This window comes from Rattus norvegicus, chromosome 11, assembly GCF_021556685.1.
Source record: "Rattus norvegicus strain SHRSP/BbbUtx chromosome 11, alternate assembly SHRSP_T2T, whole genome shotgun sequence".
In the NCBI taxonomy this organism is placed as follows: Eukaryota; Metazoa; Chordata; class Mammalia; order Rodentia; family Muridae; genus Rattus; species Rattus norvegicus.
Window position 1 is genome coordinate 49,033,949 of NC_141544.1, and position 143,250 is coordinate 49,177,198.

General features: G+C 46.0%; 3 protein-coding genes and 1 long non-coding RNA gene across 21 annotated transcripts; 3 read left to right on the forward strand and 1 right to left on the reverse strand.

The window, feature by feature from the left end:
• The first annotated feature begins 8,713 nt into the window (after positions 1-8,713).
• LOC148002558 (uncharacterized) lies at positions 8,714-12,815 on the forward strand. The gene is made up of 2 exons (XR_015633363.1): positions 8,714-9,324; positions 11,855-12,815. It is a non-coding gene; the product is annotated as an uncharacterized LOC148002558 (long non-coding RNA).
• Positions 12,816-15,946: 3,131 nt separating this feature from the next.
• Positions 15,947-29,897, forward strand: Get1 (guided entry of tail-anchored proteins factor 1). Of its 6 annotated transcripts, none has more exons than XM_087575893.1 (6): positions 15,947-16,125; positions 22,820-22,891; positions 23,730-23,895; positions 24,904-24,971; positions 26,407-26,521; positions 28,012-29,883. In XM_087575893.1, exons 3-6 carry the CDS (start codon positions 23,772-23,774, stop codon positions 28,083-28,085), a joined length of 381 nt encoding a protein of 126 aa, XP_087432019.1. In that variant the 5' UTR covers positions 15,947-16,125; positions 22,820-22,891; positions 23,730-23,771; the 3' UTR covers positions 28,086-29,883.
• Positions 29,898-30,801: 904 nt separating this feature from the next.
• Positions 30,802-65,047, reverse strand: Lca5l (lebercilin LCA5 like). Of its 10 annotated transcripts, XM_087576751.1 has the most exons (13): positions 64,985-65,047; positions 59,515-59,717; positions 58,093-58,250; positions 56,546-56,647; positions 52,480-52,555; positions 50,972-51,303; positions 48,973-49,487; positions 45,974-46,111; positions 36,520-36,604; positions 35,322-35,425; positions 34,888-35,005; positions 33,704-33,814; positions 30,802-32,230 (listed from the first exon to the last, which is right to left on the reverse strand). In XM_087576751.1, exons 5-13 carry the CDS (start codon positions 52,482-52,484, stop codon positions 31,434-31,436), a joined length of 2,205 nt encoding a protein of 734 aa, XP_087432877.1. In that variant the 5' UTR covers positions 52,485-52,555; positions 56,546-56,647; positions 58,093-58,250; positions 59,515-59,717; positions 64,985-65,047; the 3' UTR covers positions 30,802-31,433. The 10 variants fall into 10 exon arrangements, with proteins under 10 accessions (XP_087432877.1, XP_087432875.1, XP_087432876.1 ...); XM_087576749.1 differs by lacking the exon at positions 59,515-59,717; XM_087576750.1 differs by lacking the exon at positions 56,546-56,647.
• Positions 65,048-73,776: 8,729 nt separating this feature from the next.
• Sh3bgr (SH3 domain binding glutamate-rich protein) lies at positions 73,777-97,834 on the forward strand. Of its 4 annotated transcripts, none has more exons than NM_001443641.1 (8): positions 73,777-73,879; positions 79,037-79,222; positions 85,982-86,062; positions 89,063-89,134; positions 89,936-90,028; positions 93,658-93,711; positions 94,327-94,441; positions 97,424-97,834. In NM_001443641.1, the coding sequence occupies exons 1-7, from the start codon at positions 73,835-73,837 to the stop codon at positions 94,408-94,410; spliced, it is 615 nt and encodes a 204-aa protein (NP_001430570.1). In that variant the 5' UTR covers positions 73,777-73,834; the 3' UTR covers positions 94,411-94,441; positions 97,424-97,834. The 4 variants fall into 4 exon arrangements, with proteins under 4 accessions (NP_001430570.1, NP_001430572.1, NP_001430571.1 ...); NM_001443642.1 differs by having other exon boundaries at positions 73,832-74,022; NM_001443643.1 differs by lacking the exon at positions 85,982-86,062.
• Positions 97,835-143,250: the final 45,416 nt, after the last annotated feature.

Here is a 143,250-nt window from a genome sequence, read left to right on the forward strand (position 1 = left end):
ATAGAGTTGGGCAGTTTCTCACAGGATTCTCCATCAAGGAGATCAAATTCTAGTTAAACCTGACATGGCCTGATCAAGAACAGAAGATGGAGGAACCTCTGCCCGGTCACACATGTAAGATGAAGGAAGTTTTGCGCTGTCTTTCTAAGGACCAGGAACTTGACTGAGTTCATTCTGTTTCATGTTGGCTAAGCAGTTGAGGATGCACGCTCTCACTACTAGCTCAGTAAGAAGAACCAATGATCTGGCTAATGCTGACAAGTGGTTAGCCATGGCGATCAGGTAAACAGAGACTGACGCCAACTCTCTGATCTACGTCTCCTTTCTTCTCTTTACGTTTTCTCTGACCATAGCAAGGTTTTTCACTAATTACCACTGGTTGTTCGGCATGGTAACGGCTCATGTTAACTCCTCTTTCTTTCATAAAAAAGAGGGTTCAGACTCCCTCAACTCTAAGGGACAACTCCATGAGGGAGTCAGCTTGACTTTCCAGCCTGGAGACGGGATTCCCCCAGATGCCCTAGGTGTAAGTCTGTCTGGGAACTAAGTTCCCTAAAGTGTTGATTCCCGGCAGTCAATATGGCTGAGCTGCTATAACTGTGGCACTGGCTTTTCTTGCCCCTTTTATTTAGAGTCGAAACCAGAATTGGGGCCATTAGACCGTCATTAATATTGAGTCAAGGCCAATGTGAGTTTCCCCTCTTCTCCGATATAGGTGTATACCTGGAGGGTAACGAAGACAGTACCTGTGGAGTGACGGTGTGCGTTTCCTCTGAACTGGAGGAGGCATAGTCAAACTGTTAGCACAAGCAACATAGGCAATTTGAGGACACGGTGCAGGTACTTTGTTCTTGGTAGACCATGCATAAGACTGTGATCCCTGAAGGCCATTTTCTAGCCAGTCTTCTCCACAGCCTGCTTTATTGAGACCTGTCCCTTCCGTAGACCCATATTGGTCCATCCCTGGAAGGGATATAAGACAGCAGGAGTCGACTCAAAGGATAGTTTCTTGTCTGGATTTTCTGAATTTCCGTGTCCAGGTTTGGTCATGGTGAGGATTGTGTGTCCCAGGTTAGTAGACTCTGGTCATTTTCACTTTTTTCACAAAAAGTTTAAGGGGTCCAAGGTCCAAATCCATCTGTGTGGACTTGTCCTCAGTGGCCCTTTTTCTCCTCAAGGAGTGACACCAGTCACTTTCCCATACTCACAGCAATGGTGAGTCAGCCACCTGGCAGCATTCTCCAACCTTGTCATCCTGTTAGGCCAGTTCTTATTTCTCCAGTCAGTCTCGCCCCAGGGTGTACTCCCTGCAGTCCAGTAAGCTGGGCTACCAGGACCGAGAGAAAGTTCCACAGGTCCTAGGGCTGCTTCTGGGGTGGCCAAGTTAGTCACTCTTTTACCTCTGGTTTCTGGCGAATTCCCTTTCGGATGACTGTCTCCACCTCCCTTGCAGATGTGTCTCCAAACAAAAGAACTATAAGATATGCACAGGGACACATGTTGAGACAGACACACAGCAAAGACAGACAGCAGTGGTGACCACACAGTCATATACCTGAATAGACTAGGGGAGTCTCACACAGACCCCCACCCAGAAGATCACCACTCAGAAATGGGTTATAGCCAATTATAAGTCCTTATTCCAGATGGCTAGGAGGACTAGATTCAGGTATTTGGACTCTAAGTGTAGCCAGGAGCATTTAGACCAAGGGGCTTTTAAAGGCAAAAATCACATCCTGTTGTCTCCCTCTGCAGCTGCAAGGGAAGGTTTCACAAGCAAACAGCTGATCAGGAGCTAAGGTAAGCCAGCTGGGGGCATTATGGTCTTAGGTGCTGGACCAGAGCTGGATAATTTCACACAGGATTCTCCAGTTAAACCTGACGTGGCCTGAGCAAGAATACAAGGTGGAGGAACCTCTGTCCTGCCCCGGCCTGCCCCGCCCTGTCCCGCCCTGCCCCCCCTGCCCCGCCCTGCCCCGCCCTGCCCCCCGCCCTGCCCCGCCCTGCCCCGCCCTGCCCCGCCCCACGCACATGTAAGGTGGAGGAACCCTGCCCTGTCCTGCCTTGTTACATGCGTTGCCCTGTCCTGCCTTGTTACATGCGTTGCCCTGTCCTGCCTTGTTACATGCGTTGTCCAGAGATGTCAGTTGAAACCATAGTCTCTTTCTTCTCGACCTCTAACAAATCGAGTGGGGTTACTACAGGAAAATTTTTTTTTTTTTTGGTTCTATTTTTTGGAGCTGGGGACCGAACCCAGGGCCTTGTGCTTCCTAGGCAAGCGCTCTACCACTGAGCTAAATCCCCAACCCCCAGGAAAATGTTTTAATGAAATTGACCCAGCTGGGATTGTAGGGGAGGGAAAGTCATAGACATATTTGGAGTGAAATGGCGAGAGGTCCCCGGCCACCCTTTGGTGGCAGATGAGGCAAGATGCACTGAAAGTGAGCAATCAATAGGAAAAAAGAACGAATCTTTAGAACCTCACGTCAGACTGTGTGACTCCAGTTAGAACTAAGAATTCGGGATTGGGGATTTAGCTCAGTGGTAGAGCGTTTACCTAGCAAGCACAGGGCCCTGGGTTCGGTCCCCAGCTCCAAAAAAAAAAAAAAAAAAAAGAAAAAAAGAAAAAAAAAAGAACTAAGAATTCTGCCTTTTGTTTTCAAAAGAGATGGCCGTTCTCTCAAAAACCTGACATCCTTAGGGTGCCTGTGCTCATCCTCCTTGCCTCCATGGTATCTGCTATTTTCTATTACCTCAACCTCTGACCCTCCAATAGGCTGGGCCGCCCTCACTTCTTGGCCACGTTGTTGCTTTCTATCTGGTGAGACAAACACATTTTCTTTTCTTTTTTTTTAATAAATTATTAGATATACTTTTTTATGAAGATTTATTTATTTATTATGTATATGAGTACACTGTAGCTGTCTTCAGACATACCAGAAGAGGGCATTGGATCCCATTACAGATGGTTGTGAGCCACCATGTGGTTGCTGGGATTTGAACTCAGGACCTCTGGAAGAGCAGTCAGTGCTCTTAACCACCGAGCCATCTCTCCAGCCCCCAAACACATTTTCTAACCCAATCTTTGGGTAAAGCCATCCTCTCAGTGAGGCCTTCCTTGCAATGTCTCCTCTGTTCCTCATCTTCTCTGTCCACAACAAAAGGCAAACCTTTGCATGTCCAATATATACATCTCAGGAAGAATATCTAAGAAGGTAGAGCCAGTGGTCACCTGCTGGGTCATGCCCTGCCTTGTTCTTGTGACTGGGGTGCCTGGAGTGCTGCTGGCATGTGGATGGGGTCAAGGGGAGACGACTTAGTCCATAATTTGGGTCCACAGTCCCTGTTTTCCAGGAGTAGGAAACAGTGGAACCTGGGACAATTGCTGTGGTTCCTGGTCTCTCATGTACCCAGGTACCACTGGTGTACCTATGGGAGCCAGGGACTGGGGTTCCTGGTCTGGACCAGGCAGGAAGGAAGGCTGAGTCTAGAATACGAATGGAACTGGGTTTGGTTCCTATTGAGTGCTGATAATACCAAGGGGTTGGAAGAGAGAAGGCCTTCAGATGTGACTCTTTATGGAGAAGGCCTCCCCGTGATGTGCTCCTTGATGAAGGGACACTCAAAATATTTTATTTGACGGTGAATACGAACGCATATGCCTTGCTCAGGGTAAAGTGGGGATTCAATACCCTTTGCAGGAAGGAATGCCCAGGAAGGGAAGCTCATCCTAGATACCTTGTTAGCATGGAGAATCCAGGTTTTTATGCTCCTTGACCGACCAACCGATCGATCGCATTGACCCTCAGTGGGGTGTCGTGGCTACCCTGTTCCAGAGTAGGTATAGAAGTAGGCAAGGAGAAGCCCCACCCCTACTTTTCTGAATTCTGAGATTCATGGGGTCTGAGCTTGCCCAACCTTACCAGTTCTTCTGTTTGGACCCCACAGTCATCTATAGGGTGAACAACTAGAACAGAAGTGGAACTTAGGTTTTCTCTTGTTCTGTAGCTTTTAAAAATTAACCCTAAAGGAAGGCCCACCGTGGGGCAGGGGCAGCTGATTTTTGAGGCACAATTTGTACAGAATACCTATCTGCATCAGGCCCTGCGAAGATCCTGGGGCAGAGAGAGAGATGGACAGTGGGCTTGGATCCCAAACTCTGGGTCTTCTTGTAAAAGAAAATACACAAATTGTGTTGAAGGCACGATGTCCAATGAATGGTGCCGTTGAGAACAGATTGGATCACAGGGCAGTGACCTGTGTGGATGAATTCGACACTGATGAGATTGTGGAGGTGAGACCTTGTTGGAGGAAAATGTCACTGTGAAGGTGCATCTGTGTCTGCTCCTGATGTCTGGTACATTCCTGTAGCCATGATGTTCTGCTGCTTCTGCCCCTGAAATGCCGGAACCAGGTGACTTTGGTCAGAAGCCATGAGCCAAAATATCTTCCACTTTGTTTCTCTCAGAACTTTTTTTTTTTGTCACAATTGAGTACTGTGAATTTAACACACTGTTAAATGGAAGATGTCAGATCCACAAGAGTACTGTGCATACATACATACATACGTGTGTGTGTGTGTGTGTGTGTGTGTGTGTGTGTGTGATGGTTAAGGATACAAAGTCTCAATTATACAAGATACGATATAGGCCCTGGATCTCTCTATACAACATATGGGTACAGCTAATGGAAAGGAATTATAGTTTTCTAATAATAGGAAATCAAAGGTATTGTGTAAAAACAAAACAAGTTTTTCCTCCTGGTCACTTTGTCCCCAGAAATAATGACTCTGAGATTAATTATTTATTAATAAACTCCTAGGCCATGAGCTTGTTCTCTGACTTGCTATTAACTTATCCCTTTTATCCTAACCCGAATTCAGCTATGTAGCTGTTTTTCTCTCTGTGTCTTCTTAAGTATTTATTATTTATTTTATTTATATGACTACACTGTAGCTGTCTTCAGACACACAGAAGAGGACACCAGAGCCCATTACAGATGGTTGTGAGCCACCGTGTGGTTGCTGGGAATTGAACTCAGGACCTCTGGAAGAACAGTCAGTGCTCTTAACCACTGAGCCATCTCTCCAGACCTCTCTGTGTCTTCTTGTGTCCTTCTCTGCAGTATTCTTGAGGTGAATCTCCCCTTTATTCTATCCTGAGTTTAGCTACCTGCTGGTTTACAACTGTCTCCTTAGTATTTCCTTAGCATTCTGGGTGAATCTTCCCTACCTCTAGTTCCCAGAATTCTATCTATCCCTGTCAGATGTCCCACCTCCTATTCTCTGCTTCAGCTCATTGGCCACAAGCTTTTTTATTGACAGGTGATGCTTATAAGAGATTCTCTCTCTGGTATTGGATCCCCTGGAGTTGGAATTACAGGTGGTTATAAGCCACCCTGCATAGATGCTGGGAACAAGATTCCAGACCTCTACAAGAGCAGCAAGCCATCTCCACAGTCCCTACAGAATAGAGCTGAATGTGTGAAGTGCTCTTACCACAATATTACCTATGAGGGGATGATGCAGAGTGGGATGTGATGGAATGTTATGGCCTTGGTAGTGGTTGTCATCCGTGGCTCTGAGGTGGAATGTACTGGGTATGATAACTGTGTCTTTGGAGGAGCTGGTGCACAAGAAGATCAGGTATCCAAACAGTAGATGCAAGGTACTGAGAGCCTTTGGTGACTAAAGAGCATAGAGACAACAGTGGGTCGCTTGTGGTAGCGATGCCCAGTGTGTGTGGACAGCCAAGAGGCAACGAAGGGTCAAGTGAGGTTTACATCATGGATAGGGTTCCTGAGTACAGCTCAGCCTATGAGATAGGTATGAGAGGATGCCTTGGGATAGCAGGATAACATAGGCGAAGAACAACACAGGTATTGGCTGCGGGGTGGAAAGCATCAGTGGTAGGTGGAATAGATTTGGAATAATACATTTTGGAGGTAGGAGCTGACAGTCCTCTTCAGTAGGGTGGATGTGAGGGAGAAGAGAGAAGTGTTTGGCTGTGAGTCATAGAACTCAAATTAAGGCCAACAACAAGAAATGGGTCAGCTCCAACAGGAAAGTGTTCCAAGACTACTGGGTTCAGAGTTTGGAGCAGGAATGCAGTCCTGGGTTCCCAAGCACTTTCCTTTTAATTATAAGTAAGCATATGTGTGTCTGTCTGTAGGTTTGTGCAGACTCTCAGAGTGTAGATTCTCAGAGGCACTGGAAGAGAATGTCAGATCGTCTGGAGCTGGGGTTATAGATGTTTGTGAGCCACCCAATGTGGGGGGTAGGAACTGAATTCAGGTCCTATGGAAGAGCAGCACATGCTTTAAAAACTGAGCCATCCGGACTGGACAGATGGCTCAGCGGTTAAGCGAACTGACTGCTCTTCCAGAGTGCCTGAATTCAAATCCCAGCAACCACATGGTGGCTTACAACTATCTGTAATGGAATCTGAAGCCCTCTTCTGATATGTCTCAAGACAGCTACAGTGTACTCATATATATAAAATAGATAATTCTTTTAAAAAAATGAGCCATCCCTCCAAGTCCTTTCTTAAAGACATGGCTGTTAAGTGTTGCCTACATGTGTCTCAGACTCCTAGGTTCATGTAATGATTTCCCTCACTGAGCTTCTTGAATGTTTGGGACAGCAAGTGTGGGGTGTGTGTGCGCGTGCGCGTGTGTGTGCGTGTGTGTGTGTGTATGTGTGTGTGTGTGTGTGTGTGTGTGTGTGTGCACTCGAGCGCCACCATGCCCTGCATGCCCTCTTTCCTGTTTGATGGCTTCATCTTCAGGCTGGAAGGGGAACTCTTTGTCATACCCAGGTTACAACATGTGAATATAGAATTTCTCTTCCCAGAACCTCAGTAGTCTATTGTCCTGACTCACTGTTCCAAATCCAGCCACAGTCAAGGAGAACAGGACACAATCTAAATAGGCTCGCCCCTGGACCTGGACCAAAAGTGAAGGAAGTGCACATTTGAACCAATGGAGCCTTCTGTCAGAAAGGGCAGGAGTGGGGTTGATGGCTGCTGTCAGCAGTGTTGGCTCAGCAGGACGGAAGGGGAACCAGCGAAAGACACTAGGATTTCAGGGGAGGCAAGTGGGTGTGTGTGGGATGCTGTCTAGATGCAGACGAGGGCAGGCACAGGTGAGAGCCTGTGATTGGGCAGTGGAAAAGGAAGGCGGGCTGAGAATTTTAGAAACCAGCACAGAGAGTATAGGGAGACAGAGGGAGGGAAGGAGAGGAAGAGACAAGATGGAACCTATGGGGGAGGAAGAGGAGCGGGAGCCACATCGTCCTGGGAGCCATAAGTATTGGGGATTTCTTAGGTAGATGATGAAGTAGTAAGCAAGGTATGTCTGCCCCATCTAGGTGTGCACTTGTGTTTATATCAACTGAGTTTTGAGTTCATTGTGCGAGCATTTTGTGGGTTGAGAATTTACTAATACAAATCTGATGGATAAATTACAAGCCTCTAGAGTTTTGATTTTACCAGGTCACAAGGATTTGTGACAGCTAACCACGGGGGGCAGATGGCTGGGAATACGACCAGAATCTGTAGCAGGAGAACCAAGAGTTGGGCTTTTGCTACATGGGCCTAGCCATGGAGGCAGTGAGACCAGAGAGTAGCCCGCGATGGCGTGGGATGGTGACTTTAATTTTTATTTCACGCAACAGGTTTGAGTTCATACACTGAGTTGAAAACAGAGCATTCAGGGTCCAGTGGAGACAGTAACATGCCGAGGACAAGTAATGATGGGATAGCTTCATGGGCAGTGTCTGAGTTAGGGTTTCCACTGCTGTGAACAGACATCATGACCAAGGCAACTCTTATAAGGACAACATTTAATTGGGTCTGGCTTAAAGGTTCAGAGGTTCAGTCTATTATCATCATGGTGGGAAGAATGGCAGCATTCAGGCAGACACAGTGCAGGAGAAGGAGCTGAGGGTTCTACCTCTTGCTCTGAAGGCAAACAGAACGCTAGCTTCCAGGGACACAGTCACACCCACTCCAACAAGGCCACACCTCCTAATAGTACTATCAAAACATCACGTACAGCAAGGCTGAAGTGAAGACTGGAAATAGTTCCAGTATCTTCTGTGCTACAGCATTATTGCCAGTGCGAAATCCTAAGTGCCTGTAGTGGAGGCTGCAGATAAACAATGGTAGGAACGAGTCAAGTCAAGCCTGTGTGTAAAAGAAGGACTTGAAGGGAGGTGTAGCTCAGGGCTTGAATGCTGACTTCGCTCTCATAGCTCAGCTGCGCAGAACTTCGAGAAGCTAGGGATGCAAAGGAGAGTGAAACCCCCAGGGCCAGACGGTTCCTGAGTAAAAGTGCTTGTAGTGCAAGCTATCAAGATGAGTTCAGGCCCGGGATCCATGCCAGAAACTGGGTGTGGTGGCACACGTGTCATCTCAGCGCTCCTAGGTAAGAGAGGAGGCAGCCACAGAATCGGTCCATGCTCACAGGCCAGTTAGCCTGGCGTACAAAGTGAGAGAAACAGATAGAGACACCCTGTCTCAACAAGATGGAAGTGAGAACTGATTCCCAAAAACTACCCTTTGACCGCAACGCGCTACGGCAAGCATGTTCCTGCAGTAGGCTTGAGTGCGCACGCGCGCGCGCGCGCGCGCGCGCACACACACGCACACACACACACACACACACACACACACACACACACACACACACACACACACACACACACACACACACGCTAATAAATTAAGGGCTGGCAAGAGACTTATCAGATAAATACAGTTGCTAACAAACCTGATAGCAATAGTTACCAAGCAACAGCCTGTTTGGTTCCCTCTGACCTCCCTTCCTCTTTTCCTTCCTCCCTCCCTGCCTCCCTGCCTCTCTCCCTCCCTCCCTTCCTCTTTCCCTTTCTCCTTCCTTCTCCTCTGGCCTCTTTCTGTTCTCTCTCTGTCTTCCCTCTCCACCTGTTCCAGGCCAGTCTCCTCTTTCTCCCCCTTGTCTCCCTCTGTACCTCCCTCCCTCCTTCCCTCTCTTCCCTCTCTCTCTCTCTCTCTTCCTTTCTCCCTCCCCCCTTTTCTCTTTCCCCCTTTTCTCCCTACCCCCCCTTCTCCATATGTTCCTGCCTGGCCTCATCTTGCCTCTTCTCGCCCCCCCCCCCCGTTTCTACTCCCTTCTTACTTTCTTTTTTCATTTATTCATTTGTTCATCCATTTATTTATTTATTTATTTATTTATTTATTTATTTATTATTTATTTATTTGATGACATGAACTTATTATGTACACCAAGCTCGCCTTAATTTACAGAGATCCACCTGATTCTGCGTCCTAAGTGCTGGAATTAAAGGTATGTGCTACCACACTGGTCTCTTTTCTTTTTAAAAAAAATCTATTTTTATGGTGAACCTTTTCTTCTAAACAGTCCAGCTCACTTATGGTTATTTTAGAACACTAAGCCTGCCAGACTTCGATCAAATTGTTCTGTCCTGCCTCCGAATACAGGATGGAAGGATTCCTTTCATTCCTTGTTTCTACCCAACGTGGCTCAAAGGAACAGTATTTAATACTCAAGGGAAATGAAAGATACCCATTCTGATGTTAGAGGAGCTTGCTCTGCCTGCTTCCGGAGAGCCTGGGAACAAGCGTGGGTCTTGTTGCCTCCTGTAAACTGACTGTAAAGTCAGAGGCAGGACATAGACGTGTTTACCTGAGGTGGTTTAAGGGATGATGGTCCAGCTAAACCTAGAGCACGTAGCTGCTTTGAGTTTGATTAAGCCACAGCTGTGACTTCTCAGCCTTGACTAGAATAGCAAAAGTGGAACTTTCTTCTTGCTGTTGTGAGACAGGGTCTTGTGTTGTAGCCCAGGATGTCTCAGAGTCAGTCTTTTGAATGCTGGGCTTCTAGGCACCGACCACCATGTGTGGCAGCAGAGTGTTCTATTAAGAGCAATACTCTTACTTCTGTACAGAGAAAAGGCAAACGTCCTTTGAATCCTCTCTTGGAACTGTTTTAAGTGATGGAGACCTCGCTTCGGTATAATGAAAGCTAACAAAACAAAAGGACGCAAACAATCCTCCCTTACAGTGAAGGGATGTAGAACACAGTTCCTGTCTGGCTTCTGCCAGCACACATGGAGTTCACATACCAACACTCACACATACACATAAAGCAACAACTTTTAAAAACCTATGTATTGTTTGTCTGAGAGTTTTGCCTGCATATGTGTTTATGTACCCTGTACATGCCCACAGAGGTCAGAAGCAGCCATCAGATCCCTTGGGATTAGAGCTACATATGGTAGTGCACCATTCGGTGGGAGCTTGGCATTGAATCTGGGTCCTGTGGAAGAACAACAGGTACTTTTAACTGCTGAACCAACTCTCCAGCCTCCATAAAACAATAGACTAAGAAAACAAACAAACAAACAAACAAACAACCAAGGGGTCTGGAGAGATGGCTCAGTGGTTAAGAGCACATACTGCTCTTCCTGAGGACCTGAGTTTGATTCCCAGCATCCACAGCAGGTGGCTTAAAACTCCTGGTAACTCCATCTCCTGAGAGATCACACACCTCTGACCTCTTTGGGCACTTGCCTTCATGTGCACCTACCACCCTCACACATACACATAGCTACAATAACAAAAGTAAATATTTTTTTTCTTTTTTCTTTCTTTTTTTTTTTTTTTTCGGAGCTGGGGACCGAACCCAGGGCCTTGCGCTTGCTAGGCAAGCGCTCTACCACTGAGCTAAATATCCAACCCCAAAAGTAAATATTTTTAAAAAGAAATAAAATCACTGTTTAATCAGTAGACAGATATGTAACACATAGTTTTTCCTGCTAATTGAATGTAAGTGCAACCTCTTTCACTTGTGACTTAAAGCCATTCATATTACATGTACTTCGGGAAACACTCCTGTTCTTTGTTTTGGGGTAATTTCGTGTTTCAGCAGCGCCAGGCTATGTGCTCTGCTAGCCGTAATTGCGTGTGCATGAACACCATACATTGAGGTTTGTATTAGAAGGGCTGTCTTGTTATGTAAATGCACCTGTCGGTTAGTTGGACCTACCAAAGTCCTCTTCCCATCAACGACTCTACTAAGATGTGAGGTCTTAACCTGGGAGATTAGTCCGTTTTGCTTTCTCGTATTACAAACGTTTAAATCCACACTGCAGTAGAACACTTTCTCATTTCTGAATGACTGAGTTTTAGGATGTACTGGATGCAAAGGGAGTTAGAGGCTGTATTTTTTGTCGTTGTTGTTGTTGTTGTTGTTTTGGTTTTTGTTTTGTTTCAATCTTGATTTTTGAAAAAGGTTTATTTATTTATTGTATGCATACAAATACACTGTTGCTGTCTTCAGATACACCAGAAAGGGCATGGAATCCAATCACAAATGGTTATGAGCCACCATGTGGTTTCTGGGAATTGAACTCAGGACCTCTGGAAGAGCAGTCAGTGCTCTTAACCACTGAACCATGTCTCCAGCCATTAATCTTGAATTTTTAACATCTTTTAATTATTTGTGCTTGTGTATACACATGCACATGTGTGTGTGTGTGCATATGCACATGCATGTGCAAGCCCAGAGGTTGTTGTTGGGTGTCTTAACTCACTGGGATCTGGACTCGCTAATTCAACCAGGCTTGCTGGCCAGGGAACCCCAGAAACCCTGTGTCTTAGTTAGGGTTTTACTGCTCTGAATAGACACCATGACAAGGCAACTCTTTTTTTTTTTTTTTTTTTTTTTTTTTTTGGAGCTGGGGACTGAACCAGGGCCTTGAGCTTGCTAGGAAAGCGCTCTACCACTGAGCTAAATCTCCAACCCCCCAAGGCAACTCTTATAAGGACAACATTTAATTGGGGCTTGCTTACAGGTGCAGAAATTTAGTCCATCAAGGCAGGAACATGGCAACATCCAGGCAGACATGGTGCAGAAGGAGCTAGAGTTCTACATCTTCATCTGAAGGCCACTAGGAGAAGACTGACTTCCAGGCATCTAGGATAAGGGTCTTAAAGCCCATACCCACAGTGACACACCTACATAGGCCATAACCACTCCAACAAGGGCAAATCTACTTCAACAGGGCCACACCTTCTAATAGTGCCACTCCCTGGGCCAAGCCTATACAAATCATTGTATCCTGTTTCTGCTTTCTCAGCACTGAGATTACGAATGTTCACCCCCACAGTGGGTGCTTGACATGGCACAGAGGACCATACTTAGGTCCTTATGTTTGTATGGCAAGAATTCTCCCCAAAGAAGCATTTCCCAGCTCTTCATTTTTCCTAACGGACCCATTAATTGGTCTTGCCAAGTGTATTTTTTTTCCATCTGAGTAATCTGAACTGTATAAAAACCTTTTGTTAGCCCAGCAGCATATGCTTAAAGCTCAGCACTTGGGAAGTAGAAGCAGGCAGATCTCTGTGAGGTTCTGAGGCCATCCAGGTCTACATAGTGAGTTCTAGGACAGGCGAGGCTATAAAGTGAGACTCTGTATCAAAAGCAAAACAAAACAAAATGGAATGAAACAAAACAACAACAAAAAGAAAGAAAAGAAAACCTTTGTTAGGCTTTACAAGCCCAAGTTCTACATTAGATTTACTTAACAGCTTTAATGAAAAAAGAAAAACTACTAAATTAGCCACATACTGATCTGTTGTGTAACAGATTCCTCAGAGATTGAAACATTCCATCTTGCAGGGAAACTCCTTAGGGGTCACTCTTGCTGGGCTGGGCTTTGGTGAGACAGCTGTCTTTGAGTCATTTCTGCTCCTGTAACTAACCCCTCACCCATATTTCTGTAAGTAACCCCAATAAAGTTCATGGTTCACCAACTTGGACTTTGGTGGTGTCTTTTTTTTTTATTTATTTATTCTTTTTTTCGGAGCTGGGGACCAAACCCAGGGCCTTGCGCTTGCTAGGCAAGTGCTCTACCACTGAGCTAAATCCCCACCCCCCTTCTTTTTAAAGATTTATTTATTTAATATAAGTCGCTGTCTTGACACACACACCAGAAGCGGGCATCAGATCCCATTACAGATGGTTGTGAGCCACCATGTGGTTGCTGGGAATTGAACTCAGACCTCTGGAAAAGCAGTCAGTGCTCTTAACCATGAGCCATCTCTCCAGCCCTGGTGGTGTCTTAGGTGGCAAGATGGACACAGTATTGGAGCAGTGGCTGAGAGTTCTACATCTGGATATGCAAGCTGGAGGAAGACAGAGACAGTGGACCTGGCTTGGCTTCTGAAACTTCAAAGCCCACCTCCAGTGACATACTTCCTCCAAAATGGCCACACCTTCTAATCCTTCTGAAGTAGTGCCACACTCCCTGATTATGCATTTGACTATCTGAGCTTATGGGGGCCACTTTTTATTCGAAACACCACAGGTGGTATTTGTACTTTGATCTATTGTGTGATTCCTATCTAGGGTGAGTAGACATGTGTTGTGACCCCCCAGGAAAAGTTTTGTCACACAACATCTCTCCCCCCCCCCTTTTTGACCTAGCTCTCCTTTATTTTCTACCACTTACTAATACATGCCACAAACGTTCCCGAACACCTCATCCAACTTAGAATGCTTGTCTAAGCCTGTGTCTCTATAGTCTTTTGTCTGGTAGCAATCATCTGTAGTACTCATTTTTATTTACTTAAGCACCAGGAAGAAACAGACTGGGACTTTGGGTTTATTATCATACTCTGTCTCGCAGCTAGTAAAATATGTCAACCGCAGACGACTTTGTACACTTCTTTTTTTTTTTTTTTTTGAGACAGGGTCTCACATATCATAGACTGGCCTCGAGTCTCTGTGTACCGCAAGGATGATCTCTCTCCTTCCACATCTTGAGTGCTGGTATTATATAGGCATAGGCCTCCTGGAACCTGGGAGATCATCTTTGATCACCCACGCGGACCCAGTGTAATCATAAGGCTTCCAATGGTGAAAGAGAGAGTTGAGAGGCAGGAAGGATGGTGGATTGAAAGCCCAAGCAGTGTGCTGTGATGCCAACCTTGAAGACAGAAGAGAGCCGTGAGGTCAGAATGCTGGCCTCAGATGCTGGACTCTGCCTGAGGGATTCCAGAAGGAAGACAGTCTATTTTTAGCCCAGTGAGATGCACTTCACATTTTGAACTCTCAGACTATAAGATAACAAATTTACGAAATCCCAAGCCACTAAATGTGTGACTATTAATTACAGCGTTATGTGAAGCTCACCAGAGATGACCACTCAGACAGTTTATAGTCAACTGAAAGTCTTTATTCCAGCCAGCTGGGACTACACTCAGGTATTTGGGACTCGAGTGAAGCACCAAGTGTTCAGAGCACAGTGTTTTAGAAAGCAAGAACCACACTCTGTCATCTCTTGCTGTTCAGGAGTGGAAGATTTGCACAAGCAGATAGTTTAAGAGAAGATAATGTGGGGCATCTTGACCTTGTGTCCCTAGAGTAGAGCTGGGCAATTTTCCACAGGATTCTCCATCAAGGAGATGAATTTTTCATTAAACACAAAATGGCCTCAGCAAGAATACAAGATGGAGGAACCTCAGAGCTGCCACACCCTGTCACAATAGCAGAATCAAAACACAAACACGCGCTTGTTACGAGCTCTGTACCATACCTTGACTGATATTTCACACTTCCTTTATATGTTAGAACTCAGTCTTCAACTGAGAACTGTTTCTGAGAGTGGTCAACAGGAACTAGGAGCTGAGCTGACTCAGTCAAACTGAGCTGCTCCTGAGAGCCAGGAAGAGTTTCTCCTAGCCACCCCAGCTGTATATACGTTATAGGATACTCACCAGTAATTTTGTTAGCATCTTGACTTACTAAGAACGGAGTGGTCCTCCTGTGCAGGTGTGATGCATGGATGGGGTGGGGACTGGTTGATACTTTCCTCTTCATTCTAAAAAGCAGACACTTGGGACTGAAGAGCAAGACGGTATGGGGGAGTCAAGGTGGTTTTGTGGGAAGGGAGAGACTCTGACACTCTGCCATAATTTTTCATGAGGCTGCTCTTACTTAACCCATCTAAATCTTCAGTGTGTACAGGACCTGGCAGTCTGCCTACAGCCTGGGGTAGTCCAGCTGGAAGGGAAGCTTATGGAGTGGTAGTCACTGTCAGTATGCCCATTCATGGAGAGAATTCATTCCACCGCTGCTGGTAGAGCCACAGGCAGCAATTCTATAAGTAAGGTTCTCAGACTAACAAGGCAGAAAAGACAGCCAACTATCTTTCACTTTATTTACCACATATAAATGAACCGGGGCTCTTTTGTTATGAGTATTCATTATTGCCTAAATTTAGAACATTGTATTAAAAGCTCACTGTAAACTTTTTCTTTGAGCGCGCTGAGGACGGCTGGTACCCAAGATTTCCCACATGCTTGGCAAGTCTCTACCAGTCACTAAGTGGTGCTTTTGATTAATAAACTTATCTTTTAGGATTACAACTTTCTATATTGCTTGTGTTTATTAGTGCTTAGTTTTAAAATGTAGGTGAGCCATTTTACATGCGACAACGGGTTAAAAAACATTTTTTATTTTTTATCCCAGCTCCGAAAAAAAAGAACCAAAAAAAAAAACATTTTTATTTACCTGCTACGATAAAGTAATTTTCTGTTCACGCCGAGGCTTATTCTAAAATAAATTTAAGAATAAAGGTGTGTTAGTTAACTCAGTAAGAATGTAAGTAGTTATCGGTTACTACAATCAATCACAGTTCGCTAAAAGTTGTTAAGCCTCCAGGAGTGGGATAGGTATCAACCGGCTACGGAAGCCCGGAAGGCGAAAGGCGAAGCTGGGTGCTAAGTAACACCCCGTGCCGCCCCCTAGAGGAGGTGTAGCGAGCGCGCACCGCCGGCACTGGGTGCTGCGTCCTTGCGGTGTTGCCGTAGTCGCAGTGCGCCGGCGCAGGCGCAGTTGACGACGCTGTCTCCCAGGCGCTGTCGTAGCGTAGCAGGGCTGCAGTGCGCAGGCGTAGGCGAGCGCGGAGGCGCGGTCTCCATGGCGCTGCTGTAGCGGTGCAGGTGCCTGGGATCCAGAATGAGCGCGTCCGAGACAGATCGCTGGGCGTGGTTGCTGGTGCTGTGCTTCGTGTTCGGGTGCAACGTGCTGCGCATCCTTCTGCCGACCTTGTCCTCGTTTGTAAGTAGTTGTAGGGGGCGGAGACCGGCCGAGCGCGGGGCCTTGCGCGGTCCATGCTGCAAGCTCTCTTCCTTCAGATGGCTCCGAGCTTTTCACAGATCACGAGGTTGCAACCAGCTGCTCTTACTGCGCTTTGGAGGGTGGGGGATCCCAAGCCACACTTCCCGGCAGAAGAGCAGCACGGGCCAAGCATCCTCATCGGTGCCTAGGCCTGGAGCGACTGATCCCCGGCTGCAGGCAGCCCCCTTCTGCTCTAGAATAAGGAGCACGACAGAGCAATCTATGCAGGCCATATCGTTCTTGCTCACTCAAGTTTCTGTTTATTTTTGGGTGTTTTGCTTGCGTGAATATATGCGCACCGTGTGCTTTCATTGCCAGCAGAGTCCAGAAGAGAGCGCTGGATTCTCTGGAATCAGGGTTACAGATCTTAGGTACCTGCTATGTAGTTGCTGGGAACAGAACCCAGGCCCTCTCTTACTCATTGAACCATCTCCAGCCCAACATATTTCTACATGACTTTCCATATTTCACTCATGCCTGTATAATTCCCCAAAGGACTGCATGCAGGAAGGTGAATAAAGATTTTTCTATGTACCAGGAGAGGGGTTGGGGGGCTTCTAACTAGGGGTGGATGGTCCCACACCCAGTGGCCTTCCTGGCCTGCCTGCATGTTTCCTCTGTCTTGTTTAAACCTTTTTTTTTTTTTTTTTTTTTTCGGAGCTGGGGACCGAACCCAGGGCCTTGTGCTTGCTAGGCAAGTGCTCTACCACTGAGCTAAATCCCCAACCCCTTGTTTAAACCTTTTTTAAAAACTACTTTTTTTTTTATAAAGATTTTATTTATTGTATATGAGTACACTGTAGCTGCCTTCAGACACACCAGAATAGGGCATCAGATCTCATTACAGATGGTTGTGAGTCACCTTGTGGTTGCTGGGATTTGGACTCAGAACAGTCAGTGCTCTTAACCACTGAGCCATCCGTACTTGGCCTTCATCCTGGTTTCTTGTGTAGTTTTTTTCATCGTGTGTGTGTGTGTGTGTGTGTGTGTGTGTGTGTGTGTGTGTGTAAGAGTGAGGTCAGTTGGTCTCAAGGACAGTCCTTGGCCACTCTTATGCCTTATTCATTGAGGCAGGGTCATTCAGTAAAGCCCAGAGTACACTGACAGGGCTAGCTTGCTGCAGGCACCCTGGCTCCTCCTCTCAGGTGGTTCCTCATGTTTGTACAGCAGGAGCTTTAACCACAGAGCCAGATCCCTGCCTTGGGGTTCCACCTTCTTCTGTCCCGTTTCCCATCCTTCCCTTTCACCTCACAGTGGAGCTAAGGAAGCGGAACTCAGATGTTCAGGGAGGCTGCGTTGGACTGTCCTCCCGGAATTGGTCATGAGCTAGCAGGTCAGGAGGACATACAGATCCTGTCATCAACTCAGGGCTCTCCAGTACGTGTTTACCAGATGTGTGTGTTCCGTATTAGTCCCTTGTCACAAAGTATGGGCACCGCAGATTCACATGTGCGAGTGTTTGCTCTCTGTACACAGCCATCATTGTTTGGAGGAAGTGCCAGGACTTGACCTGGGCCTGGACCAAGACCTGTGGTGTTCCTGAAGGATGTGTAGCCTCTGTCTTGAACCCACTGAACTAAAAAACCCTTTGGCAGTGACACTTGGGGAGGTGGCTGGGTTCAGAAAAACAATGTATGCTTTTTACCATCAGGGAGAGGAGCCTGTCTGAAATTCATGTTTAGAACAGGGAAGATGAATAAGAGATCCAGTTTGCCTGGTTGCTGGGTTTCCAGCGAGGGAGCCTTTGGGAATGTAAGGAGGCCAGAATACCTCCCCACAATGCTTAGAGCACCCCTCCCCAGCAAGCCTCTGATTTGAAGGACCAGCAATGACAAATCAATGACAAGAAGGTTGGGTTGAGGCTGCAGAGTGTAGCCTTCTGCACTGTGTTCCTGAGCATTGGTGCAGTCAGGAGGAGTGCACACCCTCAGTGCAGCAGAAAGGCAGATGAGGTGCTGGGAGGCCATATGGGCCGACCGCTGGGCACCCAGGTACACTGAGGAAGGCAGTGAGCAGCATTGTCAGTGGGGGCCAAAAGCTGTTGACTCTTGGCTATTTAATTCTCTTGCTGTTCTGGGGCCAAAAGCTGATGGCTTCTGGCAGTTAACTCCTGGTGATAGCTGCAGGATATTAAGAAAAGAAACTTAGTTACTGGGCTTCTAGATGGCCAGGCCAGGGGTTCTGAGTTCATTAACTCTTTGTGAGCAAGAGAGGAAGGAAAAGAAAGTCAGGCACACACACAGGCACACGTACACTGGATGAAGCAGAAAAGGGTGACACCACTGTTTGATTATTATTCTTAGTTTTTATACCTTCTCAGGATATTTGATTATGTGGTTTTTGAAACAGTTTTGCATTCCATAGGTTCACAGTAAGTTTAAAGTAATAGTTCATGCCATAGATTGATAAGGCTTAAGGAGTTACAGCAGATTGCTTACATGTCTTTCCATTAAGGCTCGTACCCAAGTCAGCATTCATTATTATGTGTTACCAGCCCACAGGTTTATTGTAAGTTTAAAGCAATAGTTTGTTTTTTTTTTTTCTTTTTTCTTTTTTTTTTTTTTCGGAGCTGGGGACCGAACCCAGGGCCCAGGGCCTTGCGTTTGCTAGGCAAGCGCTCTACCACTGAGCTAAATCCCCAACCCCTAAAGCAATAGTTTTTATGTTGTAAGTCAGCACAATTTTGTCAAGAGACAGACCATCTGCCTCATGTCTTACTATTTGGAAGTCTTGCGTAGACAAAACTAGTCCATCATTTATTTTCTGTCCCTGCACCTACAGCAATTGCCCATTCCCCAGTTTATGACCTTCAGTTACCAGATAGCAGCTTCGTTCCTAACCCTGAAGGATGTTTTCCTTGATTATACATTTGTTCCCGGCCTGCTTTCTTTTCCTTGTTCAATTAGCCCGTGACACATGAAGGTTTACAGAGCTCTGTCTGCAGCTTGTATTCTATAGGGGGCTTGAGTTCACTTGTATCAATTTAGGAGTCCTATAAAATCATGATGAGGAATTATGAAATCATCAGTTCTTCTAAACAGCGTCACTACATGAAGTATGTGTTCATGTTGGTCTGCAGGAAATCTGCCCGGCAGGGCGGGCTGAAGCCCCGGGATCATTAGGCTATGTCCTAGTGACAGGAAAGGCAGATCAGCAGAGAGAAGCAATCCTGGGATTCTGCCTCTCAGAGTGCACCCATTGCAGCCATGCAAAAATGGTGGACCATCTCCAGAAAACTCGCTTGCCATAGCCTTCCCTAGATGGCTGTGTCTGGTGCCTGTGGTTGGCCTGGATGGAATTTTTCTGAGGGTCCTTTCCTTTAGGTTGCTCACAATATACATAGTTGAGGCTGTCTAATTTATAAAGTTAGGGATTCATTGTTGTCTTAGGGAAGGAGACATTGGACACAATGTGTGCTCATACATGGGGAGCTCAGGTGTCCCTGAACTGACATGTATAGATGAATTCCCAGTACTGGCACGGCTGGCACGGGGTGAGGGTCTTAGACTTGCAGTGTGCAGGTGTCTGTGCCAAGTTCCTGACAGATCCTGGCAGTGGCCATGTATACACGCGCTTCTGGGGCCTGGCTGGTGTAGCCTACTTCCCTCTGTGAAGTAGTTCAGCAGTTTTGAAGTTTCCCCTTTGCTCTTTGCTCCAAGCCTTAATTGGGTTCTCACTTTCCACAGACCATACTCTTAGCAAAGTCCTTCCTTGGGAATATGTATGTATGTATGTATGTATGTATGTATGTATGTATGTATGTATGTATGTATTTTTGAGACAAGGTTTCTTGGCTATCTGGAAACGCAACTCTCTAGACCAGGCTGGCCTCAGACTCAGAGATTGCCTGCCTCTTATTTATGAGATTAAATGGGATTAAAGGCGTGCACCACCATGCCTGGTTGGGACAGGATTTTATGCGGCTTCCAAGTGTTACGATGACATAGCAACCCAACAGGATAACTCCTGGGGCCTTGAGGGAGAGGTGTGTTCTGGGTGATGGGTAGAATGCTTGGCTGACAGGGCCCTGCAGGGTGCACAAGCAAGGAACAAGCATTTCCGGAGGAGGCTGGCCTCTCACAGGGAGTTATGCCAGATGACCCTGGTACTAGTTGAGAGCCTGTGCAGGTTTCAGGACTTTCTGTGTTTGGGTTTTGATCTCTTCATGCTGGTGACCTGGGTTGGTCATTTTTGAGCTTGCCTGAGGAATCCCAGGAGGGAGGAGCCGGACTGTGCACGTTATACCAATAGCTTTCAGACCTGTTGGCTTCTGGGTTGGCAGTGGCGACATGACCACAAGTTCAGTCCTGGACAAGCTTATCTATCGGCAGAGTGTGTCCTGTCCAAACAGGACTGAAGCACTGCAGGCCGGAGCACAGTGCGGGAAGAAGGAAGCTGAGCTCTTGTCATTTTGCTCCTTTGCCTGAGTCATCTGGGTAAATATTTCACGAAGTTAGTGCCTCAGATTGTGAGTGATTCTGTCCCCAGGGCCTTGGTGGGTTTGAATCATCTGCCTTTCTTCCGAGATGTACCCACTGCGCCCATCATGTTGGGTTGCAGTTGGCTGGCTTTGGACCTCTCCTGCTGCAGCTTCCCAAATGATGGGGTGACAGGAGCATCTCCAGGCCTAGCTTCCTCCTGTTTCTGTGGGGCCTGGGGTGTGGCCGGGAGCTGGGGAGCCATGGGGAGCCAGCCTGGAGCAAGACTGGGGTTGTGGCGTGTCCAGACTCCTGAGTAGGAGTAAGATCTGCTCGTACCCTCTGCCCCTCAGAGGAGGTCACGGAGCCCAGCAAGCACAATGGTCTTCATCTCCTTATAAGGTTATGTCCAGCAATGTCTGAAGTTCCTCCCTATGCATGAGGCATCCGCAGCACCCTGGCCCCAGCCAGTGATGTGCACTCTCCCAGAAGACCCCTGCACATGCCCTAAGGGTTTAGTAATAGCCGTTGTTCTCCCAATTAAGCAAGCTGTCTCCCCGAAGCTTGGCTCCTGAGAGCGTTCTCTCTACGTGAGGTTTCCATCTCTGGCTGTTTCTACCTTGTCCTTCTACCCCCTTCCCCTTCAGGATCTGCTGCTTGTGACCACAGGTCTTGCTCCTGGGGGTGGGGGTGGGGGAGTAGAACCCTTTTTTTTTTTTCTTTTTTTTTTCGGAGCTGCGGACTGAACCCAGGATCTTGCGCTTGCTAGGCAAGTGCTCTACCACTGAGCTAAATCCCCAACCCCTTCCTGTTTAGGTTTAAGCATCCTTTATAGAGTCCCTGATGGTTTTTTTTTTTTTAAAGATTTATTCATTTATTATATATAAGTACACTGTGGCTGTCTTCAGACACACCAGAAGAGGGCATCGGATCTCTTTACAGATGGTTGTGAGCCACCATGTGATTGCTGGGAATTGAACTCAGGACCTCTGGAAGAGCAGTCAGGGCTCTTAACCGTTGACCATCTCTCCAGCCCCGTCCCTGATGTTTTTAAATGTAAAGCTTTTGTATTTATGTATGTTTTTAGTGTGCATTGGTGTTTGCCTGCATGTATGTCTGCGTGTGTCAGATTCCCTGGAACTGGAGTTACAGACAGTTGTGAGCCACCATGTGGTTGCTAAGAATAGAACTCAGGACCTCTGGAAGAACAGTCAGTGCTCTTAACTGCTGAGCCATCTCTCCAGCCCCTCAAAATTTTTCAAAACTTTACCGATTGTGATTTTCACATCATGTTCCCCAATCCCATTCATTTCCCTGTCCCTTCATATATCTGCCTTCTGCCCTTGTAACCCCCACAAAAGAAAAAAAAATCAAAATATCTTGTCCTGGCAATTGTCCCACAGTATACCCTTTGTTCACACATCTTTGTCCAGCGAGCACTGTAAATGTTTGTTGCAGTGAGTCACTGGTCTGGTTTGAGGCCTCTGGCTTCCTCTAAACTAATGTTGGATCCTCACCAGGGCTCTTCTTGGATATCCTGTTTGCTCTGTGTCGTGGAGACCCTGCAGCTTTGGGTTTGCAGGACCAGCCCCTTCACATGTTCCCAAAGTTCATAGATGGAGTAGATGTTGGGGTGGGCCATCTCAAAGTCCTGGATCTGGGCCTTGGGGATAGCTGAGTTGGTCAGCCTGCCAGCTCTCCTGCACCCATACCACCAGGGCAGGGTCTCCAATACTGACCCGAGTAGCCCTCCTGAACGCTACAGCTGGCAAGGGGCAGGGCCAATTCCAGGCAGTGAGGGGTGTGGAGAGGGAGGGGCGTTGGTTCTCTGATTTTGAATGATAGCTCTGTGAGTTTTTAAAAAATTATTTTGGCCTTTAAAATGGTTTTTTATGTGAATGATGTTTGGCCTGCATGTATGGGTCTGTGTATCACCTGCATGCCTGGTGCCCGTGGATCCCCTAGAACTGGAGTTACAGATGGTTGTGAACTACCATGTGACACACTGTACCTTAATCCTCTAAAGACAAGCGTTCTTTTTTTTTTTTTTTTTTTTTTCTGAGCTGGGGACCGAACTCAGGGCCTTGCGCTTGCTAGGCAAGCGCTCTACCACTGAGCTAAATCCCCAACCAAGACAAGCGTTCTTAACCACTGAGGTTTCTGTCCCTGTGACCATTAGAGACTTTGGTCCATTCCTATTTTTTTTTTTATTCCAGGGTGGACCAGGCTGGACCAGGCTGGAGTAACTCTCCCTTGAGTGGAGAACAGTGGGCAATAGAGAGAGGCAGGTTTGCAAACCCTGTTCCTTGTCTGCTGTGTTGCTGCCACGGTGACTCACAGTGCTGGCCCCAGCCTAGGGTCTTTAACGTGTGGGTTCATGGGGTCTCAGCTGTGTGCCTGGACTGTGTGTGTACCATCACTGCTGGGATCAAGGGTTTGGCTCTGGCTGTAACTGAAGTTGCCTTACTTTGTGGCTAGTAGGGGGGTTGTCTGAGCTGGGTGTGGTGCCATTGCTGTGGGCCAGCTAAACTTTATACACTGCCACTTTTCATCTTTAATACCAACAGAGCTGTTGTTTTAAAGTTTGGGCAAACACACACATTCAGGAGGTAGGCATACAGTATACGAAAGAGCAGTTTTTCCCCTGGATCCTGGAAGGTAAGTTGACAGTCCTCTGCTGTGCTGTACTTTGGTGCGTGAGCAAAGGTCTTGGCTATAATCTTGGTGACAAATGTCACTGATGTCCAGTTGGAAGGCCTTCTTTGGTTCCCTCTACGAGAAGAGGGCTCTTTCCAGCTGTGCAGTGTTTGGACCGTCCTGGAAGGTGCTGTGTTCCTGCTCATCCATTGGGGTAGTGCTTCCATTTGTTGGTGAGGCAGGTCTCTGATTGATTGATTGACTGCGGCCACTGGCCCGGCCTGAACCTTTCTGCATCCCACCTTCCAGTGATCACCTAGTCCTGGGACCCTGACAAGCCAATAGCTGGTGGGCGCCACCTGGTGGCCGCAGTTGCCAGGGCGTTCAAAGGCCGGTCTTGGATTCAAGCCTGTATTGTCGGGAACATAGAGAAAAGTGTCTGGCTTTCCTGAGGAAGGACACTGATGCCCGCCCGCCTCCTCCCTGCAGATTTCCAGGGTGCTGCAGAAGGATGCAGAGCAGGAGTCACAGATGAGAGCAGAGATCCAGAGCATGAAGCAGGAGCTGTCCACCGTCAACATGATGGATGAGTTTGCCAGATACGCCAGGCTGGAGAGAAAAATCAACAAAATGACGGACAAACTCAAAACTCACGGTACTTGTCTCGCAGCCACTGGTGGCGGGGGTGGGGGTGGGGTGGGGATGGGGGGCTGACTTTGTGTGTGGATTTGAGGTACATGCGTTACTTCTTATTTGCTGGTAAACTCTTTGCTTTCTAGATCCAGAAATCATTGTAGACTTTTCTTCAGAGCCAATCCGTCCTCTGTAGATTTTCAGTTTTGAGGTTGGCCCTTTGCTGAGGGAAGTCCAGACAAGGAGCACACAGTGGGTCCTCAGGGTACTTGGCACTCTCAGGGGCCTGCACACAGTGTGTAAATGGCAAGGGGCAGCTCCTGTGCAGGTGAAGGACAGTGCACACTTGGGTCCCTGTGTTCTGTGGCAGAGTAAGGGAGCTCACTAGCCAGGGCTTCATAGTGTCTGTCTGTCCGTCTCTCAGGGCTACACAGTGAGACCTCCGGGGAGCAGTGTGTCCTGAAAGGCCCTGCTGGACTGTGTAAGGTGGAGGAGCAGGCTATGTAGAACAGGTGCAGCAGCCTGGGAGAGCTGTGCTCCTGCTGGAGGCTCAGAGAGGGCATAGGTTAGAAAATGGCGGTGGTATTGAGTCCTGCTGATGAGCGGCAAGTGTGTTGGGAGGAGGGTCTCTGAGGGGCTTGCAGTGACTTGAGGATGCAGTCTGAGTAGGCTTCTACTCAAATAACAGCACGGTGTCCAACTTTAAATTTTGTAAATTGGCAGCAGAGTTAAGAGGTTATCACACTTACACATTGTCTGGTGTCCTGGTTGATATTTCTTTTTTTCTTTTTTTTTTTTTTTCTTTTCTTTTTTTTTCGGAGCTGGGGACCGAACCCAGGGCCTCGCGCTTGCTAGGCAAGTGCTCTACCACTGAGCTAAATCCCCAACCCCTGGTTGATATTTCTAAGTATGTTGATTACTAATGATTAGAAAGTGTTTAGTAAGGCATCGATATTTCCAGTGCTTAGGTGTATTCTCAGGTTTGCAGGACTAATTCATGCTTCTCCTCGTTTTTGTTTTTGCTTTTCAGTGAAGGCACGGACAGCTCAGTTGGCCAAGATCAAGTGGTTTATAAGTGTTGCTTTCTACGTACTACAAGTGAGTGTTGCCTGGTCTCTGCACAGCTGTGGTTCTTTTCCCTTTGTCTGCTTACGTATGTGCACATGTGTGTAGGCATTTTCCTGTGTGTGCTTATGCACATGTGTGCACATGTGTACAGAGGCCAGAGTTGGCTGTGGTGTTTTTTTCTTGATTACTCTCCGTCTTTTATCCCAAGGCAGGGTCTCTCACTTAAGCATAAAACTTGCCACCTGTAATCTAGTCAGTTTGCTTAGGGCCTGCTATGGGCGCTGAGACACAGCCTCTGTGGGATGGCAAGTTCTTTTTTTTTTTTTTTTTCTTCTTTTTTTCGGAGCTGGGGACCGAACCCAGGGCCTTGCGCTTGCTAGGCAAGCACTCTACCACTGAGCTAAATCCCCAACCCTGGCAAGTTCTTTATCTTCTGAGCCATTTATCCACCCTCCAGCTGCAGAGTCCTAAGACTGAAAATAAAAAAGTTTTCCAGCCAGAGACATGACTTCAGAGCTGTTGCCTTGCCTTACCCTGAAGCTGGTGCTCCGTGCTCCCAGGTAGTGTAAGGTGGTGCTTACAGCCTCCAGGGGGAAACCAGCAGACAGATTTATTCATCATTCTCTCTCTCTCTCTCTCTCTCCCTCCTTCCCTCCTTCCCTCCCTCCCTCCCTCCCTCCCTCTCTCTCTCTCTTTCTTTCTTTCCTTCTTTCTTTCAAGACAAGGCTTCTTTGTGTAGTCCTGACTACCCTGAACTAGCTCTGTAGACCAGGCTGGCTTAAATCTCAGTCTGCTTCTACCTCCCCAGTGCTGGGATTAAATGTGTGCACTGACTTGACACTGGTCTTTCTTTTCTTTTCTAAATTTACTCATTTCTGTATACAGGTGTTTTGCTTGCATAAATGTTTGTACATCAAATATGTGCCTGTTGTCCTTAGGGGTCAGAAGAGGATATTAGATTTCCTGGGACTGGAGTTGAGATGTGAGTCACCCAGTGGGTGCTGGGAATTGAACCTGAATCTTCTGGAAGAGCAGGCAGTACTCTTAAAAGCAGAGCCAGCCATCTCTCTCATTCTCCACTCTGCCTCATTTTTCTCATTACTTGAGCCTGGCATTCTTACCTGGGGGGGTTCGTGTTCTTTGCCTTCTGGAGGGTACCCCACAGAGACTCATCCACAGAGAGAGACTCAAGCATCCTGTCCTGTTCAGTCTGAGCATTTCAGCAGAGTGTTGAGGACCACAGACGGCGCTCCTGGGAAAGGACAAGAAGTGCAACACTAGTTTTCACCAGCTTGGAGCTGATTGGGTTGACAGAGGGATTGTGGAGTCCTGGCCACTTTTGTGCTGGCATGTAGTTCAGCTATTCAGAGACTGTGGGGCAGACTCAGCTCTCTTAAATAGTGGGTGTGCGACATCTGTGTTACTGCAAGGACTGAGGCCTCCACTCACCACAAGCTTCTTGCAGGCAGCGTTGATGATCTCACTCATCTGGAAGTATTACTCTGTCCCTGTGGCTGTGGTGCCCAGCAAGTGGATCACCCCACTAGACCGGCTGGTGGCCTTTCCTACTCGAGTAGCAGGTAATTGTTTTCCGGAAATACGGTGGCGGGACATTAGATGACCTGGCGACTTCATCCTCACTGTCCCCTCAGCAAGCTGCACCTCTTCTCCCAGCCTTCTGTGGTCTGGAGAAGCTGCTTACATCCCTGACACCCAGAGGCCACTTCTCCTCCCTGTGGCTCCCTCTCTGAGTAGCTTGCTGCCCTCGGCTGCTGCTTTTGAGTGTTGAAAGTTCCTTTGGATGTTAACGGTTGTTCATATCACTGAAGAGTGAGCAGATGTAGGAATACTTTTCCGGGTCAGGGGCTCTTGAGACAGGGTCTCACTGTGTGGCTCTGACTGGCCCGGAACTAGATTTGTAGAGCAGGCTGGCCTCAAGCTCACAGACATCTGACTTCTGCCTTCCCAGTACTGGCAACATAGGAACTGTTTTTAAAGACCATGCCAGTTGGCATGCTTTCAGTCTAGCACTTGGGAGGCAAGCGGGCGGATCTCCCTCCCTACCAAATCCATCTAGTTACAGATAAGCCCTCACTGTCATGGTCTGTTTCTTCTAACCTTTCTTACACTCCACTTCCTTTGACGATCTGAGCCCACTCTTTCGTGTCTTATTTTCAGGCTGCTCCAGTAAAATACCCCAGTGCACAGCTTAAACACACAGACAGACTGGGTATCACTAGGACCTGTTTTGTGGTTCATAAATGGCACCCTTTCAAGGGTCCTTGGGGAGAAGGAGGAAGGTCAGACTGCACCTTGTAGGCTTCTTCTAAGGCTGCCCTGTGATCTCAGTCTCTCAGGGGCCTGGCCTCCCGCTGTGCCCAGGGTAGGTCTTCAGTGTATGGATTGGCGTCCATGCTTGCAGGTCACAGCACTCCATTGCAGTAGCTGCTTGTTCTCTGAATTGTCCTCTGAGGATGCTTTTCATGGGTCCTGATCTTTGCGATAGGAGTAATACTGCTGGGTGCGGCAGCACAGGCCTGTAATCCTAGCCCTAGGAGGAAGAGGAGGATGGATTGCTGCAGCCTCAAGGCCTTCGTAGACTACACTGTAAAAGCCTATAAAAACAACCTGCATATTCTTGCCAGTCATGGGTTCTGATGTGTGGTGAATATTGTTCATACTGTAGGGAAACACGTCACTGAAAGGGAGCAGTTTCGAGGACCTACGTTTTAACTGTGCTGTTCTCGCCCTCCCCTGCCCTCCCCACTGTCGGGCTCAGGCCTGAGCAGCAGCCACCGTTGGCAGCATGCTGCTGAGGGCTGGCCTTCCAGCCTGGGCAGGGAGAGTGGGGCTGTCTTCACTTTAGGCCTCAGAAAACACGAATTTATTTATAGTGCTCTTTGAGAACTGAAGAGGGAATGTTCTTCCAGCCTGCTGATGGAATGCACAGTGTGGCCTGTCTGAAGAGCTCCTTCTCTTGTCCCGGGGACCTGGGTGTCACCTCCCTGTGGGTGGACGGTACAAATCCTTGCCTACTGTGCCTGACCCGGGCTTCTTTCTTTCTTTTCAGGTGGAATCGGAGTCACCTGCTGGATTTTAGTCTGCAACAAAGTCGTGGCTATCATTCTCCACCCTTTCAGCTGAGGGGAGGCCAGCCACAGCCTTTACCCGAGAATTCTGTTAGGTGAAGAGCGGATTGCGCACAAGGCCACAGATTGTTGTTTTTTGTGTTCTGGAGTACGATTGCTTTTGTGTGTCACCTGGGATTCTTGTTGAAGTCAGGATTTCCTATACTCGCCATTGAGCCAGAAAGACCAGTTACGTACGGCATTCCCGCACTGTCTGACGTCTGACGTAACTCTGGATCCTTACCGACTGGGAACCACCACGTGGCATCTGCTGGTGCTTGTTCCGCAGTGAAAGTCACACTTGTAACAGCTCCGATAGTGCCGTTTCTAACTTTAGAAAAACCCACACTTTTGTACCACTACTAAACCTCCTTTTTATCTCACAGTTGCCGAGAGTGACACATACTAGTGGATGTCACTCTGCTGTACCCTGTTGAAATGCCACACTTCAGTGTGTGAAAAGTATCGACGTTTGTCTAAGCTTGTTAATTTTTCATAGTTGCTCCTACATGTGTTCACGAGCCTACGTATATTTTATTTAAAGCATTTCAATGAAGTCTGTCTTTAAAGCATTGGGCGTTTGTGCTGTGCAGAGTAGAATAGGGTTAAGCAAGGTGCGGTCTGATCCAGTTCATCTGAGACTCCAGACTCATGAAGAATTCTGCCAAGTCTGGTTGTTTTTGTTTTGCTTTTTTGAGACAAGGTCTCTCAGTGTAGCTGTGGCTGTCCTGAAATCCTCTGTGTAGACCAGGCTTGTCTCAAACCCTCAGAGATCCACCTGCCTCTGTCTCCGAGATGGCCGGATTACAGGTGTGTGCTGCACCAGGTGGTTTTGAAGCACTTTTGCTACTTACAGTGTTTGCCAGTGCTAGTGTGACTGTTCCAGTAGCCATACTGCAGGAGTCGTCTGGGCTGCAAGCTGTGGGATTGCCTCTAGGGAAGCATAGCATAGAAAATCCACCTGCCAGCACTGCATGTCTGCACAGCTCTGGCTGCCCTGGAATTACAATGTAGACCAGGATGACCTGGAATTTACAGAAGCCCTCTTGCCTCTGCCTCAGAGCTGCCGGGATTAAAGGCATGCACTGGGTTTCGAAGGATCGTATTTATATTCCTGCGTTTCCTAATCTAAGACCTCCTAAGTAGCTCTTTGTTACTTTGACTGTACTGTGAATGCATGTACTGTGAAGTGCATGGCCCTTGGGTTGGTTGTAGGCTGAGTGCCACCAGAGCAGTCCACTGATTTAAACTCACCAGATGCTGCAGATAGATCCACATGGTACCAAGGTTACTTGGCTGTACTTGTAATGGGCACGAATGGGATACAGCAGTAGGCACAGCTAGCAATGCCAGGAGAACCTGCCCACTAGCTCCAGCATGCTCACCCCAAGGAAGCACTTGGTCTACACAAGATTAGTTCAGGACCTGAGGAGGTTGGCTGCAGCATCTGGGTTCCCTCCAGGGACCCAGCCCTTGGTGTGGGGAGGGTGTGTGGTAGTGAGCTGCAGTCTGAGGTGGTGCTTTTTGCCCATGTCATTTAGGTAGCCAGGGTCAGTATCTGGCTTTCACCACTGAAAGGGTGCCCAGACCAGATGCCTCTCACAGAACTCATCATTTCAGCCGATCTGAAGGAACAAGCGACTGTTAGTGTTCCTGTGTGTGTATAACATGGATGTCAGCACTTCCACATGCGTAATGTGTGTTATGTTCCCATGTATGCAGTGTATGTAACACCAAGTAGGGGACATCAGTGTGTTTTACCCCCAAATTGTATTTGTTTAAAAATGGGTAATAAACATTGAGTTAAAAAGGGACTAGGTCAACATCACAGCAGATTTTGTCATGACCCTCATTCCAATTTCCAGTATGATCTTTAGTCTTCATTGTAAGAGTCTGCATAATGCTGTAGGATTGGGTTAGGTTTTTTTTGGGGGGGGTTGTCTTTCCTTTTAATTTGTTATTGTTGTTTGGAATAGATATAGTGTGTTATAAAATAAAACACATTTTTGTGGTTAAAAACAAAAAAAACAAAAAAAAACAAAAAAAAAACAAAAAAAACAAAACAAAAAAAAAAAAAAAAAAAAGGGACTAGGTGTCGTGGGAAGCTTGTTTCTGTCCCCTCCTGCCTTGGCAGTTTCCCAGGCTCCACTGTTACCTGCTTCTTAGGGTTCTCCAAGATGGTCCATGTTTATGAATGTTGGTGTGTATACATTTAAAGCCTTTAAAATTTTTTATAAAAGGAAACATCTGAAAAAACAGAATCTTTATTTTTTTTAATTTAAATTTTAATTTTTTTGAGACAGGGTCTCACTGTGCAGCCCTGGCTAGCCTGGAACTCACCATAAAGACCAGGCTGGCCCAAACTAAGAGATCAGTTTGCCTCTGCCTCCTGAGTGCTGGGATTTGGGTAGAAGCTTTACACATAGCTTCTATCCCATCACCACCACCACCACCACCACCACCACTGCCATCACCACTGCCATCGCCATCACCTCCACCATCACCACCACCCCCACCACCATCACCTCCACCACTATCACCTCCACCACCATCACCTCCACCACCATTGCCATCCCTCAGCAGGCATTTTACCATTGGGCCACACACAGCTCTTGATCTCAGTTGTTAAAGTGTTAATATACACTGGCCCATAAACATTTGGAGATGGTAGGATGAATTCTAGATAATGATTAAGTTGCTCTAGTAGCTAAATGAAGGCAAGTTACACAATGTAGACTGGGAATACAGACCCTTTATAGTCCCAACAAAATACTGTTAGAATTAGACCTGAGCAGCCAGCTTGGACATACAGTTGTTTTAGAACAAGATTAAGAGAAACGGTCATTGTGTAACAAAAAGAAATAATAAATTGCAACAATAACAAAAAATACAGACTTCTATACAGGCTCAGAGAGGCAGGCGGCATAGGTGCTCTCAGCTCAGCTGACAAGAGACTACCAGCAATGACAGGCTAAGCCTGAACCCTTGGGGTGTCTGTGTCTGCTGGCCAGCTTGTTGATCAGACCTCTTCCATATAGTTGTGACGACTGCAGTCTTGCTGACAGAATGTATGCACCTTAGGCTGGCCAAGAATCAACTGTGAGTCCCGGATTACGTAATAAACCCAGTCTTACTAAAAAGAGTGGGTATGGATGTTCCGCCTTCATAATAAAGATGTAGTTTTGTATTTAAAATGTCACCATATGACCAAGGTACAGTGGATTTTTTTTTTTATTAGATAGCAATCACACAAATTACCCAAATTACCCACAGTCCACCCAAGTACTAAAACAGACACTATGGTAAATAAGATTAAGGCACATAACTAGTATATAAACCAGAATGTAACAGGCGACTGCTGCATTTAAACAGCAGTCTTCCTGTTGGCTTCGGGGGGCGAGGCCTGGATGGAGCGCGCCACGGTGGCTTTGGAGTCCCCGAAGGCGTTGCCGGCCGAGGCCTGGGGCCCGGGCTGCGGGGACTTGCTGGGCGCCTCGCCGTCGTTGGGGCCCGCCCTGCCCGCGAAGCCGGAGCCGAACAGCTCCTCCATGAGGCTGCTCTTTCTGTCGCGGAATGCCGTCGCCCTGGCCCTGGTCCTGGCCGCCTTGCCGAATGAGGGCTCGTAGCCAGCAGGCTCCAGCCGCAGCTCCTGCTCGCTGCGGTGCTTGCCCGTGCAGTGGCGGCAGCGGCAGTGCGGGCTACCCGAGGCTTGTCTGCAGGAGGTGGGCAGCCCGTGGTGCAGGTTCTCGGTGGCCTCGGTGAAGGAGTAGTGCTTACGTGACCGCGGGGTCTTCCTCCGGCCGCGTCCGGGCTCCACATCACCGGCCTCGCTCGCCCCATGCACCTCGCCTGCCTGGTTCGCCCCGGGCAGCTCGTGCGCCCCAATCACCTCGCTGTCCTCGACGACATCGCGGACATCGCCGGCATCACTTGCATGGTCCGCATCTCCTGCATCACCTGCATCGCCCGCATCTCCTACATCGCAGGCCGCCCTGGCCAGGGCCTTATCCTCAGCATCCTCGGGGACCTCGCTCCCCTTTGCAGTTGGCTCTGCTTCTTCTGGGATGGCTCTCTTTTCTTGGTCTTCCTTTCTCTCTTTCGGTCTCCTAGGAGTTTCCAGGGAGGTTTGTGGTTTCGGGTGTTCGACCTCCTTTGATAAATCTGCGTTAGAAAGATGGAGCATTGAGTGCCCTCAAACAAGAAGTGGATTTTAGGAGGCTTCCCTTCCCCCATCAAGGTGCAAAGTGAGGGCCTTGAGTTCCTTCCCGGGGTGCCCACTAGAAAGCAAACTCCTGAAGAGCCCGTGGCTGTGCGCGACTCTACCCCCAGCACAGGCAGATCCTGAGTATTGCTGCTAGGCTAAAGGGAAGCTTCCCTCAGTGAGAGCCCAGCCTTGGGACAACGAGGCCCAGCGTGGTGGAGAAAGACACAGTGTCCTATCCTGGTCTCCACCAGTGTGCTCGCTGCACTTACACACACCGTACAAAAAAAAAAAATCAGTGGATTCAGGGCTGACAGTGTGTCTTCAGGTTTGATACCCCGGCTCCATAAGACCAACCAACCAGCCCCAGCAGAAAATCCTCAGGGGATTCCCATTTCAGGGTGGTGTGTCCACACCACCAGATAAGCCACTGCATCGACAGAAGTGGCAGACTCTCAGCGCACTAATACACAGCAGCAGGCACTGCTAACCTTTCCTAGACTGTCCCAAGTAAGTGGGAATTCAGAAAAGAAGGAAAAGGCTATTCGTGTAATGTACCATGGAAATCCTCTCTCGAGGTTATTAAAACATGTCAAGCATCAATTCAAACAACCACCGTTTTCAATACTCAGAGGCTGAGGAAACGGCCCACTAATGGGAGTATATAACTCGGCAATTTTTATTTATTATTCTGTTTTGCTTTTCCAGCAGTTTGGCAGTTTCTAGTAGAATTTAAGCGAATACATTCTTAGGTCCAGCACTCTCATCTCTAGGAACAGATCTACATAACCAGAGCTGAGGGGCTGTGTATGCAGCAGACATGCTTTAGTTCAAACCCTGCAAATATACAGCAGGTGAGAGACAGCTGCTGCTGTGGGCTCTGGGCAGCTGTGGGCAAGAGGCCTCGTGGGAATCCTACTCTAGAACAGGAAGGAGCTCAAGGTATTCGCACTTGTTCCTGCTGCTGCCCCTGGTGCTGCTGCCAGTCTGTGCATGCATCTGTGTGTGTGTGTCTGTCTGTGCATGCGTGTGAATGCCTAGGACCATGCCTCACCACAGTATATGCTCAAATAGAATTTGTCCAATGAACACATAAATTTCCCAAATGGGCAAGTTAAGTGAACATTGCCACAGGAAGTGCCCATTTGGTGATGTTTCCAGCAAACCGCACCACACAGTGAGTGAGTGGCCTCATGGGGGACACGGCTAAAGCTGCTATTTCAACATTGTTGACTTCACAGTCAGAGTTTGGCCCTCCTGTCAGGCCTGAGGAAATGCATGGAAGTTTGGCTGGCTCACCTCCTGCTCAGCCTTGCCGTGTTCCCAGCTCACCTGTCAGCAACAGTGAACTAGAAAACAATGTGGCCAATCTTCAAGATGCTGAAGGGAAGCGGTAACCTAGAATTTTTACCTGCGTAACAATTATCAATCACCTGTCTGGGTACAGGAGTGACATTCTAGATGGAAGGCACAGATCTGCTCAGTGGCCACCTGTTCCCAGGACACTCGAGGGGATGGCATGTTCTTTAAGACCGTGAGGTTTGCTGCGCAGAAATGAGGACATGGTTTAGTAAGCAGAAGATTCAGTGGTGAAGGGAGCCTGCAAGGGAATGGAGGGAGACCCCAGCTGTACACCAGCAGCAGGCAGACTGGGGCCATCCCACATGCCCACCCCATCCCTTTCTCCTGCAGGCTCCTCTAACCTGGAGCTAGAGATTTGGCCTGCCCGGCCTGTGGCCTGGGGGGCTGACTTTCCTCAGGCAGTTGCAGCCTGGGCCGACTGAGGCTCCACCTCAACACCCACAGAAGCCTGGCCTTGACCTGCTCTCGAGTTGAAAGTCAGCTTGGTGATCTTAGGTTTGGAGCTCTGAGCAGCCCTTTCCAATATTCTCTGACCTCTGCCTGTCTTGGATCTACCCCCGGGAGCCCTGGCTGTAGAGCTAATGACTCTGTGTCTACCAAGATAACTCTTGAGCTTGCCAGGTGACTGGACCCAGGACTGGTGGTCCTTTCCTTGCCTCAGTGTCCCCCACCCTGTGCTGGGATTGCCGGTAAAGTAATTATATTTATGTACAGAAAACTTAAGTGCACATTCAACCCAGTTTGGTGGTCAGTCCTTGAGCCTTTGCCTTTTCCAGCTTGGCAATGTGAGCCACAGAGTTAGGACCCAGGACGTTGCCTCCCTAGTGGCAGCGAATCTCGTCATATCTGTCATTGTAATTGGTCCTAATAGCTTCCACCAGCTTAGCCAGAGCACCCTTGTCTTCCGAGTTCACCTGTGTGAAGGCAACAGCAGCACATGTCTTCCTGTGGACCAGGCGCCCCAGCCTGGCCTTTCCCTTGATGATGCAATAGGGCACCCCCATCTTTCGACACAGGGCAGGCAGGGAAACCACCAGCTCAATGGGGTCTACATCATGGGCAATCACCACCAGCTGAGCCTTCTTGTTCTCCGCCAAGGTGGTGACTGTGTTGACCCCTTAACAGGAGACTTTTTTTTTTCTTTTCTTTTTTTCGGAGCTGGGGACTGAACCCAGGGCCTTGCACTTGCTAGGCAAGCTCTCTACCACTGAGCTAAATCCCCAACAACAGGAGACTTTTAAAGCTGTTCCATTACCTTCACATTTTCTCTTAGACTCCTCTTGCCTTGGCAGTTTACGCACATGGTAAGAAATATCATGGTTTATTTCTGTTGACTTTTCTTTATGAACAATGTTTCCTTTTGCCTTTTTATCCTGTAATTTACAAAAACAGTAAAAAGCATGTTTTTGAGCTGTGGATAATTTTAAACTTTAAATAGATATCAAAGCTTTTTGTATACAAGTGACAGTTTTTAGTCACCCCCCAACCTCCGACCCCCTGGGTTTCTCAGGTAATAGCCCTGACTGTTCTGAAACTCACTTTGTAGAATATTCTGGCTTGAACTCAGAGATCCACCTGACTCTACCTCCCAAGAGCTGGGATTAAAGGGATGCACCACCACACACAGCCAGACACTTTATTTTCCTTAAGATATTTTTTAGACAATGCAAGATTTCAGAGTTCTCATACCTTAGTTATCCAAAATGGGACGTCTGACTTTTGGGTTTCCTGGTGTCTCACATTTACAAATGGCAAACTTTTTCTGTCTGCTTGGACTGATTTTGTGGAAGAAACTGTAAGATAGGTAGATTATATGTGAGAGACCTTTTGTGTTCAGAGGCTTTACTGCTCTCAAGCACACACTAACAGACGATGCCCTGTATGGGAGCATTCTAAACAGGCCATGCACGGCCAGAGTTCTCCTTCCTACCTTCCTTCATCAGTCTCAGAGATCATGAGCACATGATTGCAGAGTTATGAGACTAAGCTGCTGCCACACAATGCCAGAGCTCCAGAGGCCTGGTGAGGAGGTGGTCCATGACGTGAACAAGAGCCGTGACTGCCGAAACGGTCTCACATCCACGGCAGCACAGTGTGACCACCAAAACGGTCTTGTCCATGGCAGTCACTATCTTGTCTGCTGGGCGTTGCTCAGGATTATAATTCAGAGTCAGTGGAGGCCAAGAAGTTGGGGGCCGATGCCCCTGAAAGCAGACCTGGCTACTCCTACTGTGTTAGCCATGAGGGTTCTGCTGTGCCTTACCTGGGAAGACCCTGTGGCTGGGAGGGGCGCAGTGAATATGGGCACCTGTTATCTTATAGGGCAAAATGCAGGACTGGAGCACCAGCCTGGAGCCACCGTGCTGAACAATGTTGGCTAGGACAGAGCAGGGCTGTGTTGGGGTCTACAGTGACAACTGTGCCATTGTACAAGGAGGCCAGAGACTGCTTAGGCAGCTGGACAGGGCCTGAGGGGACTTCTTGGGTATGGGCTATGTGGGTGGGAGGTGCTCTCTTGACCAGAGTGATGATTACATGGCTGTAAGCATTTGCCTAAATCCACTGACCCTGAAGGCTGATGTATATAGTGCACCTCAGACAACGTTCATATTCAGAAGCTGCACATTGGCTTACAGATCTCCTCAGAGAGCTCCGTTCGGCGGTCATTTTGTGGCTCTTTCACCTGGGGTGGGGCAGAAGGGACTGAGCCCAGCAGGAGCTCAGTTCTTTGTGACAGTGTTACAGCTCCATAATTCTACAGTCACAGAACGCACGCCCGTGCCCAGTCAAGGACCTGTTCAGGATCCCACCGCTTTGCCTGTGTAAGTTAGGAAAATATCTGCAGACACTTAAAAATAGATTTTGAGCAAAAGGGACTAAGACGTACCTTTCGGGTAATCTTCCTTATCATGTAAGTTTTTAAGTATTCGATTAGTGTAGATGTTTTTGATTTCCAGCTCACGATCCTTCTCCTAAAAAGAGCACTACGTCAGTTCCCCAGGAACAATTGCTTTATAAACCTAGACTTAAAAGAGCAATTTAAGAGGAAGCCAATGGTCACAGGCTGTAATGGAAAAGTGAAATAACATCAAAATCCAGTCCTCAGTCACTCTGGCCACAACCTAGTGACCACAGCACTGGATAACAGAGATCAAGCCCTTTATCCTGGCACCTGCCACTCAGGCAACACTCACGGGTAAGGCGGACAACAAGGCCACTACTCTGCTTTAAACCCTGACAATAATGGTTTTAAGTCATGACAAAACAAAAGCTTCGAAGGTCTTAACTTGTTGGGTGGTAGAAAAGGACTAAGCCGTAATCCTGGCATTCTACATGGAGACAGGCCTACTGGGCTTCTGGGCTCCACTGCTGTCTCTGAGGTCATCTCTGTGTCAGTGAAGGAAACATTACAGACCCCTTGGCGTCTGAGCTGTAGAGGGAGGGCTTTATATTCTTAAAGAAATTTTAGAAATTATCCCTAAGAGTGTTTTGTTGGACACACACACACACACACACACACACACACACACACACACACACACACACACACACACACACGGCATCAGATCCCTAGAAGTGGAGTTTAGATAGTGTGAGCTCCAAGTGGGTGCTGGGTTGAACCTGGGTCCCTGGGTCCTGTGTAAGAGCAGCTGGTGCTGCTAACCTTTCAGGAATCAAACCAGTCCTTTATTTATATTTAAAAAATTTATTTTATTTATATGAGTACACTGTAGCTGTCTTCAGACACACAGAAGAGGGCATCAGATCCCATTACAGATGGTTGTGAGCCACCATGTGGGTGGGTGCTGGGAATTGAACTCAGGACCTCTAGAAGAGCTGTCAGTCCTCCCTACCTCCTGTCCTTTATTTTTTATGCTTCATTTAATCATAATTTTATTTTGAGATGTATGGATGTGGATGAGAAGTGTCTTTTCTAGAATATGTTTCCAGAAACAAAGCATTGTGGTTCCCATTGCCCCTTCCGGCTTTGTCATATTTTAACATTTAGCTCAGAGACTAGAAACGCTGACAGTTTGTGACTATAACATTCCAAGGCCTTGGGGGCCAGGAGAAGGTACCAGATATAGAGCCAGTTAAGATGGCTGAGAGCTGCCACGTGGGTGCTGGGAGCCAAACCTGACTCACACAGCGTCTGGGCCGCCTTTCCAGCCCGGCTGACTGTCGCTCACACTGTTTTCAATGAAGACTTCAGGGTTTACAAGGATGTGTTTTGGTTGCTGTAAAGTTTAGTCCTGGCCTGTGGTTTGGTATTTGGCTCAGCAGCAGATAGAGTGGTTGCTGACAGCGGATGCAGGGCTGAGTGGGTGGGAAGGAAGCAGCATGAGGAAGAACCTCCTTTGAGCATAGAACAGAGCTTGGGCTGGGCCAAAGGGGGCTAAGGTAACAGTTTGTAACAATACAGGGCATGTGTGTGGTTAGTCAAGAGAAACAGAAAGATGGGCCACCGTTGAAATAACTTTTTGTTTTTTACTTTATCTGCATTTATTTTATGTTCAACTCATTCCCGTGCCATGAGTTTTTATTTCCTCAGTTTCTTCTGGGATATCTTTTCCTTCTGTGCAACCTCCTCTCTCGGCGTGGGAACAATCAGTTCTGTCACAGTGAGGATCATCTCAGTGTGGTAAGGGAACTCATGTATGGGTTAATCCGGCCTGATGGGTTCAATGGCTAGAGAATCTATGTCTAAATCCTTAATTTAGCATTATTCTCTGCATTTTTAAGCATGTGCTGCAAAAATTCAGCATTCTTTTGGTCACTGTCCCTGTGTCCAGCACCACTGTTCGGCTTCGGTGCACCTACCAACTCCACCATTATATCGCTGGAATATGGCACACATTGCTTCTTTAAAGTGACATCCTTCAGATACTCGGTGGCTTTGCTGTTCTGACTATCCTTGATGTCCTGAGCAGTTTCCTGGGTGTTCTTAAAGTGAACAGGAAGGTTTGAACATCTTGATTTGCATGATTTTATGGAATTTTGTGGGTCAAAAGAGTAGTGAACCATCTTCACAGGTCACCTCTGGCAGCTTACAGGAAGACCTAAAATAACTTTTATTCACCTGATATAACTGTCCTCTCTGAGACCTATTGTCTCCATCTGCTAACTTAGGCCTAGTCCTGGAAGCTTTTAGCCTCTATTCAATCTTATCTAGACCTAGTATGTTCTCAGCCTCTGAGACTTCCTGCTGAATTAGTAAGTTTCCCTTTCTAGCTCTTTCTGAATTCTAGCTGGCTGGTTAACTCACCTGTTGTGGCTCAAACTCCTTTCCAATCTGACTGATTCAATCTGGCTTCTCTCTCAGCCTCTGACTGAATTGTTTTGCTTGGCTTCATACTAACTTTGGCAATCTCTTCTAATCTTCTGGCTCCTTCTCATTCTCTGGTTCATTCTGTCTTCACCTGTGTCTAGCAAGTCCTCTCTGCAACCTGTCTCTGCAGAACTTCACAGTAAAACTGAACCCCTCTCTGTACTGCTCCTTAAGTAGATCCTATTCTGTCAAATCTTTCTCTGATTCGTCACTTTGCTTGCCACTCAATTAGACATCACTTTCAAACATGGGTGCTTCCTTCTACAAACTAAACTTTACCCTTATTGTTTGAGATTAAAGGTGTGTGCTAAGGGCTGAACCGCACTATACACAATCTTGGGGTTCACAGTGTGATCATGCAACAGACCACAGAGCACAAGGGGCCCATGGATGAATTCACAGCAAAGATTATCCTGAGCTCACAGGGAATCCTGTCAACTAAGGGTGAAAGGAGGAGGCAGTGTCTTGGTCGGTGCTCCCTGGGGCTTATCTGTAAGCCCAGGCTACAGCATCTCACTTGGGAGCTGTGGAGACTGGCCTCTGTCTTCACAGTTAGTCCCACACTGCAGTGATGGGCTTTGATCTGTGGAAATGACTCTGCCAATGAGGCTAATGTACAGAAACAGATATCCCAGGATCTTAGGACCAGACAATATGAACTTGGGTTTATGTGGTACATTATAGTGCCCTGAAATTGGCACACTTCCTGGTCCCTAAGTTCTTCCACAGCAGGAGTTTGCTACCCATCTCAACTCATGGATGGAGGCAGATGGAAGGCTCTGTGACCTTGAGGCTACTTCATATGGGCAGAATGGCATGTCGTCCCTCCCCACACCTCCATCCCTCTTCTCTCAGCCACTAACTTGTGAGGAAGGCCGCTGGCGCGATCCCACCAACCACCAAGGGTGTTGGCTGCTAACTGGCACTCGCTGCAGACACAGGAGAGAGCCCTCTGGCATGCTTATCCTCCAGCCTAGGAACCGTCCTTACTCAGGCCAGGAGGGGCACAGATGTGCTGTCTGACAAGTCCTGCCTAAACTATAGATCTGTAAACAACATTTATGTCATTCCTTCAGTCATTGGTGCTTGAAAGTAATTTTTAAAAATAATTTTTAGAAATGATTTTGTAATTTATTTTATGTATATGAGTGCTCTATCTGCATGTACACCTTCATGCTAGAGAGGGCATTAGATCCCATTACAGGTGGTTGTGAGCCACCATGTGGTTGCTGGGAATTGAACTCTGGACCTCTGTAAGAGCAGCCAGTGCTCTTAACCCCTGAGCCATCTCTCTAGTGCCTGAAAGTAATTTTATTCAACATCATAACGAGAATGGTCTAGAATATAACACTCTTAAAATTTCTGTTCTGTTGCCCTTGGTTCATTATCAGGGATGGCTACAGTGGAGAAGCCTACAGATCAAACTCACTTGTCCAGATGTTTGTATTGGTGGCTGTAAAAAATACATCCAGGTTTTCCTCCCAGCCCATGCTCCCAGAATGATGACTCTGAGACTAATTATTAATAAATTCCTAGGCCACGAGCTTTGACTTGTTCTCAGATTTGCTCCTAACTTATTTTCCCTTTTATTCTAACTTGGGTTCAGCTACATGGCTGGTTTCCCCTCGTTTTCTTTCGTCTGTCTCCCCGGGGCTCCTGGGGCAAATCTCCCCTTTATCCTGAGTTCAGCTACCTGCTAGTCCATCTCCTCAGTGTTTCATGGTGAGTACTTTGTGCCTATGACTATTTCCCAGAATTCTCTCTATCCCTGCTGGATGTCCCACCTCCTACTTCCTGCTTCAATTCATTGGCCATAGCTTTTTATTGACAGGTGATGCTTATACGAAATTTTATCTACAGTGGGGAGATGATCCCAGATGCAGGAGGAATCACCAGTGATTGCCACTGGTAGTGACCAAGGGTCATGAGTGTTTGGCTTCAGACCCCAGGACAAGGGACTGAGGTGCATATTTTACATATCGAAGCAGACCTGGCCTCCAGGTTCTCCCAGCATCCCTCAGTCCCTACTTGGCATATCCTATCCCCAACCCTGAACTTTCCAGCCCAGGGCCTGGGCTGCCCTTCCCCCAGAGGCTCCTTTTTCTATAATCTAGGCATTTTGTGCTCTCCCTCCTTCCCTCCCTCCCTCCCTCCTCTTCTCTGTGTGCACCCTTTCTCTCTTTCTCCTCTTTCCCTACCTCCCTCTCCATATTGGCTCATTTCGCCAGTGCAGAAATGACCTATCAACAAGCACCACTCCATTAGAACAGAACAGAAAGTATCTCGTCAGTGTCAGAATGTATCAGCTACAGAACAGAAAGTATCTCGTCAGTGTCAGAATGTATCAGCTACTGGTGACTCCACAAGCTAGCTATCCTTGCTTTGTGGTTTACCACATTATCTACATTCCTCTGGATATCATGGCTGCTGACACTCATGGGTCCTTTTTGCCGTCTTTTTTTTTTTTTTTTTTTTTTTTTTTTGATTCTTTTTTTCGGAGCTGGGGACCGAACCCAGGGCCTTGCGCTTCCTAGGTAAGCGCTCTACCACTGAGCTAAATCCCCAGCCCCCCTTTTTGCCGTCTTAATTATTAGTTTGACTCTCAGGTCACACATCACACTTCAAACGTGTGTGTGTGTGTGTGTGTGTGTGTGTGTGTGTGTGTGTGTGTGCAGCACACACAAAGCCAGGCACAGTGGTACAGCCTGTAACCCTAGCACTGGGAGGCAGAGACAGGAGGACCCTAGAGCTCACTGACCAAGCCAGTCTAGACAAGCCTCAGGTTCAGTGAGAAACCTTGTCCCAAAATAAGGTAGAGATGGGTAGAGATAGAGAATGGCACCCAGTGTTGAACTCTGGTCTCTGCTCCCATTTGTGTGTGTGCATGCACGGCAGTGCAGAAATCTTAAGGCAAAGACAGAGTTAATTCAGAGGTTGGCAGTCACTCCAGGTGGTTGTTTGTATATTAATGAATCCAAGAGGAGACCAGCTGGAAGCTTGCAGAGTCAAGCAAGCCACCACCAAGACACAGGACCAGTGGGTCAGGGTCCAGGGCTGTGTCTGGAGGGCTGGCTGGACAGGTGGACATAATTTGAGAGGGATGTGTCAAGCATTGGGAATCTGTAGGTAGTATTAAACTAAAGCCCCAAGGAAAGTGACAGACAGGGTTTCCATCATCTCCTGATGGGCAGCCAGTGGATTGAGGGCAGGTATCCTTCATTGTGGGGTTCTACAGACTGCTGTACTTCTCATTATGGTGAGGCTCTCATGCCCTTCATTGGTCTCCTGTGTTGATGTTCTTAGGCATGGCTTCATGACTGATTTTATTATGCACACATGAATGCCCATGCACTCCTCACCAATAACTTAGCCGTGGCAGTAAGTATCATCACTCTGTGTGTTATGGGACATGCTTAACTTTTGCTTAGTAAAGGGGAGCCACCCAGAATGAGGTACAGCCTAAAGCCACTGTGCTCTACAACGTGGAGTGGTCTAGAGCAGATTCTGATCTCCATACCTGGCAACAACCAACTCAGACCCACCTAGGACGGTTCCCCTCAAGCACTCTCTGCCTATTACTTTGAGGCAGAGTCTCTCTCTGAACCTGAGGCTTCTGTTTTCTGGGCTGGAAACCAGCAAGCCCCAGCAATCCTCTTGTCCCTGTCTCCCTCAGAGCTGAGGTGTGCATGGGGCTCCTAGCCTGTTACGTGGATCTGAGCCCGTTTTCAAGATTGCACATCAAATGTTCTTGCTGTCCATCTCTCCAGGTAAAGTGTTTTGTCTAAGAACTACAAATTTTATTATTACTTTTCTTTATATAAAAATACTATTCTTTGGGGCTGGAGAGATGGCTCAGCAGTTAAAAGCACTGGCTGCTCTTCAGAGGTCCTGAGTTCAATTCCCAGCAACCACATAGTGGTTCACAACCATCTGTAATGGGATCTGATGCCCTCTTCTGGTGTGTCTGAAGACAGCGACAGTGTACTCATATAAATAAAATAAATCTTTAAAAAGCCAATTTTTGACAATTTCATATATATACATATACATACATATATAATATATACATACACACATAATACACACATATACAATACACATATATACATAACTCACATATTTAATATACACACATACACATATAACATACACACATACATATACACATATAATATACATACATACACATACAATTTATACACATATAGATATATAATACACATACATATACACATGTATATATATACTATAATATACACATATACATATATAATGTATTTTGACCATCATATTCACCCCATTCTACTCTCATATATTTTCCTTTATTCATTTATTCATTTATTCATTTATTTATTTATTTATTTATTTTTATTACTAATTTCAAGTTAGGGTCTTGCTATATATAGATCCTAGGCAGTCCTCGTCTTGAATTTCCTGTCTCAGCTTCTTGAGTGCTGGGATTACAGGAGTATCTATCATGCCTGACTATCTTTTTTGATCATTTTTGGCCAGTAAGAACTGGTTCTGAATGTTCCTACAAGGTGATAGTTTCTCTTGTATGATTCTTTAAGATGTCTTGTTTCTTTTTGAACCAGGGGACATTAGAGGTGTCCACTGTTCTCAGTCACATTGACAATATTTAGCTTTTAAAATAAAGTATGTTGCGTGAAGTCATAGTTCTACTTCAGATCAAAATCAGGCCTGTGGACTTATTTCACCTTGTCTTACCTGTGTATTTTCTTTTTACCATCCCCCTAGAACCCTGTTCAGAAGGGCACCGACATTATACACAATGTATTCAAAGCACCACATCACAAAGCACCCTATTACCTCCCCCTACACACACACACACACACACACACACAAAATATATATCACTTCTGGAACCATTTACATTTGTGTGTGAAGTCATTCCATCCTTGGCAGGTGACTGGCTAGAGTTAACCGAAATACTGTGCTAAGTCACCTAAAATGGCTTTTTCCCATAACCTTATATCATCAGTGGAATATATAGTTGGTTCTTTTTAAAAATCTTAGTTTGGGTTTTCAGTGACTTTTCAGGATTTTTTTTTATACTCAACCCTGCTGTATAATGACACACAACAGTTCTGTGGTTCCAGATGTGGTTCTGCAGTCAGCCCTTCTGCTCTGTCTTCTGCACACTGGAGTGTGTGTATGTGCGTACGTGTGTGCGTGCATGCGTGTGTGTGGCGTGTGTAGCCCAGTTGGCATATATCATCCTATCTAGCTCAGCTGTGGCCTTGAACCCATGACCTTCCTGCTCTGCCTTCCACGTGCCAACACCACCATGTTAGCCACCATATCTGGCCATTTCCGTCTGTAAATATTAACCAACATGTAGTTTGTTCTGCATCCTCCTCTAAGGTGGTCACAGCATATAAAGCTACTCTGCCTCTTTTTCACTCACCACTTTTCTGGCTTCTGTCAGAGGACTGAGTTCAGTTCCCAACAAGTCAGGCAGTTTACAACCAACCACTTATAACTCAGATCCGGGGCATCTGATACCTGTAGCCTCCATGAACACTGCATTTATGGGCACATGTGCATGTGTGTATGCACACACACAATTAAAATGAATAAAAACAAATCTTTAAAAAACTTTGTTATAATACTGTAACAGAGTAATGTAGAAAGTAATACGACTCGCTATTTTATGATGTTTCCACACACTGGCCACTCATACCTGCTCTTCCATTCCCTCCCTCCCTCCTCTCTTCCTGCAGCCCTGCCCCGTTCCAAGGCCCTCGCAGTCCCTCTTTCTCATCTCTTCCCTTTACATACAAGAGTAAACATGCAGTACTTGCTATCTGGGTCTGGGTCATGGTGCCTTACATGTTGCCTGCCATTTCTATCTGTGCTACTGCAAACGACAGGATTCCATTCATTTTTACAGTTGAATGGCCCTCTGTGAATATGTACATGACACAGTGGGGTGGCCCTCATGTGTATATGCATGCTTTTTGTATGTCAACTTCATATTCTTCAGGCATGGATCAGTGTTGTCATGCAGTTGTGTAATTTTAGCTTTTTGAGGAACCATCATGCAGCTTCACATGTGGCTCAACTAACTCCCACTCCCACCGGTGATCTTCTCTTTCCACATCTTTAACAGCATTGTCCTGTGGAAACAGCCATTCTAACTGGGTTGAGTGGAACCCCCTGGTACTTTGCATCTCTCCCCCCCCGACTCCTCCCCCTCTCTTTCCCTCTCTCTCCCCCCTTCTCTCTCCCAGTTTTCCCAGCCAGGGTCTCTGTAGACCAGGTTGGCTTCTAACTCAGAAATCTCTCTGCCTCTGCCTCCCGAGTGAGTGCTGGCATAAAAGGTATGTGCCACTACCTTTTTTCATGTGTATGTTTTTTTGTGTGTGTGTGTATGTATGTATGTATGTATGTATGTATGTATGTATGTATGTATGTATGACATTGTATGCATGTGGAGGTCAGAAGACCACTTGGGGGAGTTGGTTTTCCCCTTTGGCTATATGGCTCCCAGGGTTCTCTATGCTAGTCCTTACTTTTGGAGACAGTCCCACATAGCCTAGGCTGGCCTCAAAATTGCTCTATAGCCAAGGGTGACTTTCATCTACTGACCCCCTGTCTCTAACACGCCTGGCTGTGCAAGTCAAACTATGTGTTTCGCATCTGTCAGTGTATGAATCTGCAGCCTCGTTCATACAGTACAAATGAATTGGGTCGGGACTGCTCTCAAGTCACAAGTAAGACCTTAAGTAATTACGGGCTACTGGAATGTACTCTGGAGGTTACCAGGCTTCGACTCCTAAGTTTACAAATGGATTCTGAGTTGCACTGAAATGCTGCTGTCAGAATGCACTGCTGCTCGCTGTTGGGAGATAACAATGAAAACTTATGGCCCGGCTGCTCAGTCTCTGCTAACTACAGACACTGCATCTGCATAACTGTGCAAAGACACCGCCTGAAGACATCATGTGTGAGCAGCTCTGTGTCTGGGACACTGGCCTGGGGGAGATACCTTCAGCTTCTGCTGCAGCTGTCGCACTTCTGCCTGCAGGGCCTTGGTTGCTGTTTGAGCTGCTAACGTCTTCCGATTTTCTTTGGCCAGCTGCCGACTAAAGGACCGATTGTTCAGCCGCAGCTGCTTTTCCAAGTTCTGAAAACAGTATATATTTCAACTACTCTGTAGCCAGCATGATGAAACAAGCTTAACTATGATGAAGCAAGTTACATTTATGCTAAAAGGAAACCACAGCCAAAAAGTCCCAGAGTTCAGGTCTAGAGAGTAAATAAATCTTTCCAGCCCAGTGCCCCAGTGTTCTTTACAAACCCTGGACCCTGATAACAAATATTCAAATGCATCCTGAAAAACCAGTAAGTACAACCAGGGGCATGCATAATGGTGGGATCCGAATGCATTACTCTGCTGTCTTTGCAGATAGTAAATCTTCTGGCTCCTTTCCCTAGAGGAAGGGCCCAGCCTCAGTACAGGCCATGAGGATGGGGATCCCCAGAGAGCACACAGGAAGGCTGTAATGGGCTTCATGCCGCCCCTCCACAGTGGTGGACCGTAAGACGGGAGAACAGACAGGCCAGACACACAGACACAGCAGCTTCCAGTGCTGACTTAGACAGGCCAGACACACAGACACAGCAGCATCCAGTGCTGACTTAGACAGGTCAGACACACAGACACAGCAGCATCCGGTGCTGACTTAGACAGGCCAGACACACAGACACAGCAGCTTCCAGTGCTGACTTAGACAGGCCAGACACAGCAGCATCCAGTGCTGACTTACACAGGTCAGACACACAGACACAGCAGCATCCGGTGCTGACTTAGACAGGCCAGACACACAGACACAGCAGCATCCGGTGCTAACTTAGACAGGCCAGACACACAGACACAGCAGCTTCCAGTGCTGACTTAGACAGGCCAGACACACAGACACAGCAGCATCCGGTGCTAACTTAGACAGGCCAGACACACCAGCATCCAGTGCTGACTTAGACAGGCCAGACACACCAGCATCCAGTGCTGACTTAGACAGGCCAGACACACCAGCATCCAGTGCTGACTTAGACAGGCCAGACACAGCAGCATCCAGTGCTGACTTAGACAGGCCAGACACACCAGCATCCAGTGCTGACTTAGACAGGCCAGACACACCAGCATCCGGTGCTAACTTAGACAGGCCAGACACAGCAGCATCCAGTGCTGACTTAGACAGGCCAGACACACCAGCATCCAGTGCTGACTTAGCCAGGCCAGACACACCAGCATCCAGTGCTGACTTAGCCAGGCCAGACACACCAGCATCCAGTGCTGACTTAGGTGAGAACAGACACACCAGCATCCAGTGCTGACTTAGCCAGGCCAGACACACCAGCACCCAGTGCTGACTTAGGTGTCAGTGTGACAGGGGCTTCCGGTATTATTAGTGTCTACTGCCTATTCTATGGAAGACAATTTTCTTGAACAGTAGAGATTTTCCTGCAGAATTGTTTTACAAGCTATTCCACTAGGCCACTTCCAGGGACCTACAGGGGCTTACACTCCCAGGGACCTACAGGGGCTTACACTCCCAGGGACCTACAGGGGCTTACACTCCCAGGGACCTACAGGGGCCTACACTCCCAGGGACCTACAGGGGCCTACACTCCCAGGGACCTACAGGGGCCTACACTCCCAGGGACCTACAGGGGCCTACACTCCCAGGGACCTACAGGAGCCTACACTCCCAGGGACCTACAGGGGCCTACACTCCCAGGGACCTACAGGGGCCTACACTCCCAGGGACCTACAGGGGCCTACACTCCCAGGGACCTACAGGGGCTTACACTCCCAGGGACCTACAGGGGCCTACACTCAGGGACCTACAGGAGCTTATGTCAGCATCTGCCATCAGGTGCATCAGCTGTGGGCTGTATGTAAAATGCCCGCCCAGCACTCCTGCTCTCTCTCTGTTCCAAGTGTTCCTGCTGGTCTCTCTTCCTTTCTGTCCTTTCCTGTCCCTCTTCTCTACCCTGATGGCTCTGCTCCCAACTGTCTGCTGACTACATGTCTGCCTCTATCTCCTCTCCACGTCCCCACTCCCCATCCTGTCCCCAAATAAACTGCCTTGTACCAGATCTGTTCCATAGAATAATTTCTCAGGGGACTCCTTGGCGTGACCCCCAGGTACCCATAACAAATATTATCATGAAAATTCAGGTGAAACCATCGAATATTTATCAGAAAATATTTGTCACCAAGTATCAGAGAATTAAACAGTCCATTTGTATTTATGTCCATCAGGATCATGTAAAACAGTCAGAAGTCTGTGGGATTAGTGCCCGCTCCCCTACTGTGAAGCTTTTCCCCCTTTTAATGAACAACCAAGGTCTGTTGAGGAAAAATCTATCCATCTCTTCAGATATTTTAATTCCATTTTTACCCTCCCCCTTCTCTTCTCTGCTCCCTCCTTTCCCCCTCCCCCTTCTCTTCTTCCCTCCTTCCCTTCCCTCTCCCCTCCCCTCTCTCCTTCCCCCCTCCCCTCCCTCCCTCTCTCCCCTGTCTTCTCCTCCCTTTCCTTTCCCTTTTCTTTCTTCTTCCCAGAAAACATTATTTTTAAATAACGAAAACTGTGTGGAAACAAGTCTAATCTGTCAGATTGAGGAGAGAGACAATACAAGAAAAGGGGCTGGAATGACAGACACAATACTCTGGCAAGAGGAGGTGGCCTTTCAGTAGAAGCTGAAAGCAGGTGATCATTTCAAAGGAAGACGCCCACAACACACTGGCGACCTCTGACTCACAGGACATGCCCATGTGGCCACTGGACCAGCTGCTTCCAGACAGGCTGGGCACTCTTGCTGCAGGGCAGTCTTGCCCACTCCAGGGCAGACTCCCAGCTCTGACACTTGTTTGCCTCCTTCCAGCCCCCATCTGCCCACTCGCTACTCAACACAGTTACTCCCTGTGCTGAGCTGGGTCACAGCCCATGGACCCAGTACTGGAACTCCTGAGACACAAACCTGTATTTTTTTGTCATTTGCTTCCATTTTGGCTGTAAGATCGGTCAACCTGTGAGTCAATTCTTCTCTCTCTGCAAGGTTTTTGTCTTCTGAGAGTCTCTGCAGGGCTTGCAAGGCATCTTTGGTCCTCAGTAACTCGCTGTCGGTTTCTCGGAGTTTCCTGGACACAGCTCGCTCCTTCTCCTGGGATTTCCGGAGGAGCTGTCGAAGGTTCTTCACCTCATTCTGGTGCTTGACTGTAATCTGAGGTAGATTGTTCTGAGAGTTCACGTATGTCCCTATGGCTTTCAGGTGCCTGAGCTGAAGCTGCTTCAGAAACTGGTTTTCTAGGATAGTGGCTTCCAGCTTCCGGTGTATATCGGCCAGCTCATTCTTCAGCTCTTTGATCTTATGGAGCCTGGCTGACAGTATCCGGTGTGTCATGGTGTCTCTTCTCTTGGCAATCGTTTGGATTTGAGAACTGAAAAATGAAGCGTTCCAGATGTGCCTTTTCTCAGCTGGGATGTCCTTCTGGCCTGCATGGACAGACAGTGCAGGCTGTTACAGCAGTGCACAGAGGCATGCAACTATGCACGTGTGTAGCAACCCCCAGTACACACATAAACATAAATGCCGTGAAACTGAGAGGCCGAGGCGGCTCACTGGACGTGCCTGCTGCACGTAGGCACTGCACACACAACTGTCTCCCAGACACAGCTCTTCAGCCCAGGCTCATCTGCCTTACATCTGAGAGTCATTTTAAGTCATCCAAGGCTAGAGAGCCATCAGGTGACACAGAACGGACTATACACTACTTCTTTGGAAGTCTAAAGCCTGTGTTTAGATATCTGCTATAAAAGTTACTCTGAGAATCATGCCTGGTGTGGAGGCACATTCCTGTATCCTTACACTGGGGAAGCAGAGGCAGAGGATTAGGAGTCCAAGGATAGCCTGGATTAAATGAGACCCTGCTTCAAACACAACAGAACACTGGTGTGGTTTGAATATGCTTAACCCATGGGCAGTGGCACTATTAGGAGGTGTGGCCTTGTTGGAGAAATGTGTAATTGTGTAGGTGGGCTTTGAGGTCTCTTAGGCTTAAACTCTGCCTAGTGTAGAATCGGTCTCTTCCTGGCTGCCTTCTGATCAGGATGCAGAACTCTGGCTGTCCCAGCACCACGTCTGCCTGCACGCTGCCATGCTTCCCTCCATGATAATGGACTGACCCTGGGAAAGAGTAAACCAGCCCCAGTTAAAGTTTTTCTTTATAAGACTTGCCTTGGTCATGGTGTCTCTTCACAGCAATGAACTCTAATACAACAAGTTATATTAAAACCCATTGTTCTGGATAGTTTTATGTCAACTTGACAGAAGTTAAAGTCATTTTTGAGAGGAGTGAACCTCAAATAAGAAAATGCCTTCAGCTGGGTGCTGAAGCATAAGCTTTTAATCCCAGCACTCTGGAGGCAGAGACAGGTGGATTTCAAGGCCAACCTGGTCTAAAAAGGAGAGTTTAGGCTAGCCAGGGTTGTTACACAGTGCAATCTTGTCTCAGAAAAATAGGAATAAAACAAGGGGCCACAAAGAAAAGGCCTTTTGGGTGATGGAGGTCACCACCATCCTTACCAGACTTGGGAGACTGTCTTCTTGGGGTCAAGACAAGGCGTTTCATTGGCAGTTCAAACTTTGATTCTTTAGTTGAGGCCAATGGCAAAAAACTGGTGAAACCAAGTACTGAGTACCTGTGTACCGAGTACCTGATGAGCACCTGTTAACTAGAACAGAACTCTCCCTAGTAGCAGGCTTAGGGGGCCAGCTCTGTGGGGATGAGGCTACAGTTTATTATTTTATGATTTCCTTAATTTTTGTTTCCAAGTCCTTCCAAAATTTCATATATATATATTTTTTCTTCTTTTTTCAGGAAGACACACCCATAACTGGTTGTGGCCACTAGTGTTAAACAAAGACAGCACTGTGACCAGTGCTACAGTGACCCTGGCTGGGAAGTCTGGCTTCTTACCTTTAGGCTGAGGGAATTTACATGTGTTATACTTTCTTTTCTCCTTTTCTTTCCCCAGAAGCTGCTCTGGCTGATGTCTGCTGACAGCTGTCTCAGAGCACTCAGAGAGAAAGTCTTCTGAGTAGTCATAGCGAGAAGTCAGGCTTGTGCAGGAGCACCGGGACCTGCTGTAGTCCACGCTCCCACTGGAAGCCCGGCTGTTCCGTGACAGGCCGCCAGCACCAGGGCTATGCTTGCCTTCTGCAGACTTCCTGTTGCTTCCTAATGCCAGACTGGGGAAATGCTCATTCGTGTGTGCTTCTGTTGTGTCAGCCAAAGACATAGTCCACAACCTGAGGAAACAAAAGGACACTCTGGCCTGTGGTCACTGGAGTTAAATGAGGCTGTGCTTTACTATAATGGGAAATTAAGAATGGGAAACAGTACTTTTTTTGGTTTGTTTGTTTGGGACAAAGTTTCATTGTTCAGTCTTGGCTAGCCTGGACCTTGCTGTGTAGACCAGCTCAAAGTCATAGAGATCCACCGATCCATCAACTTCTGCCTCCCAAGGGCTGGGATCAAAGGCTGTGCTATCATGCCCAGCTCAAAACAACACATTATTAAAAGGCATTTCTGGAACACTCTCTATTTGGTTTTATATTATTTTTTACATGAAATATAGGACCTTTGGGGTCAAATTTTGATAATATTTACAGGAGATATAAAAGTATATCAAATAAAAACACTGGCAACTTTTTTGATATATTTTTATGTATGTGAGTGCTTGCCTGCATGTGTCTGTGCACCACATGTGTGCAGTGCTTGTGGAGGCCAGAAGAGGGAGTCAGATCATCTGGAACTGGAGTTACAGACTTTGGATCTGCCACAGGGATGCTGGCATCTTAACCCAGGCCCTCTGCAAGGGCAGCGAGTGCTTTCACCTGCGGAGCCACTGTCCCCTTTAAAGGCACAGCCCAAGCTGGCCACAATTTAAACACAATTTATGTTTAAAAAGAGAAAAGGAAAATGAAAGCAGTGAGTTTCCTTTGTTCTGAAGGGATCTGGAACCAGTCTAGCATTATTTAAAAAAGAATACATTTTCTTACATGTATTTATCTATGGGGTGGAGGTGCACATGCATGGAAGTCAGTGGTCAACTTACCAGAACCAGTTCATCTGGGCATCTTCAGGTTGTCTGAGTTGGCCGCAAGCTTCTTTATCTACTGAACCTGCTATCTCTGACCAGACTGACCTCAAACTCTAATCCTCCTGTCTCAGCTTCCCCAGCACTAGGATTATAGGCATGTGGCCATGCTCAGGCAGGTCTATATGGTTTGTTAGGAGCTGCTGAGCGACCTGAGAGGTGGACTCAACGTCATTCAAGGAAGAAATGTTTGGGTTCTCTGGGTGTGAGCTATTTGAAACAGACAAGAACCCCCCCCGCCCCCCGTGAATACACTCAACACTTCCTCATGAGGCTCTACATTGGGAAAGACCAGGCCCTGGGAAGCTCTTGCACAGTAGCTTACCTCATCAGTAGGATGAACCAAACCAATCCATTGCAGGTGTCTTTAAATGCATGGCTCTTTTATTCAGCTCTCGATTCTGGTTTATCAAGAAAGCAAAAGAGACATTAGCTGGGGTAAGATCCTTTGCAACAGCAACATAACACTTTCTACTGGGAGCTTTGAGTGCCCGGAGTTGGTCTCTGCCTTTTGCTGCATGTGCTTAGTGTTCTAGGCCTTCTCCTCGGCTGATGGAATGTCTTCTACAATTCGTATTTTCTCACTAAGAATCTTAGCCACACGACCTGACTAGTAATACTAGCTTTGCTTAACTGCTGCCTTTATGATGAACAAGTCGTGCCTGCAGCAGCATTCCCTACTGTACAGGGGAGGCTCAGACAGGTCAGAAGTAAGGTGACTATCCTGGCTTTGAAGCTCAGGCCTGGGTCCTTTTCCATCTTCACAATGTGGATTGTAGAACTTAACACAGTCCCAGCACAAAGAATTCTCTTTTCAGGCATATTCTTCTGGGTAGCAGTGGACAGGACTCCAGGCAGAGGTCCTGCTTTGTGAACCGTAGCCTCAACCGTAGCCTCTGGATTAAGAATCCCAGTGTCGGGGCTGGAGAGGCTACAGGTGCTCGTTGCTCTTCCCGGTGGCCAGGACCCAAACTGAGGCTCCCAACATTCAGTAACTCCAGTTCTGGGGGATCCGACACACGCTTTTCTTACCTCCATGAACACCGAGGCATACATGTGGTGCAGAGGCCAACATGGGCAAAACACCCATGCACATGATAAAAAAAGAATCCCAGATGTTGGTGAGGACACGCCAAAGGGCTAAAACTACTCTGGCAGCCCTGCAACCTCACTCCTGCCTTGCTTGGCCTTGCCACCAGTAGCTGTACAGCTTAGCCCCTAACTTCTTGCCCATCTTGATAAAACCAAATTGCCTCAACAGTGGCTGCTCATCCAGAGGACACATGTTTGGCCAGTTGTCCCTGATGATCCCTTCAACAGAAGTTCTTCTCTGACTGAGCATGGTGTCTTGTGCTTGCAACTGCCTCCCCCTCCCAGGAAGTCAAGGCAGGAGGGTTGCTATGAGCTTTTTCATAGTGAGATCTAGACTAGCTTGGGCTACAGAGTGTCTGTCTTGTCTGTCTGTCTGTTGCTCTGGCTCCCCTAAGAAAAAGGTTCCCCCAATTTAGAACACTCTTTAAAGAGGCCCTGAGCTTGAATGCAGCTTGAACATGTGCTTAGCATTCATGAGCCCCTCAGCTCTATGGAGGAAAACAAATCTTTCCAACTAGTTTGGTTACACAAAGAATGAACTCAACAGAGTTTAACTTCTAAAATTTTTTACTTTAAAAATCTTTTTGTGTGCACAATTTTTGTGTGTGTTTGGGGGTGGGGCTCAGAAGGCTATATTTAGGAGTCAGTTCTGAGTTCTGTCCGTCCACAGTGGGTTCTGGAAACTGAATTCAGATTTCAACAGTGAGTGCTTTTACTTTTTTTAAAGACACGGTCCTGTGTTGCACAGGCTAGCCTTCAGATATGTTGCTGATGATGACTCTTAACTCTGATCACCTTGTGTCTATCTCCTAGTGCTAAGATTCCGGGGAGCACCAGTATGACTGGTTATGCCTGGTTGAAAAGTACTTTTCATGCTTCTCTCATAGACTGCCTACCAAGTCTGGTAACTGCAGGAAGTGCTGGAGCGATGCATGATAGATTGCACCGAGGTAGACAGACTGGAAGCTGCACCCAGCTGTCTAAACAATGAAACAAACACCAGAAATCCACAGTTCCATTATGTATGTGTCCGCATGTGCGTGTGTGTGCACGTGTGTGCCTGTGTGTTTGATGGTGTCTGTAAAAACACAGCATGCTGTGCATCAACAGAGACTAGCTTCTATCCTGGAAGAGGGATTCTAGGACAAAGACTGTCAAGAGCACTGCTGATATTATCAGGAGAGGTTGCTAGAAAATTCCCTCTGCACTGAAAAAGTCTTGAAGACAGAAACTCTGTCTTGTGCCTGTGTAACTCAGGCCTAGCGAGTTGCTGTCATAACCAACACTTGACAGCCTCCACTGATGGTTACTGTCCCTGCCCTGTCCACTCTGTGTCTAGCAGAAGTGGGGGCTCTGCATGCATTAGTTTACCCAGTCAGGAGGCAGTTCTGTGAGATGGTAATTATCCACGCTGCTCTGTAGTTTAGGAACTGATGGCTCAGAATAGACAGCTGAGTTTTGGACCCAGCTCTATTTGCATTAGAGTTCTTTTCAGTCTAACACAACGCTTGGCCTAAAACACACATAATTTTGAAGAACCTCAATAGGCCAACTTCTTTGGCTTACTGAAACTACATGTTTTTATGAAAAGAGGCATTCCCAAATGTTTGTAATCCAGTTAAAAAGTTGTATGTATTTGGTTGAATGTGGTGGCAGGCCTTTAACCTCAAAACTTGGGAGGTAGAGGCAGGCAGATCTCTGAGCTGAGGCGAGCCTGGTCCACATAGCTAATTCTAGGCCTCATCTCAAAAAATGAGGTAGTTTATGCGTATGTGGTGCCTTTATGTGTGGTGTGTGTAGTGTATATGAGAGCAGTATTATGTGTGGTGTATGCACATGTAGCATGTGTAGTATGTGTGGAATGTAAGTGCACATGTGTAGGTGGCCTGCTTGACCACTCACTGTCCCTTCAGTCTTTCATGACACTGAGATGATGGGCGAGTCACAGCACTAAGAACACTTTCCCTCTTCATGGATAAGCAGCCAGTGGTTCCAGCATTGGTTTTTGTTTTTTGAGACAGTTTCTCTATGTAGCCAAAGTTGTCTTGGAACTCTGTGTATATCAGGCTGGCCCTGGACTTACAGGGATCCACCTGCCTCTGTCCCTTGAGAGCTGGAGTTAAAACCATGTGCTGCCATGCCTGGCACCATTTTTTGAAAGTATATTTTCCATAGAACTCTCATTTTTGTCAAAATTCAGGTATTCACACTGCTCTACTGACCAGCACATATGCACACTGAAGCTTATCTTGAAGTAAGGCCATGTTAATCCTCCAACTCTCATCTCCACTTTCAAGGCTATTCTACCTGTATTGTCCTTCAAATTTCCATATGAACTCCTAAATTGGTTTGCTGATGCTTAGAAAATGGTCTGGTAGATTGTACACGATCTGTGGGTAAATTCCGGAACCTTCCACCACTGAGAATCCAATCCATGGGACTGTGCATCTCTTTTTAGGTTGTCCTGGGTTTCTTTTGCCAGTCTGAAGAAGTCTTTGGGTTGTGTTGGGTTTACTCCGTTTCACACTTGTTATAGGAACAAGCACGGCTGCCATGACTGGTCTCACCCTTTAACTTCACTTTCTGCTGGCTCCCTGCCAGTGGCCAGGCTGCCAGTGAGCACACACTGACATGGCCTGTGAAGCCTTTCTAAGTTCACTCACTGTTTTAGTGTCTTGTGGTTCTTAAACAAACAAAACTGCATTTATTTATTTGTGTGGGGTGGGGTGTTTCCTCTGCATGTATGCATGGGCGCCACACGAGTACAGTGCCCACTCAGGTTAACATAGGGCATCACATCTCAAAGGAGTGGAGTTATACATGGTTGTGAGCTGACATGTGGGTGCTGGGAACTGAACCAGGGTCTCTGTAAGAGTATCCTGCTCCGAACCACTGAGCCCTCGTTCCAGTCCTGCCATCCCAACCTCTCATATCATCTCCACGGATCTCCAGTCAGTACATAAAGTCCAATTATCTTATTATATGTATTGTTATGCCTTTTCTTGCTTGGTTGCATTGGGCAGAACCTCTGAGCATGGCAACTGGATGTCCTTGTCTGGTTTTGTGGTTTAGGAGGAAAGCTAAGTCTCTCATATTCGATTTTATATCAGATATCTTTATATATATATATATATATATATATATATATATATATATATATATATCAGATGTTCTTTGTTGGATTGTGGATGTGGAACTAAGGAGACTGCTAGTGAAAAGTGGAAACTCGGTGGAGGGAGAGCAGGGAGAGTGGGGAGAGCGAGGGAGTGGATAGCACAGCTAAGTGCTACCACACTTACCTGGGTGGCATGAGGCTAAGGTTCAGTCCCTCCTCAGCAGACAGAGATGGTGTCAGGAATGAGGGTCATGCATGGGTCACACTGCAGGTCTGTAGACTCCACCTGGAAAAGCCCTTCTTACTTAGGCTGTGGCAGTGGGCGTCCCATTGGACACTACAAGACGCTACAAGGAGAGCAGCACCGTTTCTCTCTCCCCACAGACTTAGTTCTATTTTTTGAGCTCAGTCTGAACTGGATGATGAGGTCTGCCCAGGGAGATCAGGGGTGTTTCAAATTAACCCATTACATGCTAACAGTGTAATGTTCTCTTCCATTTATGGAGACAGGGTTTCTCTGTGTAACAGTGCCCTGGCTGTCCTGAACTCAGTTTGTAGACCAGGCTGCCCTTGAACTCACAGAGTTCAAGAACTTCCTACCTCTGCCTCCTGAGTACTGGGATTAAAGGCATGCACCACTGTACCCAGCAGCAAAACATAATTTTGATGATAAGTTTATGTGACCATAATTCTGTTGTTGGTTGGAGAGTACTTCCTGTACTTAGCATAAATTATACCCACCAGTATTCTGAAGTGCTTAGGACCCAGAGCTACACTAGACTTTCTCCCTCTGTTGCTGAATGTGGCTGTTTGGGTTCACTTGGGTTGTAAGACAGGGTTGAGACCTCCCATGGGCAATGTAACTCAGGAAGAGCAGGCTTGGACACTGGCATGTCAAGCGCAGGCAGTGGTGATATTGCCAAGGCTCCCTCCCTGCACAGCATCAAGTGCTCTCTGCAGTTTCCAATTTTGCAGTTCAAATTTCTTCCTTGATCTGTTACGAGTTGATTGATGGCTAATATTAGGAGGAATGTGTTCTGATTAAGCTGTTCTAGAGTATCTGTGGATTAACATGAGTAGGCAGCATTTCACAGTTCTCAACAAATACTTAGGCTGTTTCTGCATGTGAATGTCTCATTGTGTGGCATGTAATGGCCTGGCTCAGTGTTCTTCATTACTTCGCACATCCGAGATTTCCTTTAGTGCTTGTTAGGTGCCAGGTTATAAAAGCAAATTATCGTTGACGTTGAGATAGAGTCAGTCGGTGCTGGCCTGCACCAGCCTCTGGTCGGTCATGCCTGAGGTGGTGTCTAGTTCAGGTTCATTTTGGCAGTGTTTACACTTGGAAGCATTGGTGCTTACAGCACCATGGTGTCTTTTATTCACTTGAAGCGCAGCAGCTTTGTCTGTAGTGCAAGGTGTACAGCTGTTTCTCTGCTGTCGTGACTCAGGGACACGGTCCGGAATGCAGCCAGCTGTTACAGTGGAGAATCTGGTCTGGTTGATGTCATTCATGAATTGCACCAGACCTAAGGGATGGCTGCCCATAACAACAGCAAACCTTTCTTTTGGTTATTATTATAGTGGAAGGCATAAGAATTGTCTAGATCAAGGTGTACACTTGAATTATCTATCAAGATTCTACACCCTGTTTTCAATCTTGATTTTGAAATAAGGCAGATTTTTAAAAAAAGCATATATTGATGTATTTAAAGATGAGTTATTGCATACCTGTTGCTTTTTCTCAAATTCATTTCCTAAGGTGTCTGGAGATGAACTGTATGTTGCATGCGGATCACTCTTCACTGTGGGACTCATGAAGTTTCCAAGGTAAGACTTTTTGACATGTTCTAGTCTCTTTTTACACAAAGACTATATTTCAAAAAACCCTAAAGTATTATAAAAGACAAATGTTAATCTCTCAGAGACACTTGTATAAGAACAGTATTTATTCTCTATCTGCAGTGGTTTGAATGAGAATGTTTATACTCAGGTTCATATATTCAAATACTTGGTTGGTGAAACTGTTTAGGAAGGATTAGGAGGTGTGGCCTTACTGGAGGGGTGTCACTGAGGGTGGGCTTTGAGATTAGCTTTCTCTGCCTTATACTTGTGGATCAGATGTAAGGTCTCAGCTACTGCTTTAATGCCATGCCTGTCTGCCTGCTGCCATGTTCCCCACCATGGTGGTCATGGGTTCTAACTCTCTGGAACTGTTAAGACCCAAAATTAAATGCTTCCTTTTATAAGTTGCCTTGGTCATGGTGTCTTTTCATAGCAACAGAGAAATAACTAAAATACTGTGCTTGTGTGTAATATAAATTACTGTATACAACACATACCAAGGCCCCCTTTTTCTTCCAAAGAGTAGTCAGCTATTGGCAGTTGCAGTTACTCTTATCTTAAAAATCTGTCATGTGTATGAATGTTTTGCCTACATCATGTGTGAGCATGATGCCTTTGGAGGATGTGGGATCCTCTGGAACTGGAGTTACAGATGGTTGTGAACTACCCTGTAAGTGCTGGGAATTGAACCTGGGTCCTCTTCTAGAGGAGCCAGTGTTCCTAACGTCCAGTCTCCAACTGCAATTATTCTTAATTGACAACTTGACTGGTTTTGTTTGTTTGTTTTGCTTTGAGACAGGGTTTCTCTGTAGCCCTGGCTGTTCTAGAACTCCTTCAGTGGGCCAGGCTCATAAACTCATAGATCTGTCTGCCTCTGCCTGTGCCTCCTGAGTGCTGTGATTACAGGTGACAAGGTGCTGGGTGTGACTGGGAAGGGAGCCTCTAGATTAGGTTCACTGAGGTGGGAAGACCCAGCCTCGCTGTCAGCAGCACCATCTTACAGGATAGAGTTTGGGGTGGATAAGAAGGAGAGAGCTAAGTTAGGGTTTGGGGTGGATAAGAAGGAGAGAGCTAAGTTAGGGTTTGGGATGGATAAGAAGGAGAGAGCTAAGTTAGGGTTTGGGGTGGATAAGAAGGAGAGAACTAAGTTAGGGTTTGGGGTGGATAAGGAGAGAGCTAACAGACCACGGTTCAGTTCTCTCTGCTTCCTGGTTGTATGTGGCATGACAGAAGAAGCCTCATGTCCCTCCCTGCTACCACAGCTTCCCCAGTAAGGGCTGTACCCTCAAACTGCGAGCCAGAACAAACCTCTCTTCTCTTAAGCTGCTTGTTAGAAACACTGCATTGAGTGGAAGAGCTTGGCTGTGACCGTCAGACAGCTGTGCTTAAGTAAGATTTGAAGGAGTTGTACAAGCGCCTGTGTTTTAGCTGCCTTTTCTTTCTTTCTTTCTTTCTTTCTTTCTTTCTTTCTTTCTTTCCTTCCTTCCTTCTTTCTTCCTTCCTTTCTTTTTCTGGTGTTCCACAAGAAATAAAGTGGTTGCATTATGTGTTACTATAAATTACAAAGTGTTAAAAGGAAGGGCCTGATGGGTAGGCTCCTGATCTTAGATCTAAGCAGTGATATTGACTATTACACATGGTCCTCAGTTGGTCTCACAGCATAAAATATTTCTGACTGTTGATATTACAGTCATAACCCCTCCTCTGTTCCCCAGTGCTTGTGATCCACCCAGGACCCTGTGAGGGAATTCCTAATTTAAATATTGCACACTGAAGTATAACTAATTCATATATATGGTTTAAATGGTAATGACTGTGTTTCTTCCCCAGATTATCCTGCAGCGAGTTGAGTGGATTCCCGTCCTGCCTGTAGGACTGCATGCCTTTTCTGCAGACTCCTGTGTCAGACGCCCTAGCAGGTGAGCTCGGCAGGAGCACTGCTCTGGATTCTACCCAGGGAAGGGGCTAGTGGTCTGCATCCCTGGCCCAGCCTGCTGTGGCTCAGCTCCCACATCTGTCAGTGGGAAACGTCGTATGAGCACACCTCTCCTCTCCTTACCCACTCCTGACCAGATTCCCACCTTACCGCTCTCCTCCTGAGCACCGCCTGTCATGCTGAGTGCTCAGACCTTACTCATTCAGCTTGTATGTGAGTGTATGTCTCGCTGTGGCTGACATGATGACACCTTTGTCTAATGTACCTCTAGAGTTCTGAAAAACTCACAGGGATTCCGAGTGCTCAATAAACATGATCCCAAGAAGTTTCTTCTCAGAGAAGTTTTCTGTGCCCCTTATTCTGTATGCATGCCCATTACTGTCATATTCTTTTCACTACTGCTAAACCCAGTGGAGAATGTTCTCAGTGAACTCCTCCTCAGCATGGAAAGTGAACAAGTATCATGCTAACGCTGAAATATCAAGCTGCTAAAAGGATAAGGATAAGGAAACCGTCTATTAGGAACTAATACTGTTGGCACTGGCCAAGGAAATCAGACATGAAAAAATGGGTTAGAGAGAAAGTTCCACCATTAAAGGCAAGGCTCACAACCAGAACATCACACGAGAAGGAAACCAAAGGTACTAATGAGAGGCAGCTTACTTATTAACTGCAGAGAATACAAATGCATCCTTAGAAAACTTCATAAGACACTAAAAAGATGGGGCTGTGGCAGTGGCTTAGCTGTTGTCACATGTGTCACAGGTGTATGAGAACCTGAGCTCTGATCACTGGCACTCGTTCAAATGGCTGGCCCTGCGGCTCACGCCTGAAACTCGAGTTCCGGGAGGGCAGAGGCAGGAGGATCCGTGGTGGCTAGACAGTCTGGGTGAGTTGATGAGTCTAGCTGTTCAGTGGAAGGTCCTCTCCTGAAATTAAGGTGGAGATGGGGCTGGAGAGATGTTCACGCTAAGAGCAACTGCTATTCTTACAGAGGACTGGAGTCCTAGGTGCATCACTTCCTGTACTCCAGTTCCAGGGGATCGGATGCCCTCTTTCAGCTTCCATGAGTACCTGCATTCACACGTACATAATAATGCACATACAACTGAAAAAAAAAACCCAGCAGTTCTTTAAAAATAATCTGGCCTGCACACACGGCCACATCCACATGTACCTGAACATGCCTGCACACAGACTCCCCAAAGAGAATGAATAAAAGTGTAGGGTATGAAGTGGATATAAAACCCTTTCTACATGTAAACTAAGATTACTATGAAGAGAGTTTTAAATCACTAAAAGATTTATATAATCATTTTGTTCTTATATCATAATGACAAAGATTCTAAAGATGTAGCTGTCCCTAATGTGATTAACATAACCTAGGCAAAGCATCAAGGCTAACTTTTGGAAATTGGACAAAATGATACCGAAGTGCATGCAGTAAGCATAGAAGAAGATGGAAACTGAAAAACAACAGGTGACAAGAACCACGCCCACAGACACGCCCACCAGACAGGGGCGAGGCAGAGCTGCAAGCTTGATGAAATAGAGGTGCACACAGGTCCACACAGACAGAAGCCTGGGACAGAATAAAGGTGGACACAGGGACAAGAAGACCCCACATGGGGCAGAGGTCATCTGTAAGTCCAAAGTGGATCCTTACTGCATTCCTTACTCTAAAACGCTGTCAGATGGCTTGAGATGCATGTGTTGAGAAAAGTATCTTAGGTGAAAACACAAGATTTGGCGAGGCACAGTGAACAAAACTGATGTATTTAAATGAAAACTTCTGTATAACAAACAAGAATACCAAGTTACAAACAGGGAGGTTTATAGAGCGCTCTTGGAGCCCTTTCCTAACTAAGGCAGAGAGAAGGCACAGCACCTGCTGGAACCAGTGCAGTCAGACACATTCTTCCCTTGGCTCATGTGCACTGGACGGTGTGGGGTTGACAGAAAGCGGTTCGAAACAATGCATTCTGATACTTACCTAATTTCTGACCCAGAAATTTGACCCCTCTAAATCCTGACAAAGGGAAATTATGTAGCACTGATGGCTGGGCAGTCCACACCTGCAATCCCAGTGCTCTCGAGGCAAAGGCAGACAGATGTCTGAATTCAAGGCTAGCACGGTCTACAGTGAGTTCTAGGACAGCCAGGCTACACAGTAGAACACTGTTTAGAGACGAAAAGAATCAACACTGATGGAGAGGCACAAGAAAAGTGAGACTGGCAAGCTGTCTGGATTTATACTCTACCTTGTCAGTGTAGTCAGCATTTGGCCTCAGCTGCCTAAATGAGAAATTAGATGATTCCTCAATGAGTTCTGGGGCCCTACTCTAAAAATCTACAAGTGATCTAGACACAGTGAAGCACACCTTTAATCCCAGCTCTCTAGAAGTGTGTGTGTGTGTGTGTGTGTGTGTGTGTGTGTGTGTGTCCAAGTTTGAGGCCAGCCTTGTCTACACAGTCCTTGTCTACACATTAAGTTTCAGGTCAGTCAGAATTATATATTGAGATTCTATCTTAAGAAAGAAAAAGACATCCACCAGCGAAACACACATTTCTCTCTTCTGAGTCAGTCGGTCAGACAGACAGACAGACAGACAGACAGACAGACACCTTCAAGAGTTGTAATGTGAAAGTGTCAGCCCAACCTTTGGATGGTTACACACTAGCTTTTGTGGGTTTTGATCATTTATCATTTTCATACATTTACTTAGTTTCTAGTCCCTGGATATGGCAAAGTCCTGCCTTTGGATGGGAGGCCGTGCCTGTCTGCTTCCTGTCTGCTCCTACTAAGTGGTCGGAAATGCAGTGGACTGCAGCTCAGAGGAAGTTGACAGGTCATCATAGGTGAGTATCTCTAGCTCCCCGACTTTCCCCTAGTGTTTCTTACTGACAATTTCATTCTGTTTCAATGATGTCGCACTAGGACACCTGGAAGTTCACACTAATTTGTCTGTACTGGATGTTCCTTCCACTCACTATTCCAACCTGTCATGTGACAGGAACTCACTCTGTGATGTGTTAGGGAACCAGGATGGACACAAAGGTAAATAAATTGGCATGTTCTGGGGCAAAGTCCTATGCTGGCAAGAAACTAATCACAGTTCTGTCTTAAAGGGATAAGATACAAATTGTTATACCATGAAGAATTTAGATCCCTGGAACTTGCCTTTAGTAGCGACTGGGTTCTTATCACAGGTTCAAGCAACAGGGTCAACTGACCATTGACTCAAACCTTTAAATAAACCTTTGGTTTTTGTAAGATGACAGGAAGTGGCAGCTTGAACCAAGGTGGGTGGCGGCAGGAAGAAAAAAACACTCAGGACTCATCACTAGGGCTGGGTGGTTTACTGGGTGCTGTGTGACAGTTAGGGGAGTCCTGAATTACAGTGGAAGAGGTTCCTGTTCAGTATGCTTCGAGGTACCTGCTCATGCACGGTGAGCTGGGTGTATCTCCGTAACAGTAAAAGTGACATCACTTTGCTGAGTGTTTATGGTTTGTGGGTAAAGCTGTTGGGACAGATGAGCGCTTGGCGTCAAGGTCTAGGGAGACAGTGGGAAACACACCGTACTTTGAGGGCCTCTGCTATTAAGGATCCTGGGAGAGAAGGGATGAGGATGGAATCAGAGGGTAGGGTTGGAAGACAACTCTGCTTTTGTTCTTCTGCACGGTCTGTTTCACCGTACTCACCATACTGTGAATCCAGGGACTCGATCGAGGTTTAATTTGTCAACTCTACACACAGGCTTATGTATGTAGTCTTGCCTTAAAAACTGGAGTTTTTAAGTATAAATAAACACGGACTTCCCAGTCCTGTAGAACGTTATTAGTATAAAACGACCATGCTCAAGTAGAGAAAGGGGATTATCAGGGAAACCCAAGGCATTTCTGAAATAATCCGGGTAATTACGTGGTGACCGTGCAGTTTGGGAGAAATGTATTTCGAAATCTACTCCGAATGTATTTTGAAAGGGTGTGCTGATAAAGTCAAACTAGATACAAAGTTTCTGGGGGTGGGGTGGGGTGAAAGAAAAATGGAGTTTTCAGCAACCGGGTGGATTATATATGCATTTTAGAGGAGCCTGGCTGCGTGGTTATCAGGCACCTTCTCGGACAAGCTGGCATGGAAACGCCTTAGACACCTGGCAGACAGGGTCAGGCTGCTGAGCCACAGTTTGGCGTTCGGAGAAGGGCCGTGAGCTGGATACACACATTTTTGGGCTCAGCGGCATTTATTTGGGCGTTGAGTCTTTGGAACGGGATGGCTCCATCTATGTGGTTTGTGCAGACAGAAAACAGGTTCGGAGTCACGCTCGGAAAAAAGGCTGGCCCGAAACGAATTAACTGTTGTCAGGGAAACAACAAAATCGTAAAGCACTCAGGGTAAGCTTGGTTGATCAAGAGCCCCAAGGCTGAGCTGTGGGCGAGAAAACTAGTAAGGCGGTTCAGACGGATGCAAAACGCTCCATGGGGCGGCACGGTGAGGTGCCAGGGGTGGAAGGAAAAGCACACCTGCGAGGTGGTGAATGCACCACAGAGATTCGGGGTTCCGAAGCACCGAGGCTTGGGCCCCCATTCCCGCTCTCTGCACTTTGGAGGTGGAGGGGAACACTGACCAGCGACCCCCACCGACGGCGCATGCTCCCGGGTGGGTGTGCGCTGCTCCCGGGCTGGGAGGCACCGGGGCTACGTTACCAGCTCCGCCAAAGCAAGGCGAGGTCGGAGGCCTGAGTGAACCGAGAGACCCGCGTCGCCGGGCTCCTGGGAGGCCAGCACCGGCTGACCGGACCAGGGCTGTGGGGGGGCGGCGGCGGCGCCAAGGCCGTTACCTGCTCCACGCTCCTACAGCAGCTGCCTCCACCCGGGACCTAAGGAAGCGCGGGCGTCGCCATGGAAACCACGCAGGGCCTCCTGGGACCTCTAGCTTGTGTATACGCATGCGTACTTGGCACTGTGGGAAAGATGGCGGGCCGGCCGGGGCTAGGGGGCGGGGCACCAGGTGCGCGCATGCGTGCTTGGGACAAGGTCGGGTCCGGGAGGTCTTGTTGGCAGAGAAGCTGGAGCCCAGGCGACCAAGGAATTTACAGCTGACCCTGCTCCTTACCGCAGTGCCAGGAAGGGAGAGGACTGAGAACAGAGTGTCCCTGTTAACTTGGTTTTATACATGGTGGGGTTTCTTGCTAAAACTAAATGTGAGCACAAAAACTGGTGTACGGTATTTCCAAACCGACAACAGGCAGAGTCACTCACTCAGGTGGTAGAATTATAGCTGATATTTTTGAGTTCGAGTGTTAAAACTGGCACTTTTAATTGTAAATTCCTTGTTTCTAAGAAGGGTAGGCAGCTGTAATAGCTTTATTGGTGTCATGCAAAAAGCAAGCAAACAAAACAAAGCCAAAAAACAAAACAAAACAAAACAACAACAACAAAAAAAAACCAACCCAGGGACGAAGAGTTTATTCTGGAGCTAAATATGAATGACCTGGAGCGCAGAGTTACCTTACCTCTAATATCATGTTCCAACATGGTAAACGTTTCATAAAGTTTTAATAGAAAACAAAATAAGTCACAAATCAAGTCACTTGTAAAATATGTAGGCGGGGCCGTCAGATACCAAGCAGGTTACAGCAAACCAGGAAAATCTATAGGCCCCAGGTGCTTCAGGCTGGTGGAAGCGAGGATTTGTTGGTGCTTTCTAAAAGGAGTTACCAGATGGCCAGATATGTTATATCAACCACGGGCCTGTACAGTGGCCAGTCCACTAAGGAAACTAGAGATAGCCCAAGGTAATTTGACTCCAAACTGGTTACATTCCTTCTGGCCACAATGTTGTAATCTATTTAGCGAATCAGATCTTAGGATCTTTTACATGGGTGTGGCTTTCTTCTTTGGGCTTTCAGGTCAGTGCCTGTTAGCTTTATTATGTAATTTCTCTCCCTCACTTACCTTTTATTTTGGCAGCACTAGAGGTGGACCCCAGTGCCTAAGGATTTTGATGTTTACCCCGAGGTCCAGACGCCATGGCTTTCAGCTTCATGGGTTAAGTGATCCTCTTAACGCAGCCTCTCAAGTGACTTGGTCTACCAGGGTGAGCCTGAAAGACCCCCTCCCAGAAAGGGAATTGTACAAACCCAAGGCCCTCAACTATAGAAGTAAAAAGTAAGTTTTTAGATACACAGACTCAGAACTAAAATAAGCCTGGGAAAGTTCAGATGTGTCCAAGCTTTGTGGGACAAGCTGACCCATCATTTAGATGAAACAGACCATAAAAGAAAACAAAATACAGAAACCAGACTAAATTATGGACATTGCTCCATGGGCCACCTGGCAGGAAAAAGAAACAGCCCCTGACTCCCCGGAAGCCCTAACCACCATGTACTTTTTGCTAACTCACTGTTATGATTATAGCCAAAATAGGTAACATACACGTATGCCTCATTTACTCCACCAATCACATCCCTGTAACCATACATCTGCTTCTGTAAGCCTGCTTCTGCTCCCCAATGCCCTATAAAAACCCGTCCCTGGTTCTGCTAGGCACGCCAGTCTTCCGAATTGACTGGGACGCCCACAGATACCTGTGTATCCTGATCAATAAAAATCCTCTTGCAGATTGCAGCCTGTGGACTCGGACTGGTCATTGGGCTCGAGGATCTCCCTCCTGAGGGAAGATTCTCTCTGAGAGTCTTACAAGCCTGGCCTTTTAGCTCACTTTTAAACTTGGTATGAGTCTTTGTAAAGTTTGATTTGGACGAACTTTTGAAGTATCAAAACTTGGTCTGTGATTTGTGCTGTAAATAGTTCCTTCAGGTTGCCCATCACTTTTTTATATCTTTTACAGTCAGTGACTAACCAGGCTAGCCTTGAACTCATAGAAATCAGCCTGTCTCTGTCTCCTGAGTACTGGGATTAAAGGTAAAAGATAAATTAATAGGCAGATTTCTATTAATTCTCTTAAGCACTGTGTTTTTTGAGACAGGATCTCTTGTAGTCCAGTTTGGCCCCACAATTGTTATGTAGCTGAGTATGAACTTTATGTTCTTTACATTTTTAATTAAAATGTTTATTTTTTGAAGATTTATTTTATGTGTATAGGTGTTGTGTTTTATAAAAATAAAGGAGAGAAAGAATATGTTTGGTGGATGTGCAGTCAGGTATGGGGGAAAGGATACCTCTGTGGGCCCATGCTGAGGCATCCCTTCCCCCTGAGGGACCAGCCACACAATGATGGTGTAGTATAGAATAGAGTTTATTCAGGGCATGGGGAAGGGAGTTGAGAGGGTAGTAGAGACAGAGAAAGGCAGAGAAAGGGTGAGTAGAGGAATAGAGGTCGGCCATGAGCACTTGGAGGGAGAGACGGGGGAGGGGAATTCGGAGAGAGGGGGGTAAAGGGCCAGAGGACAGACGGAGAGCAAGAAGGCAAGAAAGAGAGGAGGGGGGCAAGAAGCCCCTTTTATAGTGTCAGCCATACCTGGCTGTTGCCAGGTAACTGTGGGGCAGAGCCTAGACAAAAATGCCAACAATAGGTGTTTTACTCCTTGTGTTGTGTATGTGTGTACCAGGCGCATGTATGCAGTGACTGAGAAGGCCAGAAGAAGGCTGAAACTGGAGTTAAAGACCGTTCTCAGCTGTGAAAAGGACCTGGGATTCGAGTAGAGGTCTCCTGTGAGAGCAGCAAGTACTCTCGACCACTTAGCCATCTCTCCAGCGCCTACTTGTTTGGAGACAGGCTCTTACTATGTAGCTCTGGCTGGCCCGGCTCCATAGACCAGGGTAGCCTTGAACTGGCTCCTCGACGCACAGTTACTTTTGTTTTCTTAAAGAATATTTTTATCTTTTGCTGGGCATCGTGATATGTACCTTTAACCCTAGCACTGGAGGCAGAGGCAGGCAGATCTCTGAGTTCAAAGCCAGCCTGGTCTACAAAGCTAGTTCTAGGATAGCCAGGGCTACACAAGGAAACCCTGTCTCAAAACAAACAAACGCGAACACCTAACAACAAAACCAGAATATTTTATGTAATCTCTGACAATTTTCTATTTGTATATGACGTATCTTGAGATATTTACCACCCTCCAGGAACCTGAATTCTTGATCTTCTTTTCCCACCAACAAAATGTTGGACTCACAAACTCCATTTTATTCTGGGCGTCCATCTTGGTATTCAGCCACCGCTTCTTCCCTGGAAGATAAGTTCCCAGTAACTCTGACTCAGTGACCCTCCCAACCCAGAAATGTCCATACTTGCTATGTTATGACTAACTGCTCTTTGGCTCCTGTAACCTGCTTATGCAGACGTTCAAGGACTAGTTTGAGGTTGCCTTGACTACCTAGTCTTGGCAGAGCAGAGCAGCCCTTGGCTTGCTTGTGTGGACAACGTCTTCTTGTGATTTTTACCATTAAAAATTCTTCCCTCAGTTCAAGTTTGGCTCGGAGACTGCTGCCCTGCTCACACTAATCCATAAATCTTTTAATTATAATTGGAGTAAGTCTATAGCCTATTCTCTGGGGCCAGGAACCCCATAACACATGACAAAGCACTGTGATCTCGGCAGGTTATAGCAGAGAGAGTTTATTAGGGGCTTACAGTCTCGGAGGGTTAGGTGATGACTGTATGGCAGGGAGCATGGTAGCTTACATCCTGAGGCAGAAATAGGAAGCAGGGGGTGGTGGGGAGGCGAGAGGGAGTTGATTGAGGGAGAGAGAGCTAGGCCACCTCACACCTCTTCATCTTTCCAAATAGTTTCACCAGCTGGGGGTCAAATTCTCAGATACTCAAGCCTCTGGGGGCTATTCTCATCCAGCACAGGTGCTGAGTGGTTCACCCCTGAGTGTTTACCTGGCCACACAGCTGCTTTTGGAGGTGGAAAATGATTCATTCAGAAACATACTGAACTTAAAACTTATTTGGGTTATCTGACCATTCTGTGTGTCATCTCCAAGCTCAGCAATTTCAATAGGACGTTTCATAAATTCAGCCTGACTTTTCAGAGTCCTGATTATACATTTTAATGGTTATTAAAAACAAAAACAAAAACAAAAACCTGGGCCTGTCGTGGGAGTGCACACCTTTAATCCCAGTGCTTGGAAGGCAGAGGCAGGGGTATCTCTGTGAATTCCAGGCCAGCCTGGTCTTTATAGAGAATTCCAGAAGAGCCAGGGCTATGTAGAGAGAACCTGTCTCAAAAAACCAAAACCAAACCAAACCAAACCAAACCAAACCACTACCAGCAGCACCAGCACCAAAACAACAACAACAACAACAGCAACAACAACAACAACAAAAACCCAAACCAGGGGGTGGGGATTTAGCTCAGTGATAGAGCGCTTGCCTAGCAAGCACAAGGCCCTGAGTTCGGTCCCCAGCTCTGAACAAAAGAAAAAAAAAAAACCCAAACCAAAACAAGAATATACTTAAAAAAAAAAATCACAGTGCAAAAGGAAGCACTGGGAACTTGAGGGAAGCATTGTAGACTTTCATTTGTATCATGTAAAGAGAACCGGATCAATATCCCCACTCTGAGTGGAAACTAAGTTAGGGCTGTCCAGAGCAAAGCACAGTTTGTGCAAAGTGCCCAGAGTGAAGCTGGTTGATGACGAACTCCAAAAACCTGGCAGCCGTTCCTTTAGCCAGCAGGTGTTTTCTCGCTTTCCTGTAGGGCACACAGATCACAGCGGGAGGGAACGCCATCAGTGAACGTGTGCTCCATCCTGCGTCTTCTCCACAGAACACAAGAACGCAGTCACAGTTTAGATTTGTCGTGCACCTGGCAGTCAGAAAATGAGCCTATTACTGTCTTACATAGTCCTCGGAGAGAGGAAAACTAGAAGGTTCATGTAGCAGACTTTATGGTGGGAAAGGTATTTTTTTGTGGGTAGGGAAAGAAACAGTCCATACACAGTGTAGATATTTTGAAAACAGAGGAAAGAATGAATGTAGAATTGGTTTATAACCTTCATGGATTTAAAGTATCTTGATTATATCCCCCTCCCCTCCCAGACTTCCCGTCACATATCTCTCCCACTTTATGACTGGTTTTCCACTCCTCTGAATTGAGGCAGTGGGTGTGGGTCACCCACTGGGACATGGGGAATCCCATGTAAAGAAAAGTGTCTTTCCCCTTACCACCGCCCAACCCTCGTCAGCTAAGGATGGGCCTCAGGAGCCCGTCTGCCCTGCAGGCTAGACCTTGTAACTGGCTTGGTCCTGTGCAAGTTTTATGTGGGGAGCCACAGCAGTAACGGTCATGTCAAGTCCAGAGACAGCCTTTCACAGCCATCCTCCCCGATGTTCTCTCTCTTTCCTCTTCTCTCGTGTTCCCCAAGTCTTGGCAAGATGGCCGATATAAATGTTCCGGCCATGTTCCAGTCTCCCAGTTGTTCATTTTCCACACGTTTAACAGTAATGTGTCTCTGATTTAGCCAGTACACACTATAATACAAAGTTACTATATACTGATAGAGAATGGGGTAACCACTGGCAACTAAATAAGGGGGGGGTGGGGACAGGAGGGTGGAGAGGAGGGTAGGGAATTATTTATCTAAACCAAGGATGTACGAAATAGCCTTCTGAAACCCCATTCATTAATAAGCTGATTGAAAGTATAATCTTTAAAGGAGTTTGAACAGAAGTTCTCCACATTAGTGACCCATACTGCACCTTGAAGATCTGGGCTATTAAAACTTCAGTTCCAGGGGCTGGAGAGATGGATCAGTGGTTAAGAACACTGACTGCTCTTCCAGAGGTCCTGAGTTCAATTCCCAGCAACCACAAGGTGCCTTAAGACAGTCTGTATTGGGATGAGATGCCCTCTTCTGGTGTGTCTGAAGTAAAGTGTACTTATATATGTAAAATAAATAAATAATAAAACTGCATTATATAAAAAGTAATAAATAAAGCCTCAGTGCCAGACACAGATTACCTGCCTGTGAGTTACTGGTTAGAGAGACTCAAGAGGCTCCCCAGACAACGCAGGCTGTTGCTAATGCACTTTTTGCGTTCCAGAAGTAACTGGTAAGACTCCCTTTCTTGCTGAAGATACCACACACTTTGTACAGAGGAAATCAATGTTGAGCTGACCAGGAGACTGTGTGCTCTGCTTCCAGCTAGCTTTCATAGTGTTGGAGGGTGCTGTAGGGGAAAAAGACGTCAGTGGTCCATCCAGCGCTGAGCCGTGGATGCTACAGTATGGGTATGCCCAGCAAGAGGGGTTCACTAGCAATAGTGGTTAGACTGTGTCTGGGGTGACCTGGTCCTCCTGATGGGATGTGACACATCCTCCACAGGAATAAGTTCAGTCCTGGGCCTAGGGATGTCACGGGTTCTAGGGGAGAAATTACTGATGATGTCTCTCTAAATGGTCATGTTGTCAATCTGCCTTCTAAATTATTTATGTTTGTTTCTATGGGTTTGTGCTGCTCAATTAAATTTTGACTTGTGAATTAGTTAACTTTCAGCTGTATTCTAGGGAGTGTTCTTTCCCATCATAACAACCACTTGGGCACAGGGACCAGGCTCAGGATCTCTGAGACACTGGTGAAAAGAGCAGGCGCCGGAACCAAAGAGGTCCCACCCTGCTCTAGAACACCAGCCTCTCTCCTCTGTGATGAATAACAGGGAGGAGAGGGTCTGGTACCAGAAGGAGGCAAATGCTCAGGGCATTTCCTAATTGACAGGCCTTTGCCCCTAATGCTAGTGATCTCATTTCTCAATCAGTGTGTGCATGCCTGTGTTTGCGTGTATTCGTGTGTAAACATGTGTATATGGTATGCATGTGTGTCTGAGTATGTGTGTGCATTGTGTGTATATGTATACACATGTGTTTGTATGTCTGTGTATTCTGTCTGTATACATGTGCATACATGTGTGTGCATCTGTGTCTGAGTGTATGTGTGTGTATATATGTACACGTGTATGTGTCTGTGTTTGTATTCATATGTGTATATGCATGTGTATCTCTATATTTATGTGTGTATATATGTGTCTGTGTGTATTGTGTATATGCGCGTACATGCACATATACACACATGTGTATGAGTGTATCCATATGTGCATGTGTGTATTTGTGTGTGTGTATATGTATGTTTATATATGTGTATATGCATGTGTCAGTGTGTATGTATGTATTGTGTATATGTTTGTATGAGTTTATCTGTGTGTGCATGTGTGTATTTGTGTATATATATATGTGTGTGTCTGTGTATATGAGTGTGCATGTGCTTTTGTGTGTATATGTGTGTACACATGTGTGTGTGCATGTGTGTCTGAGTGTGTGTTGTATGTATATGTGTACATGCATGTATGTCTGTGTATATTCATGTGTGTATGTATGTGTGTGTGCATGTGTGTCTGAGTGTGTGTTGTGTGTATGTGTGCATGCATGTATGTCTCTGTGGATTTGTGTGTATGTGTGTGCATGTGTCTGCGTGTATGAGTATGTAATGTGTGCATATGTGCACATGCACCTGTGTGCACCTGTGCATATTCAAGTGTGTGTGTGTGTATTTGTATGTGTATGTGTGTGTACGTGTGTCTGCATGTATGAGTTTTTTATTGTGTGTATATGTGTGCACACACACGAGTGTGTGTATGTGTCTGTCTGCGTGTATATGTGTGTATTGTTTTTTTCCTTCCACTATGAAGTTCTAGGTTATATTTGAGTGTGCATGTGTGTCTGTGTATGTGTTGTGTGTATATGTGTGCACACATGTGTGTGTCTGTGTGTCTCTGTGTGTGAGTCTGTATGTGTATTAGTTTTTTCCTTCCACTATGAAGTTCTAGGGATGAAACTCAGGAAGATGTTCAGACTTGGAGGTAAGTGCCTTTATCCACTGAACCATCCCATGGGCCTTTGACCTTGCTTTGAAACTCAACATTTGGACTTCTTTACTAGTTTTGTACTCTGATTTTTTTAATGCAATTCAAATCACTATATAAATAAGATGCATTAGAACTCATTATAAACATACCTCAAAGCCTTTAAAATAGGGGAGATTATTTCTAGTTAGTCATTGGCAGCCACCAGCTCTGAAGTGTCAGTGAAGTTTTACAGCATCCAACAGCTGGTGGAGGGAGAAAGCAAGAAACAGGCCACTCACAGAGGAATCCTTGTTATGCGTCAGTTCGTTGGGTTTTTAAATAACCCTCTAGAAAACTAAAGCAGGAAGCCGCGCTTTATTTAAATGGCCACTGCGGCTGTTTCAGTCTTCAAAACTCTGTTGTTTGTCCAAAAGCCCTTGAATCCAGCCTCCTCTTGGATAAGGTGGATTTTTCTGGGCTTTTCCCTAGGCTCTGGACTCCTACGCTTCTTTTCCACACCCCACAGCCCCGCCTCTTCTGCCCTAGGCACCGCTCCAGGGTCTGTGATTGGTGCGCTTCTGAGCTCACAGCCTGGCCTTTTAGGGACTGTTGTTAGGCCTTTAAAGTGATAAGGGAAAGGGTCCAGTGGCCGCTTTTATCAGCCAATCATTTTCTTGACATCCCAAACGGAGGGGGAAGCCCAGGATGCCTCCCTGTTACTCTTGGTTAACCTCTTGGTTGGAGGGGAGGGTTGGGAGCAGTGGCTTGGATCACAGCCAGCGCTGACCTGGCACCTGCTCCCCCAGCGTCACTGCGGGATTTGTCCAGCGACTTCCCTAGCAGGGGTGTGTTAGGGGGAGTCCTCTTTCCGACTGTCGAAATGGTTATCAAAGTGTTTGTTGCCACATCTTCTGGGTCCATAGCGGTAGGTGTCTGGGGGCTTTGTGGGCTTTCTTCCTATGTGATTTTCTGGATCACTCTTAGCTGGAGGCAGAAGGAGTGGGTATGCCCTGGCTTTGGCCTTAAATGCTGTTTTTGTTTTTGCGTGGGAGTCAACTGCTCAGTGCGGTAAGCATGAGTGCCCTTCGCTTTTTGCCTCTGTCTTCGTGATGTTGGAAAAAGTTTGTGAAGTGTGTAATCTAGCATGTGATTGTGAAAGGTGACTGGAGGGTGGAGTGTTTCTCTTTTTAGCCTGTGCTTTGTGTGCTGTTGGTATTAGTCATTTGGTTGGTTTTTTTTTTTTTTTTTTTTTTTTTTTTTTTTTTTTTTGGGTGCTTTACCATTCATTCCGTAAGACAGACTAAAACTTGGAGACAGATGATGATGGGTCAGGGAGAGATGGATCAGATCGCCAAAACAACTCCTCCAGGGCATAGCTCCTCCTATATGTGAAATAGCTGGAAGCATTTCGAAGATAGTAGGTGTGATGCTTTTATTTGTAGAAAATGATGTCACAATGACAGCAGCAAACTCATCTGAGGCCATAGTTTTAAATGCTCTCAGAAATGAGGGCACCCAGAATGTGAGCCAAAAGGCCGGCTCCAAGCACGGCTTATCCTGGATTGCTCGAGACCACCCACCCTCTGATTCCGGCCTGGATTCATCCGCCGGCTGAAGAAGTAAGAGCGACTTAGAGGCTCAGTTCTAGGAATGAATCGTAGGAGACTGGATTCAGGTGGACTCCAGTATCTGTCTGGTGGAGGTTTCTGGCTCGTATTTTAGCAGAAACGAGGAAGGCCATGGGAAAAACAGCCTATTAACCCCAAGAGTTAGAGACCACAGAGAGGGGCTGTTTCCTTTTATAGCTGCTTCCTACAGGGTCTCAGGTTGCGACTGCAATTCTGACAGTCATTCCGCAGAGGTGTTTCCAGGCCTTGGCTAAGTACCAGCCCCAACCACAGTTTGTGGAAGGCCACCAATCCCAAAGCCCAGACATTCAGGAGAATTTCCAGAGAAGGCAGGTGAAAAACAAAAAGAGTTTGGCAATCCCATCCACCCGTCCACGATGGTTTCTGTGGTTCTGTTCATTCTGTAAGATATAGACTAACTCAGGCTTAGAAATAGATGACATGTCATGTGGCCCCAAGCTGATGCCCTGGACTAGGGGAAAAAGAGGCATACACAGCTCGAGTGGAGAATTCCAATCACAGAACTTGCCATCACAGACCTTGGCTATTGGTGACTGTGGACTTGCTGTTTGATGGGTATATATAAGAGCACCATCCATGTTTCTTCAGTGCTGGGTTCACACCCGGGGCCTCACACTTGCTGTGCAAACATGCCTCCTTACCACTATGCTGCATCCTGGGAGTTTATGCTCGTGCGGGGGGTTTTAAGATTGAAAATAAATTTTCAAGGAGAGTCGCTTTGGTGGGCCAGTTTTGAAGCGCGTTTCAAGCGTTAGCACTCAGTGTTGAAGACTTTTCACAGTCATTTACTTGTTTTTAGTTTTAGGTGCACGGATATGTTGTGTTCATGTATGTTAGTATACCACATGTATACCTGATGCCCATAGAGGCCGGAAGAGGTGTAAGATCCCCTGGGACTGGAGTGATAACAGATGGTTGTGAGCCACCACCCAGGTGGGTGCTGGGAATTAAAACCAGGTCCTCTGTAGAGCAGCCGTGCTCTCAGCCGCTGAGCCATCTCTCCAGCCTATCATTTATCTGATCTGTGTGGCTGTTTGTATTCTTCGGACAACGGGAATAAACCCACGGATTTCTTTGGTTTGTTTATTGTCCTGCATTCTTGAAGTCTGGGAGTCCATTCTGGCCTTGGAGAATCTGGCTGGCATGGTGTGGTGTGGTGTCTCCCTTCTTCATTCAGGACCTGGGAATGGCTGAGTTAACTGTGACTCCCTAGACGAATATTTCAGTGCCACTTGTAACTGGCCTTGGAGGAGGTATTTCTCCTTGCTAAGCCTCAATTTCCTTGTCTGTAAAATGAGGATAAGAATAGTGTTCACCTCATAGCTTGGTCATGAGTACTTCTGAGTTACCACACTCGGGTGCCCAGCACCGTGCCAGGGCCTGGGCAGGCGCTGGAAAGTTTTGTGATTATTGATGCTAGTCACTGGCAGCTGTTTGCTCATGCTAGCCGCCATTTTAAGTTCTACTAGCTACCACGAATTGATTATATCATCGACGATATATATTAATGATCACTATAGTTGTCATCATTAGTAGTCACTGTGGTTATTAGCAACTATTTCTAGGAGAACTAAGGCTATGGTCTACATATTACACGTTAGAACTGTCTAAAACCACATAAGTGGAAGAGCTTCTTCCATAAGGAATGAGGGCATGCCAGGTGGCGGTGGCACACCCGGGAGGCAGAGGCAGAGGCAGAGGCAGAGGCAGAGGCAGAGGCAGAGGCAGAGGCAGAGGCAGAGGCAGAGGCAGAGGCAGAGGCAGAGGCAGAGGCAGAGGCAGAGGCAGAGGCAGAGGCAGAGGCAGAGGCAGAGGCAGAGGCAGAGAGGCAGGTGGATCTCTGTGAGTTCGAGGCCAGCCTAGTCTGCAGAGCAAGTTCTATGACAGCCAGGATGACATGGAGAAACCATCTTAAAAAACAAAAACCCCTTTAAAAAAAAGAATGAGAACACAGCACCCCACATCTTCATGCCAAGTGTTCAGGAATGAGAAATTTCACCCAACCGCTTCTTGACAGGAAAATCCATACAGTGGCTGCTTGCACCTCGGCTGCACACGTGTTGTGGTCCACAAAGATCACAGGTTTAGAGAATGAGTTCTGAACCAACAAAAACCAGCCTACAATCTCATTGGCAGGACCTGAATGTGTGCATCAGCCCCATTTTAACAATCGCATTCAAAGATCCGGGCCACACTGTACCATGTTGAGGAGGGCTTTGTCCTAGGAGAATGTGGAAGGCAGGGGAGGGTAGGTGTCTTCTCTAGAAGGCTGTCCCTGTAGTGGGGTAGCAGGACAAAGAGGAGAGAGGAGAGAGTCTTCACTGTTTTCAAGGTGTTCAATTCCCTGCAGTGGCCACTCTTAAGGCAGAGTCTCACAGGGACTTCCAGGATTCTCAGTCCGCTCTCCCATTAGATTGATGGAATAAATGTGATGGGGAAAGTGGGACTCTTTGGGTGAGTGTGTATGTTAGTGAGCATGTGTGTGCATGTGTGTGCGTGTGTCTACCCACACATGCTGAGGCCAGAGGAGGGTGTCCGGTACTTTATCATTATCTGCCTTCTTCGCTTGAGACGGGATCACTCACGGAGTCTGGGACTAGGCTATCAGCCCATAGACCCACAATCCTCCTATCTCTGCTCCCCATAGATTGTGGTTACAGGTGTGCAGGTGGATTGTTTACAGGTGTGCAGGTGGATTGTTTACAGGTGTGCAGGTGGATTGTGGTTACAGGTGTGCATGTGATGACACCCAGATTTTTATACAGATTCTTGGATCTGAATTCCTGTTTGTGAAGCAAACACTCTTATGTGTCAAGCTCTCTCTCTACCCTTAAATCATTTTTAGTTTGTCTCTCTTTCCATCCCTAAAAAAAAAAAAAATAATTCAGTCTGAGTGCCAGTCTTGGAAAATCCACAATTCATCAGAGACTCACTGTTGTAATCTTAAAATACTGATCAGAACATGTATCTGACAATCTTGGCATGATGGCACACACTTGTAATCCCAGCACTTAGAAGGCTGAAGCAGGAAAAACATAGGTTTGAAGTTAGCCTGGGCTACATAGCTAGCTCTAGGCCAACTTGGGCTGTGTAGGGAGACCCTGTCTTGAGTAAAACAAAACCCCACTTGATGGCGTGGCCAGCCTAACTGGGTACTGGGCGCCCGGCAATGCATGTTCCCCACTGTGACATAGAACATGTTTCCACGGGTCATCTCACTTATCATGAACACGAACACCCCAGAGGAGGACATCGGTGTCTGGTCTGCAGATGAGGAAATTGAAGTTGTAAGACCTTGCTCATAGAACGTCCTTGGAGTTAGGACACCAATGTCATCCACAACCTCCATCCAGCAGGCTTCACACTACAGTGTGGTGACCTCGGTTGGAAAGTCTCCTCACTGCACCTGACAATAGACAAGAGGTGTCAAGCGAAGGGCTGGGAGAGGTTTGGCTGTAGATACCCAGATACGCTGACAGACACAGAGCCTACTTGTGGGCAAATGCCACAGGATAGAGAAAGAGCTCTCCTAACCTCCACTGAGGTATCCAAGGCTTCAAACAGTGACTCCCTCCATGGGATGGAGAGAGGAGAGAGAGAGAGAGAGAGAGAGAGAGAGAGAGAGAGAGAGAGAGAGAGAGAGAGAGAGCGCGAGAGAGAGCAAACTAATGTTTTTTTAAGGGATGGAAAGAGAGTTGAACATGTAACAGTGCTTGCTGTGTGAGCTTGAGTTCAGACTGGCAGACCTGTTCCTTAGGAAACAGCGGGGCCCTTGGTGTCCTGAGGATAGAGAAGGGACCCAGGGAAGATGTGAAGTGAGTCTGGAGGGGATCTGCTGGGGTGCCATGTGCACCCCTCTTCTGTCATAAAGTGGGGCGAGTCCTCTGGAGACTGATGCTGTGTGCATGGGGGTCAGCTCAGGAGGCTACCAGAAGAGCAACTCTTTGGGAAGACCAGTGGGGGTGCTTGAGCAAGGTCCCACAGAGGGACAAGGTGGGTGAGGGCACCCACCAGAGAAGAAAGGCACTGCCTGATTTTTCCTCCTCTGGGCTTGACTTTAGGACCCTTTCTTCTTTCAAGCTCCTAGGCCAGGCTCCCTCACTTGTTCCACTCTGGCTAAGGAGACTGTTCTGTGTGGCCCTTGGTGAGCCAAGGGCAAACATCTCTTCTGTTTCCTTTCTGGGGGGCAGGTGCTGAGAACAACACCTAGTGTAGTGTCAGCACCCACTTGTGTGTCATGCCCCTCTGCTGGTCCTCTCTGATGGGAAGGTGCGGTTTTCGTTTTCTTTGTTTTGATGCTGCCCACAATTATCTGTGCTGAAGAGAACAGATGAAGGGAAGGACTGAAGCTGTATACAGGTCGACAAAGCGTGCTTCAAAAGCAGCTATGCACGCTCAGTACATTCACGATCGTTTCGCTCTGCTCTTCACAGATTAGGAAAAAACAGCAAGAAGTGGTGGGCTTTTTGGAAGCCAATAAAATAGACTTTAAGGAGCTGGACATAGCCGGGGATGAAGACAACAGGAAGTGGATGAGAGAGAACGTTCCTGGGGAGAAGAAGCCTCAGAATGGGATTCCTTTACCTCCTCAGATCTTCAACGAAGAGCAGTATTGTGGGGTGAGTGTTCAGTGTTTTGGCAAATTCCTCTGTGCATTCATCAGAATCAACTAGTTAGTTAATGTGGTGTGTGTGTGTGTGTGCGTGTGTGTGTGTGTATGTGAGAGTGTGTGTGTGAGAGTGTGTGTATGAGAGAGTGTGTGTGTGAGTGTGTGTATGTGTGTGTAAGAGAGAGAATGTGTGTGTGTGTGTGTGTGTGTGTGTGTGTGAGAGAGAGAGAGAGAGAGAGAGAGAGAGAGGGAGAGAGAGAGAGAGAGGGAGAAGGCCAGGGGTTAACACTGGGTGTCTTCTTCAATCACTTTTTACTTTGTTTTGAGGCAGGGTCTGTCAGTCACTGACCTGGAGCTCACTGACTCAGCAAGGTGCCTGGCAGAGGTGTCTCTGCCTGCTTTCCAGCACTGCGCTAACACACATACACACACACACACACACACACACACACACACACACACACACACACCCCATTGCACTCTGCTTCCACACAGGTACTGACAACCTGAACTCAGGGCCTTGTGGCAGGCACCGTATCAACGGATGCGGATCTTAGTCCATTTGTTAGGAACATTTAAAGCAGATTAGCTTTGAGGAGTTGCTTGGAATCGTTCATAAATCACCATTTAAGAGTTAGAAGAGGGGATTGGGGATTTAGCTCAGTGGTAGAGCGCTTGCCTAGCAAGCGCAAGGCCCTGGGTTCGGCCCCCAGCTCCGAAAAAAAGAAAAGAAAAGAAAAAAAAAGAGTTAGAAGAGGGTAAAGTCAGTGGAACAATAGAAGGTTTGAGGGTGTTTTCAGTTTTTTATTTTGAGGAATAGAGGTTACTTGTACTTTAGGTAGAAGGATTGATTCCAGTTAGCCTTATGACGGGCATATTCAGCAGACACGTGATAAATTCTTTTTTTTTGGTTCTTTTTTTCGGAGCTGGGGACCAAACCCAACGTGATAAATTCTTAAAGACTGACTAGCAGACATGTGTAGTGTTATACCAGACACAAGATGAATTTGTTCAAGCTTACCCAGTTAGTTTAAATGTGTTCTGGGCATTTTGATAATAATGGAAGCTTTATTCATATTTAAATTCATTTGTGTGCCTGTGTGTGTGTGTGTGTGTGTGTGTGTGTAAGAGAGTGTGTGAGTATGTGTGTATGGCAAGTGTGCATGGTGTTGTGTTTGTGTGAGAGTGTGTGCGGGTGTGTGACTGTGTATATGTGTGTGTGGTGTGTGTTTGTGTGTGCATGGTGTTGTATGTGTGCCTGGTGTGTATGTGTGTGTGTGTGTGTGTGAGAGTGTGAGTGAGTGTGTATGTGTGCATGGTGTATATGTGTGTGTGCATGATGTGTGGTGTAAGTGTGTGTGTGTGCATGGTATGTATATGTGTGTGTGCATGGTGTTGTGTGTGTGTGCATAGTGTTTGCATGTGTGTGTTCTTGAGTGGGTGTGTTTGTGTCTCCTGCATATGGAAGTCAGGGGACAACCTTGGGTTTTTCTCCTCAAGCATCTTCCACCTTGCCTTCTTGGGATGAGGTCTCTTATTGGCATGGAACTTGCCCAGGCTAAGCTGGCTGGATGGTAGGTGCCAGGGCTCCACCTGTCTCTGCCTCCTTGGTGCTGAGGTCATCGGTGTGCACTGCCATCCTTTTTTTCCCCTTCTTTTTACATGGGCTCTGGGGAAGGAACTCTGAGGTGCAAACTTAAAGGTTCTTTGGAAATTCAGTTGCATGGTGTTTTGCTGGGGCAAACACGTGGAGGAGCATCTCGTTCAGGTGGACCCAGGCGTGAAAAGCTAAGGCAGACGAGTGAAGGAACGTTTTGCTGAAGCGGACTCAGCAGAGAGGATGTTCTGCTAAAGCCAGCACCTGAAAGGACACATGAAAGATTCTTTGCTAATGGCACACGTGTATTGGTCCACCTTACATGCATAGCTGAGCTGCATTTGTGGGGACTTCGCAGAGAGAAACACTAAAAACCTTCCGGTGGCGTACTGCCGTTTGTCTCAGCCTCCAAGGACTTGGGCTGATTGGAAGCATGCGCTGAGGCAAGACCGTGCTGAGGCAGGGCGCATGGAGGACACGTGATGTTTGGAGATTATAAACAGGACTTGATGGAGTGACGAAGAGAGCTAGGCTTGCTAATAAAGCTGGCTGTGCAATGCCTGTGGGTCTCACTTCTTCGCTGATCTTTACTTCTCCGAGAGAGGCACAGCTGAGAAAGATCTTCCGGTGCTCCTGCTGGTCCCTTCTGCTGACTCCAGCCTAGGCTGAGACCTGGCTGTCTCTGCTAGGTAGTGTCACCACTGTTGCTAAATTGACTCTACCAAGCTGGACTGCTGGTGTGTCTGTGAGGCGATTGGGAGTGGATAGGGCTGCTGCCGCCAGCTATCTTGTGAGCTGAGCTGCCGATTTCTAGACAACACACACGGGAGTTGCCACAAAGTAGGTTTCTAAGTAGGTCCACTTCCCCCATATCCTTTCTTTTCCACTACCTCTGGTTACAAGGAAGGTTAAAGCGTTTAAGAACCATCACTAAAAATAGGATTTGAAAAAATTAAAAAGTTACAGAGCTCAGATCCTTGTGCCTGCAAGGCAAGCACGTCCTTGGCAGGTTACGGTCTCCAGACTCACTGTCTGCTCTTTAACACAAAAGTTTTTGAGCCTCTGACTTGATGTATGAGTTGTTGCTTGTTAGGGGCTTAGCTTGCTTGCTTTGAGTTTTTTTTTTTTTTTTTTTTTTTTAGAAAACTGCCACAGACTTTGTGGCTTAAAATAACAGATATTTTTTCTCTCACAGTTCCCGAGGCCATAATGGTGCTGGTAAATGCTTGGAACATTCTGGAAGCTCTTAAGGAGAGCCTGGGCCATTCCCTTCTGTCTGTCGCTCAGGTTTACTGATAGCCCTTGGCTTGTAGAAGTATCATTCCAGACACGGTGTCTGGGGCTCTCCCTGTTTATATCAGTGTCTCCATAGGGCCTTCCTGAAAGGATAACAGTCATTGAAAAAGACTCACTCTAATTTTAGTATGCCTTTCTAACAGGTACAGCTGCAAATATCTTACTTCCAAATAAGGTCACTTTCTGAGGTTACAAGTAGACATGGGCCTGTGTGTGAAGCACTTGAACCGACTACAGGAATCCACAGGCCAGATTAACTTCTTTAGAGGCTTAGCTACAAGTCCTGTGGGTGAGGGAGCGCTTTCGGCTTCAGTTTCCTCAGTTCCTGTTGTGGGGCGGGGGTGGTGGTGGTGGTGGTGGTCTATTTCAAGTCTTGTACTTGGGGCTTCCGGGAGTATAGAAAGGATTTCCTCTGTGAGCAAAGTCCTCTTCCATCCACTGAGGTGGCTAGTGTAAGGTACTCACTGCCAAGCCACTGAATTCTATCTTCGGATCCCATTGCTCCCAGAAGTTGTCTGCTGATCTCCACACTCTCCACACGTGCATGGCGGCACGTTCACCCTACCCCTACAGTAAATCGATGTAATCAAAATAATACAAAACAGAACCTATTTTTCTCTAGCCTCCATCCACCCCCTCCCCCACCCCCCAGTCCTGGGCAGGGTAATGCAGGAGGGAGCCGTGGTGGCAAGGAATTTTTCTGCAATAGGTTCTTTATAAAATAAAATAAGATTTATTTAATTTTATTTTTGAAATTTATCTGTATGTGCACGCATATGTGTTCGTGCATGTGTGTGTGTGTATGTGTGTGTGTGTGTGTGTGTGTGTGTGTGCGTGTACCTGTGCATTTGCTTGTATGAAGTTCCCACAGAGACCAAAAGAAGGCATCAGATTTCTTGGAGCTAGAGTTGCAGGTCTGTGTGAACCACATGATGTGGGTGCTAGGAGCTAAACGCAAGTCCTCTGTGAGAGCAGCAAACACTTTTTTAAAAAAAAGAATTATTTATTTAATGTATATGACTACACTGCAGCTGTCTTCAGACACACCAAAAGATCCCATTATAGATGGTTGTGGACCACCATGCACTTGCTGAAATTTGAACTCAGGACCTCTGGAAGAGCAGTCAGTGCTCTTAACCGCTGAGCCATCTCTCCAGCCCCGCTGGAGCAAACACTCTTAACTGCTGAGCCACACTGCTCCTGCACCCCAGTTTCTTTCAATATTAGAAAAATTAGAAAAATTCATACTTGTGCACATTGAAAGATTAAATGACTTCAAAGACTCTTCAATATGAATCCCTCTCACCCTAATCTCTGTTTATAATTTTAGTTACAGTCCCCCATCCTCCCACCCTGAGGTAGCCATCCAGGCCCTTACAGGGCCTCAGGCTCAGAAGGGCTCTACTTGGTCTAATTCTCTGCTGCTTTTAGTTTCCAGCCACGTTTAAACCAAGGGCCTGGTGTGTCTATTTTACCCTGGCCTCAAACAGTGTGTAGCTAGTCCTGCTTGGAGGCAACCAGTGTTGGCAAATTCCTGTTTGAAATGTTCTATGGGTACTTGTCCCTAAATAGGGACAAGGGCCACAGCCAGAGAGTGACATCGATCTCTCTACATAACCTTTTCTATTATTATATTTTAAGAAATCGTTTGTCAACACTGGTTTTTGAAACCTTTGAAGACTTTAGGGTGGCAGGAGAGATGGCTCAGCAGTTAAGAGCACTTGTTGTTCTTACAAAGGACCTGGGTTTGGTTCCCAATATCTGCGTGGTAACTCACAACCACCTACAAATCCAGTTCCAAGGGATTTGACATCCTCTTCTGGCCTCTGCAGACAGCATGCATGCACATGTACATACATGCATACATACATACTACAAAGGACTCGTGAAGTAAAAATCAAATGGCATGAACTAAAAAGTCTGTGCTGGCTGCTTTTCTGTCAACCAGACTTGGGTTAGAGTCATCTGGGAAGAGGAAACCTCAATAAAGAAAAGGCTCGCACCGGAATGGCCGGAGGGCGAGCCTAAGAAGCATTTTCTTTTCTTTCTTTCTTTCTTTCTTTCTTTCTTTCTTTCTTTCTTTCTTTCTTTCTTTCTTTCTTTCTTCTTTCTTTCTTTCTTTTTTCTTTCTTTCTTTCTTTTTTCTTTCTTTCTTTCTTTCTTTCTTTCTTCCTTTCTTTCTTTCTTCCTTCCTTTCTTTCTTTTTTTTAAAAGTGGGTTGTTCACTTTCTTTGTGTCTATCAAACTGAGAAAAATTTGTGTGCAGATATCACAGAACAACATCAACCATTGAATAAATGTGATTCTTCAATGCACACTCGAAGAAGAGGAAAATTCTGTTGGTTTTAAAAATCTGGCATAAATATATTAAAGCTGACAAAAACCAAAACAAAACAGGGCCAGCTACATCACTTCTTCCTACCAAAAACGTACGAAACATTAGCCTCTAACTAGATAAGTGCGATACTTGTCTTCAGAGTTTGACTTGAGTAACGGTGTTTTGAAGTATTGAGCTGGAAGGCTGCTGAAAATAAACCGCGAACAGCCGCACGTCTCCATTCGTCTCAGATGACGTCGGTCATGGAGGCTGAGTGATTCTGTGCACTTAAGGTTTCCAGGTGATGAATTTTCTTGACTGATGACAGATGTGAGTGGGCACAGATCACTGCGGGTAGGACCACTCCTAGGCAGGTGATCCTGGTGCTATAAGAAAGCAAGCTGAGGGGGCTGGGGATTTAGCTCAGTGGTAGAGCGCTTACCTAGGAAGCGCAAGGCCCTGGGTTCGGTCCCCAGCTCCGAAAAAAAGAACCAAAAAAAAAAAAAAAAAAAAAAAGAAAGCAAGCTGAGCAAGCCATTGAGAACAAGACTCCTCCATGGCTTCTGCGTCTGCTCCTAACTCCAGTTTTCCGCTATGCTTCAGTTCCTGTCCTGACTTTTCTCTAATGGACTGAGAGTGTAAGCCAAAATAAATCCTTTCCTCCCCAACTAGCTTTCGGTGAAGGCGTTTTATCACAGCAATAGAAACTCTAAGATACTGTCGATATAGTCTTACCCATGAGTAGAGTGCAGATTATAATCATTTCAGTTATTCAAGGGTTCTTAACGGTTCATGTTCTTGGTCAGCCATACCCTGGGCCCTGGGACAGCAGGGGCAAGCAATAGATGTCTCTACACCAGGAGGTGGGGTCATCAGGTGCTTGGGAGTCCTGAGCATCTGCTGTGCAGAGCAGATGAGGATGTCTAGGGATTCATGGCAGACAGACAACGATCAGAGAAAGGCAACACCAGATGGGAAGCCAGACACAGTCAAGGCCAGGTTACCCGACCAAGAGGGAATCACTGTTGGAAGAAGCAGACATGACTGTCGATGATGAGTCCAACTGGGCCGGGGTGATTATCTGAGGACCAAGGCAGCCTGGGCTTTGGACAACTAAAGAAGGCTTGACTATTAGCATCTTTATAATATAGATGTGAGTGTCCCTGGCACTCAGGGAAGTAGGGAGGTCAGAATACAAACCCAGTGGGGCGAGGAAAGGCTTCTCTGCATCTGGTCATTCCAGGCACTGTGCACCCCCAACCCCCATCACATCCCTCCCTCTGTGCACCTGCCCCTGGTCACATCCTCCCTCCGCAGTCTTTCCTCTATCTCCTGTATGTATGTGTGTGTTCTTATGCTATGTAGGTACATGACAATGCACGTAGCAGACATAACATTAATGGATTTACTTTATAGCTGTATGGCTTAGTTATCAATTGACAAAGCAAACTGAGAGGCTGTTTTGTCCTTGATGACTCATAGAAAGGGGGCTGGGCTTGTGGCTTATTCTAGCTTCCAAGTGTATAATGGGTTTAAATATTCTCTTTCTTTGCTTCAAGGATTTTGACTCTTTCTTCTCTGCAAAAGAAGAAAATATTATTTATTCATTCCTTGGTCTGGCTCCCCCTCCTGGGTCAAAGGTAAGCTTGGACGCCCTGGGTGGACTAGTACAGGCTATAATGATAGAAGATAGACCTGGTAAATATCAGTGCTCATCAATGATACTCTAAGACAACATGATATTATTTTTTAACTTGCAGAACACTTCATGAATTTACATGTCACCCTTCTGTGGGTGCTCTGCTTATATCTATACATTTTAATGTGTGTGTGTGCACATGTGCGTGCTTGTGCATGAGTGTATGTGTAATGTTTATGTGTGTATACTCAGAACATTTGTGCATGAGTGTGTGTATGCATGTGTAATGTTTGTGTTTGTGTGTATACCTATGCATGTATGCATGTGTGTGCATGTGTATATACCTGTACATTTGTGTATGAGTGTGTGTATGCTTGTACTTGTGCATGTATGCATGTGGGTGCATGTGTAATGTTTGTGTGCATTTGTGTGTGCATACCTGTGCATTTGTGTATGATTGTGTGCATGTGTAAATTGTGTTTATATGATTTTTAATAGAGACTTCATTGAGGAAGTGTGTGCAGAGAGATAATACAAAGGTTTTACTAGACAATTTCCCAGTTTTGCTTTCATTCTTTTCTAGTTAGTTTTGCAGTATTTAATAAATGTGAATGCTGGGGTGAGGCCAGGGGGTGCAGCTCAGTGCAATGGCTTAGAAGAAGGCCCTGGGCTCAGTTTCCAGCATCAAAAAAGAAGAATAAAAAGGGGGAAAGTGTCACATCTTTGTGTTCGGTGATCTAAGTCTTTGTGAGGTGCATAGAAAAACCACTTGTATGACTCCACAGTTACGTCATCGTGACTGACTTCTCATCAAGCTCCCGAACGTTCGCTTCACATGGTGCAGGAGGAGCTGAGAGTCCTACATCTTCATCTGAAGGCAGCTAGCAGAATACTCACTTCCAGGAAGCTAGGATGAGGGTCTTAAGCCCACACCCACAGTGACACACCTACTCCAACAAGGCCACACCCACTCCAACAGGGCCACGCCTACTCCAACAGGGCCACACCTACTCCAACAAGGCCACGCCTACTCTAACAAGGCCACGCCTTCTAATAGTGCCACTCCCTGGGCTGAGCATATCAAACCATCACAGCAGTGGAGCCCCGACGTGGAAAAACACCTTCCTACAGTGTGCTGCAGCAAAGTTAAAGAAATACATGACTGTGCCGCTTGAAACAAATAATGGAAGTTATGATCACTAACCTATAGTTCTTTATTGTCTGATGACAAACTCTTGTTTAAAATATACGTTTTATTAGCTGGGCATTGTTGCCGCGCACCTTTAATCCCAGCTGGGAAGCAGAGACTGGTGGATCTCTGAGTTCCAAAAAGCCAAGCCACGCAGAGAAACCGTCTCAAAAAGACTCTCCCATTGTATCAGTAATAATTAATGAAAATTTAAAGATAAATTCTGTTCCTAATTATTATTTGTGCACAATATATGTGAATACATGCATGGTGTGTGTGTATATGTGTGTGTGTGTGTGTGTGTGTGTGTGTGTGTGTGTATATATATATATATATATATATATATATATATATATATATTGCATCTGGCTCCCTTGGAGGTCAGAAAAGGGCATCGAATCCCCAGGGACTGGAGGCCCAGATGGCTGTGAGCCACCATGTAGGGGCTGGATATTGAATCCACATTCTCTGCAAGACCAGTGAGGGCTCTTAACTATGGAGCCATCTCTTCAGCTTACCCACAGAATTCTTCTGTTTTATTTTAGCAAGTATCAGAGGACGATATCCAATTATACATGCAGCAGGAGTTCCGGCTCTAGTCAGCAGAGATAGATGATCATTACCATGTTACATGTTGATAGAGATAATGTTATAGCGCCACATTTGTTACTTACAATGTTACAGGACCACATTTGTTACTTACAATGTTACAGCGCCACATTTGCAGTACACTGCTAGAGTGTGGTTATTCCAGGTCAACATTTGTGTATCCTGGTGGCTACTGTCCTCAGGGAGTCACCTCATGATAACATAACAGACTCAACAGCAGATATCATAACAAACTCAACAGCAGCATCAACATCAAGATCTCTGTTATGGATTTTCTCTTAGGAAAATATCTGTTTAATCAATAAGACACAAATGACATCTCAAGATTTGGTTTTGTTTTGAGACAAGTTTCCATTGAATAGATTAGGCTGACTTTGAACTCAACGATTCTCTACTTGAAGCTGCCCCAGTGCCAGGGGCCATCCCTCTGAGATAATGTGATTTTGTGATCTATAGTCCAAGGTAAGGTATGATGAAACATTTTGATATAATTTATGTAGCAGTGACCAGCATGTAACAAATGTCAAAACATTTAAATGAATCAGAGGACTTAGGGGAACATGTCAAGAAGACTATGGAAGGTAGGAATTGGAGCTTCTAGAGATGTTCTGGAATTCTCCAGTTTGAAACTGGATAAGCAACAAAGACAATGAACAGCACTGAACATAAGATTGTAGTTCAGGTCAGAGAGAGAAGCACAGTAGCAAGAGATAAAAGACAAAAGGGTAGAATGTGGGAAAGGCCAGACATCAGACACGAAACATCTGATGTGTGTGCAGCAGGAGTTCTTGGAGGCCAGGAGTTCTAGGACCCCAGATGCCAGACATGAGAGATCTGGCATGTAGCAGGAGTTCTAGGAGGCCAGGAGTCCTAGGATCCCAAATCAGACATGACAGATCTGCTGTGTGCAGCGGGAGATCTAGAAAGAGTGGAGGTCCTGGGAAGGAAAGGAGTTGATACTGGTGGAAGAGTTGCACATCCTCTGTGCAGCCAGTGAGGAGTGTCTTTAGAGTCAGACACTATAAAGAGTCCCTGAAAGGTGGACATAAAAAGGCTTGGATTGAGGAAGGAAATCTCTAGGTGGACCACTGTTGCGTTGAGTAAAATGAAGGCTGAGGAAAGAATAATTGAATTAGTTAAAAGACACAGAAGAGAGGTACATCCTCAAGATAATTTTCAACTGTTTTCAACTATTTGGTGTAGGTGACAAAATCTGAGGAAGCGTCTTCCCTTCCCAATGGAGATGTAGCAGGAGAGGCAGAGGGGGCTGCAGAGGTAAGGGCTGGTGCTGCCAGTGTCCTCAGGGTGGCTGATTGTCCTGACATTTCTCTCTTTATTTTGTCTACCTATATATTCTATATCTGTCTGTCTATCTGTTCATCTATCTGTCTTCTTTCATCTATCAATCTAGCTCTACCATCTATTTCTCTATCATCTATCAATCATCTATCTCTATCTATCGATTATCTGTATCTACCAATCAATTGATCTGTCATCTAGCAATCATCTATGAGTTCTCTTTCTACCATCTATATAATCTATTATGTATTCTGTGTCTATGTATCATCTATCTAAGATTATCATCTATCATCTGTCTTTTATCTATTTTCTATCCATCCATTCATCCATCTACTCATCCATCCGTCCACCCACTCATCTGCCCATCTACCCATCCATCCACCCCAACCATACCCCGTCTACCCATCTGTCCATCCATCCATCCGTCCATCCTTCCTTCCTTCCTTCCTCCCACCTGCAAGCCCATCCATCCATTCATAATTCTATCTACCTTTCATTTATATTCATCCATCTATTCACCTGTCACCTTTACCACCCTTAAACTCAACACCTCACACTCAGCACTTTATGGCTACAGCATGCATGCAGTCAGCCTGTTAGCAGTTTGGGGAAGGGGGGAACTTGTGTCAGCATCTGAATGACCTTGTGCAGAGGAGGTCTCTGCTGGTGTCACTTATGTGCCATGGTGGAAATGGGAAATCACAGCAGGTGTGGTCTGCCCTTTTACTTGGGAGCTCACTGAAGGTCAGCGATGCCTTAAGTTTCTTTTCTAAACAGGGAACAGAGAAGGCTGAAGAAAGTGGAGAAACTGAGGCACAGAAAGAGGACAGTGAAGACACTGGCGAGCTTTCTCAATCCCAAGAGAAGAAGGTGAGTGCTTGTTCTGTTCATGGTAGTCTCTCTGAACCTTTTCTGTTACTGAGCTCCTGGAAGGTGCTGGGAATTGTGCGGTGTGCTGGGTTCACAGCTTTGAGAGAGAACGTGGATGCTGAGAGCTTAGCTGTGAGGGACCAGCTATTCACTCCTGCTTTACTGCTCTGGAGCAGATGTGAGAGGGCCAGAGCGAGGACTCTGAGCCAGGCTTGCTGAAGAACAGCCAGTGCGGGCCTCAGTGATCATCACGTGTTTGTGGATAAGTCATATTCATGTTCCTGTCAGACAGGGTCCTTACTCCTTCGTCTTCAATGATGACTAACCTATTATGGCTTCCCATGAGCCTTTTGGAGAAAAAGGGCCAAGGTGTTCATGTGTTGGCGAAACAGCAGCAGGAAACTTGAGGACCGGCGCTCAGCACTGGGAAAGAAACTCATTGAATTCCGCATCCAGAGGGCCAACAAGTTGCAGGGAGTCTGAGGCACACGTGGGATCTGATCCCAAAGAGATTTGCTGTTCAGGGACAGCCAGATGATCAATGATGTATGGGACTCTATAAGCACCAGAGCAATGGGTGTGGGAACCACTTGCAGAATTTGGGAATTTGGTTGACAAGACATAGGGGTGATGTTGGCTGTCCAGTAACCTTGTGAGTTGGGGAGCGCTATAGGCCTTGGGCTGAGCCTCCCCAGGGAGAGTGTGTCAATAGGAGCTTCATGAGAGCTTCACAGTATGGTGGAAATACCACAACTGGCTCATGTTTGTGTTGGCTCTAATCAAGGTAAAGCTACCTTATGGGAAAAGGTCAAATTATGTTGAGTCCTGTTGGTTGCCAGCTGGTTTTCCTCATCTGAAAACCCAAAGCCCCTGCCTGGCTTGGTGACACACGGTTGGGTTCCCATCACACAAAAGTGCCTTTTATAAGGACAGTGTGGCTGTAGCTCCAAACGCTTGCAGGCCCAAGGCTGGACTAAGGGTTAGAGACCCTGAGGCTACCCCGGCGCTCTCTCTTGCCAGTTCTAGGGCCAGCTGCACTTTCAGGCCATACTGGCAGGCCTAAGCATCATCACCAGCATCTGTGTCTGACACTCATCACCACTGACACCTGCCCTTGGTACTGTCCCAGTGCTGTGTCAGTGGCCCAACTCCCGGCTAAGTTCCCAACAGAAAATAGCTGCTGTGACAGGTCTGAGACTTCTCAGTTCCCATGTCTGCCCCTGGTGGCTCCCGTGGAGGACTGCACAGTGGCATCATGTGGATAATATGACACTCACTGTGCTGGTTCCCACCCAGTCTGCACCTGGCGATGACAGCCTTCTTCGTAAGTCTACGCGGTCATTTGCTAACCGTAAACTGGAGTTCAAGCACTTTGCATAGTTGGCTTTTTAACAGCTGCCCGTTTCAGACATTGTCTAATTCTGTGAGTTTATGTTAGGAAGCTTTTAAAATGGGTATATTGCACCTCAACCTAAGAAGGATTGGAGGCAGGAGTGGCATTTGCTAAACATATTCAATTCACATTTTATCGGTTGAATGAGCTATTGTCCCATACCGGGCAGAACTTCAGTGATTGGGAGGGAGCAATGGGACAGTAGAGTCCTGGCAGGAAGCCCGGCTCCGAGAGCTAACATCTCCAGGGCCCTCGAAATTACTTTTGGGGATAATTCCACAAGAGCACTGAGCAGACTACTGTTTGCATTTAGTACATATTCCAGGAGTGCTCAGTCCCTCTCCTGTTACTGACAGTTACCTGAGGTCGAGACCGGCAGTTACTGTGATAAAACCGCCCCCACTACTGCCCTCCAAGCACCATTTTTAAAAAAAAAATTTTTTTTTTATTAACTTGAGTATTTCTTATTTACATTTCGAGTGTTATTCCCTTTCCCAGTTTCCGGGCAAACATCCCCCTAATCCCTCCCCCTCCCCTTCCTTATGGGTGTTCCCCTCCCCACCCTCCCCCCATTACCGCCCTCCCCCCAACAATCTAGTTCACTGGGGGTTCAGTCTTAGCAGGACCCAGGGCTTCCCCTTCCACTGGCGCTCTTACTAGGATATTCATTGCTACCTATGAGGTCAGAGCCCAGGGTCAGTCCATGTATAGTCTTTAGGTAGTGGCTTAGTCCCTGGAAGCTCTGGTTGCTTGGCATTGTTGTACTTTTGGGGTCTCGAGCCCCTTCAAGCTCTTCCAGTTCTTTCTCTGATTCCTTCAACGGGGGTCCTATTCTCAGTTCAGTGGTGTGCTGTCCAAGCACCATTTTAAATAACACCTCGCTTCACTTAGATTTAGGAAAGTATGAAACCTTATAGAATTGATAATTCCATGCTGAATGTGGTGGATTTTAATCCAACGACAGGAGATTAAGGAAAAAACGAATAGAATTTGAGAGGCGGAAAGTAGGTATCAGGCCTCAGGTATTCTTGCTCCCAGGTTTTGCTTGTGTTTATTGAGTTTACATCTTGGCTCCACCAGTGGCAAAATCCTAGAGGTCCTGATAATAAGTAAGGGACAGGTCATACCCCCAGGGAACACACAGGACAGTCAGAGAGACGGACACCTCAGTGATGGCTGTGGGAACCAGTCGGAGGGCCTGTAACTCAGTCTTCTGGGCTATGAAATGTCTTCCCTGAAAACCTTATTTTGAATGAGTGCTGATGTAAAAGGACTTCATGTTTGGCTGAAGGAGTGAGGGGTTGGGAAGCTGGAGGGCTAGGCAGGGGCCAGCCAGCTTTTAGCCATTGTTTTAAACCACAAAGAAGATGTTCCAGGTTTGAGAGGAACGAGATGAAAGAATTATCCTTTAGGAGAGTTATTGGAGAGCAACAGCCCCTGGGATTCCCAGAGTGTGAGTGCCTTTGATGTGGGGAACTGAGGAAAGCCCTGGTTCTTTTTTTTTTTTTCCTGGGCTGGGGATTGAACCCAGGACCTTGCGCTTCCTAGGCAAGCGCTCTACCACTGAGCCAAATCCCCAACCCCGAAAGCCCTGGTTCTTAAAGGCTTCTGAGGATGGCTTGGAAGGGCAGAAGGTATCATACCACATGACCCAGCCTGTGGTCTGGGAGCCATGAGGGCAAGAAGGGGTTAAAGAAGAGAATAAAGTCATCCTGGAGTCTGGGCATCAGCTGCAAGTGGGAAGACTGCAAGTCCGTGGCTGGAGTTGCTGTGGCTTGAACTGAAGAGAGGCAGGCGGCAGGGTGATGGCAAGGTTTTAAGGTCTGTAGACAGCAGCCATGCCAAGGCCATGAGGTCTGAATGAGAACAAATGGGGGGGCTACAAAAGAGGAGTTGAAGAGAAGTGGGAAATGAAATCATTATAATCTCAACATTGTTTAAAGATTATCATCGTGCCATGCGCACGTATAGAGGTCAGAAGACGCCCTGTACAACCCGTTCTCCCTTCTACATTTATGTGGGGTGTGAGGATTGAACTCAGCTCATCCAGCTTGCACAGCAAGCTCTTCACTTGCATCTCTGAACCGAGCATTGTTAGGTCATCACAGCTGGGCTGTCTTATGCCGTGAGAATATGTGATGTTCTACTTGTGCAATGAGGTTCTATGCTATTAAAGTTTGTTTCTCTTAAAATTCAACGTAAGTCTTACTCCATTTTTTTTCTTTGTGGACCCAAGGAAGAAGAGGGAGAAGAGGGAGAAAAGGGAGAAGAGGGAGAGACAGCAGAAGAGGTAGGATCTGCCACCTTTAATGGTTTAATCAGCTGAGTGAAAACATTTGCTGGTGACACCCATGTAGCTTTTGCTACATTCCTCTCATGTGTGTGTGTGTGTGCGCGTGTGGTGGTGGTGTGTATGTGTGTGTGTCTGTGCATGTCTGTGTGCTTGTGTGTATATCTGTTTGTGTATATGTATAAGTGTGTTTGTATGTGTATGTATGTGTGCATATGTAAGTATGTATGTGTGTGTGCATGTGTGTATGTGTATATGTATATGTGTGTATATATGTTTATGCATGTATGTGGGCATGTATGTGTGTATATGTATAGGCATGTATGTGTATATGTGTATATATATATGTTTGTGTATATGTGTATGTTTGTATGTGTGTGCATGTGTGTATATATACATATATATGTTTGTGTGTGCATGTTTGTTTGTGCGCGCGCGCACATGCGTGTGCATGTGGCAACTGAACATCAATGTCAGATGTCTTCTTCAGCCACTCACCATTGTCTTTTGTGTGGCAGGTGTCATGAGAGCCCTCAGCTCTAGTTTGGTATCTTGTTCCCATTGTGTTTTTGGTGCTTGTGCTTCTCAGTAATGTCGTGGCTTTGTATAAACTAGACGGAAGAGGCAACAGAGGGAGGAGCAGAGGGAGAAGCTGAAGAAGAACCCGAGGAAGAGGGAGGAGAAGAGGAAGATTCTTAGGCTTTTCAGGCTGGTGCCTCAACTTTCCCAGGTAGGCCTGTCACAGGTGTGTCTCTCCTGCCCATCTCTGTGCCCTGCAGTCTTCAGAGTCTACCATATCCATGACTTGGCACTAGGGCATGGTAGGAAAGGAATGAGGAAGGGTTAGTGTGCATACCCTTCCTCCTTTATAAGATCATTATTTAAGAGCTGGCACAGAAGCAGCTCTCGGTGCGGCCTGTCCTGATGCCTCTATTTGCCGGCACCCTTGCATGTTCACAGCATGACTCATGCAAGATGCTGCCATCGAGATACTGATGATGCTGACTGCAAACTTAATCTGAAAGTCTCCGAGCTAGCTACTGCTTCATAAAAGACAATCGCTGTTGCTGTGCATGTCATGCTAAGGGTTGCACACTGTCTTCACTTATTAATATCAGCTGAAGACTCATGTGTGGACACATTGTGGACCAGGAACACTTGGGTGGACACTCTGTGGACCAGGAACACTTAGGTGGACACACAGTCACAGGACTTGATGTCTCCCCATATTTCTTTATGCCGTTGATACACACCACTACCACTTGGCTATAGACCTCTACTTTGTTTTGTTTTCTGGAGACAGGGTTTCTCTGTGTAGCCCTGGCTGTCCTGGAACTCACTCTGTAGACCAGGCTGGCCTTGAACCTCAGAGATCCACCTGCTTCTGCCTACCGAGTGCTAGGACTAAAGGCAAGCACCACCACCATCACCACCACCTGGCCACAGAGCTCTACCTTAAGGTCAACTCTCTGCCAGATTTTGGTAACAGCTCCACTGCTAAGGAATGAACTAGGACTCATATTTGAGAATTTTATAAAGTTTCATCTGAAGAACTGGGGAAAATGCAAAAGTGATGTGTATTTGTCATCAACCTAGGAGCAAAGCAAATTGCCACAGAGCCATAGAACCACAGGGCCACAGAACCACAGGGCCACAGAACCACAGGGCCACAGAACCATAGATCACAGAGCCACAGAGTTACAGGGCCACAGAGCCACAGAGCCCCAGGGCCACAGAACCACAGAGCCACAGGGCCACAGGGCCACAGGGCCACAGAACCATAGATCACAGAGCCACAGAGTTACAGGGCCACAGAGCCACAGGGCCACAGAACCACAGAGCCACAGGGCCATAGGGCCACAGAACCACAGGGCCACAAAGCCACACAGCCACAGAACCACAGGGCCACAGAACCACAGAGCCACAGGGCCATAAAGTCACAGGGCCACAGGGCCACAGAGCCACAGAACCACAGGGCCACAGAACCATAGATCACAGGGCCACAGGGCCACAGAGCCATAGATCACAGAATCACAGGTCACAGAATCATAGATCATACAGCCACAAAGCAAGACAGCCACAGAGTCACAGGGCCGCAGAGCCATAGATCACAGAGCCACAGGGCCACAGAATCACAGAACCATAAATCACAGAGCCACAGAGCCAGAGGGCCACAGAACCATAGATCCAGAGCCACAGAACCAGAGAGCCACAGAACCACAGGGCCACAGAGCCACAGGGCCACAGAACCACAGGGCCACAGAGCCACAGGGCCACAGAACCACAGGGCCACAGAACCATAGATCACAGAGCCACAGAACCACAAGGCCACAGAACTACAGTGTCACAGGGTCATGTGGCCACAGGGTTACATGGCCAAAGGTTATAGGGCCAAGGGTCACAGAGCCACAGGGCCACAGGACCATAGGGTCCAAGGGTCAAAGGGTCACAGGGTCACAGAACCACAGGGCCAAAGGCAGCTTCCCAAGTACTACAGATCCATGGCAACTCACACCACTTGCAGTTCTGATGCGATGACCATGAAATCCCGAATGTGAAATGGCACCACGGAGGGAGAAACCTTAGCGTGCGGTCTTCGCCCAGGTTCAATTCCAGAGTTAAAATGAAGGCGGTATGGTACTGTGCAGAGCATTCGGTGTGCTTCCCCGAGGGTTCTGGGCTGGAATCCAGCCCGCAGTGATCTGTTTCAAAGTCTGAACACCCGGACACGAGGGAGCGAACCAGGCAGCACCTCAGATTTCACCCTTGACTCCTACTTTCTTAGAGTGTGTCATGGCTGACAGCAGGAGTCCCTGAATCACTCAGCTTCCAGAGGTAAACCTGTCTCTGTGCCAGGGGATTTCACACTCAGTCAGGTTGGGAACACAACCTGCTGGAGAGCACGGCAGTGAACCGAACTGTGAAGACATTCTCCTGTCCAGCCTAGAGTTAGACTCCAGCCCGCGCCTGCATCTGAGGAGCCACAGTGCATGACATTCAGATCCTGCTTTGTTGTTTGATTTTTGTCTTTTGTCTCCTTCGGTCACCCTGCCTGGCCTTGAACTCATGAACTCACAGAGATCCTCCTGCTTCCGTCTGTAATGCTGGCTGTAAAGGCGTGGTGGCACATGCCCAGCACAGTATTCGGAATGAACAGATGGCTCAGCGGTTAAGAGTACTTGCTGCTCTCCTCCAGCGTTCAAGTTTGTTTCCTAGCACCTAAACTGCCTGTGACTCAAGCTCTAAGGGACCTGACTCCCTCCTGTGGCATCCATGGGCACCCTCACATACACACACAACACACACACATGTACACATGTGCATTAACGTACAAACATAAACAAACAAACAAAAAAACCCCGATGCTTCCCTGTGCATACCACTCAACACTGCTTTCTAATGGGCCTCGCGCTGTTGAAATGACCCCTCTGGGACTCTGTTGAAGATGCAACCGCTCTGCCTTCCACTAACAAATAGTCAGGAAGCTGTAGAGAGCTTGCCTTTCTCCTGGTGCTTGGTATATGTTAGATCTGACAGCCAGTACAAACCTGGCTCGGTTCTCATGGAGGACATTATTTTCTCTTCTTTACCTAGGGCCACAGATGGTAAAATGTGGCCCTGCCTTCCTGGTTTGTGTGTTGGATAGTGAAGATTGCAGTAAGTACTCTCTCTGTCTTTTAACAGTCTTCTCACGATATTTCCTTCCTTTTAGGATATTCAAGCCTCAAGGCCACATTTGAACTCTCTCTCCTCCTTTAACTCTATGAAATACTCAGCTGGAAGCCAGCCCCCTTCCCCCAGCACCCCTGGGTTCACCGAGGACCCGTGCCCTCCGAAACAGCTTGGTGTATGTGAATCCCTATCTCACCGTGTCAACATGAGGCTGGATGTGAAGACAGCACACATGCTGTGCCTACGGTTTATGCTCTTTGCTTAATGTTTGTTTCCTCTGCTGCCCACAAGTAGACCTTCTCGTTAATACTCTGCAAACGGGATCTTGAGGCGTAGTTTCTCTCTGTGATGCGGCCGAAGGATTTCTTTGTGTACCCGCTTGTTTTAGGCTTGGCTTTCAAAACAAAACACTTCCCAGAGAGCAATCATCAATAAAGATTGATAGCAAGAATCTGTCTGGTCTTATTATCCACCCTGTCCCTGCTCCTGGTTCATTCATCTCTCTGCCTCTTTGTGGACCTGAACTTGCTCGGTCTGTTCAGACTAAGTCCTGTGTACCCTGAGGTAGCTTATTTTTATTGCACTAATTGGTCCAGGTTTTCAATGGGCACTGATTGTTGTGCACTGTGTAGAGCCTGACTGAACTGTAGCACGGACACCCACACATGCAGGGATGTGGCTAGAACAAGGTGTCTGCAGCATCTTTGTATAATTTTGGCTGCAGGAACCCCTGATCCCCTGGCTGCCAATTGATTTGCATGGCCAGCAACAGCCGACTGCTCGGGATAGGTTGGACAACATCACTCTGCTTGCCTGCCCGTGTTACTTTATCAGAGATATTTTCTTCCCCGTGACATTCTGTAGTTCTCCCTTTCTCCCTGCCATTCTGTGCAGGGCTGGATGCCTGTGGGGGTGGGGGTAATGGTGGGGGAGGCAAGGCTCCTTCTTTGGTATACTGTCCTCTCTTGTCCCAGTCACTGTGTTAGTATCTCATGGAGTGAGGTGAACTTCCTTCCGCTGAGCCGTGTGTGCTGTTTACAATGTATCATGTAGCTACAGCAGTCACAGGGAACCCGGAACCTCTGGAAAATAGCTCTTTTCTTGTTACCTTGGTAACAAAAAGAGACATTTGTGAAGAGAATTAGTCTCCACCCCTCAAATCACTGAAGTAGCTTTCCTTTAAAAACATTTCTCTCTCTGTTAAAAGACTGGTGATACGGAAACTTAGTTGATTAAAGTGAATCTCCCCCTCATATTTTTACCTCACTGCACTGAATTGTATTCTTTTTAAAAAAAAAAGCTAGTAGCATTTAAAAAACAAACAAACAAACAAACAAACAAACAAACAGCTCCATGTCCGTCTTGTTAGTGCTTAGGGCTGACGATCAGTCCTTCCTTGGCCAAGGAGGAATGAGGTAAACTCTGCTCACTGCCAGTTGAACTTTAGTTCCAGATTCCTTAAGCAGGAGGTAGAGGCAGGTGGGTCCTGGGGCCTCATTGACCAGCCAGCTTATCCTGGGGAGTGAGACTCGCTTCCAGTGAGGAGTCACGTCTTGAGAAGCAAGGTCAGCTCCTGAGGAACGATGGTTGAGGTTGACCTCTCCTTCATGAGCACTGCACCATGTGCAACCCCAAAAATTCAAAATTCCATGCTGAAAAAAGGAATACCCCTCCCCCCTCAATGAATTCGATAATTTTATGGCAATCTGATGGGATAAAGAGCTTGGTTGGTCTAAAGAAGGCCAGAGCATTCAAAGTAAGATTTTTTTTAATTAGAAAATTCAGAGACACCAAAACTAATTTATTTCTTTAGGCCTGAGTAATCCTTGCCGCTCTTCCCTGGGGCGGGTCCTCTGTCCCGCTGGTGGAAGAATCTGCCTCACACATTAACTACCACTAGGGGGCGACAGAAGACAAGCTTCGTGGTCAGCTGCCTGCTTGTCCACTTGTATTTCAGGCATTTACCAAGGGAGAGAACAGGCAAAACTAAAACCTCCACACAACGATGAGCTGTGATTGATGACAAACGCATCATTCACAATGCTTTTATCCGAGATAATATGCAGGTCTAAAATTAATATATGCATACATGTGAATATATTATGTGTAAACACACACACACACACACACACATACACACACACACACACACTACACCTACCTGTTATGCATTTTCTGCTGTTCCCCCTATTGTACTCTCTCATGTCCCCATTCTGCCCTCTCCAAGTTCCCATGTCCTCAAAATCTTTTTCTCTTTGAATGTGTATGGGTGTTTTCCCTTCATGTATGGCTGCAACACATTAGTAGTACCTGGCTCCCAGGGAGGATAGAAGAGGGAGTCAGATCCCCTAGGACACCACAAGCTACTATGTGGGTGCTGGGAATCGATTCTTGGACTTCTGGAAGAGTTGCCAGTGCCCTTAACTGCTGAGCTATCTTTTCAGTCCCCTCAGAGCTTTAAAGCGTATTAGTTACTTATGTGGGCATGCATGCATTAGTTATGTGCACCTTGTGTGTTCAGGTGCCCAAGGAGGCAACAAGATAGTGTGGAATCCCTGGAACGGGTGTTACAGGCAGTTGTGAGCCTCTCTTTCCCTCTCTGCCTCGCCTGCTGCCCTCACGGCTCTGTTTCCTGTGTGTCTGACATGTTCACATGTCCCTTGTCTTCTTCTGCTCCTTCCCCAGCTCTTCATTCCCCTCCCCCAATAAACCCCTTTTACACCAGATCTGTTGCATGGCATAACTTCTCAGTGGTACACCTTGGCTCAGACCCACCCAAGATACCACCACACCTCATATTTCATAGCAGAAATGTTTCATATTTCCTTCCTATGCTGCTTCTATGGTATTGTTATACGGAGATTTCTTACAGTTACCTGTTAGTCGGTTTTTCAACAATGTGGCTTTTAATAAAGATTTTTTCTTTTCTTTTATTGGATATTTTCTTTATTTGCATTTCAAATGCTATCACCTTTCCCAGTTTCACCTCCAGAAACTCCCTATCCCATTCCCCCCCTCCTGCCTCCATGAGGGTGCTCTCCCCTGACCCATCCAGCTACTCCTCCCTGCCTCCCTGCCCTGGCATTCACCTACACTGGGGCATCGAGCCTTCACAGGACCAAGGGCCTCTCCTCCCGTTGATGCCCGACAAGGCCATCATCTGCTACGAATGCGGCTGGAGCCATGGGTACCCACTGTGTATTCTTTGGTTGGTGGTTTAGTCCCTGAGCTCTGGAGGCTCTGGTTGGTTGATATTGTGGTTCTTCCTATGGGGTTGCAAACCCCTTCAGCTCCTTCAGTTCTTTCTCTAACTCCTCCATTGGGGACACTGTTCTCAGTCCAGTGGCTGGATGTGAGCTTGGCTTCTGTATCCATCAGGCTCTGGTAGAGCCTCTCAGGAGACAGCTATATCATGCTCCTGTCAGCATGCACTTCTTGGCATCTGCGATATTGTCTGGGTTTGGTGAGCCTGGAGTCGCAAGACTTGGATTTGCCTCTCACTGGTCAAAGGGACTCCAGATAAGTACAGCCTTTCCCCCCACCTCCCTATTCCAGAGGTTGGGATCTTTGTCCTGATCTTGGGACTCCTCCCCTCCCCCCCGACTACCATGACCATGGGCCAGAAAGTTCCAAATGTAAGATTTTTCCTTTAAGTCCCCTAAACTTTAACTTCTGTCCCTAGTCTACATCTGCCTCAACAGATTTCTACTCTGCCAAGAGACCGTCAGCTGGGGATTACAAATTGCTTCAAATGGCTCTGAACTCTGGACTTGCTGAAAGCTGGTGCGATCCAGTCCAGTCGCTGTGATTGACCAGTCTCTTCAGCTGGGTCAGTTAACCAGATGCTTCTGATAAGTGCCCCATTGCCTCAATTCCTCCCAGCCTTTGACTAGCATTCTGGTCTTCCTGGGCCCTGGCAGTGACTTCCTGTCTCGGCTGGAAGTAGCTACTGAAAGGAGTGGACCATCCCTTTTCTCGACAGCTGGACTACTGAGTCACAAGGGAACTTCCCGCATAGGGGACAAAATAGCTACCATAGTGCCAATCAGCACACCAGCAAAGGTACCTGTTTAAACCGGATAGACCCAGACCTATCAACATGTAGATTCATTAGCTGAACCAGTTCTAGAATACAATAGGGAACTCGGCCTGCTCTATATAGAGAAAGGAGGTATTGTATGGCTTTAAGTGTTGTTTCTATACACACTACTTGGGAATCATTAGAGACAATCTGGTTGTACTCAGAGAAACACTGCATAAAGGGGAGGTGAGAGGCAATAAACGGCTGGTGCTCAATCTCTTTTTGGGGTCCTCCTACATAGTAACTAATGCCAGCCATCACGGGACATTCAGACCCTTTTGTTTCTACTAATTACTGCTGGCCCTTGCAACATTAATGCCTTAATTAGATACATACGTTCCTTTCTGGGTGCTATTATGTTGATAGTTATTAGATCCTAATGTTACCGAATGCCTGCTACAGAGTCCATGACTTGACTCAGGGTACAATATAAGGGGGAGACATGAGATCCAAACAGGGCTCTGTACCTTGAAGGCTAAGGGTTCCGTTTGTAGTAAAAACAGTTAAGAACAAGTTCCTGCGTGTCCCACATTAAGTTATGGCAAGTTAAGGTTGTAATTAAGAACAAGTTCCTGCTTCTTAGATCTGGTGTGAACTGCTTGGATCCTGTTGTCATGATGAGTATCTTTACCCTGCTCCTTCCCTTTCACTGTCTTTTAGTGATGTGCAATCACCAACTCTCTCGTCTTACTTCTCCCGTAGAAAGGACCTCAAGACTCTGAGAGGCTCTGCCAGCATCTGACTAAGACAGATGCAGATACTCGCAGCCAACCACCGGACTGAGCCCGGGGACTCCAATAGAAGAGTTAGGGGAAGGACTGAAGGGGATTGCAACCCCATAAGAAGAACAATATTAACTAATTGGACACCCCCAGATCTCCCAGGGACTAAACCACCACCCAAAGAGTATACACAGAAGGACCCAGGCTCCAGCTGCATATGTAACAGAGGATGGCCTTATCTGGCACCAAGGGGTCGGGAGGCCCTTGGTCCTGTGGAGGCTTGTTGCTGCAGGGTAGGGGAATGCCAGAAGTATAAGGTGGGAGTAGGTGGGTGGGGGAGCACCCTCTTACAGGCAAAGGGGGGGATGGGATGGAGAGGAGACTGGGAAGGGGGACGACATTTGAAATGTAAAATAAATAAAATAACCAATTAATACATTTAAAAGAAGGCCCTAAAGAGGCCAGTTGGGGCTCTTGCTCAGATCCTGACTTAGGAAGGGACAGAAGGCTGGCTAGTTCCGGGTATACCCCAAAATAAAGCTTGCTTTAATTGGACAATCGTGGATTTGGTCTTTTCTGCTTGAGATTTTCAGGTTCAACATTGCCGGGCACTTTTACTCAAGCTTCGTAATTCACCTGGATGGACTTGTCGGTTCCCGAAGTTGCTCTTTGATTTGTCACCGGGGCATTTTGAGAAAGAGAGAGAAGCTGTTTGTGTATCTATCTCCAGGGGTCAGACCCTCACCTTTTGACAGTGTTCTAGGATTCCAACATAGATAATGGTCATCCAGTGCTTGGGTTTTCACTAAATAGGTTGAGGAGACAGGTTTATTCAGATCTGGAGCTTGAAGGAAACAGGTTAGATGTCTGAAAAGCCCCGTTTTTGAAGAGAGAAAGTCTTAGGGGGTGTGGTGAGTCCTGGACATTCCCAGTCCATTGGCAGCTTTTGTTCCTAGCCTCATTCCAGGCCTTTCTTTTGAGGATTGGGTACAAGTGTAACCTTCTGCTGTACTGGTGTATCCATTAAAGGTACTAACTGTGCAAGTGAAGGGGTGTTGGAGGTGAGTGGGGCGGGCGTCACCATTGTCTGTCTTTAGAGTACAAGTGAAAAGGATGGGTTATTGTAGATTAAAGGACAGGAGGAAAATGGAGTTACCAGGTATTGGTTTACATTAAATCTCAAAGCCTTCACTTGGAGGGTCAGCCACTGTCTTCCAGGTAAAGTACTCTCCGATGGCTTATGTATTTCTTACACTGGCCTCTGAGTTTTAGGTAGACACCATAAGCTCTTATTTCAGTCTGTCCCAGTGTTACACCACTTTCTGCTCTGTAAATGTGTATTGAAGTGACTTTGCCTTTTTGGTGACAGTCTGGGGTTCACAGGCTCGCTGGTTGGGTCCTGTGCTATGCTCAGGGCTCAGGATTCTCTGAAGGCCTCCTTTTTGCACCCCCCCACCCGCCAAGCTCCCTGAGGCTTCTTAATTGATGTTACTATTCTCACGAGACCAGTGGTTTCCTTTTGGGCTTATATTAGTTTCTATTCTTTCTGCGGGGACAAAATAAAAGAGAAGCAACTTGGGGAAGGAAGGGTTTAGTTTTGCCTATGTTTTGACAGCAGAGTCCCTGGTGGACGGGAAGGTTTGGTGCTGGCTGCAGCTACAATGGTGGCTTCAAGAGTGTGAAGCTTAACATATGTAGCTACAAGTAGAGACTGTGACAGGAAGCTCCTTAGAAAGATTGCACTTTGCAACTTTGTAACTTCCTCTGACCTTCTGCAAAGCTCCTAATGGGTTAGACCAGCAGTGATGAGGAAAGGTTCAGATGTCCAGGTCCAGATATAAGTCATCTTGGTGCACCTTCCCCATCCCTGTGGAAGGAATAAACAGAGCTCTCAACCAAACCAAAGGGCTTAGAGTACAGTTCTATACCATTGAAGGCCTCTAGTTGAGTTTCACTGCTTTACTGGAATGTGTCTACCCCATGCTCCCAGCAATGCATTGAAAAGTGCCTTTATGTCTTCAATTTGATATCACATTGGAACATGGGATTTGTAGCCACCCGAATCTGTGCTCCTGGGCTAAGGTCACTCATATTTGACTCCAGAATAAACTCTTATCTCCTTTGAGGTGAGAGTTGTGTTTTCATGTTGTGGCTCTGCCTGCTTCCTCTTCTTGCCGTTTCTATTCAGTCCCAGACTCCAGTTCCTTGAAATACGCCACCTCTCCTCTTCAGTCAAACCTCTCAGGAAGCACTCTCACTAACATGTCCTGAGGTGTGTCTCCTGGGCGACTCCAAACCCAGGGGAGTTGCCAGTCGAAAGTAACCACCCGTTACAAGGCTCCATACAGCACATCTGTATTTCCTCATAAGTAGTTCTGATCTCAAAAAGAATTTATGGCTATTCAATAGGAATTATAGTTTTTGATTGGTCACTATTAATTCTTACCTAGTGGTATCAGTAGTTCAAAATATTTTGTTTTGTGTGTGTTTGTGTGTGTGTGTGTGTGTGTGTGTGTGTGTGTACGTTATGAGGTAGGGGGAAAAGCCTCAAGTGTTTGTCCTTACCATAAACTTTTTTGAGGAAAGGGAGTGTCTATTTTATATGCATGACTGTTTTGCCTGCATGTGTGTCTGTGTACCACATGCTTGGTGCCTGAGGAGTTAGAACAGAGGGAGTTGGATCCCTTGGAACCAGACTTGCAAGCAATTGTGAGCTGTCATGTGGATGCAGAGAACCTGGGTTCTCTGTCAGAGCAACAGATGCTCTTAACCACTGAGCTATCTCATTAAGCCCCTGGCTAGCCTGTAACTCAGTACACAGACTCAGAGAGATTCACTTGCCTCTGCCTCCTGACTGAACCCCCATGCCTGACCCGGGACTCTTTTTGTCGTTCACTGTTTTGTCTCCCAGGCTGGCTGCTCCATCAGCTTCTGGAATCCTTCTGCTTCTTCATGGCATCTCAACCTTGGAGCCCTGGGCTACGGCTGCTGCTGCACTTGGCTTTACATAGGTTCTAAGGACCTGAACTCAGGTTCTAAAACTTGCCCGACAAGCCGTTTGCTCACGAAACCATCTCCTCAGCATCACTATTTCACTGAAGCTTCTTTTCCTGGGAGAGACCTGGAGTGGACTGGAAGCTGGCATCAGGATAAAGGTGACCATGCCATAGACTCAGTACTGGAACAACCATAGATAATTCTCCAGGGGCAAAGGCCACTGACGTCTTTTCAAATCCAGGGATGAACCCCACAGAAAGTGCAAACAAAAAAAGTAAACTTGTTTTACACAAGATCTCAAATGGGGAAGTACCCAATGAATTGTGCTCTAAATTGAAAATTCACGAGGTGAGCAATTACAGATGGCTTTGCGAAGTTCTATTTTCATATATAGTATGTGTGGTGTGCATGTGTGTGTGTGATGTGTATGTGTGCATATGTGTGGATGATGTTTATAAGTATGTGTATGTGTGGTATATATTAAAAAATATGTGTTGTGTGATGTTTATGTGGTGTGTGTGTATGTGTGTGTGGTGCTCATGTGTATATGTGAGTGTGTTGTGCATGCGTATATGTGTATGTATATGTGGTTTATATGTGGTGTATGTATATGTGTGTGTGGTGCTATGTATATGTATGTGTGGTATATATATGTGTATGTGTGTGGTATGCATGTGTATATGTGTGTATATATATGTGTGTGTGTATGTGAGTGTGTGTGTATGTGTGTATGATGTTTATATGTGTGGTGTATATATATGTGTGTGGTGCTCATGTGTATATGTGTGTATGTGTGGTATATATATATGTGTGTGTGCATGTGTATATGTGTGTATATGTGATATATATGTGTGTGTGCATGTGTATATGTGTGTATATGTGATATATATATGTGTATGTGTGCGTGTATGTGTGGGATGTATGTGTGTGTATAATGTTTATATGTGTGTGTATGTGTGGTATATATATGTATGTGTGGTGCTTATGTGTATATGTGTGTATATGTGGTGGTGTATATATGTGTGTGTATGTGTGTATATGTGGTGGTGTATATATGTGTGTGTATATGTGTGGTGTATATATGTGTGTGTATATGTGTGGTGTATATATGTGTGTGTATATGTGTGGTGTATATATGTGTGTGTGTGTGGTGTGCATGTATATATGTGTGCATAGTATGTATGTGTGTGTACATTTGGTATGTGTATATATGTGTGTATGTGTATATGTATGCGTGTGCATACGTGTATGTGGGGACAGGATGTACATGTGTGTGATATGCATATGTATATGTTTGTGTACATGGGTGCTTGCTTGTGTCTGGGTACACATGTGCTTAGAGGTCTGTGCATCTGTGTGTGCATGGGAGTGGGCATGTGAAGGTTGGAAGTTGATACTGGGTGTTTTCCTTGATGTATTGACGTAGAGTTCTTCACTGAACCCAGAGCTCACCAGTTTGGCTAGCCTAGCTACCCAGTTTGCTCCAGGGATCCAGTCTCTGCAGGTGGCCACCATACTTCACTGGCATTTGCATGGGTGCTGGGGATCCAAACTCTGTCCTCATGCCTACCCTCCGAGCACTTTACTGGGGAGCTGTCTCCCCAGACCGCAGTCATATATGTTCCCTCTGATAAATCAGTATTGTGTATTTGACACCAACAACAAGCCATAGAAACTAATTTGGTAGCCTGCAGTTCAATTTGGATTTTATTTTTTTCCTGAAGATCCACCCCCCCCCCCCCAAGGTTTAGGGACTCACTGTGGAGGGCCGGCCTGGTAACCATGGAAACACCACTGCCATACGCAAAGTAGCTCCCAGAACTCAAGGTTCTCTGGCTGGGGGGGTTAATTCCTGCAACAAAGGCTTTCTGTTCCAGAGGGGACAGGAAAGCTCCTGTTTGTGTTGGTGGCTGGGATGAGCCTTGGGGCTGCTGACTCCGGAGGGAAGAACGTAAGTCATAGCTTCCCACCCTTAGTTGTTTTATGAACACGGAATAGTGAAAATGCTTGCGGGCAGGGCATGTTCCCTAGGATCCCACGCCTCGTCTCAGCGTCACCGCCTCCCGCCTCGGTGCCTGTCAATGAGCTCGTTCGCAACTGCGGTATCGCATCCTTTAAGCATTTCTCGAGCTGTACGTAGCGTGCACAGCACACAGCTCCGTGTGTTTCAAAGGGGTCCCAAAACCTGTCTTAAAATAACCCAGATGACTAGGATATCGTAGTACCGCCGGCTAGCTGGGTGGCTGCTTTGCTGGCTGCTTCTCACAGACTGCAGCTGCCTTAACGGTGGTTTCTGAGGTCATCCTCCGCAGCTGCATCGTCAAGGCTGTTAAATGTCCTCGGAGAAGCCACCTGCATGCTCCAAACTCACTAGACAGAGCACATTCTTGAGCTAGTGAAGTGTTCTTCACAGTGAGCATCGAGCATTTTCTCAGAAAATGATTTTTGTGTATGATTTAAATATCTAGTGATGTAAAAATGTGTCTGAATTCCGGTTTGTCTTGTTCCATGGCAGTAGTAGTTGCAAAGGAGGTTATGGTACCGAGGGCAGAGGCTTTGTAGGTAGAGTCTGGCTTTCTTTAATGTCCCGTATCCATCTATCTATCTATCTATCTATCTATCTATCTATCTATCTATCTATCTATCTTATCTCTATCTATCTATCTATCTATCTATCTATCTATCTTATCTCTATCTATCTATCTATCTATCTATCTATCTTATCTCTATCTATCTATCTATCTATCTTATCTCTATCTATCTATCTATCTATCTATCTATCTTATCTCTATCTATCTATCTATCTATCTATCTATCTTATCTCTATCTATCTATCTATCTATCTATCTATCTATCTATCTATCTATCATCTTATTGTTCGCCTAGTGTTCATCTTTTAGTTTGCTGGGTTTCTGCATGTCCTCAACCATATTTTTCAGGCAGGAGTTTGCTCTCCACTTGTGAAGTGCAAAAGACAGTGATCTCGGGAAGTGAGAAATGGCCCAATCACAGAGATGTGGCACAGGGCTCTGCTGATGAACATGTGCTTGTTGCTGCTGGTCAATGGGGAGTGGGGGTGTGTGTCTGGATGGATGTTTCCAAGGATGATTCAAGATTACAAAGTAGCAGGAGTGGAGTGATGGCTCAGGTCTGGAAGAGCTAAGCTTTGTGACTATTGCTTGGGGCTTGCACGGGCTTCAGAGGAGTCTGGCTGTGAAGGGTATGGCACAGGAGGTTCTGTTTTGATTGGCAGGCTTGGATTATGTAAGCCTTTGTTCCCTTGCATAGGCATAAGACTCTAAGTAGGGGGACACACTTAACAGTTCACTCAGAGGCAGGCACCCCCATCTGGTCTAGGCTGCGTGATCCCTTTTCTGTAGTTCTGGTAGAGAAGAGGTAGGAATGTGTTTCTGGGTGTGTTTGAGTCAGAACGAAGCTGGTATGTATATGCATAGCTAAGTGCAGACAGAGGCTGTAGGCTGTTCACAGGTTGCTAGGCGTATTTGTACAGACCAAGATCTATCTATCTGCCTCTGTCTCCTGAGTTCTGGGGTTGAAGATGTGCACCACCACTGCTCTGCTCGACAGCTTGATCTTTTATTTTTTATTTTTTTAAAGATTTATTTTATGTATATGAGTACCGTGACTCATGCACACCAGAAGAGGGCAACGGATTCCATTACAGATGGTTGTGAGCCACTATGAGTTTGCTGGGATTTGAACTCAGAACCTCTGGAAGAGCAGCCCCCTTACCCACTGAGCCATCTCTCCAGCCTCGATCTTTTATTTTTTTTAAATAAAGGTTACAAACAGTTAAAGGTTTATTTGTTTTTGTGTGTGTAGGCGTTTTACCTAAACATATGTTTGTGTACTACATATGTGCCTGGCACCGTGTGTAGTACGTGTAGTATGTGTAGGACCTTGGATTCCCTGTTACTGGAAGTACAGACTGGTGTGAGTCATTATGCAGGTGTTAGGAATTGAACCTGGGTCTTCCGGAGGAGCAGCCATTGAGTGGGATTGAGCCGTTCCTACAGCCCACCGCTGATTCTTTATCTTTTCTTTCCAAGTTCTGGGATTGCAGGCTGTAGGAACACACCTCGATTCTCCGGCAGGTACATTCTTTTTACTTTATTTTAATGATTTATGTATTTACTGTGGACATAGTGTTCTGCCTGCATGTATATACCTCCAGGCCAGTAGAGGGCATCAGACCTCATTATAGATGGTTGGGAGCCACCATGTGGTTGCTGGGAATTGAACTCATGACCTCTGGGAGAAGAGCCAGTGCTCTTAACCGCTGAGCCATTTTCCACCCCCATCAGGTATCTTCTTAAACGGGATTCCGACAGGTCAAACCGTGCCATCCTGTACATCTTTAATACATGCAGACAATTCTCCCTCAGACACTGTCCTCGGACTACAAGCAGCAATGAGCAAGGGCCCGTTTCTCTATCCATCCTTGAGGATTTTTTGCCGATGTTGAAATAACTCATATTCATAATTTTGAGAAACATTTTTTTTTTTTTTTTCCGGAGCTGGGGACCGAACCCAGGGCTTTGCGCTTCCTAGGCAAGCGCTCTGCCACTGAGCTAAATCCCCAGCCCCCATAATTTTATTTTAATGTCTTTACTTAAGAGTCAGTTTAGAGAGACATTTAGCCGTGTGACTCTCTGTTTTTGCTGTTGGGGTACATGTGTACCATGTATGTTTGCATGCGCCTGTGCCTGGTGTGCTTACCCGTGGAGGTGTGCATGTGGAGGCCTGAGGCTGCTGTTAGAACGTGCTCCTCAGGTGACTGCCCACGTCCTCTTTTTGATGGGGTCTCTCAGAAAACCTGGAGCCCCCTGTTTCTGCCCTGGGACTGTCTGTCGGTGTCTGCCTTACCCTGGTGCTTGGGTTACAGATGCCTGCTGCTATGCCAGGCCCTTCTGTGGGTCTGGGGCCCTAGTTCTTGAGCGGCAGCACTGAGGAGGCAGCTGTGAACTGCCCGCTATGACTTTAGGATCTTCCGCGGTTGGTGGCCGGCTCCTTGATCCTGAAATGATCTTTCTATAGTGAAAACAAAGCCAAACGACCCATCTACATTCACTTTCATACCCAACCACTCTACAGTTGTCTGCATACCCAACCCATTTACAGTCACCTGCATACCCAACCCATCTACAGTCGTCTGCATACCCAACCCATCTACAGTTACCTGCATACCCAACCAAAACAACCCATCTACGGTCGCCTGCATACCCAACCCATCTACAGTCGCCTGCATAGCCAACCCATCTACATTCACCTGCATACCCAACCCATCTACAGTCACCTGCATACCCAACCCATCTACAGTCGTCTGCATACCCAACCCATCTACATTCACCTGCATACCCAACCCATCTACAGTTACCTGCATACCCAACCAAAACAACCCATCTACGGTCCTCTGCATACCCAACCCATCTACAGTTACCTGCATACCCAACCAAAACAACCCATCTACGGTCGCCTGCATACCCAACCCATCTACATTCACCTGCATAGCCAACCCATCTACATTCACCTGCATACCCAACCCATCTACAGTCACCTGCATACCCAACCCATCTACAGTCGCCTGCATAGCCAACCCATCTACATTCACCTGCATACCCAACCCATCTACAGTCACCTGCATACCCAACCCATCTACAGTCACCTGCATACCCAACCCATCTACAGTCACCTGCATACCCAATCCATCTACAGTCGTCTGCATACCCAACCCATCTACATTCACCTGCATACCCAACCCATCTACAGTTACCTGCATACCCAACCAAAACAACCCATCTACGGTCCTCTGCATACCCAACCCATCTACAGTTACCTGCATACCCAACCAAAACAACCCATCTACGGTCGCCTGCATACCCAACCCATCTACAGTCGCCTGCATAGCCAACCCATCTACATTCACCTGCATACCCAACCCATCTACAGTCACCTGCATACCCAACCCATCTACAGTCACCTGCATACCCAACCCATCTACAGTCACCTGCATACCCAATCCATCTACAGTCGTCTGCATACCCAACCCATCTACATTCACCTGCATACCCAACCCATCTACAGTTACCTGCATACCCAACCAAAACAACCCATCTACGGTCGTCTGCATACCCAACCCATCTACAGTCGTCTGCATACCCAACCCATCTACAGTTACCTGCATACCCAACCCATCTACAGTCACCTGCATACCCAACCCATCTACAGTTACCTGCATAACCAACCCATCTACAGTTACCTGCATAACCAACCCATCTACTGTCACCTGCATACCCAACCACTCTACAGCCACCTGCATACCCAACCACTCTACAGTCACCTGCATACCCAACCCATCTACTGTCACCTGCATACCCAACCACTCTACAGTCACCTGCATACCCAACCACTCTACAGTCGCCTGCATACCCAACCCATCTACAGTCGTCTGCATACCCAACCCATCTACAGTCACCTGCGTACCCAACCCATCTACAGTCATCCGCATACCCAACCAAGTTTAATTATCACTTAGGACTCTGTTCTCTGTCCAACTTGACACATCCTGGAGCTATCAGAGAGGAAAGCCTTGAGTGAGAAATCTCCTAGACCACAGTGGCTTGTGGGCATGTGTGTGTGCTGTGGGTGTCTAGATCGTTAATCACTACAGGAGGTCCTAGGGCACTGTGGTTGTAGGAGGGTCACTAGTGCTGGTTGTGGGCAGGTGATCCTGGGTTGTAGAAGCAAGCTGGCTAAACAGGAACCAGTGAGTAAGGAGACAGCAAGTAGCATTCCTTCACTGGTTCCTGTCTTGAATTCCTGCCTAACCTCTCTCAAGGATGGCCTGAGACCTGAAAGTCAAGGTAAGTGGAGTTAACCCACTCTCTTCCCAAGTTGTTTCTGTTCAGAGTATTTTACCACAGCAGCAGAAGAGAAACTAGGATTTAGGTCATGCCCAGACGATGTTTCACTCTCTAGCTCAGGCTGGCCTCTGACTCACGACAACCCTCTGTGTTAGCCTCCCCTCATACCATGATCACAGACTTGAGCCATTATGTGTGACACTGAGAGTGCTGAATACATTTGTTTTTCCTCTTACAGAAGCCACAGAGAATTATAAAATTAAATCACCGACCCCTTATAGCTTGTGTTTAGCATGGCACCCCTGTCCCGGGTGTCTTAGTTAGGGTTTCCGTTGCTGTGAACAGACACCATGACCAAGGCAATTCTTAAAAAGGCCAACGTTTAATTGGGGTTGGCTTACAGGTTTAGAGGTTCGGTCCATTATCATCAAGGCAGGAGCACAGCAGTGTCCAGGCAGGCATGGCGGAGGAGCTGAGAGTTCTACATCTTTTTTTTTTTTTAATTTAGAGAATACTTTATTAGTTTTTGTAATCAAACCCACGTATATAAGACCTTACATATTTAATACAGTGTGTTACCCCTGTACAAATGGAAAAAACTTAAGTTCAACATTTCTAGACCAATATGGCTGTTAATTTCTGTACAGTGCCAACTCAACACAGTAAACGGGGATACTTTTTTCGAAAGTTGACAGCATAGGTAAAGTTTCAAAAAATTCAAATTATATATCTGTATATATATATTTATATTTATATAAAAAGACCAATAATAGCAGTGTGTTATGCATCAACAGCAGCAACAGCTTTTCCAGGTTCTGCAGTCATCTGAACAAAACTGTAGAGACATCCAGCACACTCCATTAAAAAAAAAAAAGTAAAAAAACAAAACCCGAGAAAACAGCACAGTTCTGTTACTCTTGTGGTACCTGGCACCATTTTTTTTTAAATTAGCTTCTCAATCATCATCTGGAAAGAAAACATTCTGAGCAACATCATTAAAAACAGCTCTGATAAAGCACAGTCACTACTACGTATCATAAAGCAGGTACAAGCGATTTTACATCCACAGAGGTATGATACAGTACTGTCCTACATCTATAATACTAGAGGATACAATTTAAAAGGCATTATTTGAGACTTGATTCTACTTTTCCAGCAGAGGGCCCAAAGGATGGTGTGACACAGCTTTGTAAAGAAACATACTCTAGACAGGATTTCCTTTCACTAGTGGCACACTTCTAAGGATTCATTCTCTCCATGAATGTCAGCTAAAACCGTTATTAAAAAAATGAAATATCCCTAGAACAAAACCGTATAACCACCGGATTCACATGAAGATGACCTAGTGGAGACAAGCTGGACCTCACCTTACCAACAAGTTATCAAATCTGTTATGTTTAAACAGTGAGACCTCCAAGGAAGGAAATGCCAAGTAGTGCTTCAAAGCTTCGGACCACAATCAAACACAGCATCCTTTTCAACAGAAGCAGAAGCTCATCTGAATATGCTCATGGATGCTGACATCAACATTTAATCATCTCCTCACTCATCCAGGAAGAGGGGGAGATCAGTTACTACTGTACTTTATTGTGTTCAACCAAATCACCATGTTACAAAAATAGCAAGCTGCCATAATAAAAAATAAGGCTCCTCTATCCAGCACCAGATAGCATCATTTTACTTTCAAGCCTAGAAATTGCACACTTGTATATAAACCAACCGAAGATGAGGATTGAGAGTTCATCTTGGTGGATTTTTTCCTTTGATGAATATGAAGTGTCCTTCCTTATCTTTTTTGATGACTTTTAATTGAAAATTGATTTTATTTGATATTAGAATGCCTACTCCAGCTTGCTTCTTCTGACCATTTGCTTGGAAAGTTGTTTTCCAGCCTTTCACTCTGAGGTAGTGTCTGTCTTTGTCTCTGAGGTGTGTTTCCTGTAGGCAGCAGAATGCAGGGTCCTCATTGCGTATCCAGTTTGTTAATCTATGTCTTTTTATTGGGGAGTTGAGGCCATTGATGTTGAGAGATATTAAGGAATAGTGATTATTGCTTCCTGTTATATTCATATTTGGATGTGAGGTTATGTTTGTGTGCTTTCATTCTCTTTGTTTTGTTGCCAAGACGATTAGTTTCTTGCTTCTTCTAGGGTATAGCTTGCCTCCTTATGTTGGGCTTTACCATTTATTATCTTTGTAGTGCTGGATTTGTAGAAAGATATTGTGTAAATTTGGTTTTGTCATGGAATATCTTGGTTTCTCCATCTATGTTAATTGAGAGTTTTGCAGGATACAGTAACCTGGGCTGGCATTTGTGTTCTCTTAGGGTCTGTATGACATCTGTCCAGGATCTTCTGGCCTTCATAGTTTCTGGCGAAAAGTCTGGTGTGATTCTGATAGGTCTGCCTTTATATGTTAATTGACCTTTTTCCCTTACTGCTTTTAATATTCTTTCTTTATTTTGTGCGTTTGGTGTTTTGACAATTATGTGATGGGAGGTGTTTCTTTTCTGGTCCAATCTATTTGGAGTTCTGTAGGCTTCTTGTATGCCTATGGGTATCTCTTTTTTTAGGTTAGGGAAGTTTTCTTCTATGATTTTGTTGAAGATATTTACTGGTCCTTTGAGCTGGGAGTCTTCACTCTCTTCTATACCTATTATCCTTAGGTTTGATCTTCTCATTGAGTCCTGGATTTCCTGTATGTTTTGGACCAGTAGCTTTTTCCGCTTTACATTATCTTTGACAGTTGAGTCAATGATTTCTATGGAATCTTCTGCTCCCGAGATTCTCTCTTCCATCTCTTGTATTCTGTTGGTGAAGCTTGTATCTACAGCTCCTTGTCTTTTCTTTTGATTTTCTATGTCCAGGGTTGTTTCCATGTGTTCTTTCTTGATTGCTTCTATTTCCATTTTTAATTCCTTCAACTGTTTGATTGTGTTTTCCTGGAATTCTTTCAGGGATTTTTTCGATTCCTCTCTGTAGGCTTCTACTTGTTCTCTAAGGGAGTTCTTTATGTCTTTCTTGAAGTCCTCCAGCATCATGATCAAATATGATTTTGAAACTAGATCTTGCTTTTCTGGTGTGTTTGGATATTCCGTGTTTGCTTTAGTGGGAGAATTGGGCTCCAATGATGCCATGTAGTCTTGGTTTCTGTTGCTTGGGTTCCTGCGCTTGCCTCTTGCCATCAGATTATCTCTAGTGTTACTTTGTTCTGCTATTTCTGACCGTAGCTAGACTGTCCTATAAGCCTGTGTGTCAGGAGTGCTGTAGACCTGTTTTCCTGTTTTCTTTCAGCCAGTTATGGGGACAGAGTGTTCTGCTTTCGGGCATGTAGTTTTTCCTCTCTACAGGTCTTCAGCTGTTCCTGTGGGCCTGTGTCTTGAGTTCACCAGGCAGGTTTCTTGCAGGGGAAAAGTTGGTCCTACCTGTGGTTCCAAGGCTCAAGTTTGCTCGTGGGGTACTGCCTAAGTCCTCTCCGCGGCGGCAGCAACTGGGAAGATCTGCGCCGCTCTTTCCGGGAGCCTCCGTGCACCAGGGTTCCAGATGACGTTTGGTGTTTTCCTCTGGCGTCTGGATGTGCACAGAGTGCAGTCTCTTCTGGTTTCCCAGGCGTGTCTGCCTCTCTGAAGGTTTAGCTCTCCCTCCCACGGGATTTGGGTGCAGAGAACTGTTTATCCGGTCTGTTTCCTTCAGGTTCCGGCGGTGTCTCAGGCGCAGGGATCCTGCCGCTCCTGGGCCCTCCCCTACGGGAACCCAGAGGCCTTATACAGTTGCCTCTTGGGCCAGGGATGTGGGCAGGGGTGGGCAGTGTTGGTGGTCTCCTCCGCTCTGCAGCCTCAGGAGTGCCCACCTGATCAGGCGGTGAGGTCTCTCTCCGAGAGTTCTACATCTTTATCTGAAGGCCGCTAGGAGAGAATATTAGCCTCCAATTAGTTAGGAGTAGGGTCTCATTACTCACTTCCACAGTGACACACTTCTTCCAACAAGGCCACACCCACTCAACAGGGTCACACCCACTCCAAAAAGGCCACACCTCCTCCAACAAGGCTGTGCCTTCTAATAGTGCCACTCCCTGGTCTGAGCATATTCAAACCACCACACACAGACATTGCTTGGTGGTAACAGTTGAACCATTAATGAACAATGACGCCATTTCAGGAAACCTAAAATACCTACACCCTGCCACTCTGGATGCTGCTCCCTAATGCTTCTCCTGAGTGCTAAGTTCCTGAACCCTTCCATAGTATCAGCCCTAAATAGGTGCCTGATGTGTTGGGTGGCTATCGGACAAGTGGTCATGGTTCTGGACAATGTGTGTCTAGCTAGTCTCTCCAGGTAGAAGTCACTAGGATGGCTGCAGAGGGATGCTTTCTGCCTGTCTTTCCTTCTCTCCTTAGCCCTAAGGACAGACTGTGATAGGGGGTTGTAGAGATGAATCAGGGGATAGACTTGAACACTGAACACTTGCTGTGTGACTTTTTCTTGGGAGAGGTGAAGGAACATCTGTTCTCCCTAGATGGAGCGCTAATGGCGGATGGTTGTACAGGTCTCCCTTGGTGAAGTATGAGTTTGTTGAGATTACTTACGGGAGTATGGATGAGGAGTTACTTACAAAAGAGTGGGTGACATCTCCAAACAGCTGCATTACAAAAGAAGTCCCACCTGAACACAGACGGTGACATCATGAAAACTGCAAAGATGAGTCTCTCCTAACAAGGACCCAGTTGCCCTCCACTTGCTCTAGGATCTCCTTAGATCACATGATTCTGGGGCAGGATTGTACACATCTGTCAGAGGGACAAGAGGGATGGAGTGGTTGGGTTCTCAGGTGAGAGTCTAGTGATCCTGCCCACTCTATCCTCCTATGAGAGCTCCAGGACTCAAGAAGTACTCACATTTGTTCTTATTGGATGATGGTCACGATTATACATTCTTGAAGGACACCATTCTCCAGGGACAAAGAGTGAGTTAATCAGCTACATACATGTTTTCCTTAGCCTAGAAGCTTGTCTCGGGTTAGAGAGTGTGTTCATAAGGGTTTAAATCAGGCTCTGGTTTTCAGAAGGCTTAATCCAGCTGTATTAGTATCCAAGGAGACAAGGTATCAGGAGAAAAAGTCTCTCTCTCTCTCTCTCTCTCTCTCTTCTCTCTCTCTCTCTCACACACACACGAGAGAGAGAGAGAGAGAGAGAGAGAGAGAGAGAGAGAGAGAGGAGAGAGAGGAGAGAGGAGAGAGGAGAGAGGAGAGAGAGAGAGAGAGAGAGAGAGAGAGAGAGAGAGAGAGAGAGAGAGAGAGTATTTTGGAAAGCAGAACTCTGCATCTGAGAGGCCTGCAAGGCCATGGCCCACCCTGGCATGCTAGAGAAGAATATTTAAGCCTCTCCCAGATGGTACCAGCTTGGACAGAATCACTCTAGTGTAGCATGTACTTTTTTTTTTTTTTAAAGATTTATTTATTTATTATATATAAGTACACTGTAGCTGTCTTCAGATACACCAGAAGAGGGAATCGGATCTCTTTACAGATGGTTGTGAGCCACCATGTGGTTGCTGGGAATTGAACTCATGACCTCTGAAAGAGCAGTCGGGTGCTCTTAACCTCTGAGCCATCTCTCCAGCCCTGTAGCATGTACTTTTATGTTACTGTCTTTTGCTCTGGGATCTGCAGTGCTGCCACCCCTCACCCAGTTTCCCTTGAATCCTCGGACCAAAGACACACCAACAGTTTGTTCATTTACAACTTGCCTTCTTGCCACAATTGCTGGGCACTGATATCTCCTGCCTGGAAACTTGTGCTCTTACCAATTTATCATCTTCATCGCTCCACCTGCCTCAAACTTCAGTGGCTAGTCCCACCTAGCCCCTGTCAAACATCCCTGGCCACCTGCCTGTACTGGTGGCCACAGGTCCCAACTCCCCTCTAGACCTCACATGGTTGCAGTGTTCTTCTTCCTCTAAAGCATGGCAGAGAAAACTCCTCTCTCCTTCCTTGAGTCTGCCTTCTCCTTCTGGGATCCGGAATCTGCCTAGCAATTTGGCCCCCAGCTTTCTTTACTGACACATTGAGAACCAACTGGAGAACAGGACCTTAGCATCAGAACCTCCTCCTTCACTCTAGTGTCTCCCTCTTCTCTACAGTCCTTCTCCTCAGTGTCTCTTGGCACCCTTGTCTCTTATACCAGCACCCCAGCTTGCTCTGAAGCAAGGATCTCTTGTCTTGAGATCTTTAGCATGGTTAAACCTGCAAAGACTTTTTCTGTATCGTCACACCACTCAGAGGTCCCAAGGAGACTTGAAGATTTCCCCCCTCATGATTACTTTATCATTGTATACATGTGAATGTTTTGCCTGCATACATCCTGTTTAGGTACCACATGTGTCTATGTGCTGAGGCCAGAAGAGGGCATCAGATCCCTTCAAACTGGAGTTACAGATGGCTGTCAGCTGCCATGTAGGTGCTGGGAACCAAACTCTGGCACAGTAGCTAGAGCCACCTCTTGGGCCCTGGATATGTGTTTTAAGTAGATTGTGCACGCCATTATGCCAAAGAAGGCAAATGGTCCCCTAACTTTAGATATGTGGAGATTGACCTTCAGGTAATCAATTGCAGTGCTGCAGATGTATGATGCAGACCAGCTTCTTGAGGTGGCCATGCAAGCCAGGACCATGAGCTCCTTGAGCCAGGGTGAGAAGGTGCACTCGATGAAAATCTGGCTGGAGATTTGTAGTTACTCCCATAGAGAAACACAGCCTTTATTGGCTGTGTGATCTTGGCCGTGAGTTTGGGAGTCCTCATCTATAAACTGAGCATGGCAATGGAATCTACTTACCAGAGTTCTGTGGATTCACTAGGAAAATGTATCTGGGATGTTGGGTGTGGTACTTGGGATGTAGTAGATACACAGTAGAGGATGGTTTTGAAAACTTAATGGCTGAGAAAAGGCATCAGCTCAGCATGTATAAAATGGTTGTGGCTGCCATTAGGGCAACATATGCAGGATACTGGGCCCTGGGTTGAGTTGGCCAGATCCTGCAGCTTTGGGCACCCGGTGGCCTGGCCCACTTCAGTTAGGAATGCCTAAGTAGGCTTCAGGAAGGTTCTAGTGAAAACCCCCAAGCAGGGAGCTGAGAAGCAGCCAGGGAGGTACAATATGGGAAAACAAGGGATGGTTAGCAACTTGTATTAGTTATTTTCCCATTGCTGTGGCAAAAAGACCAACAAAAGGCATGCAAGGAAGGGTTTGTTTTGTGTTTTGAGACGGGATATAGTCTGTCAGGGTGGGGAAGTCATGGAGGCAGGAGGATGAGGCCGCTGTTCATACCTCATTCACAGTCAGGACACAGCTAGAAGAATGCTGGCTTTCTCCTTTCTATCGAGTCAGGGACCCAAGCCCTGGGATGACCACCCACATTCAGGATGGGTCTTCCCACCTCAGCTCAATATATAAGCATTCACAGTCCTGGGGGCTTGTTCCTAGGTGATTGTAGGATCAAACATGTGAGAGGGAGGAAGAGAGAGAGAGAGAGAGAGAGAGAGAGAGAGAGAGAGAGAGAGAGAGAGAGAGAGAGAGAATATCATGTTGTCAGGCTGCCTGGGTGGGAACAGTGACCCAAGCACTCTGTAGGAGGGCTGGGCGAGAAATGGTAGGGGCCTGCTCCCCCCTCCTCAGTCCCAGTCTCCCTGTGGGTATTTTTAAAATCACAGAGCAGTTTGTTTGTCACTGTGTGTGTATGTGTGTGTGTGTGCATGTGTACATGTTTGTGAGTGTGTGTTTATGTGTGTGTGCATGTGTGGGTATATGTGGCCTTCGTGTATGTGTTGTGTGTGTATGTGTGTGCATATGTATATTTTGCATGTGTATGCATGTATGCCTATTTGTGCATGTGTGTTTATGTGTGTGTGTGTGTGTATGGTTGTGTGTGTGTGTGTGTGTACATGTGCGGTATATGTGTGCCTGTGTGTATGTGTTCTGTGTGTACATATTTGTGTGCATGTGTATATTTGTGCATGTGTGTGTATATATTTGTGAGTGTGTATATGTGTGTGTATGTGCATGGATGTGTGTTTGTGTATATGTATTTTTAATCTAGGACCTGAGAAAGCAACTCATAGAGGCTAGGGAGGTGTGGGGAGATACAGGGACGACAGTGTCCTTATTACTATGGGTTCCTTGGCAGATCATGGAACCCTCCTTGTTGCAGATGGCACCGACCTTGCATAATAAGCAACAGGTGGTTGAGGCCCATCTGCTGTGACTGTGTGTTCTCTTGGCATCTGTTAACTCTTACCAGATGGCCTTAGACGGTTTTGCCATGTCACCACCTTCAGTAAGCGGTGACAGCACACTGTGTGAGCTTGGGTGCAGCTCCATGCACTAAAAGTCTATGTGAGGCTCATGTGAGTCTATGCCTCCACATGCTGAGAGGGTAGGACCCCAGGCTCTCTGGTAGCTACACCTGGCTGGCTTCCGTGGCTTGAATGATGCACCCATGGCCCAGGGCTGTGGCTCACTGTGCCCTCTTGCTGGACACAAGCAATCCTAGTGTATGTTGGTCATCTTGCACAAAGCCCTCATGTGGTGTTTAGCATGGCTGGCTCCTTCCAGCATTTCGTATCCATCCCTGTCCAACTGTCCTGGCTGGTTTTGTGTGTCAGCTTGACACAAGCTGGAGTCATCACAGAGAAAGGAGCCTCCCTTGAGGAAATGCTTCCATGAGATCCAGCTGTAAGGCATTTTCTCAACTAGTGATCAAGGGGGAAGGACCCAGTCCATTGTGGGTGGTGCCATCTCTGGGCTGGTGGTCCTGGGTTCTATAAGAGAGCAAGCTGAGCAAGCCAGGGGAGGCAAGCCAGTAAGCAGCACCCCTCCATGGCCTCTGCATCAGCTCCTGCCTCCAAGGTCCCTCCCTCCCTCCCACCCTCTCCTTCTTTCCTTTTTTCCTTCCTCCTCCCTCCCTTTTTCTTTACTTCCTCCCTCTCTGCCTCCCTTTCTTCTTTCTCTCCTTCCTTCCTTCCTTCCTTCCTTCCTTCCTTCCTTCCTTCCTTCCTTCCTCCCTTTCTCCTCCATCTCTCCCCTTGTGTCTCCCTTTCTCTCAATCACACCTGGACATCAACTTCAGACAACTAATCCAGCCACCCTTTTGGGCTCTGGGCATGTTTTTAGTGTGGCTTAATGCGAGGATCTGTATCATTTTATCCTTTAATTCCCTTCCTAATGGCCACCACTCCAAGACTTCTGAGTGCTGCCTTGAGCAGGAGGTATTGACACTTCCTGTGCACACAATGTCCTTGCTTTCCTTTAGTTTGTTGATATTGTATCACAATTCCCATCAGCCTGAGGAGCTTGCTGAGCCCCACAGGGGCCAAGGCCAGATGGTCCACAGCAGGGAGAGCCTTGACCCCTTATGTGTATCTCAGCCTCTACTGTCATTTCCCAACCACAGATTCATGTGGTTCTGTCACTTGTCCTTACAAAATGACAGGTACAAAATTGTGCCTGGGTCCTGCTTTATGGGCTGAGGGTGCAGCCCAGATGGCATGGTGTTTGCTAAGCATATAAGAAGCCCTGGGTTCGATTCCCTGAACTGTAGAGACTAGCTGTGGTGACTGGTAACCCCAATACTCAGGAAGTAGATGCCAAAGGAGTAAGAAGTTCAAGGTAATCCTTGGCAACTCGGGATAGTTTTGTCAACTTCTAGCAATCGACAATCGCTTGAGAAGAGCCTGAAGGATTGTCTACATCACCCTTACCCATGAACATGTCTGTAGAGGGCGTCTCCACTATGCTAATTTATGTGTAAGATAGAGCTTAACAGTGGGCAGCCCTGTCTCCTGTGCTTTGGGTCCTGGGCTGTAAGAAATAGAAGGTGAGTGAGTGTAAGCACGCACTTACGCACTCGCCCTCTGCTGCGGACTGTACTGTGGATGTGACCAGCTGCTTCAAGCTCCTGCCTTGACTTCTTTGCACTGTAACCTGGATTTATCAGTAGAATAAACTCTCTCAAGGCTGCTGTTGCTAGGGTTCCTCCATTAGAACAACAGGAAGGAAACTAGAACAGGTCAGCCTGGATATCTTATTTTAAAAGCAAAGCAAAGCAAAACAAAACATGTCTTTTTATTATTAAGTGGCATGGCTAGGATTTGTCTGTGTTAATGTGACATCTAACCTTCCTTTCTCCCCAAACACTACTTCTGATTCTCTTGGAGAAAATTATGTCACTGTCTTAGGGTTTCTATGACTGTGAAGAGACACCGTGACCACGGCAACTCTTAGCATTTGAGACCAAAGCATTTGATTGGGCTTGGCTTACATTTCAGATGTTTAGTCCATTATTGTCATGGTGAGAAGCATGGTGACATGCAGCCAGACAGTGTACTGGAGAGGTAGCTGAGAGCTCTACCTCTGGATCCTCAGGGAGCAGGAAGAGACCGTGGACCACTAGACCTGGCTTGAGCGCTTGAGATCTTAAAACCCAGTGATACACACACTCCAACAAGGTCACATCTTGTGACAGTGCCACTCCCTGTGAACCTGTGAGGGGCCATTTTCATTCAAATCACCACAGCACCTGTCCCCTCTCCTAGTGGTGGAGACAGGTCACTAGAGCCTAGAGCTCCCATTGAACAAATAAGAGTATTGTGAGCATTTCCCTGTGTCATCACAGATGCTGTGCAAATATACCTCTACCTCTGATGTAGGATCAGACTTGTCTGGGCGCTCCATGGCTGAGTTGGGCCAGGCTGCTGGCTAAGCCTTGCCAACAGTAGGCACAGTCCCATATCTCCATACCCCTGCCAGCTTGTCCCAGCCTGCTGACTGGCACTAAGCTTATAGGTGTGAAGTGCTTCTCCATGGCCTTAATTTGTATGTTTGTCTGTATTGCTTCCCAACCCTGCTGTTGGCCACAGTGCATTCCTCTGTAAGTTGTGGGTATGTGACAGATTGCTATTCTCTCTCTGGTCCCCTGGAGCTCTCTGGTTTTTCATGTCTGGTTCTTGTCCCCACTGACTTTTCTCAGTCATGTCCTCTGTTTTACATCAGTGAGGTTGCTGACACTTTTGAAGGGTAGCTTGAGAAGTCCTATACTGTCCATGTCTGTAAGATATGTGGCTGGATATTTCCCAGGCAAAGTTCTTGTCTTTCCCAAGTAGGAATTGCCCCTCCCTAAGGGTCATCACTCCACCTGTGGGCAGTGTTCCCCCACACCTCTGCCAATCAGTGTGTGAGTTCCTCACTGCTTCTATCACCCTTGTCACGTGTTGACTGCCATGCATCCATGTGTGTCCTTTCCATGCTTTCTACTCTGTGTCTTTGGAGCACTGTTCTTCTCTCATCCTAAACACCCCCTCCTCCAGAGATGTGCTGCTCATGCTGGAATTCAGCTGTACATCCTGCATTCTGAAACTACAGAATTTCACAGAATAGGCCATCCTATGTGGTGGTTTGAATATGCTTGGCCCATATAGGGAATGGCACTATTAAGAGGTGTGGCCTTGTTGGAAGAAGTGTGTCACTGTGGGTATGGGCTTTGAGACCCAAGTACTAGCTGCCTGAGGACAGTCTGCTCCAGGCTTCCTTTGGATGAAGGTGTAGAACTCTCAGCTCCTCCAGCACCATGTCTGCCTGAATGCTGCTATGTTCCCACCTTGATGATAATGAACTGAATCTCTGAACCTGTAAGCCAGCCCCAATTAAATGTTGTCCTTATGAGAGTTGCCTTGGTCATGGAGTCTCTTCACAGCAGTAAAACCAAGACTAAGATACCCGTCTACTTCATTACTCAAGTCCTCTTCAGCTGAAGTCAAGTTTGATAGGCAATGACATGGGGCACAACAAGTCCTCACATTTTTGGCTCATTCTAAGAATTTATTCATATACTTCTTTCCCCACCAATTTTCAATTGTGTTCCTACCAAGTCCCTGACCAAACAGCTTATCCATTGGGTACAGACTATAAATCAGTGAACAATCAAATATCTGGACATTTCTCCTTCCAAGAAAGATGTACAACTACGTATACTGCCCAAAGTTCTGCTCATGGTGAAGATTTCTCTACACCAGCATCTTTCAGGATTGTCCCAAGGAAGGGGCTGTAATGCTGCTGCTGTCTACTTCTGAGTGGTTCTTGCCTAACATGCAGAACCATCAGTACAAAGGCCCTAGTCTTCTCTTCCTCAGTCAACTGATCATAGGGTGTAGCTCATGAGGCTACAGGTGCATGCTTGGCAGCAGATAGCACTGCAACAGGAATATAAACCATAAGCATTTGGGCAACTTCTTCATGTAACTTGCTTGAGCTTTCAGGACCTGCTCAGGCCCAATAACATATATATCACTTTCGTTTGATAGTGGACTGCTGCTTTACATGTCCTACTTTATGGTTTAGTGGGTAAGACAACACCCAGCTCATGATGGGTAGCTCAGGTCACATGGTAACTTGGTGGTTGTCTCAGTTAGGATTTCTATTGCGGTGACAAAATAACATGACCAAAAAGTAAGTTGGGAAGGAATGGATTTATTTGGCTTATATTTCCATATTACTGTTCATCACCAAAAGAAGTCTGGATAAGAACTCAAACAGGACAGGAACCCGGAGGTAGGAGCTGATGCAGAGACCATAGAGGGGTGATGCATATTGACTTGCTTCCCATGGCTTGCTCAGCTTGCTCTCTTATAGAACCCAAGACCACCAGCCCAAGGACGGCACCACCCACAATGGACTGGGCACTCCCCCATTGATTACTGATTAAGAAAATGCTTTACATCTGATCTCAGGGAGGCATTTCCTTTCAGATGACTCTAGCCTGTGTCAAGTTGACACAAGACCAGCCAGCACAACTGATCCCTTGTCAACTTGACACAGGAACACATCACTGTAAAGTCACATGTCTTCCTTTCTATTCATCCCTAAGATCTCATATTAAAAACATAAATAACGGGGCTGGGGATTTAGCTCAGTGGTAGAGCGCTTACCTAGGAAGCACAAGGCCCTGGGTTCGGTCCCAAGCTCCGAAAAAAAGAACCAAAAAAAACCCCATAAATAACAACAACCCCCACAAACCAAAATCATAAATAACAACACCCCCCAAAACTAAAAACATAAATAACTCTAAAAGTCCCACAGCCTTCACAAATTCAAACACACTAAAATTTCAGTCCTATCCTAGTTAAGGTTTTACAGCTATGAACAGACACCATGACCAAGGCAACTCTTATAAAGGACAACATTTAATTTAATACAGGTTCAGAGGTTCAGTCCATTATCAAGGTGGGAACATGGCAGTATCTAGGCAGGCATGGTGCTGGAGGAGCTGAGAGATTTTACATCTTCATCTGAAGATGACTCATGGGCAGCTAGGAGGAGGGTCTCAAAGCCCACCCCACAGTGACACACTTCCTTCAACAAGGCCACACATCCTAATAGTGCCACTCCCTGAACCAAGCATAGTCAAACCACAGGTCCCTTTAAAATAGCCAATTTCTTTCAAAATCTAAACTCTCCCAATTTTTAAATCCAAAATCTCTCAATTATAGGCATCTGGGACCAAGGAACAGCCTCATTCCCAATTCCCAGATTGTCAACTGTCATTCTCTGGATCTGGAAATAACCTCAGGGAGATGACATGGAAGATCCTCAAGATCTGATCCTAGACAAGGGCTCCCCACTTATTTCCCAACCTCCAAATCTCTCATTCTAAGAAGAGCTCAATGCAATCCACTGGTTCCCTGGCTGCCAGTGTCATGTAGTTAGAAATGGGTCTGGGGTTCCAAGAAAATGAGCATTCCAAAGTATTTGGACAAAGCCAAGCATTTGACTTGTGCAGAAGGTTACATTATCCTGTTATATCAAGCAGGGTGCTAAGGGGCCCTGTGCCTCACTCTGAGTGGTCAGTTTGATACACACTCTTACTCAGATGGCTAATTCTAAGTCAGAACAGCCAGCAGGTTGGTGGATCTGAGTTCGAGGTCAGTCTGGTTTAGAGAGTGAGTTCTAGGACAGCCAGGGCTACACAGAGAGACTTGTCTCGAAAAACCAAAACCAAACCAAGCCATACCAAACCAAAACACCCATCCTGACAAACCACCACAAAAATGAAACATCACTACTGACAAAGCAAAGCACAGCTTGTCAGAGCATTGTGCAACTTTGAGAAAGTTGACTCTGAAGGAATTTAGAGTTTTACCTTTTTTGTTTTGTTTTGTTTTGAGACCAGGCTGGCCTCAAACTCACAGGGATCTGCCTGCCTCTGCATCCTAAGTGCTGAGATTAAAGGCCTGCATCACCATACCTGGTCTTCTTTACATTTTTAAAAATGGAGTTTTGACTTATTTAATCCTTTGTCAGAAAAGACGATTACTTTCGTTTTTCATTTCCCACAATATCAGGCTGTGAAGCATCCTTGAGGTGTTTGATCATTTATCTTTTCCAATGTGTGCTTATGCCAATAAATAACCAATACCCACCCCTTCAGTTGATTTGTTAATTTCCTGGATCAAGCAATGTTCTTCTTGTCCATTACTGTAATTGCATATGGTAAGATCATTTACCTCTCATTAAAGAACTCTTTATAGACCCTGGGTAATAAAGACTTCCTGTGTGTCCTAGCAAAGAGTTTTATAACTTTTGCTTCTATAGTCATTCTATAATCCACCTCAAGGTGAATTATATATGATGGGAGGGAAGGTTAATGTGAAAGAATATGAGAATTATGATTATATTATCTAACAACAGGTACTCAGAATGTATAAAGTCTGGGCTACAACATTGCTCAATAGATGGTCACTTGTTTTTTTTTTAAAGCTGTAAGTTACAGGCAATGCAGTGTTTAAAGCAGCTATAATTGTTAAAGAGATTTAACACCATTAAAGAAAACTTGTTTCTTCACTGGGATCTTGTAAAAATGCAAATTCTCTTGAAAGGAAAATCCAAACTAATAATGCTATTATTAGTTCTCTACCAACAAACCAACAAACCAATGAACCAACCCGCCCTCCCACCCACCCACCCACTAACCAACCAACCAAACAATCAACCAACCAACCCACCCACCAACCCACCAAACAACCAACCAAACAACCAAAGAACCTACCAACCAACCAACTAAACAACCAACCAACCAAACAAACAACCAAACAACCAAACAACCAAAGAACCTACCAACCAACCAACCAACCAACCAACCAACCAACCAACCAACCTACCTACCAACCAACCAACCAACCAACCAACCAACCAACCAACCAAACAAACAAACAAACAACCAAAGAACCTACCAACCAACCAACTAAACAACCAACCAACCAACCAAACAAACAAACAACCAAAGAACCTACCAACCAACCAACCAACCTACCTACCTACCAACCAACCAACCAACCAACCAACCAACCAACCAACCAACCAACCAAACAAACAACCAAACAACCAACCAACCAACCAACCAAACAAACAAACAAACAACCAAACAACCAACCAAAGAACCTACCAACCAACCAACCAACCAACCAACCAACCAACCAACCAACCAACCAAACAACCAACCAAACAACCAAACCAACCAAACCAACCAAACCAAACAAACACAACCTAGGAAAGTGTTCCCCAATACTAGCACACAGTAACTGAATGGTGGTCCATGGAGATCAGACTTCTTACTGAGGTGGCAGCAGAATTTGGCAACATTAAGCATATACCACTGTTTTTTTTTAAACATAGAAGAGGCAAGATTGAGGGGATCACAGAGCTTCATAGTTTCAAGAGCCACCAAGGTCTGCCCATGTGTGACAAGGCCATAATTTCCTGCATAACAGCTCCGAGAGATTATGTTGTAAAGCTACAAGGATGAAATCTACGTTGCCACGGAGACACCAGGTTGTTGGAAATTCTGGGATCATTGGCTGTCCATTGAGGAAGAGAGAGGCTATGAGTGTTAGGCTGCAGACCTAAAGAGATGGAGCTATGCAAGCTCTTTGGGGGCGCAGACAATTCTGTCACAAGTCCCTGAAGCTGGACATGGGACTGTAAGCTTCATCTCTGTTTTGGTCCCACCATTCTTTGCTGTGCCCTATTTCTCCCTCTTAAAATGGGAATGTGTACTTTGTATCACCATATATTTCAGCTATGTACCTTGGTTTGATTTTAGAGGGGCTCCCGGTTGAAAGCCTCCAGCCTCAGAGGAGACCTATAATTCAGACTTTTGAACAATGTTAAGACTATTAAGGACCATGGAGGTTTCTGAAGTTGGACTGACTTCATATTGCATTGTCAGAAGGGACGAGGGATAGAAGGTTATAGCTCACATGTGGTATGTCAGGGTGTCAGTTGACAAGGAGTCGACTTGTGATGGTTTATGTTAATTGCCAATTTTGTTCATTCTCATTGGAGAGAATGAACATAAACTTTTTGCAGCCTACTTTAGTAATGTTCAACCTCTCCTCTTGCTCCTCATCCACCAGAGGTAGTAGAAGAGAAAGGTTATTAGGATATAGGGGAAGTGGACCTATTTAGCAATAGTTTTTCAGGGGTGAGCTCAATCTTCTTTGGCAGCAGTTCAGTTTTATAAACATCACATAGAAACCAGTCCTAAAGAAACTGCAAAGCTTACCAACCAGTCTGAGGTGAGGCTGCAGAAGCCACAAAAAGCTGCAGGGACTTCGTAAGAAGTTCTTTGTCAAGTTTCTCTCAATGGCAGTGTTACCACAAGCAGAGCACGGCAACATTATGTAAGGTGAACCAATACTTGAATGTCCTTAGCAAAGAATAGGGAGGCAGAGCAAATCAAACCAATGCTTCTCTCCCACTGTCTTTGGGGTCATAGATATACTCCTACATCATGGGTCCTTTCATGTGTCTGCTATAGCAAAACATCCTTTCACTTGTGTGCCCCAGCACAACATCATTTGTCATAACCGACTTTCCAAAGAAACTAGAAGTTTCCACTTCAGGGAAATCCCTAGATATGTTGTGGAGGATTTTTCTAGATTAGGTTCATTGAACTGGGAAGACACCACCATAACGATGAGTGGCAGTGTTCCGTGGAGGGTTCTAAATTGCACAGAGAGAAGAAAGCCAGGTGATTTCATGTGCAATGTGATCAGGTAGCTTTCTGCTTCTGTCAGCATGGCTTCCACCATGGTACACTGCATCCCATGAATTAAACTAAAGAACACCCCTTATCCCTTAAAGTTCTTTGTGCCAGGTATTTGGTCATAGCAAGAATACAAGTGACTGCAGCAAATCTAACAATAATTTATCTCTATATCTATCTATCATCTATCTATATCTGTCTGTCTATCCATCCATTCATTTATCTATATCTATCATCATCTATCATCTACCTTTTATCATATTTATTATCATTCATATATCTATCACATCTATCTATCATCTCTTTATCTATCTATCATCTACCTTTTATTTATCATATCTATCCATCTATCTATCTATCCATCCATCATTTTATAGAATGGATACAGTAGGGTCCTAATGCCAGAGATAAGCTCAAGGAATTTTACTGAAGGCTGATAGAGATGCAAAAATAATTTCTGTCGGGGTTAACTGACTCTTTTAGTTACAGGCTGTACCCTGGACAGTTTGTGTTGCTTGTGCGCACTCAAAATGAAGTCTTATAGCATAAGGCACAGCCTGAAAAAAATGTGTTTTGCACAATCTAGAGTATTTTCAGGCAGTTCAGAGTCTGACCTCACAAGAACTATTTAGACTATGTCAGGATTCAACATAAGTATGATGACAGGAAAGACATGCACATATGGTTGTGTGTATACTGCATATCTGCATATTTAGACAGGCTCTTTTTTTTTCTTTTCTTTTTTTCGGAGCTGGGGACCGAACCCAGGGCCTTGCACTTGCTAGGCAAGCGCTCTACCACTGAGCCAAATCCCCAACCCCTAGACAGGCTCTTTGATTTGTATATGGAGGAAAACAGGAGAATATGCATCCTTCTAAAATGAATCTCTGCATAGCAGCTAAGCTTCCATCCTGTGTCCTCTAGGGAGGGTGGCTTTTACAGCAGCATCCTGAGCCATAATTAGGTTTCACCTTGGGCAGGTACTCAAACAGCTGAGTAGCTTATTTAAAAACAATCACAATCATTTTAGTATACAGGCTGTGGGACATTGCTAACTCCAGAGCTTCTGTTCTCCCTGTATACCTTTTGTCTTAATTACTTTTCTATTTTGATGAAGATACACCATGACCGAGACAACTTTTAAAAGAGTTTATTGGTGGACAGGAGAAGTGGCTCAAAGAGCACTGACTGCTCTTCGAGAGGTCCTGAGTTCAAAACCCCACAACCACATGGTAGCTCACAACTTGCCCTCTTCTGGTGTCTGAAGACAGCTACAGTGTTCCTAGAGCTTACGAATGATCCACAAACTGGAGAGAGGTTGTGGGATTAGGCTTTTGAAACTTCAGCTCCCACAACCAGTGGTACATCTTCTCCAACAAGGCCACACCTCCTGATTGGGAATCACACATTCAAACACATGAGCCTGGGTGTGATTCCCATTCATCTGGGAACCACACATTCAAACATATGACCCTGGGAGCCATTCCCATTCAACTGGGAACCACTCATTCAAACATATGATGACCCTGGGGGCCATTTCCATTCAAATCACCACACCTTCAATTAGGTTTTCAGATTAAGGACAGCAGGAAAGATCTTGCTCTTGTAGGTCCACATGAGCTTTTCTCTGTGGCTTGTCTCCTGGTGGGGTCTGGGACGTCTGTGGAGTATGCCACAATCAGTCTATGTACTTCTGATGTTTCTGGCACAAGTATGGAGAAAATCACATGATTCTTTGATTTTATCCCCAAATATCCCTTTCCATCCCGATACTGGTGGAAGTAGTTTCTATTGTTAGTGTTTGTGTATACGGCTTTGCCTTCGTGTATGCCTGTGTACCATTTATATGTCTGGTGCCCACAGAGGCCAGAAGAGGATGTCAGATCCCCTGGATGGGAATTACAGATGCTTATAAACTGCTCTTTGGGTGTTAAGAATTGAACCCAGGTCCTTTGGAAGAGCAGCATGGGTTCTTAACTGCTGAGCCATCTCTCCAGCCCTGACTTCATACTTTTGAGATTGCTATTTTAGAAATTTTGAATCTGATCTCATCAATGCCCATAAACTTTTCTAATTATTTTATTGGCATCCCTTCAACTTATCTCTTGTTTCTGTGCTATTTTTGCCTTGCTCAGTGGCTTTTTCTGCTTAAACAAAAAAAATTTTTTTAAACAAAAGATCCTAAAATTTCAAGATCTGACTACAGACTCTTGAAAGGGACAAAAATTTTACAAGATAGAAATGAACAAACGAAAAGTCCAAAAGGCTACAAATTATACAGATAGATCATCAAAAAAGACAGAGATCCACACAGGAAGACTTCCGGAATTGAATTTAGGACAGCACATGTGGTGTGTGTGTGTGTGTGTGTGTGTGTGTGTGTGTGTGTGTGTATGTGTGTGTGAGTGATTTGTCTCTGACTTGTATGTGATATATGTGTATGTGATGTGTGTATGATGTGTATGTGGTATGTCTGTGTATGTGTGGTATGTGTTTGTTGTGGTGTGTGTGTGTGATGTGTATGTGTGTGGTGTGAGTCTTTGTATGTGGTATGTGTATGTGTTTGATGTGTGTGGTGTGTGTATGTGTATGTGTGTGATGTGTATGTGGTGTGTATGTGTGTGTGATGTGTATGGTGTATATGTGTGTATGATGAGTATATAGTATGTGATGTGTTTGTGTGTGTATGTGTGGTATGTTTCCACACACACCCACATTTGCCCCCTCTCTGTGTAAATGAGATAAGACAGAGGCAGGGACAATAAGCTTTTCAAGGGACCGAGGGGAAGGTGTTCCCTAGAGGAGATCTTATTAACTTGTAGTAGAAGGAAGAAGGCAGACAATAGTCCTCAGTTCACTGTCTGTCAGAGAGGATTTTCCCGTTCAGGAGAGCAGAGCAAAGGGAGGAAGTCTCAAGTGAGCAGGAGGAACTCTAAGGAGCTTAGCCAGGCGCAGTCAGACTGAACTCTGGGTGAGTTACACCCATAGAGACTCCGGAGACTCAGTGTGAGTTCTCCTCTTAGGAAAGGGAGAAGCAGAGATAGTCTAGATGGATAAATTTCAACCCAGGCCCTGGAAGCTTCTGGAACGGCTTGTGAAACAGATGGCTCCCATCGAACATGTTGTGTAGTTTTAGTTTCTTATGAGCAAAATCCTGACAACAGCTTTACTTCCTTCTTGCTTTAACGGATAATTCTAAGGATAATTTATGTCTTCAATTTGTTAAGGTACTTGGGTATTTCACAGAACTGCTGTCCAGGTGGCTAAGAGACACGTGGTAATATGTGACAGTAGTGGTGTTTTCAGCAGAGTCTGAGATAACAAATCCCCAAACTGACCTTTACATGGAAGAATGGCCTGAACAGACTGGTGAAAATTCATTGTCTGATCTGTAACTTGAGAAAATGCGTATTCTCGGGGAATAGAGTTTTATAGAGTTAGGGTCCCAGCATGTAAATTCTTCACTGGCGAATGACTCTCTTGGAATGTTGGGTTTAGGTGGAAGCTGTGAAAACTCACTTTAGGTATGGAAGCTTAAAAATGAAAGCTTTACTTTCAGACTGGTCAGAGAGGTGCCCGGTCCAGGATCTGAACCTTGTCCTGGAAGAGAGGTTGTACATTTTTAAAGAATGGGAACACAGGCTGAGGGAAGAGCGGGGCTGGGCTAATGCTTTATCTCATTGCACTGCATTATCTGATTGTATTTCGAAACGATGGCTTAAGCAAGGGAGTGCCAGTTGGAGACGAGTCATATCCAGGGCACCTTTAAGGTCTTAGAATTTAGGTCGAGAGCAAAGCCCTTAACTCATCTCCCTAGACCTTTGGTCAGGCACTCAGAGATAAGGGGACAAAGGAATGGGTCACCTGCATGTATTACGGCCCAACAGCCAATTCATTGTATATTTTCACAACATATGCACCTTGGTTTAGATAACAGCGATTTCTCTATCTTTTACTGGTTAACAGACAAGAAAATGTTTGGAGAAGTGGGATAGGAGTTCATTCCTAGGCCTGGGAACACGAACTTGTTTCACTCTGCCAGCAAGATGGAAAAGTTTCCCTGAGATGGCCAGACTCAGACATCTGTCCCCTAACAAGCTGTCTCTAAGACGCCTGAACTCAGACAACTGTTGACAACAGAACACCTTTGGTATTGGGAAGTCCTCAGCTCCCCTAGGGCCTGGGGCCTTGAATAATTTTTTTTCCTCTGTGATTAAATGGAGTCTGAAAACAAAATGGTAGTACTTAGATTATTTTTCTTTCAGCCCGTTCCCAATATGAACAGTGTAGAAGAGAGGTGTGAAGTCCTAGGATGCTTTTGTTGTTGTATGACCTTTCTTGGGGAGATGTGATCAAATGTCCATTCACCCCAGATACAGCATCAGTGGTAGACTGAAGGAATGACTCCATTTAGTCTAGCTTAGGGAACTAACGAGTTTATCGGTGGACGTAATAGAAAATAATTTTGGGGTTATTTACAGGTGGACTGGGAACTTAGAGACAGTTATATCCTGAAAAGCCCATACCTGTATGGGGGATGTTCACAAAAGCTGCATTGCTGGTTGTGGGGACCCCAAGAATCCCTGAGGGACCATGTAGGAGTGGATGAATTCTGAGTGAACATGTGCTGTTTATATGAGAATCCCTGAGGGACCATGTAGGAGTGGATGAATTATAAGTGAACATGTTCTAAGATCAAGAATCGACAAATGGGATCTCATAAAACTGCAAAGCTGTAAGGCAAAGGACACTGTGGTTAGGACAAAACGGCAACCAACAGATTGGGAAAAGATCTTTACCAATCCTACAACAGATAGAGGGCTTATATCCAAAATATACAAAGAACTCAAGAAGTTAGATCACAGGGAGACAAATAACCCTATTACAAATGGGGTTCAGAACTAAACAAAGAATTCACAGCTGAGGAATGCCGAATGGCTGAGAAACACCTAAAGAAATGTTCAACATCTTTAGTCATAAGGGAAATGCAAATCAAAACAACCCTGAGATTTCACCTCACACCAGTGAGAATGGCTAAGATCAAAAACTCAGGTGACAGCAGCTGCTGGCGAGGATGTGGAGAAAGAGGAACACTCCTCCATTGTTGGTGTGATTGCAGACTGGTAAAACCATTCTGGAAATCAGTCTGGAGGTTCCTCAGAAAATTGGACATTGAACTACCTGAGGATCCAGCTATACCTCTCTTGGGCATATACGCAAAAGATGCCTCAGCATATAAAAAAAGACACATGCTCCACTATGTTCATAGCAGCCTTATTTATAATAGCCAGAAGCTGGAAAGAACCCAGATGCCCTTCAACAGAGGAATGGATACAGAAAATGTGGTACATCTACACAATGGAATATTACTCAGCTATCAAAAACAATGCCTTTATGAAATTCATAGGCAAATGGTTGGAACTGGAAAATATCATCCTGAGTGAGGTAACCCAATCACAGAAAAACACGCATGGTATGCACTCATTGATAAGAAGCTATTAGCCCAAATGCTTGAATTACCCTAGATGCGCAGAACACATGAACCTCAAGACAGATGATCAAAATGTGAATGCTTCACTCGTTCTTTAAAAGGGGGAACAAGAATACCCTTGGCAGGGAATAGAGAGGCAAAGATTAAAACAGACACAGAAGGAACACCCATTCAGAGCCTGTGGCCCATACATATACAGCCACCCAATTAGACAAGATGGATGAAGCGAAGAAGTGCAGGCCGACAGGAGCCGGATGTAGATCGCTCCTGAGAGACACAGCCAGAATACAGCAAATACAGAGGCGAATGCCAGCAGCAAACCACTGAACTGAGAATAGGACCCCCATTGAAGGAATCAGAGAAAGAACTGGAAGAGCTTGAAGGGGCTCGAGACCCCTTATGAACAACAATGCCAAGCAACCAGAGCTTCCAGGGACTAAGCCACTACCTAAAGACTATACCCTGGACTCTGACCCCATAGGTAGCAATGAATATCCTAGTAAGAGCACCAGTGGAAGGGGAAGCCCTGGGTCCTGCTAAGACTGAACCTCCAGTGAACGTGATTGTTGGAGGGAGGGCAGCAATGGGGGGAGGGTGGGGAGGGGAACACCCATAAAGAAGGGGAGGGGGAGGGATTAGGGGGATGTTTGCCCGGAAACCAGGAAAGGGAATAACACTCGAAATGTAAATAAGAAATACTCAAGTTAATAAAAAAAATTTATAAGGGAAGTACTGAAATAAAGAAATTTGCAAAAAAAAAAAAAAAATAAGTGAACATGTGCTGTTTATATGGGAATCCCTGAGGGATCGTGTAGGAATGGACGAATTCTGAGTGAACATGTACTGTTGACATGGGCTTGGCCGTGTCAAGGACCAATGCCTAAGACCCTGGGAATGGCAAAACTTTCCCAGGGTCAGACTCAGGACAGACAAAGCCTTCCTTTGGGAGTGAGGCCCGGAGGCATGCCAAAGCCTTCCTCTGGCCTGTGTGCCAACGGTGAAGGTGTGTGCAAGCACAAGTGATTAGGAACAATTGACCAGCGCATGCTACAACTTCAACTTTCCCTTCCTTCTATGGGGTGTGTACAGCTCACCTACAGAGACTGTCTTAGTTAGGGTTTTCTGCTGTGAACAGACACTATGACCAATGCAAGATTTTATAAAGGACAACATTTAATCGGCTCTGGCTTACAGGCTCAGAGGTTCAGTCCATTATCACCAAGGTGGGAGCAGGGCAGCATCCAGGCAGGCATGGTGCAGGAGGAGCTGAGGGTTCTACATCTTCATCTGAAGGAAGCCAGGAACAGACTGGGTATCCTCAGGCAGCTAGGACCAGGGTCTCCAAGCCCACCCCCACAGTGACACACTTCCTCCAACAAGACCACACCTTCTAATAGTGCCACTCCCTGGGCTGAACAAATGCAAGCCATCACAGAGACCTTCTTCTGAGACTAGCCAATCCTTCCCTCTGTGCTGGGGAAGTGCTGAGGCTTACGTTGTTGTGGGTAGTGGGTATGCTCACTCAGAGCAAGCGCAGTCCATCTGATCCCCCTGTTTCTGCCATGTATCTGTTTTTTCTTCACCCCCTTGATGTTCCTGGTTAGGTCAAGGTGCTAAGCCCTGCTGGGCGTGGTACCCAGATGCCCTGTGTGATTGGTAGGCAGCGTTTGTTAATTCTTAGGTAGCCTCGAGACAGTGCCTTGTGAAACGTCTAACTTGATTATGGCCTGGGATCTATACTTTACTTTTTGAGTCTTATAAGCTTCCTTTTGCTTCAGAAGGAATGATTTAGTTAGGAGAAAACACATGTGCACTAGTTGTTTCAAAGATGAAGACCTGGGAGGTTTGCTAATGAGAATGTGGGGTTGTATAAGTGCACAGAGATTTTGTAGAGATACAGGAGACCTTAGCTAATCACTTGAGTCTAACAGCTAAAAAAAGAAAAGTCGAGATTTATTAGGCGATTAGTCTTTTTAAAAAGTAAAACGTAGAGTTGTTTCCAAATGATAAAACGTGGAGTGGAGAATGGCTCAGAGGGCGGGGCACTTGCTGCTGGCCTGGGTGACCTGAGTTTGGTCATCAGAACCCACGTGCTGGAAGGAGAGAACCAACGTCTTCAAGTTGTCCTCTGAGCCCCACACATGTCCCTTGTGTGTACACCCCCCTGAGGATAAACACACAGGACCAAAGCTGAGTGGAGTGGCAGTTGGGTTTTGAAGATTAAAATGTTTCTCTAAGTGCTAGGACATTTACCAAAGACTGATCTGAGATGAGTAAATATACTTCTTTTCAGTTAAGTTTCTGTCATTTCTCTTCATGTCTGTATGTGATCTGCTTTTGGCTACGTAAAAATAAATTAAAGGTGGGGAATAGGGCTTGACAGGATGTGCAGGCCATTTTGATGGGAAGGCAATTCGCACTTATTTCCGTCACTGTCAGGAGTGCATGGACCACACCCAGAGAACTGTGCCCACTCCTGTGTGATGTGACTTTGTGGTTGCTCGGATCATCCAGAGATGAAACCACCGTTTTCCAGAAATCGCTAAGAGTATAGGTGACAAGTTAGGGTGAATTTGTCAATGACATGCTATACTAATGTTGATCTATGTGCCAATTGGCCGACCTTGGCTGGAAAAATCTTAAAATATGGATTTTTCTGACTAACCTAAGATCACAGACAGCTTCTGAAATCTATTACATGGGGCTGAAGCGATGGGCTAGCTGTTAAGGGTGCTTGCTGTTCTTCCAGGGGACCCAGGCTTCCCCAGCACCCACATGAGAACCAACAACCATCTGTAACTCCTGTCCCAAGGGATCTGACACCCTCTTTTGGCCTCTGCATGTATGTGGTGCACAGACATGCACACACATGATGACCCAAGTTCACCAAGAAGAGTGATGGCCACCTGTGCATCTAAGCTTTCTTTTTTTCGGAGCTGGGGGCCGAACCCAGGGCCTTGCATTTGCTAGGCAAGTGCTCTACCACTGAGCTAAATCCCCAACGCATCTAAGCTTTCTATGGATCCATTGTGCTGGCATTGAGAGTGACATGGATAAATCCATAATTAGTCATGGATTAACTAATGACATACTGGGGTTCTTCTCTTCATGTATAATGGGACAAATAAGTCAACAAGGGTACAATGGATTTGAGTAGCCATTATGAACAGTCTAATATAACTAACAGGGTGATATGATAGCCTATCCTAACCCTAACCCTGATAGCTTTGTGTGTGTGTGTGTGTGTGTGTGTGTGTGTGTGTGTGTGTATACACTGGCTTCTAATGTTTACACAACGTAGACCAAGGTAGACTGTATTCTGGGCCATTGGACAAGACCCAATGGTCAAGTAATGAAACCTATGTTCTTAGACCAACAGGGAATCAAACCAGAAACCTTTAACAGAAAGATATCTTTAAATAACCCTCAAGCATTCAGAAATAATAGATAACCCACATGTGAAGAGAAAGTGACTAGAGAAGTTAGGCGCATTTTGTCTGAGCTGAGTATAAAGAAGAGAAAGTTACAGGAGTCAGTACCTTTTTATAGAAATGGCAGTTATTAAAATTCAATTGCGTTGAATACATTTCCATAATCTTAACATGCATGAGAACAGTGTTAGCACAGGGGCAGCAAGGCAGGTTCAGAAACTCAATAAGCCCAGACTGATGAGGTGTTCTCCAGGGAAGTAAGTTGCGTGTTGCATACATTAGAATTTTATGGTAGCATTGTTTTCACACTGTTATTAAATCAAAGCAATGTCTAATTTTTAATGCATCATCTTGACTAATTTTTTTTTACAGATTGCTCTCTTCTTTCTCTAAAATGTCAATATCTGTGAGTCAGTAGCCCTTCCTTTTTTTTAAAGTATTAGATTTTATTTATTTATTAATTTTGTATATGTGATGAGTACATTGTAACTGTCTTCAGATACACCATAAGAGGACCTTGGATGCCATTACAGGTGGTTGTGAGCCACCATGTGGTTGCTGGAAATTGAACTCAAGACCTCTGGAAGAGCAGTCAGTGTTCTTAACCACTGAGCCATCTCTCCAGCCCCCTTTCTTCTTATCTAAAAGCCCAAACATAATTGATCAAGGAAATCTAATCAACTCTAGTTGAAATATTTTTCTCTTTTTATTGTATATTTTTTATTTACGTTTCAAATGTTATCCCCTTTCCTAGTTTCCCATCCATAAATCCCCTATCTCATCCCCTCCCCCTGCTTCTATGAGGGTGTTCCCCCCAAAACCCCACCCCTTCCTGACTCCCTGCCCTGACATTCCTCTACACTGGGGCATCAAGCCTTGGCAGGACCAAGGGGTTCTCTTCCCACTGATGCCCAACAAGGTCATTCTCTGTTAATATGCAACTGGAGCCATGGGTCTATCAATGTGTACTCTTTGGATGGTGGTTTAGTCCCTGGGATATCTGCTTGGTCGGTATTGTTGTTCTTATGGGATTGCAAACCCTTTCAGCTCCTTCAATCCTTTCTCTAACTCCACCACTGGGGACCCCATTCTCAGTTCAATGGTTGGTTGTGAGCATTCGTCTCTGTATTTGTCATGCTCTGGCTGAGCCTCTCAGGAGACAGCTATATCAGGCTCTTGTCAACTTGCACCTCTTGGCATCTGCAATATTATCTGGGTTTGGTGGCTGGATGTATGTGGACTGGACCCCCAGGTTGGGCAGTCTCTGTATGGCCTTTCCTTCAGTCTCTGCTCCAAACTTTGTCTCAGTATCCCCTTCTATGAATATTTTTGTTCCCCTTTCTAAGAAGGACTGAGGCATCTGCACTTTAGTCGTTCTTCTTTTTGAGCTTCATGTGGTCTGTGGATTGTATCTTGGGTAATCTGAGCTTTTGGGCTATCCACGTGCATAGTGTGTGTGTGTGTGTGTGTGTGTGTGTGTGTGTGTGTGTGTGTGTGTTGTGATTGGATTACCTCACTCAGGATGATATTTTCTAGTTCCATCCATTTGCCTATGAATTTCATGAAGGCATTGTTTTTTTTTTTTTTTTTTTTGGTTCTTTTTTTCGGAGCTGGGGACCAAACCCAGGGCCTTGCGTTTCCTAGGCAAGCGCTCTACCACTGAGCTAAATCCCCAACCCCGAAGGCATTGTTTTTAATAGCTGAGTAGTACTCCATTGTTTAAATGTACCACTTTTTCTGTGTCCATTCCTCTGTTGAGGGATATCTGGGTTCTTTCTAGCTTTTGGCTATTATAAATAATGCTCCTATGAATATAGTAGAGCATATGCTTTTGTTGTATGTTGGAGCATCTTTTGGGTATATTCCCAGGAGTGGTATAGCTGGGTCCTCAGGTAGTACTATGTCCAATTTTCTGAGGAACCTCCAGACTGATTTCCAGAGTGGTTGTACCAGTTTGCAATCCCACCAACAATGAAGGGGTGTTCCTCTTTCTCCACATCTGCTGTCACCTGAGTTTTTGATCTTAGCCATTCTGACTGGTGTGAGGTAGAATATCAAGGTTGTTTTGATTTGCATTTCCCTGATGACTAAGGATGTTGAACATTTCTTTAGGAACTTCTCAGTCATCTGATATTCCTTAGTTGAGAATTCTTTGTTTAACTCTGTACCCCATTTTAAAAAATAGGGTTATTTGATTCTCTGGAGTCTAACTTCTTGAGTTCTTTGTATATATTGGATATTAGCTCTTTATTGGATGTAGGATTGGTAAAGATTTTTTCCCAATCTTTTGGTTGCCTTTTTGTCCTAATGACAGTGTCCTTTGCCTTACAGAAACTTTGCAATTTTATGAAGTCCCATTTGTCAATTCTTGATCTTAGAGCATAAGCCATTGGTGTTCTCTTCAGGAAATTTTCCCCAGTGCCCATGTGTTTGTGGCTCTTCCCCACTTTTTTTTTTCTGTTTGATTGAGTGCATCCAGTTTTATGGATGTCCTTGATCCACTTGGACTTGAGCTTTGTTCAGGACAATAAAAATGGATCGATTTGCGTTCTTCTACATGCTGACTGGCAGTTGAACCACCATTTGTTGAAAATGCTATCTTTCTTCCACTGGATGGTTTTATCTCCTTTGTCAAAGATCAAGTGACCATAGGTGTGTGGGTTCATTTCTGGGTCTTCAATTCTATTCCACTTTTTCTATTTACCTTTTTGTCTCTGTACCAATATCATAGGGTTTTTTTTTTATCACTATTGCTCTGTAATACAGCTTGAGATCAGGGATGGTGATTCCCCCAGAAGTTCTTTTATTGTTAAGGATAGTTTTTGCTATCCTGATTTTTTTTTGTTATTCCAGATGAATTTGAAAATTGCTTTTTCTAACTCTATGAAGAATTGAGTTAGGATTTTGATGGGGATTGCATTGAATCTGTTCATTGCTTTTGGCAAGGTGGCCATTTTTACAATATTAATTCTGCCAATCCATGAGCATGGGAGATCTTTCCATCTTCTGAGATCTTCTTCGATTTCTTCAGAGATTCGAAGTTCTTGACATTCAGATCTTTCTTTTACTTGGTTAGAGTCACACCGAGGTATTTTATATTATTTGTGACTATTGTGAAGGGTATTGTTTCCCTAATTTCTTTCTCAGTCTGTTTATTCTTTGAGTAGAGGAAGGCTACTGATTTGTTTATATCCAGACACTTTGCTGAAGTTGTTTATTAGGTTTAGGATTTCTCTGGTGGAATTTGGGGGTCACTTAAGCATATTATCATATCATCTGCAAATAGTGATATTTTGACTTCTTCCTTTCCAATTTGTATCCCTTTGACCTCCTTTTGTTGTCTGATTGCTCTGGTGAGGACTTCGAGTACTATATTGAATAAGTAGGGAGAGAGTGGTAGCCTTGTCTAGTCCCTGATTTTAGTGGGATTGATTTAAGTTCCTCTCCATTTAGTTTGATGTTGGCTACTGTTGGTTTGCTGTATATTACTTTTACTATGTTTATGTAGGGACCTTGAATTCCTGATCTTTCCAAGACTTTTAACTTGAAGGGGTGTTGAAATTTTGTCAAATGCTTTCTCAGCGTCTAATGAGATGATCATGTGTTTTTTTTTTCCCTTTGAGTTTGTTTATATAGTGGATTACGTTGACGGATTTCTATATATTGAACCATCCCTGCATTCCTGGGATGAAGCCTACTTGATCATGATGGATGATCATTTTCATGTGTTCTTGCATTTGGTTTGGGAGAATTTTATTGAGTAATTTTGCATTGATATTCCTAAGGGAAATTGGTCTGAAGTTCTCTTTATTTGTTGGTCTCTGTTTGGTTTAGGTATAAGCATAATTGTGACTTCATAGAAGGAATTGAGTAGTGTTCCTTCTGTTTCTATTTGTGGAATTGTTTGGACAATAGGTGTTAGGTCTTCTATGAAGGTCTGATAGAATTCTGCATTAAACCCATCTGGTCCTGGGTCTTTTTTTTGGTTGGGAGACTTTTAATGACTGCTTCTATTTCTTTACTGTTTAATGGTTTATCCAATCCTGATTTAACTTTGGTTCCTGGTATCTGTCTAGAAAATTGCCCATTTTATCCAGATTTTCCAGTTTTGTTGAGTATAGGCTTTTGTAGTAGCATCTGGATTTCCTCAGTTTCTGTTGTTATGTCTCTCTTTTCATTTCTGATTTTGTTAATTTGGATACTGTCTCTGTGCCCTCTGGTTAGTCTGGCTAAGGGCTTATCTATCTTGTTGGTTTTCTCAAAGAACCAGATCCTGGTTTTGTTAATTCTTTGTATAGTTCTTTTTGTTTCTACTTGGTTGATTTCAGCCCTCAGTTTGATTATTTCCTGCCATCTACTCCTCTTGGATGTATTTGCTTCTTTTTGTTCTAGAGCTTTCAGGTGTGCTGTCAAGCTGCTAGTGTATGCTCTCTCCTGTTTCTTTCTGCAGGCACTCAGAGCTGTGAGTTTTCCTCTTTGCACTGCTTTCATTGCTTCCCATAAGTTTGGGTATCTTGTGCCTTCATTTTCATTAAATTCTAAAAAGGTTCTTAATTTCTTTCTTTATTTCTTCCTTGACCAAGTTATCATGGAGTAGAGCATTGTTCAGCTTCCACATGTATGTGGGCTTTCTGTTGTTTTTGTTGTTATTGAAGACTAGTCTTAGTCCATGATAATCTGATAGAATGCATGAGATTATTCAATCTTCTTGTATCTGTTAAGGACTGTTTTGTGACTGATTATATGGTCAGTTCTAGAAAAGGTACCATGAGGTGCTGAGAAGAAGGTGTATTCTTTTGTTTTAGGATGAAATATTCTATAGATATCTGTTAAATCCATTTGGTTCATAACTTCTGTTAGTTTTTCTGTGTCTCTGTTTAGTTTCTGTTTCCATGATTTGTTCATTGATGAGAGTGGGGTGTTGAGGTCTCCCACTGTTATTGTGTGAGGTGCAATGTATGCTTTGAGCTTTAGTAAGGTTTCTTTTATGAATGTAGGTGCCCTTGCATTTAGAACATAGATATTCAGAATTGAGGGTTCATCTTGGTGGATTTCTTCTTTTGATGAATATGAAGTGTCCTTTCTTATCTTTTTGATAACTTTTGGTTGAAAGTTGATTTTATTTGCTATTAGAATGGCTACTCCAGCTTGTTTCTTGCAACCATTTGCTTGGA

Bases quoted from the DNA above. Each gene is read 5' to 3' on its own strand.
- Get1 (XM_087575893.1), top strand. From the start codon at position 23,772: ATGAGAGCAGAGATCCAGAGCATGAAGCAGGAGCTGTCCACCGTCAAC. The intron at 23,896-24,903 runs GTACTTGTCTCG...TTTGCTTTTCAG, and splicing joins GGACAAACTCAAAACTCACG to TGAAGGCACGGACAGCTCAG. The intron at 24,972-26,406 runs GTGAGTGTTGCC...AGCTTCTTGCAG, and splicing joins TTGCTTTCTACGTACTACAA to GCAGCGTTGATGATCTCACT.
- Lca5l (XM_087576752.1), bottom strand. The intron at 36,605-45,973 runs GTATCTCCCCCA...TGCTCTTTTTAG, and splicing joins AGCTGCAGCAGAAGCTGAAG to GAGAAGGATCGTGAGCTGGA. The intron at 35,426-36,519 runs GTACGTCTTAGT...CCTATCTTACAG, and splicing joins TAAGGAAGATTACCCGAAAG to TTTCTTCCACAAAATCAGTC.
- Sh3bgr (NM_001443641.1), top strand. From the start codon at position 73,835: ATGGTTATCAAAGTGTTTGTTGCCACATCTTCTGGGTCCATAGCG. The intron at 73,880-79,036 runs GTAGGTGTCTGG...TGCTCTTCACAG, and splicing joins CATCTTCTGGGTCCATAGCG to ATTAGGAAAAAACAGCAAGA. The intron at 86,063-89,062 runs GTAAGCTTGGAC...TATTTGGTGTAG, and splicing joins CTCCCCCTCCTGGGTCAAAG to GTGACAAAATCTGAGGAAGC.